This window comes from Natator depressus, chromosome 1 (assembly GCF_965152275.1).
Source record: "Natator depressus isolate rNatDep1 chromosome 1, rNatDep2.hap1, whole genome shotgun sequence".
Taxonomy (NCBI): domain Eukaryota; kingdom Metazoa; phylum Chordata; order Testudines; family Cheloniidae; genus Natator; species Natator depressus.
In genome coordinates, this window is record NC_134234.1 from 290,396,882 (window position 1) to 290,541,060 (window position 144,179).

At 41.6% G+C, this 144,179-nt stretch overlaps 3 protein-coding genes across 4 annotated transcripts; 2 read left to right on the forward strand and 1 right to left on the reverse strand.

Annotated features, from left to right (window-relative positions):
* Positions 1-12,065: 12,065 nt before the first annotated feature.
* Positions 12,066-24,937, reverse strand: ATP23 (ATP23 metallopeptidase and ATP synthase assembly factor homolog). Its single transcript, XM_074942155.1, has 6 exons — positions 24,689-24,937; positions 22,071-22,116; positions 21,424-21,505; positions 17,423-17,560; positions 15,293-15,376; positions 12,066-12,546 (listed from the first exon to the last, which is right to left on the reverse strand). Exons 1-6 carry the CDS (start codon positions 24,861-24,863, stop codon positions 12,343-12,345), a joined length of 729 nt encoding a protein of 242 aa, XP_074798256.1. The 5' UTR covers positions 24,864-24,937; the 3' UTR covers positions 12,066-12,342.
* Position 24,938: 1 nt separating this feature from the next.
* Positions 24,939-74,003, forward strand: RPAP3 (RNA polymerase II associated protein 3). 2 transcript variants are annotated; one of them, XM_074942153.1, is made up of 17 exons: positions 24,939-25,042; positions 37,270-37,428; positions 41,937-42,077; positions 44,372-44,494; positions 48,416-48,543; positions 50,644-50,765; positions 51,207-51,277; positions 52,653-52,787; positions 57,716-57,843; positions 59,093-59,214; positions 62,236-62,306; positions 62,435-62,551; positions 64,437-64,648; positions 67,700-67,895; positions 68,722-68,819; positions 70,468-70,568; positions 73,128-74,003. In XM_074942153.1, exons 2-17 carry the CDS (start codon positions 37,276-37,278, stop codon positions 73,217-73,219), a joined length of 2,010 nt encoding a protein of 669 aa, XP_074798254.1. In that variant the 5' UTR covers positions 24,939-25,042; positions 37,270-37,275; the 3' UTR covers positions 73,220-74,003. The 2 variants fall into 2 exon arrangements, with proteins under 2 accessions (XP_074798254.1, XP_074798255.1); XM_074942154.1 differs by lacking the exon at positions 24,939-25,042 and adding an exon at positions 25,051-25,220.
* Positions 27,551-31,190, forward strand: LOC141986825 (zinc finger MYM-type protein 1-like). The gene is made up of 2 exons (XM_074951799.1): positions 27,551-27,670; positions 28,742-31,190. The coding sequence occupies exon 2, from the start codon at positions 29,632-29,634 to the stop codon at positions 31,021-31,023; it is 1,392 nt and encodes a 463-aa protein (XP_074807900.1). The 5' UTR covers positions 27,551-27,670; positions 28,742-29,631; the 3' UTR covers positions 31,024-31,190.
* Positions 74,004-144,179: the final 70,176 nt, after the last annotated feature.

Genomic DNA, 144,179 nt, shown 5'->3' on the forward strand with positions numbered 1-144,179 from the left:
GAATTGATAAACAGAGTGTGCAAAGTTTCGTATAATTACTGTCCCTTGTCTTTTCAGGGACTAGCAAAAAGCCCTAGTCTTCTGATTGCTTTTCAATGACTTTGCAGTGCATATTTTGTCATTATATTTTGAGTCTGATTTGGTGTAACAGGAATTTATCAGTAGCTTAGGCTGGCACCACATTACGTTGTTATGCAAATTCTCACTGATTATTTTTAATAATTGTTCCTTCCTGTACTTTGTACTATTTTATTCCCAAGTGTCACTTTCGGCTGTATCTCTGGAATACTTTACCTCTTAATGCTTTACAGTGTTCAGCCACGAAAAATGCTAAATAAAATCCAATGAGCAGTTTGCATACCTGTCTGTCATTGTTTCTGCATTTCTAAATAGGTTCTACAGCTTCCCTTTTACCAGCCCCCCGTCAGAATACAGCAGTAGACACTCAAAACAATGTATTTTGCTGTCAAAGTGCAATATTAAAATATACTTATCACAACAGAACTATGTTAAATAAGGTGTAAAATGAAGGGAAGGAATTACTGGAATAAATACATGTTATATGCATTATGAAAAATGCAGCATCACACTGAGTAAAATGGGGATTTGAAAAAGAAGCAAAGGTTAAGGGAGTATTAGCACACAAGATTATGCTGTTCCAAGGCATCTGTGATCCACAGGGGATTTTAGAAAATGCAGAAGGTCTAGTTAGATTACATCAAAGAAGGAAAGCTTAGAATTCAATGTGTAATTTTCTCCATAGGAGTATAGGCATTATGTCCTTTCTTTAACCATTTTATTCTGCTGGATATTCAGCCACTATGCAACCTGTGGCTATGCAACAAGCAAGTCACTGATAGAATTACTCAAAGAAAATAAGATTAGTAGCTCTCCATATGAAATTCTGAAAAATTATTGAAAACACAGGTTTTGGGGAGCCTTGGACTAGATGATACCGTCTCTAAGAGAGCTAGGATGTGATCGCAAAAGGACTGCATTAATGGGCAACCCCAGCAGCAATGTTATCAACGAACCAAGTATGCTGCCTTTGAGAATGTAGGGCAGCTTCTCATCACACTTGTACAGGACAAAAACTTAAATAAAACCTCTTTGACATTCCAATGCCATTTTAACCTGCTCCATTGTTCCTCTGGGACAGCACTGACCACGTCTGTGGCCCACAGTCTCTGAATCCTGCCCTCCAAACGCTTTGTTGCTCAGGTTAAAAAAAAAAAAAAAAGGCCTAGATGGTACAGAATCTGCTCCTGCTAACTGGTAAAGTTGCTATCTTCTCTAAATGCTTATTACTGCAACCTGTTCTCACACTGAGTAATACTTACTTGTGGGAGTAGTCCCACTGAAGTTGATGGGACTACTCACACAAGTGAATGCTACTCAATGTAAAAGTTGTAGAATTAGTCCATAAGTGATTAACTGGATGATTAATGGTGAACTTTCTAAGTTGAAGTGAATTGGGATCCGTAGCACAGATTTGATTCTTAGCAGTTAATCTGAAGAGTTTTCTGTGGAGAACACATTTGACCAACTGGTCAATAGCCTTGCATCCTGCATCAGTCGGGAGACTGATTCTCCACTGCCTTGCCCCTGTGTAGTAATTTACACTTATGAAGTGCATGCAAAACAGGCATCAAACTCTACTAAGACCTCTACTTTGCATAAGTGTAAATGACTAAACTGATTGGAAGGCAGTTGGGAATCAGGCTCAAGCAGTGGTGAGCTGGAGCCGGTTCGCACCGATTCATGCGAACCGGTTGTTAAATTTTGAAGCCAGTTTAGAACCGGTTGTTAAAGGGGTGGGGAACTCAGGCGGGACAGACAGGATGTGGCCCGTGGGAGCATCCTGTCCGAGCTCTCGGCTGGGGAGGCTCCCATGTGAATTTTTACTGACCCGGCGGCACTCCGAGCCTTCGGCGGCACTTCGGCGGCGGGTCCTTCACTCGCTCCGGGTCTTCGGCAGCATGGCCTTCACTCGCTCCGGGTCTTCGGGGACATTTCGGCGGCGGGGCCTTCAGTGCCGCCGAAGACCCGGAGCGAGTGAAGGAACCGGTTCTTGATCTTCTGACAGCTCATCACTGGGCTCAAGGTATGATGGTCCACATAGCCTACAGTGATGGCATCTCTCTTCTGGTTGAAAAAAAAATGCTATCTTTAAATTTAAGAGGTTATTACTTTGTGCGTGTGTGTCATATTTACTGCAAGAAAACTAGTTTGCAGAGATGTTTTCAATTTAGTTTTAAATACTGTGAAGCCTGTGGTTTTTTTCACATCTTGTGACAGAAAGTTCCATGGCTAGGTCCAGATCCTGCGAAAATTCTGTAGCTGCTGCTCACAGGTCTCCTACTATCAAGCAATAGTGCCACTAGCTGTGGGAGTACAGAGACGTGATCTTTCAGGCCCTGATTCAGGACAGCACTTAAACATATGCTTGACTCCCATTGATGCTTTCCTGAATTGAGGTCTTACGTAGTCTGAGCTTATCCCACACAGGACTTGAAAGCCAGGAAGAAGACCTAACAGATCACGATTGGCCAGTGGCCCAAAGGGAGTAAATACAACACCTCCTTCTAATGGTTAAGGCCCCAAAATTGAGAGTTATTACTACTTAAGAACTGCGCTGGAATCAAGGCTTTTTAGAAAAGACAGGCCAGAGAGCTCAGAGAATAAAAAAAAGCAACTCTTAATGGCAAGGTTTCTTCACTTTCCAAATAGCATAAGGAAACTCATAGTTTCAGCAGTCTTTCACAAGTGTACTGTTGACACAGCTAACGAGACTTCCTTTCTCCCCCCTCCCGCCCCCCATGTGTGAAATAATGAATTAGAATATAGCTATTGTGACAAAGTTCCTCCTCTACCTTGGTGGGTCTTGTGTTTATTGGCAGATTTGCTCGCCTTGGAGCTTCACGGCAGCCCTCAGCTTGGCCGTTTTTCTGAAACCACAGTCCAGGTCGACTCCTCCTGTGTCTGACCAGGAGTTGGGAGGATTTGGGGGGAACCCGGGCCCGCCCTCTACTCCGGGTTCCAGCCCAGGGCCCTGTGGAATGCAGCTGTCTAGAGTGCCTCCTGGAACAGTTGTGCGACAGCTACAATTCCATGGGCTACTTCCCCATGGCCTCCTCCCAACACCTTCTTTATCCTCACCGTAGGACCTTCCTCCTGGTGTCTGATAATGCTTGTACTCCTCAGTCCTCCAACAGTCCGCGTTCTCACTCTCAGCTCCTAGTGCCTCTTGCTCCCAGCTCCTCACATGCACACCACAAACTAAAGTGAACTCCTTTTTAAACCCAGGTGCCCTGATTAGCCTGCCTTATTTGATTCTAGCAGCTTCTTGATTGGCTGTAGGTGTTCTAATCAGCCTGTCTTAGAATCATAGAATCATAGAATATCAGGGTTGGAAGGGACCTCAGGAGGTCATCTAGTCCAACCCTCTTCTCAAAGCAGGACCGATCCCCAAGTAAATCATCCCAGCCAGGGCTTTGTCAAGCCTGACCTGAAAAACTTCTAAGGAAGGAGATTCCACCACCTCCCTAGGTAACGCATTCCAGTGTTTCACCACCCTCCTAGTGAAAATGTTTTTCCTAATATCCAACCTAAATCTCCCCCACTGCAACTTGAGACCATTACTCCTTGTTCTGTCATCTGCTACCACTGAGAACAGTCTAGAGCCATCCTCTTTGGAACCCCCTTTCAGGTAGTTGAAAGCAGCTATCAAATCCCCCCTCATTCTTCTCTTCCGCAGACTAAACAATCCCAGTTCCCTCAGCCTCTCCTCATAAGTCATGTGTTCCAGACCCCTAATCATTTTTGTTGCCCTCTGCTGGACTCTTTCCAATTTTTCCACATCCTTCTTGTAGTGTGGGGCCCAAAACTGGACACAGTACTCCAGATGAGGCCTCACCAGTGTCAAATAGAGGGGAACGATCACGTCCCTCGATCTGCTAGCAATGCCCCTACTTATACAGCCCAAAATGCCATTGGCCTTCTTGGCAACAAGGGCACACTGTTGACTCATATCCAGCTTCTCGTCCACTGTAACCCCTAGGTCCTTTTCTGCAGAACTGCTGCCGAGCCATTCGGTCCCTAGTCTGTAGCAGTGCATTGGATTCTTCCGTCCTAAGTGCAGGACTCTGCACTTGTCCTTGTTGAACCTCATCAGATTTCTTTTGGCCCAATCCTCCAATTTGTCTAGGGCCCTCTGTATCCTATACCTACCCTCCAGCGTATCTACCTCTCCTCCCAGTTTAGTGTCATCTGCAAATTTGCTGAGGGTGCAATGCATACCATCTTCCAGATCATTTATGAAGATATTGAACAAAACCGGCCCCAGGATCGACCCTTGGGGCACTCCACTTGATACCGGCTGCCAACTAGACATGGAGCCATTGATCACTACCCGTTGAGCCCGACAATCTAGCCAGCTTTCTATCTACCTTATAGTCCATTCATCCAGCCCATACTTCTTTAACTTGCTGGCAAGAAAACTGTGGGAGACCGTGTCAAAAGCTTTGCTAAAGTCAAGGAACAACACGTCCACTGCTTTCCCTTCATCCACAGAACCAGTTATCTTGTCATAGAAGGCAATTAGATTAGTCAGGCATGACTTGCCCTTGGTGAATCCATGCTGACTGTTCCTGATCACTTTCCTCTCCTCTAAGTGCTTCAGAATTGATTCCTTGAGGACCTGCTCCATGATTTTTCCAGGGACTGAGGTGAGGCTGAATGGCCTGTAGTTCCCAGGATCCCCCTCCTTCCCTTTTTAAAAGATGGGCACTACATTATCCTTTTTCCAGTCGTCCGGGACTTCCCCCGATCGCCATGAGTTTTCAAAGATAATGGCCAATGGCTCTGCAGTCACATCCGCCAACTCCTTTAGCACTCTCGGATGCAACGCATCCGGCCCCATCCGACCTTCTTGTCTCCAGAAGGTTCCTGATTGTTCTGGAACCTTCCCTGTTACCTTACCCAGGGAAAAGCGACCTACTTAACCTGGAGCTAATATATCTGCCTTCTATTACTCTCCTGTAGCTCCGTGTGCAGGTGGCGGAGTCCCACTCGGTGCGGCAGAGCTTGATCCTGGCAGAAGTCATGAGAGTCGGAGACCTCCTGGACTACGAGCAGGGAGACTGGCTGGATCCCCTGACGCTCACTCGGCGCATGGGGCTCTCCAGACCTCGCACCCCCCGGCGCGTACTTCAGGAGGTGAAGGCCGCTTTGCCGCCCGCTGCTTGAGCTTACCTCGACCGGGTCCTGCTCGAGGGCATGCCCCGCCCACCCTCTATGCCAGGCCCGCTGGACCTTTTAATTGGACCCCCTCACCCCTTTACTGCGAGCCGGCTGCATGAACTGCAGCCGGTATGCTTCCAAACCGTGCCAAGGAAACATCTATACACGCTCGTGCTCCATACCCTTCACGCCCTCACCCTAGTGTCCTGCCCCGACACAAAGTGGCAAGACCTTCTGCCACCTTTGGAGGGTGAGCAGCCCCGGTGGGCCAGCCTATATTCCACCTTGGTTCCGAGGCCCGTCGGGGACATCAGTTGGTGGCTCCTTCACGGAGCTGTGAGCACGGGCACGTACTGGGTGCGGTTCAACCCCATCCCAGATACTTGTCCCTTTTGCGGTGTGAGGGAAACCCTGGTGCACGTATATTTGGAGTGTGCCAGGCTGCAGCCCCTGTTCCGGCTCCTCACAAATCTTCTATTATGTTTCTGGTTGCATTTTTCCCCTCACCTTTTTATTCATGCACTCCCCATCCATGGCCTCACAAAGTCGCGGGATCTCCTAGTTAACCTCCTCCTGGCCCTGGCTAAAACGGCCATCTATAAAACCAGAGAGAGGAGGTTGGCCAATGGAGTTTCCTGTGACTGTGGGGCCGTTTTCCGATCCTCAGTCCGTTCACGTATCCGGGCGGAGTTCCTCTGGGCGGCATCCACCGACTTCCTTGATGCTTTTGAGGAGCGGTGGGCGCTGTCCGAGGTTCTCTGCTCGGTGTCCCTGTCCGGGTCCCTTTGTTTGACCCTTTGATTGGGGGAGAGAGCAAGGGACCCCAGCCCCAGCCATTGCTGCTGCGGACACCACCTTAGAGGGGTCCTTTCACACGTGGGCGCACGTGCCCCCTCCCGGATTATCCACCCCACAGCCTGCCCCTCTTGTTGGGTGCTTTCAAAGGAGGGAATTGTTGGTGACACTGGGCGTGGTGCCAGGTAACTCGAGGGAGTGGCAGACCTTGAGAGTCGATGAAGCCCCCTCGCTCTGGGCCACCAGGTAACTTGGAAGGGTGGAAGACCACGAGAGTCGAGGAAGCCCCCCGCTCTGGGCCCAGGCAAGCTTGAACACTTCCCTCGCCTGAAGCTAATGAGAAAACAATTGTGATTGGTTGTTGTGTTACACGTTGCATATGCTGTTGTTTTTGCTTTGTAAGTGTGTTATGCAAATAAAAACACCTTTTTTGCTTCAAAAAAAAAAATTTACTCTCCTGTAGCTCCGTGTGCAGGTGATGGAGTCCCACTCGGTGCGCCAAAGCTTAATCCTGGCAGAAGTCACAAGAGTCGGAGACCTCCTGGACTACAAGCGGGGAGACTGGCTGGATCCCCTGACACTTGCTCGGCGCATGGGGCTCTCCAGACCTCACACCCCCGGCGCGTACTTCAGGAGGTGAAGGCCGCTTTGCCACCCGCTGCTCAAGCTTACCTCGACCGGGTCCTGCTCGAGGGCACGCCCCGCCCACCCTCTACCCCAGGCCCACCGGACCTTTTAATTGGGCCCCTACCCCGTGGACCCAACCAACCCTCTCACCCCTTTACTGTGAGCTGGCTGCACGAGATGCAGCCGGTCTGCTTCCAAACCGCGCCAAGGAAACATCTATACACGCTCGTGCTCCACACCCTTCACGCCCTCACCCTCGTGTCCCGCCCCGATACAAAATGGCGGGACCTCCTGCCACCTTCTACCTTGGTCCCGAGGCCCGCCGGGGATATCAGTTGGTGGCTCCTTCACAGAGCCGTGAGCACGGGCGTGTTCTTGGCGCGGTTCACCTCCATCCCAGACACCTGCCCCTTTTGCGGTGTGAGGGAAACCCTGGCACACATATATCGGGAGTGTGCCAGGCTGCAGCCCCTAGTCCGGCTCCTCACAAATATTTTATTACGTTTTTGGTTGCACTTTTCCCCTCACCTTCTTATTTATGCACTCCCTATCTGTGGCCCCACAAAGTCACAGGATCTCCTGGTCAGCCTCCTCCTGGCCCTACCTAAAATGGCCATCTATAAAACCAGAGTGAGGAGGTTGGCCGATGGAGTCTCCTGTGACTGTGGGGCTTATTTCTGATCCTCGGTTCGTTCACGTATCTGGGCAGAGTTCATCTGGGCAGCATCCACTAACTCCCTTGACGCCTTTGAGGAGCAGGGGGCGCTGTCTGGGGTCTCTGCTCGGTGTCCCCATCCGGTTCCCTTCGTTTGACCCTTTGACCACACTCCTGTCCCTGTTATTTCATTAGTTGTCCCCTGGATTTATTTGGTATCCAGGTCCTGTGGATCCCCCTCTTAGGCTGGGGGGGATCCTTTAGCAGTGGACAGGCTTCGCCCACCCACTTCCCGGATCCCAATAGGATTACTCTCCTGTAGCCATCCAGCCCGACCCTGTCACACTATCAAATATTAAGATACTATATTATATTGCCAGATAAAATAGTGGGGACAGGTGAATAGGGAACCAGATTGAATCAACTATTGTGATTAAATAAAAGTTATGTTTTAAAATGGAAGTTGGCTACAAGTGATAGAATGTAGGGCAGCTTCTCATCACACTTGTACAGAACAAAAAACAGGTTGGGGCAAAATATTGCAAACTTTAATGACAGGGTTTACCTCTTGGGCAATCCTGTTAAGGAAAGTAGCAGGTTGCATTCATATTGAGTTATTTTAGTGTAGTGATAAAGTGAAGAAGCAAGGCTAATATTTGCAATCAAGCATGTTTATGCTATAAATTGGTGAAATACACATGTGCTGAAAAAAGCAATAAATAAAAAGGACTGAAACCAAATAGCATCTTATAAGGACACAATGAGAGTGGAATAATCAAAAATATTTGATCAATAATGTAGAGATCCAGCTCAGCTATGCATAAAAAGGTTCCTAGAATTATTAAAACAAGGAGCACAGAAATGGAAGATTTATACATCTGTTCCAGCCTGCTGGAGAACAGCAGTTCTTGAAGTGACTTTGCATTGTATAATGGACTGTTTAAAACAAGTTTAAAAAGCATCAAAGAATGCACTGGAACTTTATAAATTATATGAACTTTAAACTTCACATTTCACCAGCTAGTAGAGTGCTGATGGAGAAATTGCACCTTGAACAAGCATAGCCTACGAAGTTGGCCAAGGGATGCACCACAGCAAAGCGAATTGCAGAAATAAATTACTGACTAGAGCAACCCAGCCCATGCTCAATGTTTATCCCAAGATGGTTGTACCAACAGCTATGGCCTAATTTGTCTTATACAAGCTGGTATGACAAGATGTTTTGTATGAAGAGAATGGAAAATTTTCAGCCCCAGTTGCAAAAGCTCAAAGGTGATGCCTCATTCCCTGATTAGACAGTGAGAGGACAACTCTCATTTTGACTGAATATTTCAAATCTTTGGCAGAAGTATGCGTTATCATCTAATTGGTCCACAGCAGCACTCCAACCAGAGGAGCCAAGCTGGACCACTCAACTGGAATGGGATAAAATAGCTCCTTCAACGCATCACTTCCTGAAAGCTGAAGACACCTGGAAGGGAGAAGACTGAGCTGGCCACCTAAGTACTCGATGTCCTTGGCTATCTTGGATAGACACATTTAACTGTCTTATTTTCCAGGAATTCAGATTGCCTGCTAGCACATCAGGACAAGACTATAGTCAGGTCCATCCTTTGCTCCGCCTGTATTTGCAGCACCAACTCCTGCTGTGAACAGTGACTGAGCTGAAAACTGACAGCTGAGCAAAGGTCTGTTGATAAGTAACACACACTTTCTCTTGGTGACAACCCAAATTACTCAATTGACTACTTCCTGAAACTGGGTACTTAATTAAGGGCAGATCCATGCTTGTGAACGTGCTTTAAAGACTGTCACAGAGTTAGGCTTTGTCTACTCTGGCAATTGAACAACAAAACTTTTGTCTTTCAGAGGTGTTACCCTGAACGACAGAAGTTTTGCCGCAACAAGTGCCAGTGTAAACAGCACATTGGCGGCAGGGAAAACACAAACACTGCTCGTTGGGGGTGGAAGTTTTTTGTTGGCAGGAGAGCAAACAGCAGCTACACTGCACAACTTTTAGCGGCACGGCAGTGGCGACACAGCCATGTCGCTAAAAGCTGTGTAATGTAGACAAAGCCTTAGTATGCGTCCTTGTTTTGTAGCAGGTTCCAACCAAAATTGTTGTAAAATTGAACAAGTTTGAAATTGAACAAGTTACTGTTGCTACCTAAGATTGTGAAGCAGTCTGCATGTGTCTATTATAGTTAGGTTTGAAAAGGATTAGATTTGTATTGGTAAATGTCAATAAGTGTTGATTTCACCATACTTGCACAAACTGACAATATTTCCATTGATGACTGAATTTACAGAAAGGTCAAGAAAGAAAATTCTGCTTGAAATTATTAGAGTTTGATTTAAGACTATCTACTTTGTATGTTTTGACATATGATGTTGACATTTGTTTTAATCGTTACAAAGCTTTAATTTTTTAAATCTCAGTGTCACCAAATAAGTGTGACCCACCCACAATTTTCTGCAATTGTGAAAATTTAAATAAAAAACAGAAAAAAAAATTAACCCAATTTCCCACAGCTGTGAAAATTTAAATTGATAAAAATAAAAAAAATGCTTAACAAGCATGTTATCCATCAAAATTATAAAAATAAAATAAAAATTGAATTTAGCCACGCCTAACTTCAGTTAATGATTTCACACTGGCTTTCAAGTTCTAAGTGTATACAAATGTAAAAGGAGATCACATATGAAAGTAGGAGTTTTAGTCAGGAGTGTTAATAAGATCCTGGGGGTAATATAATTTATGTGGAAGCAGGTTAAGAGCTGACTACTATAGATCTGTTGGGAAGGAAACCTGGGGAGAGGAGGGGAGTGGGGTGCAAGTAATTGACCAAATTGTCTTGTTTTAACTTGGGTGGTGGTTCCTCTGTGGTAACACCTCCCAGTTGATAACCAATTGGCAAAAGTGAGTTTGTATTCTGAGGGACTGAATCAAACTCTAAACAAAGTCACCTTCCCAAGACAGCGATTGAGTATCATTGTTGTTTTTCATTGTGGTTGTGTTGATTCTGAAAACCTGGATGAATCAATTTTCTAGCCAGTGTTAGCAAAATCATAGTCCATTACTACTTTTACCTCATATCCTGTGCTATTAGTTGATGTTGTTAAGGATAGTTAATAAAACTCTATAAAAAAAACCTGAGTTGGTTTTTCTTTAGTTAAGCAATTGAAATTCAAATAATGCTAAGAAAAGCAGTACAGGTGACCAGGTTACTTACTATTTGTTTTAGACCTTATCTTTCTGACCCCCTCTACATAAGGCTGTGTGTGACTTAAGGCTTAGCTATGTCGACAAGGCAGAGCCTGTGGCAGCGCAGCTGTGCCACCAGAACCCCCTGGCGCAGAAGCAGCACAGTGACAGGAGGAGTTTTTCTGCTGGTGCAGGAACATCTTGTCCCCCAGTGATGTTAGCTCTACCAACAGAAACAAGCTTCTGTTGGCACTGCAGTGTCTACATTGGTGGTTTTGCTATGTCTCTAGGGGGCATGGGGGTTTTCACACCCCTGACTGACACACTTATGCCATGAGAAGTTTTAAAAGGGTACGACCAACCTTTAGGTTACGATTCAGTAATTTAACATGGGCAGATGTAGGAGTCTATCTGAGAAGAGCCCCACAAGTCATGGCATGGAGCACCCTGCATGGGAGAAGGGCCAAAACTGTGTATTTGTAAGTAGTCACCTTAGATGAAAGGGTATCTCATTGTCCCTCTTTAAACCTTTAAAAGAAAAAGTCACTATTTTTAAACAACCACTAACAGCATAAAACAGACTGGCTAAGATTTTTTAGAAGTGGGTGCCTAAGCTTAAGTTAAATACGTGGTTAAATGTGCAAAAACTGAATGCCTAGAAGTTCCCACTGAAGTCAAGGGGAGCTTCTGTGCTCATTTGAAAATCTAGTAATTTATTTAGGGCTTGGATCTTCAAAGGAGTTTAAGGGTTTGTCTACATGGCACATTATTGCCCACCAGCTAGGGTGTAAATTCTAGCATGCACAAGTGAGTTGTGCACTAACTGATGCACGTGGACCCTGCTGCGTGTTGATGTAGTCATGTTTCAAGTAGGACTCTGTCAATGTGCTCTAGGTAACTTTTAGTGCACGCAGCAGGGTCCAGACTGTTTGTGTGCAAAATGCTGGTGCACACTAGAATTTACACGCTTACTGGTTCTACACTAACGTACCATGTAGACAAGCCCGAAAGGGAAGATTCACAAAGGAGACTTAGGCTCAGCGTTGCAGCACCTGACTTGGTGGAATCACACCACCACTACTGTTTTGTATGGAGCCCAATCTGGTAGGCATCCCCTAAGGTGGCCTCTGAGCACTACCACTGCATCAGCGAGTTAGGCAGGGGAATGCCTAATTTGTGAATCCTGCCAGGGCTTAGGTGTTGAGTGTCAAAATTTTGGGATAGACACTGCTGCCTACCAGCAAAAATTTAGGTGCCTAGGAAATGTAGTCACCTACAGGGTTTGGCAGCAACTAAACAGAGGTTTTGAGGATCTAAATATTGGACTTAGGCACCTGAAGCAGCAGTTAAGCACCTAAATCCCTTTGTGGACCTAGCCTTAAGTGCCCATATGTGGATTTAAGATCCTGACTTTAGGTACCCACTTTGAAAAAGGAATGCTCAATTTTCAATATCATATACAGACATATCTACACAACACATAATTTGTAAAAATCTGAACATCTTAAATCACTTTATTCAGTAAAGATAAAAGACATTTTGAAAATAATTCTTAATTGGACTGCGCAGATTTACACATTAATTGAAATGTGTGGATTAAACATCTGATATGTCAAAAGAAAAACTGAAAAACAGGTGAGGAAATACATGGTTTACAGCTCGTTCATTTACTCAGATTATTTCTAACTCATCAGTGGAACTTGGCTTTTGTGTAAGCTTTCCATATAAAATTGTAGTTTACTTGTCAGAATTTCCTCTCTCCACTAGCACCTTCCTAAGTTTTCAGTGTGACAGCACTGCTGATGATTAACAGTCACCTTTACAAATTTGCATAATATCGATCCCGGTTCTGAAAATTTCTGTAAGCATACTTGGCATCTGATCTACTGTGTGGGACTCTTCCGAATGGTTCATGATCATTAAAACAGGAGTCAAAAACTCCATCCACAGCTTTTTCTGCTGTTTCTTTGCTTACTTTTCTAACAGCCAAAATGGAGCGAATGGCTCGGTCTCGTACACAGATCTGAAAGAAATGGGGGGAAAAAATTGTAGCTACGATTTGAGGTCACAAGTTACAAACCAGTTTGTACAGATCTATCTAAATGTTAGTTCCTATTGCATGTGCGTCAACATTAAGATTACAGTTAATTATGTATCACAGAAAACTGACACCATTCCAAATAGACAGATCTCAAAAACAAACTTGTGATCATTTAAATGTATTTTTCTTTAATCTAAAATTAACTATTTAATTTTCATTATGCACCTAAATCTTCATGTAATAAGAAGAAATGCTATTTTTCTTTGAGTAGCAATAATTCAAATGCAGTTTAAAACTCTGGCTTTATGTAAAAAAAAAGTGTACAACTTAGACATTCACACAAGAGAAAATCTGCTCCAAGTTGAACAGCCATGTGTCAGTTAGCCTTTTTCAACTATCATCAAATAGAAGATCTAGAGGGCTTGACTCCTCTGCCATCACTCCCCCCTCCTGTGGTTACTTTCCCTGATCCCACCTTTCTGTAGCAACTGCTACCTATTGGGCTTTTCCTCTAAAAAGAAGAAAAGGATACACAAGATCCCCAAGCCACTGTCAGTAATTGCTGCTCTAGATCAGCCAGGAATAGATTTATTCAAGTTCAGTCCTGTAATCTGTACTTAAGTAAAAGTCCCACTGAAGTCTCGGGGAGCCTTTCCTGACTAAGGGGCTGCATGTCTGACTCTATACTAAATTTATATTCTGAACTGGCTTTTGAGTCTTTCCATACATAGGAAACAAAAATTAAAGCTTCAGAAAAAATCCAATTCAGAAGACACTTCTGGTCAACCCTAGTCACTTTTATTCTGTTCTTACTGACTACCCATTGTAATTAATTTATTAAGCAGTAGTTCGAGCTGGAAAAACCACAAGCTCCTAATTTAGCTTTTTTTAAAAATGCATTGGTTCTACCAATGCAAAAATCTTATTTTTTGCGGGAATTTTTCTTCTAAAAAAATGTAACCCTTTAGAAAGTGTCTTAAAAGATATGTTAAAGCTTGATCTTGAAGGTTCTTCTCCTTTCAGTTTGATCCTTCATTTAGAGCCCTTCCATCTTCAATGGCACAGCTCTGGAATCTGTTTTCAGGGCCAGATGCTCCCTACCCAAATTAGAATGATAGAGGAAAACAAATGCTGGTAGAAAATGGACAGAGAAGATGCAAAGGTAGCTGAGGGAAGGGAGCAAATCCCTGGTATGTTCCCAACCTCTGAGCAAGAGAAGCCTCTTGCACAATCACTGGGTGGTCAGGACTCCATGGCTCAGGGCATTCCAGGGACTGGAGTAGAGACCCAGTAGCATTCCACACCAATGGCCAGTGAATGTAAAATGATACCAAATGAGAATGCTATAACTTTGCACAGGTGTACATGACTAGGCAAAGAGTGGGACAACAGAATCCAGGCTTAATTATAGGGACAACCTGTCTCTGGCAGCTTTCAAGGTAGGATGGAGGGAATCAACAACTTATTTGTCTCCTGAACATTTGGCTGGCTAGAAAGGGAAGGAGCAAGGATAGCAAAAGGGACAGAGAGCAGACAGGCTGCTGCTTCGTGCAGCAGCATTCAGCCAGCTCTCCTCTTCCCGCCAGCTGCCATTTAGCTCCTGCACAGAGTAGGAGTCTCACTGGAGCCTACTGCCAGAAGAAGCCGTTTTATCCTTCTGACAAGGCAGGAGAGGCTGCAGCCAGCTCAGCTCCATCCCGGCCCACCTATGCCCCTCCCCTGAAAGGGCCTGGGAGCAATAGAAGCAGGGGGACAAAGAGGAGTCACTACCAAATCAGGTTTCCATCCAGCAGCAGTTTCTTCTCTCCCTCCTCCTTAGGAGACAGATATAAGGGAGGAGAGGAGTCAGGTACAAGGAGAAACTGTGAAGAGGGCAATGGAGTGAGGAGACACTGGGGGCATGTCTGTATTAAAAACTTAAGTCAACCTATGTTAGGTTGACTTACAGCCACAGCAGTAACTACTGTGGTGGTTAATGTCCACACGATCTTCCTTCTGTCAGCGGTGTGCATCCTCACAAGGAGCGCTTCCATTTACTTAAGAAGGGCAGTGTGTGTGGGGGGGGGTGGGGGGGGCACAAGAGCCCAGACTCTCAGCTCCGCACGCAGCTCCCCACCAAGAGCCCGGCTGCCCCCCCATCAGCTACCGGCTCCCCACCTGGGCTATCAGCTCCCTGCACTCTTGGCTCCCCACCAGGAGCCCGGTGCGCCCCCCTCCCCACAGCTCTCAGCTCCCCACTCGTGGGTGCAGGAGCCCCAACTCACCCTGGCTTTCTTGTCAATTTCAGTTCCAGATGGAACCATGAAATTGACAAGAATGACAGCCAACACCTCAGATACAGGGGTGAGCGGAGGGAGGTGGGTGGGAGAGCTGGGGAGTGTGGGGCAGTGGTATGGAGGCAATTTAGAAAAACAGAGAGGTAGGGATGACTTGAGGAAGGGGAAGCTAGGAGAGGCAGAAAGGAAAAGGACTGAAGGTGAGAGAGCTAGAGGGGAAAATTTAGGTTTTGGGAAGTGGGAGGCGAAAGTCAGATATGGATGGGTAGGCGGGTAATATAAAATTATACAAAAGTTACAATGATTTCCCATCATCTACTGTTTTTCCTGTGGTAAGATTGTGGCTAGGAGTTGGTGTATTGCTTGATGGACTACGATAATAAAGTCCAAAGCCATACTGTACTGTTCCTTAACATAAATCAGCATTATTTACAAGGCACAGTCTTCTTTACCTGATGGTGCTGTTTTAATCCAAATTTAAATCTGGTCATTTCATTTATGAGTGAGCAGTCTCCACTGAGATTAGCAGCTCGAATCTATCATGAAAACAAAAGACCACAGAAAATAAATGGAAAAAAGTCAGAGCATTACAGTAAGTCTTAATATAATGAAGTAGTTTCCAGTATTTTTCTGGTGGATTCTCCCTCTTTGTGCTTAACTGGGGAACACTGAACCCTTCTTTGCCTTCTTGGTGTCAGCTATGCCAGGACATGGTTCATTGACCACCATCTTTTCCCCTGATTTTGCTCTTTCCTGTACTTTTTCTTTTCATAGTACCTCCCTGCTCCTATATAAAGGCTACATATTGTTCTGGAGAGAATATCCATTGGTGACTCCAGGGGGCCAAGTCATACATGCTCTTGCAGAGGAAATGAGTGATCAGGGAGTAGAGAAGAAAAAATTAGATCTCTGAGCCACTGCTTGAACTTGAAAACCCTGTGAGATGCTCCTGTTGCCATCTGCATTAGGGACTACTGTAAGAGCAAGGAAGGCAGGCAAGTGGCTTTCAAAGAACCACGTGCTGCATTTTCCACAGTAGCAGGAATACAGCTGCATTAAGAGAAATACAGACAGAGTCATGCACATTTCTCTTCCTTTTCCTTGCACTTTCTCTCCCTCCTCCAGACTAGTCTGGGGCTTCCCTGGTATAGCCTACCTTCTGGGATGGGAAACACTGCTCCAGTAGTTTATTTTAAAAAAAAAATTAAAATCATGTGTAGAAAAAAAATAAATCATTGTTTCATAAGAGGAAAGCTAGTATTTGTACTGGTGAATTTAAAAGATTGAAAGGGCAAAAGTTGTTTAGACACAAAAAACGGGCCAAAAAGTACAAGCAAGCAATTCCCATAAAAGTTTGAGTCCAATCTTGTGTTAAATCTTAAGTTCTAATTTTTAACGTTCAGCACAATGGCACCCTATTACTCCTTTAGAGACAAAAAGCAGGTAGGTAGATAATGAAATTTCTGAATTCCAGAGGGGCTTTAATGATATTGTATATGTGGCTACTAGATACTAAACCAAATTCATTTCTAAGAAGATTATTACAAAGATATCACAGCTGACTTCCACTTAAAGTGCATCTTCTCCAGGTAAAACAAATGCAAACATGATATACAATTTCATGTCCCTGTATAAAATCTGACTTTTTGGTAGCAAATTCATTATATTATCTCTCTCATTAGGACAGAATACTGAAACTGCAGTTTTACAATGAAACCTGTAAGTTTCTGCTATCAACTCCAGATATCATTCTTTACAGTTCTTGAAAACTACTCCTAAATGTTTTAAACTAAAATGACAGACACCATTTAACTCTATATATTTACATTATCTTTATTGGCATAGAATAATTTTTTTTGTTACAGTGAGGAAATTTTCTACTTTATCAAAATGAGAAAGATGACATTTACATGGAAATATATTCATATAATTCTGGTTCATATTCCAAAATGAACTATTAGTAACCTGTGTAAGTAGCTTAGTTTCGTTTCATAATCCATCAAGTTCTCCATGCTACACAAGCAGCTATGTGCCACTCAATCTGGTAATAACCACTCTCCAGGAAAGGATTAGAGTGTCATGAACAGAGGTTTATGATTATTAAGGCTACAGTCAATGAAATAATAAGTAAATATTTTTACAGGAAGAGTCACTTCTGTTATTAACCTTACTTTTGAACTCAAATATACTACTATGAAGATTATGCAAAATATCAGTATTTGTAGAAAAAGCAACTTTATAAATACTGTACTATCATCTACATGTTTTTATTCCGTAGCTATTGAAACATGATAATGTTCACTTCATTACATATCAGAAGCAGATAAATATGTATGATGTATTACATATGTTTGTTAAACTCCAAAACATAGTATTTCAACTTGTACTTTGAACAAATCTGGTCTCTAGATTGAACCAACAAAAGGTGGGTGGGGGAGGAGGATGAAGAAGGAGTTATATTGAATTATGTTTGGATAGAACAGAATGTTTGGCTCAGCACCAAAACCTCTAATAGCCACCAGTGAGTAACACTCAGACTCAAGTAAGAAGCCTACTTGTGTGTGACAAGCACATTGACTTACCTCTGAACAGGCTAAATGTTTGACATTGCTGAACCAGTCAACATGTGCACGACAGTGATCAAAAGCATGAATCAGTTCATGTGTAACTACTCGGTTCATATGGGATTGTTGATGAATATTGTTCTGGCATAGAACAATCTGTAGAACAAAAATATAGGAAGTCTTTAGCAGAAAGTTAAAGGAATTTTCCTTGCAAGAGTATACTAGCTTTGAACAGTATTACTGGCTTTACTCCCGATCCTGTTGGAATTATTTACGCAATCACTACAATACTAATTTAACCATAATTCCTATATTAAATTCAAAGGCCAAATAGTATTTATAAAATTGCTCTAAACATACCTAAAAGCCTAACTAATAAGCCCTTTACTACATCCCCATAGTAAAAAAAAAAAAAAAAAAAAAAAAAAAAACCAACATTTTACAAGCATTTGATCAAGATACTTACAAATAGGCTAAACCCAGGGGTTCTTAGACCCATAATCTTTAAATCATACATGTGTATGACTGGAAGAGACCTCAGTAGATTTAGTCCAGTCCCCTATACTTAAAGCAGGACTAAGTAATAACTAGATCATTCCTGACAGATATTCATCTAACCTGTTCTTAAAAACCTACAATGATGGATATTGCATAACCTTCCTAGGCAATTTGTTCCAGTGCTTAACTATCCTGACAGTTAGGAACAACCTTTTATGTACTTGAAAACTGTTATCATAACCACCGCCCCCAGACTGCTCTTCTCCAGACTAAACAAACACAATTTTTTCATTCTTCATTCATAGGTCATATTTTCTAGACCTTTAATCATTTTTGTTGTGCTCCTCTGGATATTCTCCAATTTGTCCACATCTTTCCTGAAACGTGACATCATAACTGGACACAACACTCCAGTTGAGGCCTTATCAGCACAGAATAGAGTGGAAGAATTACTTCTCATGTCTTGCTTACAACACTCTTGCTGACAAATCCCAGAATGATGTTTTCTTCTTCTGCAACAGTATTACACTGTTGACTCATATTTAATCCACCTTTCTGCAGTACTCCTTCCTAGACAGTCATTTCCCATTTTGTATGTGTTGAACTGACTGTTCCTTCTTAAGTGGAATACCCTAAACTTTATAAGTGTACTCTCTACGTCATTATCTAAATCATTTATGAAGATATTGAACAGAGGCAGACCCAGAAACAATCCCCGGGGGACTGCACTCGATATGTCCCTCCAGCTTGACTGCGAACCATTGCTAACTACTCTCTTGGAACGGTTTTCCAACCAGTTATGCACCCACCTGATAATAGCTCCACCTAGGTCGGGGTGGGCAAACTATGGCCCGCGGGCCACATCCAACCTGCCAGCCACTTTCATCTTGCCCTCAAGCTCCTGCTGGCGAGCGGGGTTTGGGGCTTGCCCCACACTCGCACTCCAGACGGAGATGGGGTCCGTTCTGCGCATGTGTGTCGCAGCGTTCTGCGCATGTGTGTCCCTCCTCCAGCTCCTACATTTAGGGGCAGCCAGGGGGCTCCGCACGCTTCCCCTGCACCAAGAACCGCCCCTGTAGTTCCCATTGGCCGGGAACTGCAGCCAGCGGGAGCTGCAGGGACGGCATCTGAGGACAGGGCAGTGTGCAGAGCCACCCTGCCGTTCCTCCGCGTAGGAGCTGGAGAGGGGACATGCCGCTGCTTCCAGGAGATGCTTGAGATAAGTATGGCCCAGAGCCTGCACCCTTGAGCCCCTCCCGCACCCCAAGCCCATGCTCTGATCCCCCTCCTGCCCTCAGAACCCCTCGATCCCAGCCCAGAGCCCCCTCCTGCACCCCAAACCCCTCATCCTCTGCCCCACCCCAGAGCCTACACCACCAGCCGGAGCCCTCACCCCCTCTGCCCCAGCCTGGAGCCCCCTCCCGCACCCTGAACTCCTTATTTATGGCCCCATCCCAGAGCCCTAACCCCTCTCCCCCATGTCCCAACCCCAGTCCTGATCCCCCTCCCGCCCTCCAAACCCCTCGGTCCCAGCCTGGAGCACCCTCTTGCACCTCAAATCCCTCAACGCCACCCCAGAGCCCGCACCTCCAGCCAGAGCCACCACCCCCGTTTCCCCCCACCCAACCCCCTAGCCAGGAGCTGCCCCGTCCTGTACCCTGAACTCCTCATTTCTGGCCCCAGCTCAGAGTCCACATCCCCAGCCAGAGTCCTCACCCCTTTCTGCACCCCAACTCCAATCTTGTGAGCATTCATGGCCCGCCATACAATTTCCATACCCAAATGTGGCCCTTGGGCCACAAAGTTTGCCCGCCCGATCTAGGTTGTATTTCCCTAGTTTGTTTATGAGGTCACGCGGGACAGTATCAAAAGCATTATAAAGTCAAGGTATACCGCATCTACCGCTTCCCCACTACTCACCCTGTCAAAGAAAGCTATTAGGTTGGTTTGACACAATTTGTTCTTGACAAACCCATGCTGATTGTTACTCATCATCTTATTATCGTTTAGGTATTTGCAAATTGATTACTTGATTATTTGCTCCATTATCTTTCCGAGTACCGAACTTAAGCTGACTGGTCTGTAATTCCCCATGTTGTCCTTATTTTCCTTTGTATAGATTGGCACTACAGTAGAATCTCAGAGTTACAAACTGACCAGTCACCCACACACCTCACTGGGAACTGGAAGTACACAATCAGGCAGCAGCAAAGACCAAAAAACCAAAAAACAAACATAGAAAGCAAATACAGTACAGTACTGTAAACGTAAACTACTAAAAAAAAAGGAAAGTTTAAAAAAAAGATTTAGCAAGGTAAAGAAACTTTGTGCTTGTTTCATTTAAATTAAGATGGTTAAAAGCGGCATTTTTCTTCTGCATAGTAAAGTTTCTAAGTTGTATTAAGTCAATGTTCAGTTGTAAACTTTTGAAAGAACAACCATAACATCTTGTTCAGAGTTACAAACATTTCAGAGTTACGAACAAACTCTATTCCCAAGGTGTTCGTAACTCTGAGGTTCTACTGTGTATTTGCCCCCTTCCAGTCCTCTAGAATCTCTTCCATCTTTTTTCTAATGGCTCAGATATCGCCTCAGTCAGCTCCTTGAATATTGGATGTATTCCATCATATTGGTTGGCTCCAACATGGTCAGGCAAGTATTAGCAATGAACCCTTTAAGAGTTTACATTTTATACCCTTTAATAATCAAGAGATGTCATTGCCAATTACTGACATCAGCTAAAAAACAACTTGAGATCGTGCACCCTTATTTCCAGTCTTAATCCAGATAAGATTTACAATCTCTTCCCCTCCTTCTTGCTGACCAAATGGGTTTTCCTTTGCATCTGGGTTTACATAGGCCCTAATTTTTAGGTAACACTGGTACGTGGGGTTGTTAGGGCCATGCTGGCTCATTTTAAGACAGATTCTCTTTCTTATTTAAAACTAATCTGCAGTCACCCCGTCGATTAGAGGCCTTCTTTTCAGAAGCTCTCTTTTATTTTATTATTCTTTGAATCAGACATCCTCCCTTAGTTCATTTCTTCTGGTCTGTAACTCATTATTTTCAAGGCCTTCCTTCTACTTGCTAGTATGGGCCTTTCTTTACAACACATATATTTCCTTAAACAAATTTAAGATAACCCTAATTCTTTCATTTTATAGTTATCCTACAATCCCTCAAAGATCCCAGGCAGGTCATCTGCATCACTGAGAACTTTGAGGATCCCACTATTTTTCTCCATTAACCATTACTTCAACCTGCTGTGTACTAATATTAGTGGTGTTATCTCCAAATAATAACTCGTACATAGTGCTTTTCATTAACACAGCTCAAAGCACTTTACAAAGAAGCGTCAGTAGCTAAGGACAAGTATGGATCTACCAAATTTTAAGTTAACTTTCTTTTATGTATTTAAATCAAACTTCCAACATTTAAAAATCTGATTTTGATTATAAATACATGTTCTTGCAATCTTTTTCACTTGGTAGGGTATTAAAATAGTCAACATCAACGCCCACCTGTGATGTTGCAGCATCAAAACCTCCACTGACACACCCATCACAGTCTTCACAGGCAAAGTGCCGATCTTTATGAACAGTGCTGAAAGGTCAAGAAGTATGATGTTAGAGACAAATTTTAAATAAGATTGCTAAGGAAAATCCATTCACTATAGATTCATAGACTTTAAGGTCAGAAGGGACCATTATGATCATCTAGTCTGACCTCCTGCACAACGCAGGTCACAGAATCTCACCCACCCACTCCTGTAACAAACCCCTAACCTATGTCTGAGCTATCGAAGTCCTCAAATCATGGTTTAAAGACTTCAAGGAGCAGAGAATCCTCCAGCAAGTGACCCGTGTCCCACGCTGCAGAGTAAGGCGAAAACCCCCCAGGGCTTCTACCAATCTGCCCTGGAGGAAATTTCCTTCCCAACCCCAAATATGGCAATCAGCTAAACCCTGAGCATGTGGGCAAGACTCACCAGCCAGACATCCAGGAAAGAATTCTCTGTAGTAACTCAGATCCCACTCCATCTAACATCCCATCACAGGCCATTGGGAATATTTACTGCTAATAGTCAAAGACTAATTAATTGCCAAAATTAGGCTATCCCATCATACCAGAAGTCAATATAGAACACACAAGTCAGAGGTTGACCTACCAGCCAGACTGCTTCATAGCATCAAGAAGAAGTTGAGCATACGGACCTAGAAAAACAGTGCTGCAATCAATTTCTCTACACAAAATTTTGTACAGCAAGTAAAGTTCAGTTATTTATTACATAAAAGATAATTACGAAGTGAGATTTATGCAATTATCATTATATGGTGATGAATTGACACTGCATCTTAAACTAAGAGCAGTGTGACTTTCTTTGGAAAAGCACTGGATGAGAAGTCAATTTACAATTGTCCCAGTTCAGATTAATTAAAAATGACATTCAAAGCCACACAATGCTCAATTCACTGCAGGGCACACAGACATAGTTGAAACAGCAAATGCTTTTGTAGAGGCCACTACTTCTGAATTCTGTACAGAACTTAGCGTAATGTAGTGTCAGGCCAGACCTCCACCTAAAACTTTGGTCGACCTAGCTGTGGCCTCTCAGAGAGGTGGATTTACTATGACAATGAGAAAAGTCCCTTTCTGATACTGTAGTATGGTGTAGCATATGTAGTGTACGCCCAGCCTCAGTGTATAATAATGGAGACTAAGTGTAGAATTAGTATATGCCCTCAATCTACCGAAAAGGGCCTTCTGGGTAAAAAGAACATATAGCAGCCACTTCTGGAAGGTTGTTTTCTTAATTAATTAACCAGAATTAGTGCAGATATGGAAAATGAACAAGGAAAGTTACATAGCAAGACAAAAGCCCAAGAACAATGAAGGGGCTTTTTAGAGGTGGTCACTTTAACAAAAGCATCCATTACTCACAATTAAACCAATTCCTACAGTATCTTCACAGATGCCAAAAGCTCCAAATATCCCCCCCCCGCCATCTCTGCCCACTGCACTGCCAAAATCAATACAGTAAAAGCTCTTTTATCTAGCACTTCACCAACCAGCAAGCTCTGTAAACCGGCATCTCTGATCTGCACGGAAAGTCCAATTTATAGTGCAGTTGGTGTGGGGCCAGCAGGGGGCTGGGGCGTGGGAGGGACTGCGGGGTGCACTCTGGGAGGGAGTTTGGGGCAAAGGGTTCCAGATGGGGGGGCTCCCCTCCGGCAGCTCCCTGTCCCTGCTATTGCTGGCGGAGGCACGGCCAGGCAGTTCTCCAGGCATGCTGCCTCCGTCCCCCAACCCCGAGTACTGACTCTGTGGCTCCCGGCCCATGGCCAGGAACTGCAGCCAATGGGAGCTGCAGGAGGTGGTGCCTTCAGACAGAGACAGCCTGGCACATGCCTGCTTGCAGAGCTGCCGGGCCGTGCCTCCGCCAGGAGCAGCAGGGATGGGGAGCCACCGGAGGTAAGCGCCATACCCCACCCCCTGATGTGGTACCCCGAGGCCTGGCCACACCTCTGGTAAGAGCTGGAGGGGGGATATGCCACTGCTTCCGGGAGCTAGTTGAGATAAGCATTGCCTGGAGCCTGTACCTTTGAGCCCCTCCCGTGTCCCGAGCTCTTGCCCTGATCCCCCTCCCGCCCTCCAACTCCTCGATCCCAGCCCGGAGCCCCCTCTGCATCCCAAACCCCTCATCCCCAGCCCCACCCCAGAGCCTGCATCCCCAGCCGGAGCCCTTAACTCCACTGCCCCAGCCCGGAGTCCCCTCCCGCACCCTGAACTCCTCATTTATGGCCCCACCCCACAGCACCCCCAGCCAGAGCCCTAACCCCGCCCCCTCCCCATGTCCCAGTCCCCACCCTGATCCCCCTCCTGCCCTCCAAACCTCTCGGTGTCAGCCTGGAGCCAATCCTCCTACACCTCAAATCCCTCATCCCCAGCCCAACCCCAGAGCCCACATCTCCAGCCGGAGCCCTCACCCTGTTTCCCCGCCCCCCCGCATCCCAACCTCCCAAACTGGAGACTCCCGTCCTGTACCCTAAACTCCTCATTTCTGGCCCCTCCCCAGAGTCCACACCCCCAGCCAGAGTCCTCACCCCCTCCTGTACCCAAACCCAATTTTGTGAGCATTCATGGCTCGCCATACAATTTCCATACCCAGATGTGGCCCTCAGGCCAAAAAGTTTGCCCATCCCTGTCTTAGCACTTCATCATTTACCTTTGTAAGTGTGCAGATGCTTGTCACTGTGATATTTAATGTATATTTTAAGAACAAATACTCATTGAAAATATGTATAAGTACATGCTAATAGCTTTAGCAAGGACATCTGTGTTTCAGGTAGCGCACTTGCTATGTTGTGTTAGCACAGTAAATGAAGCCGCAAAACACATGATGTTTAAATGACCTCACTCTATTAAGAAGTGATTGACACTTATGGACACCAGGCAGGGTCCTCTGGAAGCTGAAGACTTTGCTTCCATCCCACACCACGGTCAAGTTTTAGCAAATTCGGACAAGTCAGCAAATAAGAACAGCCTTACGGATCCGTAACTGCCACTGGCCCCAGCTCGCTCCCCCCGGCCCCCTGGCAGATTAGGTCAGCGAGCAGCTCTAACATCAGTAACTGCTCCTGGCAGCACCGGGCAGCCGCTTCTCACACGACACCCGGCCCCCGGGGGAGAAGCTCTGCGCCCCCGGCCTGGCCGGCCCCTCAAACCCCGCGCTCAGAGCCGACCCCGCCGCGCCCCCAGGGCTCGGGAGCCCCCCTCGGTGCCTACTTGTGTCCAGGGCGATCTTCAGCATCACCCGGCACTTGTGGTTGAAGGTGAAGAGGCTGGTGGCCAGGAAGCTGCGCGGCGGCTTGGCCTCGCTCCGCCGCTCCGGGAAGAGCCGGTAACCGAAATCCTCCCCCTCGGCCACCTCCGGCGGCGGCGGCGGCTCGCTCCGATCCATGGGCACGGCTCCCCGGGCGCTCACAGGCGGGTTGGAGACACGCCCCCGGCAGCGGCGGTTCCCGGGCAAAGGTCAACTCCGGCCCCTCCCCGCCAATCACCGGGGCGGCTGCGCACCACGTGCTGCGAGCCGAGGGGCGGCGCTGGCAGCCATGACACCAGCGGCAACAGTCGCTCGGGGTGAGTGGTCGCGGAGCGGCGCTGCGCGGGGCGGGGTGCGGGCGGCAGCTGGGCCAAGGCCCCGTCACGCGGAGCGCGGGTGACTCTGTTTCCAGCCCCAGCCGCGGTGCACTCTGGGAAGCGCCGGCCGCGGTTGGCGGCGCTAGCGGCGGCAGGAGGAGGCGGCACCCGGCGCAAGGTGGGGTCTGGAGAGCGCGGGGCGGCGGTTTCAACCTGTCCGGGGGCGGGGAGGCTGGGTCCCTGGTCTCCTGGCCGGGGGGGAGGGGGCACCTGTCGGGGGATGAGCCCGAGCAGTCACGTTTGCTTCCGCACCGCCAGAGAGCGGCTGCAACGGCTGGGGGCATGTGAGGCGCCAGGGACCCTAGCCTGTCCCGCCTCTGCCGTCCCTTTCCTCGCCCTCATCAGGGCAGCGCCTGAGCCCCTGGGGGCACCAGTGGACTGTGAACAGCGCTGCTGGCCCAGTCCGTAGATGGGGAACTGAGGCAGGGAGAGAGTAAGGTCTGGGGTCAACGAAGGCACTTAGGCGCAGGGCTGGTGCAACCACTAGGCAAACTAGGCAGCTGCCTAGGGGGCCAAGATTTGGGGGTGCCAAAAAGTGGTCCCCAAAAGTAGGCCCACATATCAATCAAGAGGCTGGCAGCAGATTGCAGATGGTAGGGAGGACGTAAAAGAACCACACTCCCAATGAATTGCTCTCTTGCCTTTTAGAAAGCCAGTGGTTAGTGAAGTCCTTTGATTAGATTGCAGACTGTAGGCAGGTGATAAAAACCATGCTCCCAATGAATTGATCTCCGACTGCTGCCATTTAGAAATCCAGTGAAGTCCTTTGATTGTGAATCGATAATTCTACAGATTGCTGTGTTGGTAGATACATTATCCTGCCTGCCCCACGCCCCTGCTGCCGGAGCAAGAGCCCAGCATTCAAATCCCCAGCCCAGGAGCAGGACGGACTTGTGAAGGCAAAGCAGGCGACACGCTCCTATTGCCCTGTTGCAAGTGCACTTGGCCTGCTGCTGCATGTCAGGGACTGGAGAGGAGAGCGCCAATTTCACCTTATGGCTCTTTGAATCCTACACCGCCCCCTGGCCAAACCCAAATTGCACCCTATCCCCCCTCCCCAGCCAAACCCAATTTTCCAGGTGACCAAACCAGGTCTACTCCGCTTGCACTCCCCAGCCAAACCCGAACCCCCACTGACCAAACCCAGTCTGCTTCCCTTCCCCGCCTAACCTGATACCCCACTGACTCAACCTGGTCTGCTTCCCTTCCGCTCCCCAGCCAAACCCAATCCCCCACTGACCCAAACCCACTCTGCTTCCCTTCTCCTCCCGGCCAAACTCGAACCATCACTGACTGAACCCAGTGTGCGTCTCTTCCCCACTTAACCCCTTGATGAAATTCAAAGAGTGACTCATAGTTGGTAAGTGACATGTTCTCTATCCTTTACTTTTAATAGTGAACAAGAAAAAGAACTGATAGGAATATCCTATCCTGATAGGAATATCCTGATAGCAGCAGGATACGGACCCTGGACTTCAGGAAAGCAGACTTCGACTCCCTCAGGGAGCGGATGGGTAGGATCCCCTGGGGGACTAACATGAAGGGGAAAGGAGTCCAGGAGAGCTGGCTGTATTTCAAGGAATCCCTGTTGAGGTTACAGGGACAATCCATCCCGATGAGTCGAAAGAATAGTAAATATGGCAGGCGACCAGCTTGGCTTAATGGTGAAATCCTAGCGGATCTTAAACATAAAAAAGAAGCTTACAAGAAGTGGAAGGTTGGACATATGACCAGAGAAGAGTATAAAAATATTGCTCGGGCATGTAGGAATGAAATCAGGAGGGCCAAATCGCACCTGGAGCTGCAGCTAGCAAGAAATGTCAAGAGTAACAAGAAGGGTTTCTTCAGGTATGTTAGCAACAAGAAGAAAGCCAAGGAAAGTGTGGGCCCCTTACTGAATGAGGGAGGCAACCTAGTGACAGAGGATGTGGAAAAAGCTAATGTGCTCAATGCTTTTTTTGCCTTTGTCTTCATTAACAAGGACAGCTCCCAGACTGCTGCGCTGGGCATCGCAACATGGGGAGTAGATGGCCAGCCCTCTGCGGAGAAAGAGGTGGTTAGGGACTATTTAGAAAAGCTGGACGTGCACAAGTCCATGGGGCCGGACGAGTTGCATCCGAGAGTGCTAAAGGAATTGGCGGATGTGATTGCAGAGCCATTGGCCATTATCTTTGAAAACTCGTGGCGAACGGGGGAAGTCCCGGATGACTGGAAAAAGGCTAATGTAGTGCCAATCTTTAAAAAAGGGAAGAAGGAGGATCCTGGGAACTACAGGCCAGTCAGCCTCACCTCAGTCCCTGGAAAAATCATGGAGCAGGTCCTCAAGGAATCAATCCTGAAGCACTTACACGAGAGTAAAGTGATCAGGAACAGTCAGCATGGATTCACCAAGGGAAGGTCATGCCTGACTAATCTAATCGCCTTCTATGATGAGATTACTGATTCTGTGGATGAAGGGAAAGCAGTGGATGTATTGTTTCTTGACTTTAGCAAAGCTTTTGACACGGTCTCCCACAGTATTCTTGTCAGCAAGTTAAAGAAGTATGGGCTGGATGAATGTACTAAAAGGTGGGTAGAAAGTTGGCTAGATTGTCGGGCTCAACAGGTAGTGATCAATGGCTCCATGTCTAGTTGGCAGCTGGTGTCAAGTGGAGTGCCCCAGGGGTCGGTCCTGGGGCCGGTTTTGTTCAATATCTTCATAAATGATCTGGAGGATGGTGTGGATTGCACTCTCAGCAAATTTGCGGATGATACTAAACTGGGAGGAGTGGTAGATAGGATACAGAGGGACCTAGACAAATTGGAGGATTGGGCCAAAAGAAACCTGATGAGGTTCAATAAGGATAAGTGCAGGGTCCTGCACTTAGGACGGAAGAACCCAATGCACAGCTACAGACTAGGGACCGAATGGCTAGGCAGCAGTTCTGCGGAAAAGGACCTAGGGGTGACAGTGGACGAGAAGCTGGATATGAGTCAGCAGTGTGCCCTTGTTGCCAAGAAGGCCAATGGCATTTTGGGATGTATAAGTAGGGGCATAGCGAGCAGATCGAGGGACGTGATCGTTCCCCTCTGTTCGACATTGGTGAGGCCTCATCTGGAGTACTGTGTCCAGTTTTGGGCCCCACACTACAAGAAGGATGTGGATAAATTGGAGAGAGTCCAGCGAAGGGCAACAAAAATGATGAGGGGTCTGGAACACATGACTTATGAGGAGAGGCTGAGGGAACTGGGATTTTTAGTCTGCGGAAGAGAAGAATGAGGGGGGATTTGATAGCTGCTTTCAACTACCTGAGAGGTGGTTCCAGAGAGGATGGTTCTAGACTATTCTCAGTGGTAGAAGAGGACAGGACAAGGAGTAATGGTCTCAAGTTGCAGTGGGGGAGGTTTAGGTTGGATATTAGGAAAAACTTTTTCACTAGGAGGGTGGTGAAACACTGGAATGCGTTACCTAAGGAGGTGGTAGAATCTCCTTCCTTGGAAGTTTTTAAGGTCAGGCTTGACAAAGCCTTGGCTGGGATGATTTGATTGGGGATTGGTCCTGCTTTGAGCAGGGGGTTGGACTAGATGACCTCCTGAGGTCCCTTCCAACCCTGATATTCTATGATTCTATGAATAAAATTTCATTTTTTTCGGTTTCAGTTGATACAGCCTCATGGCAGATAGAGAAAAATTGTCTGGGGCACAGTTTTGTAAGCAGAAGGCTGATAAGCAAAAAGAAGAAAGCAAGAAGGTTCGTTTCTGAGGTATCTACGTCCACTGGCCAGAGATGAAGATAGTCCAATGCCAAAGGATCAAGCAGAGATGGAGGTCGGGATGACAGTTTCACAAGTTAAAGAAGAGTTTGAAGAACATAATCTGAATATTGAAGACGAATCATATGAAACACATGAGGATCAAAACTTGGAAGAACGTGAAAGCGAAAATGTCACTTGTTTGAATTTGAGCTTTAGTGATCCTGCTACTTGGGCCAAATGCGATGATCAAGTCAGACAAATTTTGGTGGAACATGAGCTGGAACAAGTTCAGCAGTTCGATTTTCCCAAAGATAGTAAGCAAAGAAAATTCTCGACAATTCATTTCAAACGTAGGCTTGTTAATGGAGAAGAAATGCACCATCAGTGGCTGCAGTATTCCACATCAAATGATTCTGCTTTTGCTTCTGCTGCAAGTTGTTTGCCAGTTGTACTATTGGCACATCATCTCTTTCTGGAAAAGGCTCAAGGGATTGGAAAAATATGTCTGCAATTCTTTCAGAGCACAAGAAAAGTAGTCAATATTTGACAAATGTTCAAACATGGAAGGAACTTGAACTGTGATTGAAATACGAGAGAACAATTGATGAAGAACATTTGTGCTTCTTTAAGCAAGAAGAAAAGTATTGGCAGCAAATATTAAAACGTCTGATTGCTTTGGTTAGAGTTCTTGGTATACAACACCTGGCCTTTCAGGGAACACAAAAAAACCTGCACACTTCTGGTAATGGGAACGTCCTCAAATTTGTCGAATATCTAGCTTTGTTTGACCCGCTTATGGATGAGCATCTTCGCAGGATTAAGGACGAGGAGATGCATGTACATTACCTAGGGAAAGGCATACAGAATGAGCTTATTCAGCTTCTATCCAATGCCATCAAACAAAAAATCCTAACATCTGCTCGTGCTGCAAAATACTTTTCAATCATTCTAGATTGTACACCAGATGCAGGCCATGTTGAACAAATGACCATGATCATTTGGTTTGTGGATAGGCCGACTTCAGAGACAGAGAATGAGACTGAATCAGTATGCATAAAGGAACACTTCTTGGGATTTGTGTCGCTTATGGAGACAACTGGAGCTGGTATGACAGAAACTATTCTTCATCAGTTAGAAGAGATGTCACTGCCTATAGAAAACTTGCGTGGTCAAGGCTACGACAATGGGAGCAATATGAAAGGGAAAGAAAATGGTGTCCAGCAAATAATTTTGGATATTAATCCACGAGCCTTTTTCATTCCTTGCAGTGCACATTCATTGAATGTGGTTGTTAGTGATGCTGCAAAGTGTTGTTTGGAGGCAACTGCCTTCTTTGATTTAGTACAACGTGTTTATGTATATTCCTCCGCTTCTACACGTCGCTGGGAAGTTCTAACACACCACGTATCTAATCTCACAGTTAAACCATTGAGTGAAACAAGATGGGAAAGTCGAATTGATGCCTTGAAACCTCTTTGCTATCAGCTTGGTGACATCTATGATGCTCTGCTAGAGATCTATGATGACACTACTCTAACTGGATCATCTGGCAATATGTCACAAGTTGATGCAAAGGATCTTGCAAAAGCCATTTCTAGTTTCAAGTTTCTTGTTTCTCTTGTTGTGTGGTATGACATATTGTTTGAGATCAACATGATTAGCAAACAACTTCAGGCGAAAGAATGTGACATAAGTGACGCCATTAATCAACTTGGAGAAATCAAGAAGTTTCTTGTAGGCCACAGAATTGACACAGACTTTGAGAAAACATTGGTAGATGCAGGTGAACTTGCGGAGGAGTTGGATGTACTGGCACTTTTTGAACCAGATACAATCTGTATTAGAAAAAAGAGGAAGCAGTTCACATATGAAGCAGATGACAAACCTATTTATAATCCAAAAGAAAAATTCAAAGTGAACTTTTACTTTGCAGTCATCAACACAACAGTACATTCAGTTGAAGAAAGATTAACATTGATGCAGCAAATTAGTTCAGTATTTGGCTTCCTATATGATGTTTACAGTTTGCAAAATACAAGACCAAAGCAAATTATGGAACATTGCTTGAATCTGGAGCAAGCTTTGCAACATGGTGAATCCAAAGATATTGATGCCTTTGACTTGTGCAATGAATTGCAAGCTATTACAAGACGAGTCCAAAAGACTGCATCACCACAAGATGTATAGAAGTTCCTTTGGAAAAATAAGCTGACAGATAGTGTCCCCAGCACAGTTACTGCTCTTCGCATCCTCTTGACTCTCCCAGTTTCTGTGGCCAGTGGTGAGCGAAGCTTCTCGAAGCTCAAGTTGATAAAAACATATATGAGAACATCAGTGTTGCAACAAAGACTTGTTGGGCTATCTACCTTGTCAATAGAACATGACATTGCTCGCAGCATTGACTTGGAGGAACTTGTTTCTAAATTTGCTAAACTGAAAGTGTGGAAAAATAAATTCTAAATTATAACGTGTTACTCTGTGACAGTATATTGTGTTTAATGTATGTGATTTATTTTAAGATCCATGCTATTTTGTGCAAAGTGAAAACAATAATAATGTCAACACTGTCAGGTTATTAATTTATTTTGATTAAATATGTAGACTAAATAATGAAATCAATAAATTTTCAAGCCGAACGTGTATTAATTCTAATGAACAATGCCACATTATGCAGTATTCATTTTTGAAAGATTTTAATAAGCGATGCTCCGGGGAAAGGGGGGGCGCAGGGCGCAAGGTGGACGTTTCGCCTAGAGCGCAAAATATCCTTGCACCGGCCCTGCAACACCGAGCATCCTAGGAACAGCCCTGGGATCCACTGAGCCTGAGTCAGGTGCTGAGACGCCGCTACCATGCATTGAAGAGTTAGGCACCTTAAACTGTGATCTACACCAGTGCTTGTCAACCGGGGTACATGTACCTCCCAGGGTATGCAGAGGTCTTCCATGGGGTTACATCAACTCCTCTAGAGATTTGACTATTTTTTCAAGAGGCTACATAAAAAGCACTAGTGATGTAACTACAAAGTAAATGACTTGTTTATACTGCTCTGTATACTATGTACTGAAATATAAGTATTATATTTATATTCCAGTTGATTTATTTTATAATTATATGATAAAAATGAGAAAGTATGCAATTTTTCAGTAGTAGCGTGCTGTGACAGTTTTGTATTTTTCTGTCTGATTTTGTAAGCAAGTAGTTTTTAAGTGAGTTGAAACTTGGGTTACGCAAGACAAATCAGACTCCTGAAGGGGGTACGGTTGTTTAGAAAAAGTTGAGAGCCACTGAGCTACAAAGCCAGCATGCTAGGAAGGTGAAGCTTGCATAACATAGCCAGGGGTGTGTGTGTCCTAAGCTTAGTTGTTCTCAAAGGGGTAGGTGGCTCAGTTAGAGACAGGTGCCTCCTCACTGCCCAGTTAGCGATCTATAGTCAGGAACCCATCTCTTGGAGTAATCAGAGGAGTGCTCTTAGTCTTCTCTGTTGATGCTGCTCCACTTCGAATCAATGCTTAAATAGCCATTGGGCCACAGAGAAAATGGACTGACTCTGTAAACTGGTGGTTAGGGCACCCCAGGAGACCTCAGGTCCAGCCTCCCTGCTCCAAATGATTATTTAAGTATTTATCCAAAGCTGAGCAACTACCACAGGGCAGATTGAGGGTGCTTTATGTGACCCGGGGTGCCTATGGTAGTCCTCACTGAAAATGCCAAAGTCGGGGAAGGCTGCGAAAAGGAGAGCAGATGCTCTCAGAACTGGTGGTTAACACTGACATTAGACTCCCCAATCAAACTGTTCTGATTTCAGCTTCTTGATAACCAGTGTGGGGAAAAAAGAAATCACACAGCTCCCTTTATTGCATTCCAATAAGGTGAGGAGTTATTTTAAAAAACTGCTCACTATACAAAATGTTCTTCTGAACCGCAAAGGGCCATTACCAGGCCAATTTTAGTTTGGATCTTACCCACAATACCATGTTGCCAAGCAATCTTTTAGTATCTAAAACTAAAGGTTTATTAGAAAAGAAAAGGAAAAGAACAAGAAGAGAGTTGCTAAATGGTTCAAGTAGTCAGATACATGCATAAGAATTCATAGTCCATAATCAGGTTCTTAGCAATATTGGTAAGTTTGCTGGCTTGAAAGACCCTGTGGAACTATGGATGTAAAATATTAAACTGTTAAACGGTATACCAATACATATTAGTCTTACCGTTCATCCACCTCCTTCCGATCAGCTGGTAGAAGTCCTTACTGGGGGCAGGGCCTGCGTGCAGATCTCCAACAGGTTCTTCTGCAGTAGAGGTGCCATTTTGGGACACTGCAAGAGGTGGATTATGGCACCAGGAAGGAGCAGGCATCACAAGAGATCACTGGGAGCCCAGCCCCTTCTTAAAGGGGCCGAGTCGATATTAACGATATTAAAAAAAAAAAAGTCCCTCCAGCCCCACAGACCTGAGGAGAAATACTTGCACAGACCCAGGGGTGACGACCCTGGCGGAAGGATACTACTCGCTAGACCAGGAAATGCCTGGCAGCGCAGGGAAGCAGGATGAGCAAACTACCAGTCCGGGGGCTTCGCAGGGAATGGCCAGCCAGGCAGGGGGAGCACATTTAGGGTGGGGCTGCAGGCCCCGTTGGGGGATAAAGTAGTCCCTGGCCTCCCGCCTGTGCCACTGGAAGGGGTTTGGCTGCGGAGGGGATGGCGCGCTGATTGGTGCTGCAGTTTCAGCTGATTATTGAAGGGAAAGGAAGCTGCTGCTGGGGTGGCATTGAGCATCTGTGGAGGCCACATCAGCACAAACTAAGTACCTGGGGCTCCTCTCCCTTTTCCTGGGTACTGAGGGTGCAAGCGGGTGCAGGGCCCTCTCTACTGCCCTAAGCTCTCCTGGCTATGCCTGTTGTGTCACCCCCAGTATGAGCTCAGCTGTCCTTCCCCATCTGTCCAGGACAAGGGAGAGGGGAGACATGCCATTGTAAGCATTGTGAGGTCCAAATTGGTTAACCGGTTAAATGATACAATTTTTATTGTTTAAATGGGTACTTTTTAAAATGATATTTACATTCCTGCCTGGAACACATCCAAAGCTTGGCTGAGTCATTCAGTCCTTTGTTCAGAACTTCAGTTTGCATAGAACTTACTCCAGAGGCAAGAAGCAGGATTGAAGATAAAATGGAGACGATACAGCTGCCTTTTATATCCTTTAGTATGTGGCTTGCATACAGCATCACACCTCACATCAAAATATCCCATTGCTCAGTGATTAGAGCCCCTTCCTGAGATTTCAGATCCTTCCTGCCAATCAGGCAGAGGGGGGAATTGAACCTGAATCGTCCACATCCCAGGTGACCACTGCGCTAAATATTGGAAGACAACTCCTCCTTTGAGCAGATTTTGAATGGGACCTGATCTGATAGGTACCCACAGTCCATCTACCGGATTGGGTTCTGCACACAAGATAGGCAAATGAATACCTATCTTCTCCCAGTTTGTGCATCACTCTGGCGTTAGGCATCGAGATGCCTGGAGTGAGGCAGCAGTGTAAGTTCCCAGAGGCAGGAATTAAGATGCAGAGGTAACCTGTAAACTTATGCACCAAGTAAGTTTAGGTGCCTGTGGGGTTTGGTGGGAATTTTGTGAATCATGGTGAAGTTTAAAACTGGGTTTTAGGTGCCTAAAGCTGAATTTTAAGTGCCTGAATTTAGGTTTAGGCACTCAAGTGCCTTTGTGGATCGGGGTGTAAGTGACTTGCCCAAGATTGCACAGGAAGTCTGTGGCAGAGCTGTGAATTGAATCTAAGTGTCCTGACTAGATAACGGAGGGAGAGGAGTTATTTTAATTAAGGGCCAATGTGGACACAAGAACAAATAGATATAAACTCGCCATCAACAAGTTTAGGCTTCAAATTAGGCAAAGGTTTCTAACCACCAGAGGAGTGAAGTTCTGGAACAGCCTTCCAAGGGGAACAGTGGGGGGAAAAAACCTAACTGGTTTCAAGACTGAGCTTGATAAGTTTATGGAGGGGCTGGTATGAGAGGACTGCCTACAATGGTGTGTGGCCAATGGGCAACTGCTAATAGCAAAAATCCCCAATGGCTGGAGATGGGACACTAGATGAGGTGGGCTCCGAGTTACTACAGGTAATTCTTTCCAGGTATCTGCCTGATGGGTCTTGCCCATATGCTCAGAGTCTAACTGATTGCCATATTTGAGGTTGGGAATTTTCCCCTGGCTCATCTGCAGCATGGGGTACAGGTCACTTGCAGGTTTGAACTAGTAACTAGTTACTGTAACTCTGTAACTTTAAGTCTTTAAACCATGATTTGAGAATTTCAGTAACTCAGCCAGAGTAACTCAGTAGATGGGTGAGGTTCTGTGTCCTGCAACGTGCAGGAGGTCAGACTGAAGATCAGGATGGTCCCTTCTGACATTAAAGTCTATGACACTCCCAATCCAGTGATTGGTCTACCATAGACCATCCTTTCCTCCCCACTTCCCATATGTATGTAACTGTATATGTTAATTTTAGCAGCATGTCTTTTTATCACATGCTTGAGGAATCCTATGCCAAAATATCATAATTTGTTCAGAAAGGATCCTTACCTTGTTCACCTGGTTAAAGGCTTCCCTAATTAATATCTCTTATTATCCTCCACAGGTTGAGAGGTATGAATAGAGAGACTTTAGTATGCAATGGAATTCCAAGGTCTTTGCTTAGGTCCCTATCCTCCAAACTCTTAAACATGCACTTTACAGGGTTCTAAATTAACAGGATCAGTGCTGGAAAGGGACCTGAGCATTGGTGTGCTCAACTCAATGAAGACCTCTGCTCATTTGCAAAAAAACAAACAAGATGTTCGGAAGCATAAGGAACAGGCTATAGAATAGCAAGAATAAGAGAAACAGAAGAGTGCCAAATTCAATACTAATATTTTTTTCAAATAACACATAATTAGATTATAGAACTCATTGTAACAGGATGTCAGTGAGGCCAAGAAATTAGCAGGATTCAAAGATATTTATATAGATAGTAAGAATAGCCAGAGTTGTTATAGTTAATGGTTACCAAAAAAATAAGTAGGGATATAAAACTTCATTTGTAAAGGTTTGAAACAATTTCTAATTTTTACAAATTAGGATGAGACCTTCATGGAAGACAGATTATCCCACATCTGTCTATTACTGGGTTTCTTGCAGTTCCTCTGAAGCATCTGTTGCCAGCCACTGGAGACAGGATACGAGACCACTGGTCTGATCCAATGCTGCAATTCCTACGTTCTAAATTCATTGCAACGATTTAGTAAAATGACCATGGCATCATTCAGGATAGTTCAAGGAGAGCATCTGTTCAGTGTGCAGCAGTAGTCAAAAACAAGCAAAAAGTTACACTGTATAAAGAATGTGGGTTAGTGATCATGAAAATATTATCTTTATTTTAGGTAAGGCTATCTAATGTTAAATTCTGGTCATCCTGTCTCAAAACAGATATACGAGAAATAGGAGTCTAGGACTCTGAAAACTTTAAGGTGTGGCAAGAGTAAAGAGATTAGTAGTATCTAATTGAGAAAGTATAAAAATAACAGGGGACATAATGGTAATATACAAAATAGTGATTGGAATAGTGGAGAGAGGCCCCATCCGCAGGCACCATCCCTGCATCTCCCACTGGCCTTGGTTCCCAGTCAATGGGAGTTGAGGGGGCCGCGCTTGGGACAGGGGCAGCGTGCGGAGCTCCTGACTGCCACTACACATAGGAGCCGGAGTGGGGACACACACCTGCTTCTCGGGAGCTGCATGGAGCCATGGGACGCGCAGAGCAGGGCAAGCCCCCGACCCTGATCCCTGGCTGGAGCGCTGAAGCCAGACCCCGCTTCCTGGCAGGAGCTCGAAGGCTGGATTAAAACATCTGAAGGGCCGGATGTGGCCCCTGGGCCGTAGTTTGCCCACCTCTGATCTATAGAATGAGTACTTTTTATAGTTGCAGATTTTTTGTTAAATGTTAACTTTAAGAAGCCAATTTCCTTGTTTTTTCACATAAGATTGTGTGATTACAACATTTTGAAAAATTATTGAAGGCATATTTCCTTTAATACAAGATCACATAGTTGTCACCTTCTGGATACTTCCTTGACTTGCTCCTTAAAGAGGTGATACACCTTATCCACAATAACGAAAAACAAGACTTGTTTCTTTTCAGATGTTTCAATATGTCAGAAAAGTTATAACTTTCCTTCATTTTAGTAACTTGTTCTCTTCTCATTTCCTTACTTTTTCCTACAATGTCTTTGCTCATACTGGTGGGAAGATTCAGTCATCCATGCAAAGTAATTCTGTCGAGTTCAGGCATGATTTTTTTTTCATTTTACAGAAACTAGTTTTTTCAATAATTGCTTTTGATTCTCATCAAAAACCTGTTTTTCCCCAAATTCAACAGGTAACAATGACTTCACTGAATAAAGCACTAGAGCTACAGCTGCAAATGAAGCAAAATGCTGAAGAGCTGCATGATTTTGTGAGAGAATTAGAAAGCTGGGAAAAAGATATTAAGCAGATGGATTCTGAATTGATGAAACAGAGTGGTGCCCCAGAAGAGGTAAATTCAAGAGTCCAATCTCAATATTAACACAGCTATTAATAAAAAATGGTGGTATTTGTTTAATAATTTATTATTTAGTTTTGTTTTTCTTTGCACAGATTAAGATCCAAAGTGATTCTCATTTTAATGTTCTAGGGATACATTACTGCTGCTCCTCAAGGATATTTCATAAAGACTAAGGATCAGTATCTCCTAAACCCCCCCTTTTTTTTCCTCACCAGCAACATGTATGATCAAAGTACATGCAATGCTACCCTGCTGTATGTTTAAAGAATTTATTTATGCTGGGCCAAATTCTACCTTGCACTACAGGCTGTCCGTGGCCCCACTAAGTCACAGGACCTCCTGGTCAGCCTCCTCCTGGCCCTGGCTAAAGTGGCCATCTATAAAACCAGGGTGAGGAGGTTGGCCGATGGAGTCTCCTGTGACTGTGGGGCCTATTTCCAATCCTCCGTCTGTTCACATCTCCGGGCAGAGTTCTTCTGGGCGGCGTCCACTGACTCCCTTGATGCCTTTGAGGAGCAGTGGGCGCTGTCCGGGGTTCTCTGCTCGGTGTCCCCGTCCGGTTCTCTTTGTTTGACCCTTTGACCGCACTCCTGTCCCTGTTGTTCATTAGTTGTCCACCGTAATTATTTGGTTTTCCAGGTCCTGTGGACCAGGATCAGGACCTTAGGCTGGGGGGATCCTTTAGCAGTGGGCGGGCAAAGCCTGCCCACTTCCTGGATCCCAATATGGCTACTCTGCTGTACCCAACTGGCCTAGGTCTATCTCACACACACACACATATATATACACACTATCTTCTTACTATATGTTCCATTCTATGCATCCAATGAAGTGGGCTACAGCCCACGAAAGCTTATGCTCTGATAAATTTGTTAGTCTCTAAGGTGTCACAAAAAACTACAGACGGAGTTGAGAGAGTACCATGTCACGACCTAACTATCATCATGGGAGACCTGAATGCCAAGGTCAGTAAGGACAATACAAACAATGACAGAGCAATGGGAAGACATGGGTATGGCACCATGAATGAAAACAGAGAAAGGCTTGTTGATTTCTGTAATATGAATGAACTATTTGAACCCTATTTGAACATCATGAAATTCACAAGCTGACATGGTGTTCTCCAAATGGCAAAGATAAGAACCAGATTGACCATATCAAGATCAATGGCAAATGGGGACGCTCACTGACAGATGTGAAAGTGAGAAGGAGTGCATATGTTGGCAGCGACCATCACCTTGTGACAGCTCCATCAAGCTAAAACTGAGAAGTATGGGTCCACCGAACAAGGGACATAGACGTTATGATATTGACAAGCTAAAGTCCCTGAAGCACAGAAAGCCTCCATTCTGCAGTTAAAGAACAGGTTTCAAGCACTTGCAGACCTTAATGAAGAGTAGGGGAATGCAGATGAGGAGATCAGCAAGAAGAGGGACAAAGTTATAGCAATTTATAAACAGAGCAGTGATGCCTGTGTAGGCTACAGGCAGAAGAGAAGGAAGGAGTGGATTTTACCCAGCACATGGAATGTCATAGAAACCAGATGAGCCCTGAAGAAAAAAGTTTTAGACACAAAATCCCAGAAGCTAAAGGACAAATACCACAAGCAGTATAGCAAGGTACACTGGGAGGTCAATTTGTAAAAGCAGACAAATAGTATTATATTGATAATCTGGCAACAGAAGCAGAGGATGCAGCTGCTTGTGGTGAAAAGGGAACCATCTGCAAAATGACATGGCTTATCAGTGGTAAATGGCAGACACCAACAAACACTCTTATCAGGAACAAAAAAGGACACCTACTCACAACTGAAAAAGAACAAGAAATACGCTGGACAGAGCATTTCAAAGAATTGATGAACAGGGAGCCACCTAAAGAGGAAGCAAACATCCAGGAGGCAGAAGATCTTGATATCAACACAGACACCCCAACTAAGGAAGAGATCATTCAAGCCATCAAATCCTTAAAAATGGGAAAGCTCCTGGCAAGGATAACTTGAATGCAGAATTGTCTAAGGTAAATCCTAAATAAGCAGCATGTATCCTGGCCCTTCTATTTACATCAGTGTGGGAAAGGGAAAAAGTGCCAAATGAGTGGAGCAATGGGGTTATAGTGAAGATATGAAAGAAAGGAACTCTCAGTGATCGTAATAACTGGCGTGGTATCACACTTTTATCTGTACCAAGCAAAGTATTGTGTAAGATTATAGTCCAGCGAATATCAGAGGCAATTGATAGTGTTTTCAGAAAAGAGCAAGCTGGTTTTCGGAAAGGGCATGGATGCACAGACCACATCTTCACTCTACGAAACATAATAGAACAGTGCTTAGAATGGCAACAGCAACTCTACATAAATTTCATAGACTTTGAGAAGGCTTTTGATAGCATTTACAGGACCAGCCTATGGCGCATTCTGCGGGCATACGGAATCCTTTCCGTACAATCAGCGTCATCAAAAGCTTCTGTTTCAACTTTACGTGCAGTGCTGATCACAGTGAGCTCAGTTTTGAAGTCAAAACAGGAGTACGTCAGGGGTGTGTCATGTCTGCAATCCTCTTCCACATTGCCATCGATTGGGTAATGCAGCGTACAACAGAAGACATTCCAAGAGGCATTAAATGGACACTTCTCATCCCTTGAAGACGTGAACTTCACAGATGATGTCGCTCTCCTGTCACATACTCAACACTATATACAAGAAAAAACCACTCAACTCAATGCATTCAGCCAGCAAATTGGACTGAAAATCTACCACAATAAGACAGATATCATGACCTTTAATATTGCCTCATCATTACCTATATGGATAGAGGATTATGTTCTCACCAATGCAGAAACATTCACATACTTTGGCAGCACCATCAGCCAGGATGGTGGAACAAGCCAGGATATCCGGAACAAAATCAGTAAAGCCACGAACACCTTCAGGAGCTTAAATACTGTCTGCAAATCATCAAAATACAACACCAAAACCAAACTTAAGATTTATCAGAGCTGCGTACTTTCAACACTACTTTATAGTGCAGAATGCTGGAGAATGAGAAAGTATGACATGTCCAAACTGTCTTCATTCCATACAATCTGCCTCAGAAAAGTCCTACATATCTTTTCGTCCAGTACAATCTCAAACCAAGATCTACTGACACAGTGCAGCCAAGAGGATCTGAGCACCATCATTGCCAGGAGGTGCTGGAGATGGATTAGTCATGTGCTTTGGATGGAAACTGATTCCATCACCAGAATAGCAATAAGATGGACGCCTGAAGGCAAGCAAAAACGAGTCCTCCTGAAAACAACATGGAAGCCGACTTGAAAAACATGGAACAACATGGAAGCCGACTTGAAAAACCTGGGGCACAGCTGGGGAACCGTTGAAAGACTTGCCAGAAACAGGCAGGAGGAGCTTCATCACTGCCCTAAACACCAGAGGTGTAATAGGAACATGATGATAATGAAATCCTCTTTGATGTACTCTTCTGAGAAGTCCTGTTGATATCACAGGGCTCCCTGCATTAGTAAGGCAAATAGGATTTGGCCCTCTACAAGTAAACTGATGCTTCAGTATAAAACTGTAAAAGAATTTAACAACCACTACAATATGTGGAGGTGTATGGTTTCTTTCTGTGCAGTGTAACTTTGTGTAGAATCCTGGATCCATTGAAATAAATTGCATAACTCCCATTGATGTCAGTGAGGACAGAGTTTCACCCTCTGCACTCAAATGGATAATTAATATTCGTATGAAATGTGCCACTGGCTTTTAAAATGTTTTATGTTTCAGAGGAAAGAAAACACATGGAGACTTAACAGAATCAGCACATTTCCCAGTCAAACATGCATGTTACAGATTTTTTTGCTCTTCTTTCCTTTTTATCCAAAATATTATACATCTATTTATGTCTGAAATTCAAATCCAAAAAATTAACTGAATCTTGTTTTACATAATCACAAAGAGGTTCAACCATGGTAAACATCTTAATGTTTGTATTTTTTATATTGCATTTAAAACTTCCTGTTAGATTTATATTATCCATAAGGAAAATCTTTGTCAGCTTGTGGAGCAGCATCAACATGAACATTATTTGAGTGGACCTACAAAGCCGGGTGACAAACAGTTTTCTTCAAAATGTTTTGGATTTAGGGAAACCTAATCTAAAACAAAACTTGAGCCTATCTTACCTCAGAATTGTGACACTATAAGGTCTTATGCACTTTCATTTACATTTATTTACAAAGATTTTCGTTTTCCAAAATACTTGTGAGCATTAAAGTTTACAGACTCTCAGAAGAGAACGCCAGTCATGTGTTGATAGTAACAAAAGCTGTACTGCCTTAAATCTGCCTTCATCTTTAAGACATGCAGTTTTCAATCATCCTTTGTTTTAAAAAATAAAAAAAGTATTTTACTGTAAATGTTATCCTATCTCATCTGAAAAAAAATCTCATAACTATTTCTCTGTTAAGTTAAAACTACACTGAAATAACTGTTGTTCTACCTAGAATTTACCACCAATTCGAAATGAGGCATATAGGAAAAAGAAGAAGAGCAAAGCTAAAGTACCTTCTAAGAAAACAACTGAGGAAAACAAAAAAAACAAGATAAAATCTTATGACTATGAAGCATGGGGAAAGCTTGATGTGGTACGTTATTCCAGTTATATGGTATACTTATCTCATGTGTCATGCCTAATTGATACTATTGCTTAATGTTATATTTCATTAGTGCCTAAAGGCCTGCTAGGTTGGTTCCCAATTGCACTAGGTATTGAAAAACAGAAAATAACACCCCCGCCCCAAACAGCTTACATTTTGGTCCTTGAAAAGATGTGAAATAGGATACTATAATTTATTTTAAATACATTAGGTGTGAATTATTCCACAGTAATTACGCCCTGCTCTGGCTCATATCATAAATTTTTGGCATTAAGAAAAAATGGTTTTAAAAATAGTGTTTTATTTTAAATGTAAAATAATTCTGCAAGTAGTAGTTCAGAGTAGAAGGAGAAGAGCATGTGAGGTGAGTATTTAACATTTTTATTGTAAGTTTTTATGGAGGTATTGGTTAAAGAAGGTGGTATACATATTTTTAAAACATTTTTGGCATCCCAGTTTATTACTATTATGTGTGAATAAGCTTTGTGATGAACATGTTTTTAAAACAAAATATTCGGAAAATAGTTTCTTAAAGTACCTGCCAAACCCTGAGTTCATGAGCTCATGCTGCTTCTGCTGCTATTGACATTGTAAGCATCCAGACCAATGCAAGAATTGTATTGAATTAAGCTGTTGTGTAAAGGCTGCATACATTCTGTTAATTATTTGGAATTAAACACATTTAACCTGTGAAAGTTTTTGGAGCTGAAGTCTTACTAGTGTAGTGTCTCTTAACTAGGTTCCTGAAGTGAAAGCAGCATCGTGTTTAAAAGGAATGGAAACCTTCAGGATACCAATAGGATGCCTCTTATGAATTTTAGTCTCAGGTTTCTCATTGGATATGTCTGACTAATGCTACACAGTTAGGTTTACCCAAGGAGGTAACAGCTTACAGAAGCTGGAGATTTGAGGATGGCTATTTTTAAAAATTAACGTTTGATTACAATTTTTTAATGTTTCTGTAGCTTTGAGGTAGATATATGCTTAAAATATATTTAAAAATAACTGATTAACTTTCGTCTGATGGGAGTCCAGTATTTAAGGTCTTTTAAAACTTTAATCTGATCTGAAAACTAAAATACTCAGTAGAATGAGTATTAAAATACTAAGCTCATCCCACTTCTATTGACATTTCAGAAAAGGGTAGAATCTATGTGAGGTTTAGCATGTTATCAACGATTAAAATGTTTGAATAAGCGTTGGGTGTGGAGTGGGTTTTTGGGATGACAAATATTTCCCTGTAAGAGTGAACTTTTTCTTTGCTGTGTGGTGCGTTTAGCATGGCTGTACAGATACTAAATGAAACATGGTAAGTGCAGAGAGACATCTTGTTTGTATATGAATAAATTTTTCCAAGTACAAAATTGTAAACTGAGATAAACTAAAACTAAGTGCAGTGAATACACTGTAATACTGTGAAACAAATCACGATTTTGTAATCAAAACTGCGTGTGAAAGCTTTTCATTTAATCATGACTTATTGTGCCACATACACATTTTTAAAAATGATAATGAAAAAACGATACCACTGTCAATTTCAAATGTTACGGTTTGGATTACGGATTACAAATTGAGTGGTCTCCAAACATACATTGCAATCCCTGTTGCAAAAAGCTGTACAATTCATTAAGGCCTGAATTCAGGAAAGCACTAAAGCATGTGCTTAAATTCTTTCTTGATTTAGAGAAACCTGAATAGGAATCTAAAATGCCTGATGTAGAGTGGACATTCAGGTAGTTCAGGGTTTTTTGTGAACTTCATGGAGTATGGCTGTGTTCTAGTCACAGAAAATAGTTCTGTATTTCAAACATTTTATGGTGTATATTTTCAAATTTATGCAATTTTATACTGCACGTACAGCTGTTACTAAGCACCAACCATAGCACCATTATCAGTGTTTAAATATCTGTAATAACAATGAGCATTTTATAAGAACCCAAATAGAATAACTTAGTTTTACTATTTTTAGTGTGTTGTTGTCAGGAAGTTGTTTTATTACCTTTGTGAATATTTCAAAATCAGTTTACAAAATTATAAGTCTATACATTCTTAGGCCTCAATGCTGTATAGAGATCTGCACAAGTGAACCCCTGTGGCTGAGCAAGATCGCAACCTTAGTTAAAGACAAAACAAAGTACTGCCAGTAGTATTTGTAATAATTGAAAGATGTATTTTTAAAAATCCTGTGTCTAGTTTGTCCTTTATCGATATCTAGTTATAATTTGTATGGAGTCGTGGATTATAATGAACATTATACACGTGAATTTATTTTGTGTTTTTAGGACAAAATACTTGAAGAACTTGACAAAGAAGATAGTACCCATGATTCCTTATCTCCAGAATCGGACTCTGAAGAAGATGGAATTCATATAGATGCAGAAAAAGCTCTTGCTGAGAAAGAAAAGGTTATTGCAGCATTAAATGACCCTTAAAAAAAAAAAATGACGCAGACATTTGAACATTGGCTGTTGCTTCAAGTCATTGTCCACATGGATTCCACTTCTGGTGAGCATGTGCCCATAACAGATTCTTTTAGACAGCAGTGTCCGTTGGGACCATGCTCATGCCCTACATACACTTGAACTGCACCACCCTCTCCACACTCATACTCTCTTGCCCCTGGAAAGGACATAAAGGGAGCAATGGGCCCAGTTATCCCTCACTTCTTTCTTACTGCTCCTGACAGCAAGAGAGAACTGTTGCAGTGTCCACATACTCCGTGCACTGACCTGTTAGTTGTCAGGATAATTAGCATTGTTTATTAGTATAGTTAGTTAATAGTTACTTTGTTACACCATTTGGCTCAAAAAAAAATTAGATTAGATTTGGAGTTTACCTGGTACTTAGTTGATATGGCTAAAACTAAATCCATGGGATTTAAAACTTGTCCTTCTTGAAAGGCAGCTATGTTGTTTAATGATGGACAGTCTTGGTGTTTCTTCTGCTGTTTCTTCTTGGTGTGGGACAGAATCCTGATAAGTGTTCAGTCTGTTCCTATTCCAAGAGGATGCACAAAGCCACTGACGCTCATCTTAAGCTCTACTTTTAGAGCACTAATGAGGGCCTCTTCAGAGCCCCAGGCTAAAAAGTCCTGCTTCCTCAGTCTATTTGAATGAGCACCCTGCTGAGCTGTGGCTCTACACCAAGCTTCTAGGCACTTTCTTAATCTAAAATTACTGAGTCTGACAGGACAGACAAGAACTCCTCTACCCAGTCATTGTCTGAAAGCGGTTGGAAGCAGCGCCGCTCCAGGATCAAGCACACACATGGTCACCCATCCTGGTGCCCAGTAAAGACAGACAAAAGACTTACCATGACTCAAGATATGATGCCCCTCAGGCAAAAGGCAGTTGATAACCCAGACTGGGTTCCTCTGTTGCCTTGGCACAGTTAGTCACCAGGAACTCATGGCACCATCTGAAACCATGGTCTTCATTTCCCTCAGTACTGCCATTGAAACATCTACACTTGAGCCTCGGTGCCCATGACTAAGACTTCATCTCCGCAGTGCAGATGTTCCCAGCAGTGACGTTTTAGGTACTCATTTGTATAATGGTCACCAGGCTACTGGAGTCACCCCTGCTATCTGCATCATTTAGCAGAGGTGCTTCTGCCTCAGTGCCGACTTCTGATGTGGCTATGGTAGTGATGAACTCACCTGTTAAATTCTGTCACTTGGTTGTGGGAGGACCCTAGAACACCTGACAAGATAGCTTTCCCCATTAAAGGAAGCATATTCATTTTCTTCTTGCCCTTCAGAGCATAGCAGGAAGATATCTCCACATACACCTCACTCTTCCTCGTATAAACCTTACTGGTCAGATTCTAGAAAGTGCCATTATAGGCATAGACATCAGGAAACTTGAGGAGAACATTCTTTGTGGCTTCACCCCCATGGCCTCCACTCCTGTGTAATTCCAGGACACCTTGTGCTGCCCTTATCCTCACTCTTCTCCTGCTCTGTAGTTATATCTCTCTCTCCTACAAGACCCCATAGATTTACTCAGCAGGGTCAGTTAGTACAGTCTCACAGTCTGCAACAACAAGACCATGACAATGAAGAATAGCAGCTGGAGATGGAAGAACACTTATTCTAAACAGCAATTCCTTCTCTTCACTTCTACTCCTAGTTAGATAGATGATTTCAGGATCTTCTGAGAGCTTTTAAGGCACACAGCAGATATTTTAGAAATTCCGGTAGAGGTAGTATAGGAAAATCCACACAAACTACTAGGTATCGTGCACTCTTTCATGTCTTCAAGTAGCCTTACCATGCCCATTAATGAAGGCTTGTTAGAACAGCTAAAATCTTGTAGCAGACCCAAGCACCAATGGCACCTAATTCCAAAAAAGCCGACAAGCAATATCAGGTTTCCTTTGAGGGATCATTGAGCCCATTCTGCCTTTTGATGTCCTTGGGTGGGTGGGAACATCACAAAGGTATCTAAGGCACAGATATGGTCCCAATGGATGCAGCTGAAAGGATCTGATGTCACATGCATGGGACACATGCACACCAGAAGCAGAATCTGGGTGGACAACACAATCTCAAAGAACCACAGTTGCTGTAGGTTAAGTAACCATTCTTTTCTCTCTCCCCTCCAATTTCAGCTAGGATGTATGTCGTCTTCATTTTGCCAAGGCCCACGATTCCTTATATTCTTCTGAGTGAGAAGATTCCCTTCTGATCTTCGCACAGCATTTAAGTCAACTTTCTGCTTGTTAAAGGGGCTAGGTTGTTGAGACTGAACCTCCCTATCTTAGATATAGCACAGCTATAGAAATACTGTTCTGTCTCTCCTTCCTCCACCACCTTGCCAGCATTTCTCATCCTGGACCTAAAGTAGCTAAATCTAGGAGTGAGAGAGTAGTTCAATCTTTGTCCATAGGTCTTATCTTCTGTTGACTTCGAAGAAGGGTGCCAGTTCTGATGGGAATCTTTTTTTTCTCCATTTGTTTATCTGCTCCTCGGGATTTGAGGTGGGAACACCAACTCACTATATATGACTGCACAGAATTCAGATGGTACTGACTCTTTGTCACTATCAACCTTGGCTGGACTTGAAAGTCTTCATATCCTGTTGTCGATCTCCTGACCTTTCCGTTTCTTTTATGAAGCATAAGTTTTTGATTCACTGTCTCTCAGTTCTGAGCTTCCAGCTTACCTGTATGAGTCTGCTGCCTCGTACAGCAACTGATCCCTGGGCTCTGTATCTTGCAGATTTGGTAATCTTGTGAGGCGGCAGCAGGCTGTTAAGAGTAAAAAAGTGTGATGGGTCTGTTGTCTTCCTTCCTAGAGATTGTGTTCCCACAACTGTCCTAGATCCAACCATCTGAAAAAATAAGAACCATTACTTCTGAATTTCTCTTATACACTGTCCTGTATTATCTTAGTCTCTCTCATTTATGAGTTAACCTTATGATCACTGTTTTTATTTGTGGGACACTTTGTTCTCCCATTATAGATTGGGACAGTTCATCTTGACTGATGGACTGGACAAATATTCGTCACAAGATTTTACATTGGCTTATTTCCTGTACCACTATTATTTTTGTAGCAAATTTTTGTTTTAACATGCTATGTAAATTATTATTGGAGTATTTTTGGCAGAAAACACATTAATGTAGAAAATATACACAACTCTCAGGGTGCGTCTGCATTCAGAGTGGTGTCAATTGTGTCTTAAATGTTGCTTTAAAATCTAACCCAGACTGACTTTTCTGAATGCAAATAGAAAGCTGCTTCCATAACCGTGGAAACAATTGCAAAACAATAAGTTCTTTATCCCCATCTCTTTTCCAAATTATACTTGGGCAAGCCAATATTCTGACCTCAGAATAACTTGTAACATAAAAGGAAAATACAAAAGATACTATGGCATGATATCATAAACCTTCTTGGAAAGCTAAAATACTGTGATATTTGATTGGATTTTCACTGGTAACCTATGAAGATATTTTAATAATTACGGGAATTCAAGCAGCAGTGGTCTGTATTAAATTTAGTCTTAACAAGCTGGATGACCTTGAAATAATAGTTTAGGACAAAGTAAACCATTTTTATTACAAGGATAATAAAAATTATTGACTGTAGGAAGGTGAGAAACATTTTAGACTTTTTTTTTTTAAGTAACAGACTAATGATAGCAGTGCTTGGAGACTTTAAACTGGAATGTTTAACCCAAAGTATAAAATGCTTGTTCTCTTTGCACCACAAAATTAAGAGACTGAACTGAAGTGAGTACAAAATGTTTCTTCAGCAAAACACTGTACTGTGACAAATTGACAACAAGCTGCTGGTTTTTTTGTTTTTTGTTTTTAAACAGGGCAATATGTACTTTCAGCAAGGAAAGTATGATGAAGCAATAAAATGCTACACAAAGGGGATGAATGCTGATCCGTACAATCCTGTCCTCCCCACAAATAGAGCATCTGCTTTCTTTAGAATTAAAAAGTAAGACTTGTTATCCAATTTTTTCTTTGGAATACTATTTTGCTTTGAATTGTAATCATAAATATATTGTTTGTCATACTAAGATCCACAGGTCTGTTTATGTGCATTTTCAGCCAGCTTGCAGCTTTGGAGGTAGAATTTGATTTGCCAGGATGGAAAGTGTCTTTTTCTGAAGTTATCAGTTTCAATCTGCCTCCACAGCTTCAGACTGGAAGTCCCAACCTCCCTGTTGTAGAGTATTTGAGTGAAGACCCTTTTTTGCCCTCTAATATAGCCCCAAATTTTCACAGTGCTTCCAAGGCTTCCCATTTTTGGCAGAGGGAGATTGCTTTTCGCCCTACTGCTGAGGCACTGTGGTGTCTATAGACCCTGCACACCTATTATATTGGAGTGCATCGTAAAAAAGAAAAGGAAAAAATATTTGTTTCTTGGGGATCATCTATACAAACACTTAGATTGCAGCAAGCTGGGGTGTAACTAGCCTGCCGCACACCAAGTGTCCATGTGGACCCTGCTGCTGCACATTAGCTGTTTCCTAGTATGCTTTAATCTGCCCTGTTTGGGAATAGATTAAAGCGCACATGGGAATTTCTAGTATGTGGCAGCATACACGCTAAATTCCCTAGCGCAGTGCTTCTCAAACTATCTGATGTGGCGGACCAGCAATTCTTCTTCCAATGTGCCAGGGACCAATACCATATTTGCCAGGGACTGGGTACCATATTTGTGCCATATTATTATCATATTCGCATAAGCATGTAGCACATCAGATCAGAAAAACTAACATTCTTCACTGTATTAATTGGAATGGCAGTGTGGCGTACTCGCGGAGATGTTCCTATTTAAATACATTGAAGACCGACTGAAAGACTGTGCGTCTGTGCGACTATTATTCATTTACGATCCAAGAAAATATTATTTGAACATTTGCAGTAATATTAATTTATATCAGATACAATATAATGAATATAATAAAAGTTGGCAGACATTTTTTAGGGGGCTTATCCGCTCCCACCTGACAACCTGCTGCAGTGTCTTTTTCCTCCACGAGCTCCGCTGATCAGTGCAGATGCTGTCAGATTTCATGGAGCAACACCACCAACAATAATAATTAATCCTCCTCTCCCCAAACCAGGGGATGGCAGCCAAGCCCCAGAAATTGCCAGAGATGAATGAGTCTTCTCCTCATTAGTGTGTCCGTGGGCTTTGTCTGCTCGGGGCTGGTTGGGGGGGCAGCGTGAATGGATTGCATAATGTGCAGGAAACACACACCTACATTACACACACTGCAGCTCATGCAGCGCCTCTCCCTCTCCGCGGCATGGGGGTGGGCAATGGCAACAGCCGCAGCAGAATCGCTGGCAGCTGCTGCTGCAACAGTTAGGGTTGAGCCAGCATGAGTCGGGGCAGTGCGCGGGGAGCGGAGCGGAGCCAGCGCGAGCAGAATGCGCTGCCTCGGGTCCCAGGCACCACGGACCGTCAGCCAATGGGTCGCGGTCCGGCACCAGTCCGTGGACCACCACTTTGAGTAGCGCTGCCCTAGCGTACTTCAGTCTGCTCCCATTTCAAAGCAGGCTAGGTTAAAGCTCACTAGGCAACATTTAGTGCACAGCAGTAGTGTCTGCATGGACACTTAGTGCACAACAGTTTAGTCTGGGGTTGATTTACACCCCAGCTTGTTGTGAATTAAGTGTTCATGTAGACAAGCCCTTACTGCTCCTTTTATCAAGTACCTCAACTGAGATCTAAACCTCATTTCTGGGCATGATCCAGGCAGTTTATTGGGAATTCAGTTTGGGCAGCAGGTATTGCTCTAGCCTCCTCCAGATGTCAGGAAAAGTCCCAGCTGTTTGTTTTTTGCCCTTTTACTCCCAAAGGGGATTACCATCAGAATAGTGCTGAAAATACTTTGAGGAAGAGTCAGAGTTCCTGTCAACAGCTAATGCCGAATACCGCCCCTCTACGCATCATCTTTATTTAGAGGGTTAATGTCACTGAATCCCCCCAAAATGGACTCTCTGATGTTCTGTCATACTTTGGGTAAATGTTTCTCTTTAATCTAAATTGTATTCAAAATAATAATTTCCAGTATTGTTATAGGTTTTCTGTTGCCGAATCTGACTGCAATTTAGCACTTGCACTAAATAAGAATTATACAAAGGCTTATTCCAGGAGAGGAGCGGCTCGCTTTGCTTTGCAAAATCTTGAGGGGGCCAAAGAAGGTTAGTCGTTTTGGTTTTTTAAACAATTCTTATTGTACATGCAAACTATTTTATACACTGACTACACTAAAGCTTCTTTTTGTAGATATTTGTTTTGTTTTTATCCCTGTTGATAAAGGACTCTTGATTTCCATTTTCAAGAAGAAATCAAATGGGATGCCAGATCGAGTTTATCTGGCAAGTTGAAAAGGGATAGTAAGTCTAAATAAGAAGAGTAGCTACAAGTAGTATATGAAATAATAGGATTTTTAATGGCTTAGAATAGTAAACTGTGTGACATCTTAAGCCAGCTAGCTAGGTTTTTTTGTAGTACCACAAAATGACTTGATAGAAGCTGTTAGTTCACATTTTGGTAATACTTAAATATGCTAGTTTCTAATTTCTCACCTGTAATGTTGTTATATAAAAATATGTAATTTTGATGTCCTGTCTACTGTTTAGATTATGAAAAGGTTTTAGAACTGGATCCAGATAACTTCGAAGCAAAAAATGAACTCCAGAAAATCGATCAGGTAAGAGAGAAGAATCGTTGCTAAAAGTCTAATAAACACCTTTTTTATATTTAACTTGATTCACGATGTCAAAAAAACCCTTTGTTAATTTTATATTTATGGTTTTAGTATATGGCATATTTCCCCCCAGGATTTTAAGGAAGTTTTTAGTCTACTTCTTGCAAATTTATAAGCATTGATCAATGAAATGGTAGCTCATTGACCTACAGTGGACTAACCCATATAAATCTTGGTGGAAAAAATAGTGGATACCAATATTCTGACTATGTCATGTTTCTAACCTGTTTTTGATATCTTAAACAATTTTCATCCTCCTATCTTTTCGTGTTTTTTGTTGGTTTGGTTATTTTTTTAAATATTTCTGATCAGTCCAGCACAAGTCACATAGTAGCACTGTATATAAGTGGACGAACTTTACATGTTCTGTTAGCTACAGAGTAATTCTGGCTGAACGTATGCTTGAGTGCACTCTACTTATGCCTCAGACTAATTTTTGTAGTTGGGAAGCGTGGTGAGTGGGTGTAATCATGGCAGGAGATCAAAAATCTGTGGATTAAAATCTATGGTAGGTCCACCACGCAAGCAGTGTACTGAGAGAATGTACATTATAATGAGTTGTGATAAATACAAGTTTCTCGGAGTCCAAAAATATACCCCTGTTATTTTGGAAGCATTTGGAAAAGTTACTTTTAAAACCAATCTTCACCCTTTAAACATTGTAATGAACTTGAAAATGATTTGCCAGCTGGAGCTGATGTTGTACAGACAGTGCTGGGAATAAGCTACAACTGTGCTTCAGAAACTGGAACATCAGAATAGGAATTTTACTGCCCTCTGCTAAATATTTTAACAAAAATCAAAGTTGTGCTTCACAGAGACGCTGTGATGGAAGCATGTGGTAGGTAGACACTTCAGCACAATGAAGAGCTCTAGTCCCTTTTAAAGAGCTAGTCCCTTTAAATGTTTTTATTTCTTACAGTGAGAAATTGTATGCAACCAAGTTATAACAAAGTAGCTTCCTTAAAATGCTTTCCAAGATAGTTTTGATTAGACTACAAATTGTGATATATTCCAGTTGAAGAAGAGTGTGTGTGTGTGTGTGTGTGTAGACTTGTCTACATGGTGCCTTAGTCCACACCAGAAGGGACGTAAATTCTAATGCGTGCCAGCATGTTGCACACTAAATGGCCTGTGTGCATCCTGCTGGCATACACTAAAAGATACCTAGTCAACTTAGTGAGTGACATGTTAGTGCACATTAGAATTTACACTCTTGACTGGTGTGGACAAAGCCACCGTGTAGACAAGGTGTGTGTGTGAGAGAGAGAGAGCGAGAAAATGAATTGAATAATATTGCTGATGCTATCTATCTCAGGCTCTAACATCAAAAGAAAATTCACAACAAAACGAAGCTGAAGAAGTCGGAAAGAAGCTTGAATTAACAGAAGAAGAAAAAAAGCAAATAGAAGAGCAGCAGCTCAAGCAGAAGGCTATTGCGGAGAAAGATTTGGTAAATCACATAACCTTTACACATGAGGGGAAAATGAACAAAACATTTACTCAAGATATGTAACATTATACTATAATTTTACTGTGCAAGTATGAACAACAAAAGTACATAGTATCTTTTTTTATCTTTGTTCTTCATTCCTTTGTTCATCTGTACGAAGTGTGTATTTTTTAAGGGTGTGAGGTGGGATTTTATCTGGCTAGTGCCCATTGTTTATTATGGTTGAGTGGCTTTTGTATTAAAGTAGTACCAGGAGACCCCAAATGGGATAGATGCCATTAAGCTTTATGTGAGGCAATATACTAGTACATAGTAAAAGTGTATTCCCGCTCCAAAAACCTTACAATCTAAGAACCTGATTTTGCGATGTATTACGCATAGGTTGACCCCAGTGTGCCCAAGTGGAGTCCCCATTGCAAATTTGGGGCCTAAGATGAAATGAGGCAAAGTGGTTACAACAAACAGGGAATGCGGGAGGTTGTGGGTAACCCTGACAGGAACATGTGGTGCCCAGTTAGTTGATTGTGATAAAGAAATAAAATAGATTCAAATAAACTGTAGGGGCCACCTACCTACCTATTTATTATAAGTTTGCATTTTCTTATTGACAAGACACACTAACTGGGTCTTGATGTCGGATTTGGAGGACAGAGTAGTAGTTTTCTGGACTAGTTTGGGGAAAATCCTCCACGCTTGAAGGGGTGATTTGGAAGAAGGTGTTGGGGGAGTTAATAATTAGGTTATTAAGGATGGGATTATTGAAGGGGCAGTGGGTTATGCAATAATGTACAAGAGCAGATAAATAAAAAGGGATGGAAATCTGAGGGGCATTAAATGTGAGGACAAGAAACTTTAATCTGATGATGCTTGAAGAAGGAGTTAGTGGAGACAGGGCTGGATTAGGGCATATTCACTCTGGACATGACCCTAGGGACGTGGCTCCTGGAGTCCCACAATAAAGTCTGAATTGTAGCCTTGACTTAAAAAAAAAAAAATACAAACCCTGCTTCTAGCCCTCAAGGTTATTAAGAAAGCCTTGTGAATGTAAACATTGTGGTGTTGATGGAGTGATGTCTGCCTGAGTTTGCCTGCAGTCTGAAATGATAGTTCCAAGAGCTGTGAGTTTATCCATTCATCTTACAGGGTGGTTAATACTGAAACCTGCTGCTTTGAGGGGCCTCACCTTCACCACCTCATCAGGGGACTCTGTGAATTGCTGAGGGATTTGTAGGCATGGTTCCATCATGTGCTAGACTGGTGTTGGAAGGGGGCTGACTCCTCATTCATTCAGGGCAGAGCCATTCTGCCTGAACACAGGGACGAGGGTCATCAAAGGTAGTAGTGGCAGGGGCTTCTTGTGTGGAAGGCCCCTCCCACCACAAGCAGGAGTTTTGGGTGGCATGAGGGCATAACTACAGCATGAGGGTGGGGATGAGCAGGGGGTTCTCCATGTGGATGGGCCCTGGATTGCCTGAGAGGAGAGAGTCAAAGAGGGAAGGGAGACATAATTGGAATGGACCAGGAAGAAGATTTTAGAGCATCATTTCAAATGGAGTGGCCGCATTGGATGCTGGGAAGCTCAGCAAGGAGAAGATGGCAGTAGGGAAGATAGGTGCCAAGGTTCCAAGAAGAGGGTTCTAGTAGTGTGGAGAACAAGAAAAAGCCAGATCTTGGAAATAGTATGGGAGGAAGAAAATTTGGACGTGACCAGGCTTTGTGAGGGCTAGAGAGAGGGCAGAGTTGAAGATGGCGCCAAGGTTCTGGGCCTACATAACTCTCCGGATCGTGGTGATGTCAACAGTGACAGAGTGAAGAGGGTTTAGAGGGAAGATAAGTTTCATTTTGCTCAAGTTGAGTTTAAGTTGATAGTAGACCTCCATGAAGAGATGTGAAAGAAAGGGACTGAGTGGCAAGGGTGGATGGAGACAGGAGTGTAGATGTACACTTGTTACTAATTGACATAAATAGCATAGGTGAAATCATATGAGCGCTTAAAGTATCCAGACAGAGAATGCAGAGGAAGAAGAGAAATGGTCAAAGAGTGGATCTTTGTAGCAGGAGGAATGAGGTGTTTCCACCAAAGGAGATGCTAAAGGAAGGCAAGGAATAACACTTTCATGAAGCAGGATATGATCAGCTGTTAAAAAAGCAGCCAACTGATCAAGGAGGATGAAGATGGAGTAGAGGTCCTTCAACTACTGTTATGAGTTCTTTAGAAACTTTGATAATTGTATGGAGGTAGATTGGAGAGAAAACTAGGGTGGAGTTGAAAGAGAGGAACTTAAAGCAATGAGTTTAGAAGCTGAGGGCTAATGGTAAATGGAAAGATAGGTTAGGGTCAAGAGTGAGTGTTTTAGGATGAGGGAGACCATAGCAGGCTTATGCTTGTGAGGGGAAGGAACCTGAGGAAAGAGAGAGATTGAGGAGAATGGTAAAGGAGGAAGTAAGAGTGGGGATCAGGCGATAAAAGATGGGGTCACTGGTGCAGATGGAAGAGTTGGAGAAAAACAGCGTGTGTGAACCTTTGAAGTTTTGATCTTGAAATTGAGGAACTGAGGTAAGATGTAAGAGAGCTGGGTTCAGTCCCTGGCTCTGCCACAGAATGCCTTTGGACAAGTCACTTAATTTTACTGTGACTCCGTTCCCTATCTGTAAAATGGAGTTAATACTTCCGTAACTTATAGGGGAGTTGTGAGGATGAATCAATAAATACAAGGGAAACACATGGATATTCAGGCAATTTGGGGAGTGATTAAGGGTGAGGTGAAACATTAAAGTACATAGACTAGGAGGCAGCTGCAGATTTGGCCCTGGAATAGAACTTGGCTTTTTTTTGTTTGCTGGGTTGTAAAATACTAAAGATGTGCCTCCTTGCTGCCATTTTCAGGGTCTCCAAGAAGGACAATGGAGAGTGTCTTCTTTGGAGCCATCTAGAAAAAATCTCCACAATGACTCCCTTATCCACTGTACTATCCTCTCCTTCCAGCAAGAAGGCAGAGTTGGATAAAAACAAAGGCAGTAATTGCCTGTCTGCTATCTCTTGCAGCAAATGCTGCCTTTCTTGTGTTGCTGGAGTCATAAGCAGAAATGAGGCTCTTAACTTTCTTTTCTTCTAGGTTTTTCTTCTAGGTTTATTGTGGGGTGAGAGGGTGGAAGGAGGATTGTCTCCGAATAAAATAATTAGGAGCCTTTTTTAAAATGGTCTCTTTTTCATCATTTTTCAAGGCAACAGTGATGCCAGGTATATTTTTTTCAGAATAGCCATAATAACTAGAGATACAGACTTCTATAGTCAGGGGGAGGAATTGTGCATTGACAAAGCATTTTGTGATCTGAAGATGATGAGTTAAAGGGCCTACATAGAGAAAGAGGATCTCTTGGCTTTTCTTACAGCTAAGTCATAGACCAGGGTGGCCAACCTGAGCCTGAGAAGGAGCCAGAATTTACCAGTGTGCATTGCCAAAGGGCCACAGTAACATATCCGCAGCCCCCCGTCAGCTCCCCTTACTACCCCCAGTGTCTCCCACCCGCCAGCAGCACTGCCGATCAGCACCTAACCCTCCATCCCTGCGCCTCCCACCTGCCGCGATCAGCTATTTTGTGGTGTGCAGGAGGCTCAGGGGGGCGGTGGGGGAAGAGGAGCAAGGGTGCAGCAGACTCAGGGGAAGGGGCGGGGGCCTTGGGGGAAGGAGTGGAGTGTGGCTGGGGGCTGGGGCAGAGCTAGGGTTTGAGCAGTGAGCACCCTGTAGCACATTGGAAAGTTAGCACCTGTAGCCCCAGCCCCAGAGTTGGCACCCATGCAAGGAGCCTCATATTAACCTCTGAAGAGCCGCATATGGCTCCGGAGCCACAGATTGGCCACCCCGTCATAGACTATTTTTAAGGATTCCTTACTCTGAAATCTGTGTGCTTTTGTTTTTCCTCTGTGCTTATAAGTTTTCTTCCTTCTCACTTATTCTGCAACAGGTGGTACTATAGGTTATAGTTGGGTCATATGGAGCCATATAATCTTGAAGTAACTCTGTAAGCTTTTCTATAGCTGATGTCCTATAACTATCTGGAAAAAAAAAAAAGCATCATAGATGTAGATTTCTACCGTAATGCATTAGAATGTTTTGCCACATGCATTATTTGTGATTCTAGATTTTATTTTATTCCTAAAGTATTATCTTCTAGTCTTCTTCCAAAGAGCAGGGATCTGATGAATAAACTGCACACCGCTACCCTTATCTGAGCAATGATTGAGTCCTTTTTTTAATAGGGCTGAATCAGTGGAATCTCCCATCAGACATTTAAAAAAGAAAAAGTTTATACTCTTTTTAAATAACTTTCTATATGAAACATAATGAAAAACATTTTTTTTTAAATTCTGCAAGTTATAATACTTATTTTTCATCAGTATTTTTGTCGTCACATTTTCTAAATGAAGCTGCATCAATTTATTTTTCATATAGAGTTAGGGATAAATTTTATCAACAATTGACATTTGGTCTTTTTATCGCATTCTCATATATATACACACACGTATAAACAATAGAAAAATAAATATATTTTTCTATTGTGTATATATGTGTGTGTGTGTATGTATGTATGTATTCTATTAAATATAATCATCTCACACAATGGCGCTGGTCTGTTGTGAGAAATTAATTTTGTGAAGAATATTTGAGTAGTGGTAAGGTTAAAAAGTTAATCCATGTTTGACAGTTTTTCCAGTGTGTTATTTCTAAATATGAAAACTAAGTAGACATCTGGCTACAAAATGTCTCCCATTTAATGTAGTAAAGTACTTCTCAAACCTAGCAAATTTTAAAGTGCATCACTTATTAGTGTGACTCACCTTGTTAGTATTTTTAAATGCTCACCAGTGTATAGTGTTTGTCAGAACTTCCTTAATATTATACAATTTTTCCATTCAAATATATCAGGGAAATGGATATTTCAAAGAGGGAAAATATGAAGCAGCAATTGAATGTTATACACGTGGTATAGCAGCAGATGGCACCAATGCACTTCTGCCAGCTAACAGAGCTATGGCCTATCTAAAGATTCAAAAGTAAGTGGAGTTAAGTGTATACTTCTCTATTCTTTGTAAATTGGGAACAAAAAATGATACATCCGTTTCATTTAAATTCAAACCGTTACTGCCATTCATTCTACCTTCTTCTTAGAATTCAGTGTAAAATATATTCAAACAAATGTTCAGTTGTTCTTTTCAATGTCTCCGTTAATATATGCATATGTCATCTTGTGATTAATTTTTAATGAAAACGTTTTGAAAGAGAGAAAAATGGGGTTTGGTTGAAACCACAATGAAACTTGAATCATTGTCTCGCAATTTGGCCAGTCCTATTTTTCTTACTTTTAAAGTTCTGTGCAACTGTACTCACCTCTTCAAAGGACCTGGATCAATACTGTTTATATATGACAAAAAGATAGAAAGTTGCTAGATGTCTCATATAGGATGTAAGAGAGCTAATTTTGCTAAAGAAATTGATTCAAATTTCAAACTTCTGAAGGAATGGTTATAAGCAGTCTATAAAACAAATATTTTTTAATTATACAAACTCTTTTCAGTTATGGACGTAGGAAGGTAGTTGGGTTTTTGTTGTTGCTGTTTGAGTAGACCAAAAAGTCCCAGTAACAATAGACGCACATGCTTGTCTCTGGAATTTAATTTTACAATCAAATGAGACAAATGTTTCTACCATTTGTAAAGGCTTTTTCCATGTAGTATGTGTTCTTCTGTGTGGCTGTCACAAAATTCAGGTATAGAACCAATATATTAAAGTATATAATATAGAAAATTTTAATAAATCTGCTAGATTACACTTATTTGGAAAAATATTGCTTTCTAAAAACTCTGTAGTTTGTTGTGTGTTTATTAAAAAAAAAAAAAAAGTCTAGAAATAAATACTGTAGACAGAAGCTGGGAATTTAGATCTGTGATATCACTGGATGTAAGAAAAACTAAGGCTAAAATTTTCAAACCTAGGTGCCTAAAGTTTAAACCCTTAGATTGAAAGTCAGGCCTCTTTTATTAAGTGATTAAGTATCAAAGGTGTACTGAGCTCCTGAGCCTCCCATTGACTTAATGGGAGCTGGGGATGCTCAACACTTCTGAAAACTAGGCCACTTCTATTTGTGACTAAATATGGATTTAAGGATTTAATTTTAGGCATCCGGATATTAAGCCTTTGGTCCAAATGTTTATACCTTGGAGAAACTATTTTTTTTTAATATTGAAACTGTGTTTTCATTACATGATTAGTATAATAATCTTTTAAAATTTATTTTCTGCTGAGATATGAAGAGGCAGAAGCAGACTGCACACAAGCTGTGCTACTAGATGTTTCCTATTCTAAAGCTTTTGCCAGAAGAGGGACTGCCAGATCAGCGCTAGGAAAGCTAAAAGAAGCTATGCAAGGTGAGACTTTGAATGCAAGAAAATGTTTGTGATGGGTTAGGTACCATATGTAGATTTATTTAGTCCTGATTCTTTAAACACCAATAAACAATTAAACCAATTTATTGGCATTTCCAGTATATTGGGGCACGACTTCTAGGAAGACCAATTTTTTGGTACCATGAATGTCAAATCTCTAATTTTTTGTGTTGGTAGGCCAAATTGAAGATTTATTTCACCTACCACCCCTTATTCATTTGAACAGATAATTTTATCTTGCTAAAGATTGCAATGGAATGTATTATTTAAAGAGTGTTGTAGAAGGGTTCTAGGTTTGGATTTATATGAAACATAATGAAAAACATTTTTTTTTATATTCTGCAAGTTATAATACTTATTTTTCATCAGTATTTTTGTCGTCACATTTTCTAAATGAAGCTGCATCAATTTATGTTTCATATAGAGTTAGTGATAAATTTTATCAACAATTGACATTTGGTCTTTTTATCACATTCTCATATACACACACATATATACACGCACGTATAAACAATATGTGCAAGGAACTAGGAATCAACAGCATGGGACATGAATATTGGAAGAGTGGGAGAGATGAAAACTGATACAGTAATGGTCATTAAACCAACCTAATTTTTAAGCTTCAGCATGTATTTTTAGTATTATCTGTAACCAGAAACTACATTAAGATGGAGTCTAGTTTGAGAATAGTAATTTAGGGGAAAATACATCACAGGAAAAGTGTAACTGTTACAGAAAGAAACATGATAAAACTAGGAAATTCAGAGTTAAGATTAAATTTAAAAGAAATCCAGACATGTTAAAGGTATGGAAATGCAGAGTTAAGGCACCTAAACAACCTTAACCCTCTGTACTGACACCGTGCAATAACCACATAATTATAATTAAAGCATTTTAGTGTTTATAGTTCCATTTTAGGTAAAAATTAATTTTTTTAAAGACACTTTTTTTTTTTTTCTCAGTCCTGCTGCCTTGTGGTATCACTACAGGAGAGAGTTATGGCTGTTTGGGTGCCCTAATTATGTATTTGTAGTTCCTATTTAAATGTAACTTGCCAATCAATCTTAAATATGGAACTGTGACTGGTGCTTTCATAATAAGTCTTATTTTAACATAAAATGTGTTTTTCCCACCTAGTTATAAAACATTTCTTATATTATATATTATTAGCTACTAGGAAATAGTCTAGCTTTATATTTTTCCAAGTTAAATGGAGTCAGTTTTTATATTTTTAATTTATTTTAGGGCTGTTGATCGATCACAGTTAACTCACGTGATAAACTCAAAAAAGTTAATCACGATTAATTACACTGTTAAACAATAGGATGCCAACTGAAATGTATTAAATATTTTTGGATGTTTTTCTACATTTTCAAATTTATTCATTTCTATTACAACATAAAATATGAAATGTGCAGTGCTTACTTTATATTATTTTTTATCACAAATATTTGCTCTGTAAAAATGATAAACAAAAGAAAGTGTGTTTCAGTTCACCTCATACAAATACTGTAGTGCAATCTCTTTATCGTGAAAGTGTAACTTACAAATATAGATTTATTTATTTTTTTTGTTACATAATTGCACTCAAAACCAAAACAGTATAAAACTTTAGAGCCTACAAGTCCACTCAGTCCTCCTCCTTGTTCAGCCAGTCGCTAAGAGAAGCAAGTTTGTTTACATTTACGGGAGATAATGCTGCCTGCTTCTTATTTACGATATTACCTGAAAGTGATAACAGGCATTCACATGGCACTTTTGTAGCTGGCATTGCAAGGTATTTATGTGCCAGATATTCTAAACATTTGTATGCCCCTCCACGCTTCAGCTACCATTCCAGAAGACATGCTTCCATGCTGATGAGGCTCGTTAAAAAAATCTGTTAATTAAATTTGTGACACAATTCTCCCCCAAGGAGTTCTATGTCTCCTGTTCTGTTTTACCTGCATTCTGCCATATATTTCATGTAATAGCAGTCTCGGATGGTGACTCACCACATGTTGTTTTAAGAACATTTTAACAGTAGATTTGACAAAACACAAAGAAAGTACAAATGTGAGATTTCTAAAAATAGCTACAGCACTCCACCCAAGGTTTAAGATTCTGAAGTGCCGTCTGCAATCTGAGACGGATGAAGTGTGGAGCATGGCTTCAGAAGTCTTAAAAGAGCGACGCTCAGATGCGGAAACTACAGAACCTGAACCACCAAAAAAGAAAATCAATCTTCTGCTGGTGGCATCTGACTCAGATGATGAAAATGAGCATGCGTTCTGCTCTGCTTTGGTTCGTTATCAAGCTGAACCCATCATCAGCATGGACACATGCCCTCTGGAATGGTGGTTGAAGGATGAAGGGACATATGAATCTTTAACACATCTGGCACGTAAATATCTTGCAATGCTGGCTACAACAGTGCCAGGCGAATGCCTATTCTCACTTTCAGGTGACATTGTAAGCAAGAAGCGAGCCGCATCGTCTCCAGCCAATCGCTCAGACAAACAAGTTTGCAGAAGTAGGACTCAGTGGACTTGTATGCTCTAAAGTTTTACATTGTTTTATTTTTGAATGCAGTTATTTTTTTATACATAATTCTACCTTTGTAAGTTTAACTTGCGTGATAAAGAGATTGCACTACAGTACTTGTATTAGGTGAATTGAAAAATACTATTTTGGTTTTTACATTGCACATGTTTATAATGAAAATAAAGTGAGCAATGTACACTTTGTATCGTGTTCTAATTGAAATCAATGTATTTGAAAATATAGAAAACATCCAAAAATATTTAAATAAATAGTAGTCTATTATTGTTTAACAGTGCGATTAATCAAGATTAATTTTTTTTTAATCGCCTGACTGCCCTAATTTACTTGTAAACTAATTATTTTGGAGGCAGTTACCTTTGGAAAAAACAGATAGTTTAATAAAAAAAGAAAAGAAAAAGACCAGAAATGCTTCAACTTGAAACTTATACATTTTTTTTCTCATATTTTTTATTCACTTAGATTTTGAAACAGTTTTGAAGTTGGAACCTGGCAATAAACAAGCAATAAATGAACTAACCAAAATACAGAATGTATGTATGTTTGTGACTATATGTTGCAGTTTATTAACAGAATATTTCTGTGCTTAGATTAGATGTATAAATGTAATGAATTTCAGAACTAACCTTTAATTTTAATTATCTGAACAATTATCTTTAAGGAATTAGTTGAGAAAGGGCTGTGGACTTACCAGGAATATCCTGAACCATCCGCAGAAGAAACAGAAATACGAAACCTGGTGCAGCCCATTGATAAACCCTTACATCTTAGATCAACTGTAAGTGGGGGAGAAGGGGGGAAACATTTTGAAAATATAGAGGGGCGTGGAGTTAAACATTTTAATTCCTTTCTTACCTGTTGTGTTGTAAATGTAAACTGATATTTGGCATGCACGCTTTTAGTGTAAAAATGCCTTATTTAAATATATATTAAGATAATAAATGCAGTTTGCAGATACAGATTTCTGCATGCATTAGACTTACACTATTCATAATTTTAATTTTTTTCTGTTCCTTATAAATATAAGGTAAATTCCCTGGGACACAGAGTATTTACTGTGTTTTGTACAGTGCAAAGCACACTAATGTTTGACAAATACATTTTTTCTTAATTTAATTAACTTCCAAACAGTTTTGTTTCTTGATTCCTTTCATTGTAGTATTAAACCAAAATTGGTAACAGACTAAAGTTAGGTAGAAAATAATGTCCTTTACTTTAAATTTTAAAAATAAGTATTGGATTAATTACATCCAATTAATAGATATTGTATAATACAAATGTAATAGAATATATCCTCTATAATGTTAAATTACACTTGGTTATATCAGCTGTAGCATTATTGACATGCTAATTTTCAGCTTAAAAGCTGCACTAACTGGAGATACTAAATATAGATTCATTTGTCCTTCATGGTTCTATTAAGGTTAGGCATTTACTGACACTTACAAATTTACTGTCCTACTCTGCTCCCTTTTCATTGATCTTGCAGTACAAAGAGAACAGAAACCACTTGTATCTCCCCAGTGGAGACCCTATGCCTCTCCTGACACAAGACAGGATGGGTTGTGTCCATAATTGATTGCACTCTGCCTACCCCAAGATAGAGGACTCTTCTTTGGAGATTGTTGCTAGTTAGCATAGCTGTTAGAGCAACTCACACTGTTCTAACCTAAAGTGGGGCTGGGCCAGATCTGGGGACTGGTAAGTCATAACTAGTTCCCTGAAGGCCTCTTCACTGTGTTAAGCAGATCTCAGTCATGACAGAGAATCTGCCCCAGAATCTTTTGCGTTCTTCTGTTCTTCCCTTTAACAGATTAATTAGCTGTTTGAACTTCAGAGTCCCATTACTAATAATTGTATATAGCCTTGCAAATATGCATAACACACTCTTCTCCCAAAAGATTACATTCAGTGGATGGAATTCACCCTTCATTTGGGTGGCTGGTAAAAGACCCTGAGATCCTGTGGAGGGCCTGTAATATGATGTCTGCAATTGTTGGAGATCAGGCAGGGATCAAAGTAATTATTAGCAAAACTGGAACAAATAAAACAAATTATTTCAGTAACAATGGGTAGGCACACTATGGAATTCACTGCTTCAGGATGTCATTTAGTCAATAGTATGGCTGGATTTTAAATTTTGTGACCACAGACCCATTTGTAGTTATTTATGCAAAATAAAGCTAGTCAAATCTCATTGCATGTCTTTCTTTGGATACAAAATTTGGTTGACTAGTGGACTGGCCAAATATCATAGATCCTAAATTGAAAAATTAAAGAGCTTCTCAGAAGAAGTATGCTTTTTGTGTGGGGGAGGGGAGGGTTATTTGTTTTGTTTGTTTGTTAGTTGTCTGGGAAAACAGAATATAGAAATGGAATGACTTTGAGGTGAGAATGCCCCATAATACATACGAATAAAGTAAAATGGTAGCAGGGAAAAGAGCCAAATGAAAGAGAATATTTTTAATTTTATGATGAGTTTTGAAGTCACAAATTTATAATAAATATGTAAACCATCTGTATATTTTTATTGTAAAGTATCTGCACTGGACACCAGCACACACTAACATAGTGGCTCTGGGGTTCTAGTCCATTGTAAACAATAGTCTTTACAAAGAATAAAGTAGAGTATCCCACTAACCTTAGGTGTTTGTTCTATTTAGAAACCTTTGAGAAGAATATTCATTGAAGAAGTTGGTGATGAGATGCAGAATGTTGATGTGCCTAATACTACTACTCTAGTCAATAATTGGATTAATTCTACAAGTGTAGAAACAACAAAGAATCTAAATCAAGATGACCTCTTAACCACATCTGATACTCCTAGAGCAAAACAGTTGAAAATAGAAGAAATCAGTGATATACCAGCCTTCCAGTGAGTATAATACACTCTTTGGTGTTCTCAGATTTGATAGGCAAACGTGACTGGGTATATAATCCTTCTCAGATTATTACGTGCTTTGAATATTGCACCAAAAAACCCTGCTTAAATGTAGTTGTAATTGAAATTTGAAAACTTAACTACTGTATTGTTTTTATTAAATAGTCTTGTAGCTATATACACCTTGTTTGAAGATTTACTTTGGAAACACAGGTTCACAGAATGTATGTGTGTGTGAGAAGGAGAGAAACTTCTGAAACAAATATGAGCCTTTTAGAAACAGGTGGACAAGTTGTTAACTTAGATTGTTTTGCTCAGGTATTCCAAATATCTGAGGGAAGTTATGTAATTTTGATGTATAAAATATGCTACATTTCCTATGCACTACATCTTACCTCAATTATAGAAGGTCAGTTGGGAATTTTAGTGCAAGATTCTCAGGAGTGCTAAAGGTCTGCTCTGGACACCTGGGGATGGGAGGCAACAAAGATGGTATTAAAGGATTTTGCCACCGCTTCTCCAGTTGTGGAGGCAGCCAGGAGCCTCATGTCTGCTCCAAGTTCTGTTGACTGGTAAGAGCTCCCAAGGAGCCTGTGGCAGGGTCAGAATCCACCGCACCCCCCTTTTGGCCCACCATGGCACTATTCACCATGTCTCAGTTTTCTCCCAAGGAGTAGTCTCCATCAGCCCCACCCAGCAAGGTACTGGTAACGAATTTAAACAGTAATCCCAAGTGCAACATAAACAGAAAGGTATTGGGGGAGCCGTTTGGATCCACAAAAACAACAAGGAGTCCGGTGGCACCTTAAAGACTAACATAAAAACCCCACTTCTTCAGATGCATGGAGTGAAAATTACAGATGCAGACATAAATATACTGACACATGAAGAGAAGGAAGTTACCTCACAAGTGGAGAACCAGTGCTGACAGGGCCAATTTGATCAGGGTGGATGCAGTCCACTCCCAATAATAGATGAGGAGGTGTCAGTTCCAGGAGTGGCAAAGCTGCTTTTGTAATGAGCCAGCCCCTCCCAGTCCTTATTCAAGCCCAAATTAATGGTGTTAAATTTGCAAATGAATTTTAGTTCTGCTGTTTCTCATTGAGGGGCATTGCTGGCATATGATGGCATATATAACATTAGTAGACGTACAGGTGAATGAGCCTCTGATGGTGTGGCTGATGTGGTTCGGTCCTCTGATGGTGTAGCTAGAGTAGATACGGGGACAGAGTAGGCAACGAGGTTTGCTACAGGGATTGGTTCCTGGATTAGTACATTGGCCAAACTGGACAGTCCTTATGTAAAAGAATAAATGGACACAAATCGGACATCAGGAATGGCAACATACAAAAGCCAGTAGGAGAACACTTCAATCTTCCTGGACAGTCTATAGCAGATTTGAAAGTAGCTATACTTGAACAAAAAAAACTTCAGAAACAGACTTCAAAGAGAAACAGTAGAACTAAAATTCATTTGCAAATTTAACATCATTAATTTGGGCTTGAATAGGGACTCGGGGTGGCTGGCTCTGGTTCTTTGCCTCTCCTGGAATTGACACCTCCTCATCTATTATTGGGAGTGGACTACATCCACCCTGATCAAATTGGCCCTGCCAACACTGGTTCTCCACTTGTGAGGTAACTCCCTTCCTTTCATGCGTCAGTATATTTATGTCTGCATCTTGTAATTTTCACTCCATGCATCTGAAGAAGTGGGGCTTTTACCCACAAAAGCTTATGCCCAAATAAATCTGTTAGTCTTTCATGTGCCACCAGACTCCTTGTTGTTTTTATAAACAGAAAGGTTTTTCACCCTTTTTGGCCTAAGCTCTCAGGCCTTTCCCACTCTCCACAGAGCACTTCCCCTCTGGGAGCCGCCTTCCTCCCAGGGTCAGTCATAGGAGCCAGTCTCCTTCCCGAAACCCTCAGTCCACCAGGCTGTTTGTCTGGGAGCTACCCTTCTCCAGAGCCTACTAGCGGAATCAACCTGCCTCCCCCAACCAAGCTCTTGCAACCCTTTGAGGTCATCCCGTAACCCTTCCCAGCTGGGACTAATAATTAAACAGGGCCATCTGCTCCCTAGCTGATCAGGATCAGCTGGAGGAAGAGGGTAGCTGACCTTTCCCGACTAGGCTGAGCCCAACTCCCCTTAAAAGGCCAGCGAGCCTGTGACAGGGTTATTACATTGGCTGGAATCATCCCTGGGATGACTCCTAAACTGGGTGAGTGCTGGGCTGGGTGATCTGGAACCAATGGAGATAGCTCCCTATACCCAGGTGTTGGGAATCCTTGATTGGCCGTTTAAGCCAATTTCCCAGGCTCTTTGAACTGTCAGAGAATATTAATATGGTATTCCTTGCCTTTTTTAACATATTTTTACTAACTGGAAAACGGTCTGGAAAAATTTAGTTCTTTTTTTCCTCCCCTGAACAGCTGAATGGATTCAGTTTATAGTGTTTTTAGGGCAAAAGTACATTTTTACAGCCATGTTCTAACCTCTAAAAATATACTGATTGAAATGACAAATAAATTATAGGAGAACAAATGGCTGCACTGTAATCAGTGTTGAAAATGTTTTCACATTTGACATGCTTATTGTTTTGCATTATGAAATTCCAAAGAAAACTTATTTTCTTATTCTTGCAGCTGTGGAGGAAAGAATTTATGTAATGCTGATATATATTGAATGGTAGAAGTGTTTCGTGCTCTAAAAACAGTTATTTATGGAAATATAATAAATATGTAGCACATACTTCTTTACAGGACTGGAAAATCATTTACATTGACCAGTCAAATCATATTTTAACAAACATTTAATTAGCTCAATTTAAATATGTTCGTTTGCTTTTATTTCAAAGCTTAGGAATATTTTTGTCTGAAGAAAATAATTGCTTTTTATACAAACTATTACTAAAATCTTGAAAGTGAGGCTATTTATTAAGGCTCAGATTTGCAAAAGAGATGGTACCCAATAGCTCCAACTAAGACTCCTTTATGAAATGGACAATTTTTATTTTAAAATGTACAAACAAACAAATATTTGTAGATCCCCTACCAATATGAAAGAGATGCCATCAGCTACACTTCAATCGTCCAGTCTGAAAAATCATCTAGAACAAGAAAAAACATTACTTCCTGCGTCTACATCTGATGTTCCTGCAATCCCTGCAAATTCATTCCAGCTTGAATCTGATTTCAGAAAATTGAAGGGCTGCCCAGATAAGATGTACATGTACCTAAAGGTAAGAGAAGTAGTATTCTGTGACTACAACTGTGCTTAAAGAAATAGTGTCCTTTTATGGTGGTGGATTGGGAAATTTAGTGTCTAGAATGATTTAACAGTTCACAAATGGCAGTATCTTTATTTTCATTTAAACCCCTTTCCCATGATACCAAGGAGCTTTGACTCCATGTGAAAATAATTTTCATTCTGTGCTTGATTTTGTTTTATTTGACATTTACAGTATAAGTCTATGAATGGTGTCCTCATATTTTTTTTTTAATCCCTTCCTTCTAACTTAGGCCCAAATTATGTAAACACACATTTTGGTATCCACATTGAACTCCAGTTACTCACATGTGTTTTTTACCGGATTGGAGCTGTAGCATTCTTATCCCTTTATAGGCTGTATAGGTATTTTAAAGTGCCTCAACCTACTTTAATGTATATTTTAATTCAATAGTTTTGAAGGAAAAAAGGTAATTTTAGTTCCTCCCTTGTTACCAAGGGTTAATGTACATTTTTTTTAAAAACCTTTAACAATCACTTGCAAAAATGTACAAGTAAATAAAATAAAATGAGGCGCTCTAAGAAGAAAAATATATTTCCTTGTAACTACAGCTATCTTTTCAAGAGAATGTAGAAGGCTATATGCATAATAGGCCAAAACCTATTCTTGTAGCTTTTTTTAACTTATTTCCAGGAGTGCCCATGATGTTGGTAGGCACTATAAAAATATGTAGAAGGGAATGGATCCTGCTAGGAGAACTTAAAATGATTAGTTTCAGTTTTCACAATTGAATAATATTTTTTGTCTGTAAATAACAGTGTTTTTTATTCTTCCAAAGCAAATAGAGCCTTCACTTTATCCAAAGCTGTTTCAAAAATCCTTAGATCCAGATGTATTTAACCAGATTTTGAAAATTCTGCAAGACTTTTACATTGAGTAAGTTCATTTCCTCACTAATTATCCTAGGGTTTTATATTGTTTGCATCCAACAGAGGCTTTTTCTGTTTAGTATACTGAACATGTAGTCTATAGTATATAACACTGGCTTATCAGGATGTAGTTATTTAAATGTATTCCTCAAGAAATTAATTTTCAGAAGGACCAGCTAGGAGAAAATTGGTAATGAAATAAAAAGCCTTTTGCGTTAAGGCATTGGTTTAAATTCAGATTGTGTCATTACTGGCCACTGATTGACTACTTGATGGCCTATGTGAAGTGATTTGTTTCTGTTGGAAAGATAGCACATTCCTTGAGCTCAGAATTCATTTTTAAAACAATAAAATGTAGCTCAAAGACAAGCAAAGAACTACGAAATTCCATTATTTTATGCTATCTTCATTGTGATGCCTTCACTGTCTTGGTTTTTATTTTTCCCCCTTTAATTATATGCTTGTATTCTGTAACAGAACACTTAAAAGTAGCGAGCATGTGTATGGGAATAGAAGTCTTAATATTAAGAAAATAAAAAGCACTTGGCAGTTATTTTTGAGATATTTCAGTGCTGCATTACTTGAGGCTAAAAAGTTCATTCTGCTCATTATGAACAATGTACCACTCCTCTAAATTAATCTGAGCTCTAAAAATAGGTTATATTTTTTTTTATGATGCAGAGTAGCAAGTGTAAATTAAAGGGGCCGGGTATAGGCCAGAAGCAAGTATTGTCCCAACAGCAACAAATCATGAGGGTGAATCACCACACCTGAAGAGGCATGTCCTTCATTCCGTGTTACTACTTGCATGGCTGCTAGAGAGTGAATTTGTTGAGAGTAGAAAGTTAAAACCAGTTTTTAAAAGGAGGGGAATGTGAAGTATAAATCAAAAAGATAATTTGTAGTCATTGGTAGTGAAAGAGGAAGGAAGGTGGTCAAATATGCTCTCATTGTCAAAAAAAAAAAAAAATGAGATTTTTCCATACTGCTGAAAATGACAGCAGCCATACAATCTGATGTCTGTACATCCTCACAATCAAATTACTACCCATTAAAATCTCTCCTTATTTTCCTCCTGAAACTCTCTGGATTTGCATACACTAATCAATAGATCATGATCTGTAGATGTCTAAAGTGGCACATCAAATGGATTTCTTAGTAGTAAGGCAGTTTAGTTGACATAGTTTGTATGAGCATGTGTTTCCTTAGGAAAGCCAGAGATGGTGTTTTTAAGTGATATTATCTGTTGCTTCCATTTTTGGTTGAAAACGAGGAATTTGATTTCTCTCTCCATTATCATGAGCTAAGAATAACAACTCAGAAAGGTGCTGTGGTTATGGAAAGGTTCAAAAAGAAACATGCACCATAAGCACCAACCTTTTGGGCACTGAAAAGTATGATTTGATATTTAGAATAGCAATAACTAGTGCATGATCTAATGTTTACGCCTTGTCAACTTTCCTCCTTCTTTCTGTATTTTTTTTTACCTTTGTTCGCTAGTACTAAAAATATTTGCATACAGACTGTTTGTTTGTTTGAGTTCATCTGTTCCTGTAGCTTGAATTTCCTGAATGCCGTAATCCTGCTTGTATCTATTGGATCTTTCTAATCAGAGGTAGTTATTTTCATATATATTTAATAATTTGCTATTTTAGGAAAGAGAAACCATCGCTCATCCTTGAAATTCTCCAGAGGCTATCTGAATTAAAAAGATTTGACATGGCAGTCATGTTTATGTCAGACTTGGAGAAAAAAAGTAAGTACAAAGTAATGCCAAATCTTTTTTTTTTTTTTTTTTTTTTTTTCCCCAAACTTGGATCTTGGTATAGGTCTCATTTCAGTCAGATACTTCAGTATCCGTTCAGTTTACAGCCAATAATGCAAATAGACATATGAAATCTTATTTATTTACACTTCGGAGGCTGTTTTAATTACATGTTTCTAAAAAGGTTTCCAGTTTGATTCTTTTTTGAGAGGTTGATGGGGAGTGGAGGGGAAGATATGTGGATCAGTCTAAAAGCAGTGAACTCAACCACTCTGAGAAGGGAAATTTTCCACCACTTTGTAGTGACCATTCTTGCCTGAGCAGTTGTGGATCTGACAGGTTTCAGGCAAATCATATCCTTCTTGGCTGGGAGATCAGTTTATATAGGGCTTTTGTAAGTGGGGAAAATAAAGGAAGAAATGGGGACAAATCCTTGGGGTACTGTGCGGGGTGTGAAGGACCCTCCCTGAAACAAATTATTCTTCATAGATTTTAAGCCCAGAAGGAACCACTGTGATCATGTAGTCTGACCTTCAGTATAACACAGGCCATGAAACTTCCCCAAAATAATTCCTAAAGCATATATTTTAGAACAACATTTTGATTGTCTTTGAAATGTAAATGATTTTTTATAGATTACTTGAAATTCCATCTAGATGATTTTAAATGACATATGAATGCTTGATCAAATCAGCTGTTTTAAATGTGCTTCTCAGAAACTTTCAGTTTTTAGGATCGTCTTAAAACTCAAACTAACAGCCAGAAAAGACATGCTGGTTATAACTACCTTTTTCAATAGCAATGTTGTGTACAAACGCTAGTAGCTGCAATTGTAGTTGAGCACAATGTAGAACCAAAATGCATGATGTCATTCGTATCTGATTCTCACTAAATCAAAGGTGGGAAGAAAATGTTCAAAATGTTGTAGAGTCAGACTCAGGCTCTAATTGCAGTACTGAGTGCTGCCACCTTTGCATTTTACCCATCACTGTAATATCAAGGCACTAAAGGCTTGATTCTGTCTTGGCACAGGAGAAGGTTGGTGGGCTGAAACAGCTCCCTGATTTGCGTGGCTGGCCCCAGCTCTGATACAACTTAGAGCTGCTTCGTGGCAGTTTTAACTTGTGCCACTGGAAAAGAGTCACTAATATAATATACCCTGCCAATGGATAATTGCCATGATAGAGCTCCTCCGTGCCCCTGAAGCATCTCTGCTCCCCACCATTTTAGTCCCTCTAGGTTCCGCGGTGGGATGTGTGGCGCAGGGCCCGTGAAAGCACACATACTTCAACAGAGTTCCTGTACTTCTGGAACATCTCTGCTGGGCATTTGCAGCTACATTATGATTCCTCTGCACCACTTGAGTTGTGTAAAAGGCTTTAACCCACCTTGAGAATTTTGCCCTAATACTCTTGTTAGTAATTTTTTTTTTAATATTGGTTTTCACACTTGTTACATGAATCAGATTCTGTTGGATCCCTCTTAGCATCTTTTGATCATTAGTCTACATTGTAATTGTTTTCTGACTTCTATTTTTTTTAGTTGATTTTATTTTTAATTAGTGTTCATGTATGTGCTAGTCAGTCTCTAGGACTGAGAAATCATCTTCTGTTTAGCCACAGAACACATTTAAGCAGAGACAGTGCAAGCTTCTCAAAATTGTTCTGCCTGTATGCGTCAGCACTGTTCTTGAAGGACCACCACAGTTAGTTCACAGGAGTTTTACTCTTTGTGCCTTGACCCTCCTTTCATTCAGCCCATTGAGGTGTGTGTTTGTCATTTGAATATCTGTCTACTTCAGACCTAGACTGAGACCACCAGTTTTGTGCACACAAGCCATTTGGTGCCCTATGACATCTATTGCTGATAAATGGACATTTTAAAAAATCAATTTGGAAATTACTGAACATAGCTGAGCTTCACTACAGCTACCACTCTTTCATTATAATAGAAAACAAATCTGAGCCTCTTGGACAAATAGTTTCCTTGTAAAAGACATTTTCATGTTTTGAAACTATTAGCTTTTTCAACTTTTTTACTTCAGTATATTTTTCTTCATTACAGCTTATAAATTTTAATAAACAACTTTATTTTTATGCCAATTTTGTCTGACATCTGGCACAAACTTTTTACCTTCTGTTTTTAATAGCATAAGACAAGATAGCTTATGTCTTGTTTGTTTTTCTGTTTTTGTCATCAGGAATATGCACCTGTTTGAGGAGTTACGGGTTTTTTTGCCTAACCACTTGCTGTAAAAGGACCTTTATTCGTTGTATAAAGCACCAAAACAAAAATGCTGGCTGTTGCCATTTGTGGATTTTTGTTTTGTTTTCAGTTTCTTATAGACAGAATATTGAGTTTTAACTAATTACTATTGAGATTTCTTCTTCTATCGAATCCAAATGACATATTAAATGTATTGACAGTTTTCAGACAGGACATATTTATGTTCTATAACAGTTTGTCACCTTAAAATCACACATTTAAAAAAATAGTGTGTCTGAAAGTCTAAAAATGGAAGGTCATGTTAATTTCTATCCTCTCTTACAGCTGCACATGTATTGTTCAGTCACATGAACCAGTCCGGATTGGAGGATAATTCTGTTGAAGAGCTGAAGAAGAGATATGGTGTTCAGTATTAATGGATTACTAATGTTACATATTTGTATGTGTAAACTAGTCTGATTCCGCACCTCTTCTCTGAGCTACTTGTACTGAAGTCAGTGGAAGAGTTAAATCCATACAGTTGCATTTATGTAGGTAATGAAATCCTTATACCAGATAAAACCAAATGGCAAGTGCCTAGAAAGGATAATGGCCTATGCCCCAATTCTGCAATTGTGCCCATTATTTAAGAGCCCTGTGGTTCCAGGAGGACTCTCTCCAGGTTTGAGTCCGCTTGAGTAGATTAAGTTGCAGGATTAAGGCTGACAGTTATTCAGAAATAAAGTTAATTATTTATAAACATGTGGGTTTTGGTAAGAATGATTTGGTAACTTGATGATTATTAAAAGATCAGCGTGAATTTTATTTTGGGAAATAAACTTAACAGTGTTTAATTCAGAATTGGCTGGTATATTTTATTTTAACGTAAAATGTACTACTTAATGAACTTACATTTCTCAGATAAGCTAAATTGTTGTTTATCTTTAAATAGATGCCACGCAGGACAATATGAAAACTTCATCTGATGCTCTGCAAACTTGGGGTCTGAAGGCCAGTAAATTCCAAATTTCTTTAGCTGAGATTGCCCTAAAGCTGAGTTCTAGGCACTGACATCTGAGATGCCCATTGCAGTAGTACAAAAGGAATCTCTCTTAAATAACTAGGTTCCAGACAATGTAAGATTTTTTAAATAGTCACTAAGACCCTGAATTTCACCTATGGCTGAATTGAAAATATAAAAAAAAATATGAATGAATATTGCACCACACAGAGAGCACAATTCTTAAGTCCTATCAATCTATCCCCTTTACAAGCTGGTAGCTATGCAGTATTTCTTTTGATCCTTGTTCGATGGATGGCCCCAGGTCTTATTTGCCACGCACTTTCAATGGGACTTGTGCTCTTAAGTCACTTAGATGTTTTTGAAAATCCCATCCTTTATCCTAATGCCTACACGCAAGAGGGCCACATTCAGGTTGTACAGGCGAACTTAATTCTGGCAATTTCTAACTTTTGAGCGCTTGATTTTTCAACCTCAGTTTGTTTTAAGTTACTTTTTGTATAAATCCAGAACAGCTAACAAACCAATAAAACCTAAGTAGAACAAGATGTATATAGCTGAGATGTGGAGTTTTGCTTGTGGGTTGTTGTTTTGTTTTTTTCCATTTTTGCTGCATTCTTTCTATCTACTAGGTATTCAGGTTCTAGCAATAGATCAAAATCATTAACTGGAATCTGTCACGCCAATATCTTTATGGTGTACTGTAGCTATACAACCCTTTAACTTTACAAGGAGACCTGTTGCCACGGTTGGTCAAGCTTTGGCAAATGTGTTTTTTGTTTTGTGAAAGAAATACACCATGCTACATTATGGGCTTGTCTATTGTGAAATAAGCTAGAGTATGAATTTAAAACACAGTGGCTATTCCTCAACTCCCCGTGTGGACACTCTCTTATGTGTCACTAAAATGGATTCAGTTAAATTGCACAAAGGCTTTCTGAGAGCAGAATAAGAGGGTCCATATGAGGAGCTATTGTGGAATATCTACTCAAGGCAATTTTCCCCCTATAGACAAGCCCTGTGGGAAATAATAATGCTGTATTCTGTGTAAGAAATGCTGGACAGTGTATCAGTATGTAGTATAATGCACTAGAGATAGACTAGCAGGTAACAGCTGGGGTATGATGGTGTGGTGAAATATTTACACATGTATTTTTCACTCATCACCATAGATCTTTATTTCCTCTGGGAACTTTAATAGGGTGAAAATATCTAAAATGTTCTAACCTCACAGATTTGGGCCAGTGGGGTTGTAGAACACCTCTTTACGGTGAACACCAAGTGTGGGTATTGTGTCTTTATAGCAGGCTGACCTCTTCTAGACACAAGATGACCCACTTCACACTGAGGAGGAAAAAACCCTAGCTCTGTGTCAGAAGATTGCCTTGCTGGGTCTTAACTGGAGGTATAGGTGCTCTCTCTTCTTTCTGGCTTAGTTCAATTTCTGAGCTATATGACATCATTAAAATTTCATGCCTGACTGAATGACATCATTCAGCCTGGAAAGACTTCAGTCCCATGTTGAGACCACTATGTGGCTACTCCTAAAGGCAAAGTTCCCTGCTGAAATTGCAAGAAGCCTCTGTAGCTGTATAGGCTACAACAGTCATGCACCTTCCTTAAATCAGCAACCATGAAGACAATTTGGGGCTGGATAAAGGCTATTTAATTAGCCCTAGGATAGTCATGCTGTTACCTGGGGTCTTCAGAACCCCCAAGAGGGGCAATTTAATTATTTCATTCTAGGCGGTGTTAGTAATAAATCAACAGGAACACAGCAATTCTGTCTGATAAGATCATGCATGTAAGTATGCTCTATCTAAAACTGCAGTTTTAGATTTAAGCACACAAAAGCAATAGGTTTAGAACATCCCAGATAGTTACCTAACATCTGGAAAGGTAAGGAGTAACAGCAGGTTCTCTGTGGCCAGTTGCTCACCCAATGGGGAGAAAGGGTGTTAGGAAAAAGTCTCAAGTTGGCTTCTGAGGACTGTTCCAAAGTACTCTCTGAGCTAATCTTTTATAACTAACTTCTACAAAACACATAGGTCATAATACTCCCTACTATATCATCACTTTTCTAACTTTCAGTAAACTTTTAATATCAAAGGCCTCTAGACTCAAGGTTTTCCAGCCACCAAGGTTTTCAGTCTCAGTTGTTTTTCTTGTCTGTCACTTCCTCCCATTCTGATTAGCAGAAAACTGCCAGCTAGATGCAATCTTGCTTCTGAAAGCCTGTCTCCAAGTTAACCTTTAACTATGTGGTATTCTATTTCATTATTTTAGGGTGGCTGAATGCATGTAATAAGTTTACAATTAGCTTGATCACATTCTGGGGTATACACACCCCTCAAATACAGTGCAACATTCCCCTCCTTAAAGGCCACATTTTTAATAAAGGCCTTTAGATACATATATAAAAAAAAGAGTTCAGTGGGTTACTTTTGAAGGTCCAGCATTAGTCTCAAGGCTCTTGACCGAGACAAAATCTTCTCGCTGGCACTCTCCGGTTTCACTCCTGACTTGCCTCGTTAAGGACCAGACTTCATGTACATCTCTCCAGGGAGTACCCATGGTCTATAGAACCGCTGGTTTTGCAACCCATCAATCTTCCTCCAAATCCAGCATATCCGTACTAGAAGCACAACAACCAACGCCACCTGAAACATTAGAACCTCACCACAATTAAATGCAAGGCCAAATTAAATCCCCAGTTCTGTGGGGGACCATCTCAATAACAGGTTTCAGAGTAACAGCCGTGTTAGTCTGTATTCGTAAAAAGAAAAAAGAAAAGGAGTACTTGTGGCACCTTAGAGACTAACCAGTTTATTTGAGCATGAGCTTTCGTGAGCTACAGCTCACTTCATCGGATGCATAGCATCCGATGAAGTGAGCTGTAGCTCACGAAAGCTCATGCTCAAATAAACTGGTTAGTCTCTAAGGTGCCACAAGTACTCCTTTTCTTTTTTCATCTCAATAACGTCTCCCACTAATTTTGTTCCAAATCGCTGCTAACCCTCTCAGTCTCTTAATCTAATTAGAAGCGTGGTGGATGGTAACCATGACTGTGCGTGCCTCCTGCCTAGCAACTTACCAATAATTCCTTAAATAGGAATGCTTAGTTAACATTTTACAACAATCAAATTCATTTCAATAAATACAGGCATATTCTCTCTATTCTAAACATAGATCTTGTACCTGCAAGGTATTTGTGGTACATTCATATTCAATCCCAAATTCTTTAAGCAGGTTCCTAATTTCCAATGTTGAGTATCCCACTCATACCATCTCAAATCATGTTCTTTACATGTCAGTAACCTACATCTGCATTTGCATGCATGTCAGAGCCAAGGAAACATTACTGTGGAGGGCACCAACAGCTTGCAAGAGGTGGAGGTGGTCCTTTTCTTGGGATTGCGCCCATTTCTCTAAAACCTGTGTCACCCCATCCTGTATGCAGCTCAGCTGATCTAAAAATACCCTGAGGGGCATTGCTAAATCTTTTAGGTGTTGATCCATTGCATTCATATTATTCACAACCACCTCCTCATTCATACTGTTTCATTGTCTACTGTACATCCACACACCATAATTCACCTTGCTGTTTACCTTCATCTCTATATGCGTCTTTCCATTGATTTCAACCAGACATGCTCCAATCAAATCAATTACAGGTGGTTACAGAATTCACACTTCTATACCTTTTAATCATTTTACCAAAACACCATTTAACCATCCTATTATCCAGACATCCTTTATCCCTTTTATAAATTTCCTGAGGACCTAGGGCCTCCCAAGTGCAAGGCAAAAGAGCTTCCCATTCCCCTCCTGGTATCCTTATCTGTAATCTTGCCTCCCCCCAAGTTTTTCTACCCAATGTTTGGCTATAAAAGGGAGTGTTTCAGCCTAAAATGAATTGTCTCTTCCCCTGATGCTGTCCAGTTGGGGATATCAATTCATAAATGAACACAACGGGGTTTACAGGTGGAAAAAAACTAAAATTTAAACTAACATTTGTCACCAATTTACAGTCCCAAAGCAGTATTGCTTTTTTTTTTTCTGTCCACCAAAGCAGATAGCCCTTCATTATGGCATCTGGAGATGAGTCACGGGTGGGATCACTTCTGTCCCACTGACATCTGACCACTTCCAGGAGGCATTGACAGCACTGCTTGAGACTTTTCTGGTCACCGGGGCGACATCAATTTCCACTGCATCATTCACTTTGCACAGCACTGTCATCCACAGGAAGTTTTCCCACGCTGGGGGCACACCAAGTTCTGGATTCATACCATCCAAGGAGTAGCCCCGCGATCCAAATGCCAGCCAAAACAGCACACAGGAATGCATCATCTCCAAGGTCTTCCAGCATCCACATAATTAATATTCTAAAACAAAGCAAAACAAAACGTCTGCCCTCCCTATATAGAGAGAGGTATACATTTAAACAGAACATTTAACTAACTTATTAACCTGGACTTAGGCCATTTGGGCCTAAGTCCCTCTTTCGCCTCGCTCTTTTCCCCTGGGAGGGCTCTAACTCTTAACTGTACTTTGAGCACCCACTTGGGGCTCAGCAAATTCATCAGCTCTAATTTGCTTAAGGCTTGCTGGGGCTGAAGATATGACCATTACTAATCTTGCCAGTACTCACATATTTCACTGGGGAGTGGGCAGTTTTCAATAACAAAGGGCACAATCCCACCAGATATTCCCAGTGCTGCAAAACCCAAACTAGTGCCAAAACTTCCTTTTTCACAGGGAGTAAACCCCCTCTCTATTTCATTTATAATTTTGGAGGCTTAAACCACAGGACCAAGGCCTGTTCCATGGTTCTGATTTAGCACCGCTCCCAATCTCCTTTCTGTAGTTGCCCGCAGTAGCACAAATGGTGGTCACACCTGGGTACTAAAGCTGGAGCCTAAACTAAGGTCTGCTTTAACTTGATCATGGCTTCCTGCTGCAGAGGGCCCTAGTTCAATTCCACCCCCTCTTTAACAATTCATGCAGTGGGGCTGCCATCTGTAAAAATCCTTGGGAGAAATTAACCATTCCCAGAAAGCTGTAACATCTGTGGGAGCTGGTAATTTAAGAACCAGCACCACTCTGTTGATCAGGAGAATGCCCTTTCCGGACCAAAATCACTCCAAAATAATTTACCTGCTGGGAACACAACTGGGCTTTCTTTCGGCTTACTTTAAACCTAGTTTTCTGAATCTTTTGTAACACCCTATCCAAAACTTCCAAACTCTCATCTCTGGTCTAAATACAAATTAGGATGTTATCCATATAAAAAAATCACAGTCACTTTCATACCTCCCATCCCACATCTTGATTACAGGTGGACCCTGGCAAAACACAACTGCTTCATTTGAAAGGTAAAGCAAATTTGTAATAGCTGTCCTGATGTAACGGGATAGCAAAGAAAGCATTGGCCAAATCAAAAACTGAAAACCACTGTGCCCCCTGCCTGCCCTCCTCCCCCCAATGGAGGCCATCACCACCTAATACTTAGCCACTCTGTGGGCCATCAGTGGTATCACCTGATCAAGGGGGTGAAAATTAACTATCAGCCTCCAGGTTTTGCCATCACTTTTTAGGACTGGCCAGAGAGCAGCATTATTGGGTCTTGACTAAAACCCCTTGGTTTAAAAGCCTATCAGTTGTTTCTTTCAGACTGGCTTCTGCCTCCTTCGGATACTCATACTGCTTCTGGGGTGGGGGATCAGGGCCAGTAATAAATGAAGGGGGGGTAGCTCCCTTTTATGAACACCCAGTTGTTCTCTATTTGCTTTACCTGTAAAGGGTTAAAAAGTGTCCCTGCATAGGTAAAAGGAAGGGAGTGGGCACCTAACCAAAAAAGCCAATGGGAAGGCTAAAACTTCCCCTTTGTCTTTCAGTGTTGTTCTCAGGGAGAGAGGGAACAGGACAGAACTATACTGTAGAAAGCTTGGGCCAGGTATGAAAAATTATCAAATCATACCTAAAAAGGACTCATTTAAAACCCCAAATAAGTAAGTAAATCAGGAAATGTCTAGGAAAACACTATTAGGTTTATTTCTTTATGGCTTGTAAATTCCTCTGTGATAACCCCAAATGTTTTTGCTTGTAACCTTTAAACTGAACCTCAAAAAAGTTATTTTAATGCTTAATCCTTGTAAGTGGTTCTTTTTAAAATATAGTAATGGTCTAAGTTTTCTAATGTATTTTCTTTCATTTTGTTTTAATAAAATTTACCTTTTTTAAAGAACAAAATTAAATTTTTTGTGTCCTAAAAGATTTATGCACATGTTGTTTAATTAGCTGGTGGCAACATCTGATTTCCTTTGTTCTTCTTTCTCAGCTCTTCCCTGGAGGGGGGTGAAAGGGCTTGAGGGTACCCCACAGGAAGAAATTCCCAAGTGCGCCTTCCTGGGTTCTCAAAGGGGTTTTTGCACTTGGGTGGTGGCAGCATCTACCCATCCAAGGTTTTAAAAAAAAACAAAAAAAAACAAAAAACTGTAGCCTTGGAAGTTGAATACAAGCCTGGAGTGTCCAGTATTCATTTTTAAAATCCTTGTGGGGCCCCACCTTCTGCACTCAAAGTGCCAGAGTGGGGACTCGGCCTTAACCAGGCCCGTAACTAGGATTTCTGCCTCAATTTTATCACATTCTATTTTATTCTTGGCCCACACCTCCCGGTGTTTCTCTGAAATTGCAAAAGTTTCTGGAGTACACATGGGCCACTCCAATTCTTCAGATGCCTTAAGGGCTGCTATCTGGTAGCTTGCTAAAATCTCCACTGGTTCCTAGGATATGCCAGGAGGCATTTCCCGTAGAACCCTGTTAGCAAAATCCGCTAACACTCTTAATTCTCTTAAAACATCATTTCCCAAAATTCCCTCTCCTCCCAAATTTATTAAGCCAAATTGCAAAAGGGAACACTTTGTTTTATTTGTTTTGGCCAGAGGGCCAAACAGGTTCTTACTCTGGATACTCATCAAGGAGTAAGTGGCACCTGTATCTAAAACAAATTCTGTCTGAATGTCCTTCCTTCAAACAAACCCCGAATCTCCCCCACTCAGTGTCCAAATGTGCCACTGCTGGGGGAGTTGGGGGCAATAGGTAAATATCTGGGATATAAAATTCTAAACCTAACATCTGGAACGGTATTGAGTAATTAACAGCAGGTTCGCAGTGCCCAGTTGCTCACCCACTGGGGAGAAAGGGTGTCAGGAAAAACCTCTCTCAAGTTGGCTTTCAAGGACTGCTCCCAAGCATACTGAAAAGGAGTACTTGTGGCACCTTAGAGACTATCCAATTTATTTGAGCATAAGCTTTCGTGAGCTACAGCTAACTTCATTGGATCACTTGCATCTGATGAAGTGAGCTGTAGCTCACGAAAGCTTATGCTCAAATAAATTGGTTAGTCTCTAAGGTGCCACAAGTACTCCTTTTCTTTTTGCAAATACAGACTAACACGGCTGTTACTCTGAAACCAAAGCATACTGTAGCTAATCTTTTATAACTAACTTTTACAAAACAGGTCATAATACTCCCTACTATATCATCACTTTTCTAACTTTCAGTAAACCTTTAATGTCAAAGGCCTCTAGACTGAAGGTTTTCCAACCACCAAGATTTTCAGTCTGAGTTGTTTACTTGCCTGTCCCCTCCTCCCGTTCTGATTAGCAGAAACTGCAAGCTAGATATGACCTTGCTTCTGAAAGCCTATCTCCAAATTAACCCTTAACTACCTGGTGTTCTATTTCATTACTTCAGGATGGCTGAATGCACATAATGTGCTTGCAATTAGTTCGATCGCATTCTGGGGTATGCACACCCTTCAAATCCAGGGCAACAATGCACTTTGTCATTTCATATGCTGTTATTAACTGTATCAACCTCAAGCAAGCCAGGCTGCAGGAGACACTTTTCTTTTCTTAGACAGCTACTGTTCTGGAAGCTGACTTTGAGGAACAGCTCTACAGCAGAGATAGTGTTAATGTGGTGGTGTGGCTTCTAAACACCCTCTCCCTCATTCCAGTCTTGCTGTTCACTGATGCCCCGCAAGTCTTGAAGGATAGCGGTTAGGGCACCAGTAGTAGAAATCACAAGCTCCACTCGATCATTTGCAGTAGCATTTTTAAGCCTTTCACCATAACTGTGGTAGATGCAAATAAAGGTTGATTCTCCACCACAGCTTCTGTGTTGTTTCAGTGCCCTTATAGTTGGTAGACAACCAAGTGAATCTAGTGTTTAGCAGTGGTGAAGGGGGTTTACTTTCTGTGGTACAGATGGAATTAGATACGATTTGGACAAGACTGTATGTTAGCAGATGCATAGCCAAATGAAACAAACATGCCTACCTGTCTGGTTAAATTTCAGCCAGTTTGTGACTGGTTATGGAGGAAAAGTGCATTACCAAACGACCTTACTGTTTCTTTTCATTTCAGCACCATTATATCTTTATTGCTTTCTAAAAGCAAGAAAGAGTACGGCTTATTCTTCTAATACAAATTATTGGGAGATAAATTATAGGCCAGTGGTTCTCAACCAGGGGTACACATGCCCCTGGCTGTGCGCAGAGGTCTTCCAGGGGGTAAATCAATTCATCTAGATATTTGCCTAATTTTACAACAGGCTACATAAAAAGCACTAGTGAAGTCAGTATAAACTAAAATTTCATACAGACAATGATTTGTTTATACTGCTGTATATACTATACACTAAAATGCAAGTACAATATTTATTTTCTAATTGATTTAATTTATAATTATATGGTAAAAATAAGAAAGTGCAATTTTTCAGTAATAGCGTGCTGTGACACTTGTGTATTTTTATGTCTGATTTTGTAAGCAAGTAGTTTTTAAGTGAGGTGAAACTTGGGGGTACACAAGACAAATCAGACTCCTGAGAGGGATACAGTAGTCTGGAAAGGTTGAGCCGCTACTAAAGGCAGAGTAATAATTCAAAGAGCTGCAGGTTTAGTTTCTTCCAGGAGATGGCAGTATTTTTCCTTCTTCTGAATTACAGCTTCTCTCTCTCTCTCTTCCTCCTCCCCCCAATTAAGACCTTGATGTATGTGGGGAAACTTGTTATGCCTCCTGGTACTGCAGTAAAATTCACCATACAAGAATGCATTCATTTGCATTAAGTACAAATTTTAAATTTGAAACAATGGACCAGATCCTTCACCATGACAAAATAGTGAACTGGGATAATTGGTGGGGTGAGAGGTAGCACAACGCAGAGAGGTGAATAACGGGGTTTCCCAAGGATCTGTACCATTCAACATAGTCATAAATGATCTGGACAAGGGGCTGAATAGTGAGGAAGCAAAATTTACAGACAATACAAAGTTACTCCAAATAGTCAAGTCCAAAGCTGATTATGAAGAATTACAGCGGGCTCTCACTAAAGTGGATGAATAGGCAACAAAATGGCAGATTAAAGTCAATGCTGAGAAGTGAAAAGTATAGCACATTGGGAAAATATAATTCCAATTATTCATACAAAATGATGGAGTCTAAATTAGCTGTTACCAGATGAAAAGAGAAATAGAAAGATCTTGGTGTCATTGTGGATTGTTCACTGTAAACATGCTCTCAGTGTTCCATGGCCCACACTTGGAATAGTGCATGCAGTTCTGGTCATCCCACCTCAAAAAAATATATTAGAATTGGAAAAAGGGCAACAAAAATTATTAATGGAACAGCTTCCATAGGAGGAATGATTAAAAAGACTGGGACTGTTCAATTGAGGAAAAAAAGGATTAGGGGGGATATGAGAGACTATAAAATAATGAATGGTGTGGAGAAAGTGAATAGGGAAGTGGTATTTGGCCCTTCACATAACACAGGAACTAGCAGTCACCTGATCACATTAATAAGCAGCAGGTTTAAAACGAACAAAAGGAAGTACTTCACACAACACACAGACACCGTGTTACCAGTGGATGTTACGAAGGCCAAAAGTATAACTGGGTTCAAAAAGAATTAGATAAGTTCATGGTGGATAGGTGCACCAATGGCTATTAGCCAAGCTGGTCAAGGATGCTACTGGGTGTCCCTAACCCTCTGATTGCCAGAAGCTGGATGACAGAGGGATGGATCATTCATAATTTCCCTGTTCTGTTCACTTCCTCTGAAGCATCTGGCACCAGCCATTGTCAAAACAGGATACAAGGCTAGATGGACCATTGATCTGACCTAGTATGGCCTTTCTTATGTTCTTATAAAGATAATTTTTGCATGACCATCATCCTGGGGCTGCTCTATGCAGAATGGTCCCCAGGTATAAGATAGAGTAACTTGAATGCAGCTCTAATTTGCACCACCAGTAATATCCCTAAGAGGCTAAAATAGCAGAATTTGGTGTATTGTAGGGATATTCCACCTATACCCATTTCTTCCATCCACACATGCTGGCAACAGCGAAGGGGTGCTGCATAGGAGCTTCTGTGCCACTTCTGCTCCACCAGAATCTCCTCCTTATGTTGGGTTGATCAGCTAGTTTCATAGCCAGAATGCCCCAGCATTCTGTGGCACAGAACACCTTCAACCACACCAGGGGAGCTAGCCTACAAAATTCATTTTTTCCATTTAGTAAATATCATTAAAGTGCCTTTCTGTCCTAGGAAGGGCCTCTATTAGAAGGGCATTGTGGGGCTCCATATTCGTTGTGTGATTCCCATGCTAACCTTGCTCCATTTGTAAGTAGTATGTGTTATATGTCCTGCTTCTTCCTCCACTGCCCTCCCCTCCTTCCCTGAGATCTGACAGTCGAACTGAGTTAGACAGAATCCAGCTTATCACCAAGTTTAGAAATTCTGCAGGCCAAATTATGCCCCCATCTACACCTATGCAACTCCACTGTCTTTAGATTATGCCTTCAGTAATGCCTTCCTAACCTCAATATCTTTCTTTTCCAAGGTTTACACAAATGCCTCTGAGAGCAAAATTTGACCTGCAGAATCATTTTTTGCTGTTGATGATCCAGGAGACGGAGAACCCACTCTGACTCCTCTTCTCCAAGAGTTGATGTTTGGTACTGCAGGACAAATTTAACCTCAATGTAAGCAGGTGTCATTCTGCTGAAGACAATGGAGTTGCACCAGGGATGAATTTGGCCTTATGTCTAGTACTTAGTTGCTGCTTAGGCCTATGGAAATGAAGGTCTTAGAATTCAGGGATAAATTTAATTATACTTTTCATTTTCTTCTCGCCCCTAATCATTCGTTTCAACTTGATTGCAGTAGTGAAGTGCTCTCTTTTTTCTCCTTTTCTTTATTATTCTCCCTTGCTTCCTCACAATATTTCTCATGCAATCATTTGCACCAGATCCTCCTGTCATTTCTGTCACCTTGAGTTGGACCCCTCCTTTGATTTTCTCTCTCTCATTGTGCCCTTTCTGCCTTCCGTCAAGTTCAAAACACTTTTTCTTTTCCAGTGTATTCCCTCTACTCTAACCAATACTGTGGAGCTGAGCCTCTAAAAGAGTAATTTGAAAGCTCTTCTTTGTTTTTCTAAAGGTATTTTCTCAAGGCTTTTTTATGTTTTCTAAAAGCAGCTTTCAAGGACTGTCTTTTAGGCTCCAGTTTACAGCTATCTTTATTTTCCTCAAGCAGCTTGATTTAGAAACAGAAGCAAACAAACATATCTGCTGGGGGATTCTTTTTCTTGCCTGCTGTTAAGATGGTTGCCAAATTCCCTAGTGGATGGATACCCTCATGGGAATCTATTCCTTTCCAAACAGTAGCATCAAGCAATGATTCCTTTCCAGCCATCTTCAGTTTTCAGGCCTTCTCTTGCTACTTACACCAGTAGTTTAGTTAATGGTGTTTGTCTGGATTAGATTAAAAAGTGAGTCTGATTCCCTACTGCTTATACCCATGAAACACCACTGAAGTTGCCATCACAGAGCGAGGAATCTGGCCCAAATACTGGTAAATTGACAAACACCCAACTACGGCAAAGCCTCACCGATTTGTACTCATGTCTGGAAGTCTCATTACACGTCATTGTGGTTTGTAAATGGTCAAATAAGGGCCCATCTTGCAAACGGAGCCACATGGGGTCTGCTCACATGGCTCTGATCAGGACTGAAGTGAACAAACACACACAAATACATCAGACTGCATGTCAGAAATGCTCTTTCTTATTTGTATTACATTAGGGCCCATTTGTCCTAGGCATTGTTCAGACACATAGTAAAAGACAGTCCCTGCCCTAAAGAGTTTAAAGTCTAAATAGGTAAGACTGACAAAGAGCAGGAGAGTAAACAGAGACACACTGACTTACCCAGGTCATGCAGCAGCTCAGTGGCAGAGAGGGCAATAGACATCTTCTGAGTCTCAGGCTGGGTCCTATCCACTGGATCACCCTGACTATTTATTTTTACAAGTGAAATTTAATTTATTAACTAATAAATGTATGGCCACCTATTTTGGATCCATGGTAGAAAGGGAGGATACAATGGAAGCTAGGATCAACATTTAAAACTGGAACTGTCACATAAAAGTATTTAGCTTCCTTAGATCAAAGATAGGATGAAAACCCACCATCTTTTGTACAAAGAAATACCTTGAATAAACCGCTGACCCCACAAATCTCTGAGAACCTACTCTCTAGATATGGCAGGAGTAAAGACTGAACCTCTGATATTAAAACTCTCTTCTGGGGGGGCCACTGATTAGGGAAGGTGGGGAGGTATTTGAAGAGGGTAAGGTCTCAGATTGGATTGAATACCCCTTGTCTATAATTTCAAGAATCTGTTTATCTGATACTATCAACTTCCAGTTGCTGGCAAATTGAACCAGCCTATCTCCAAAACAGGTAGGAAAGATTGTGCCAATTCCATGAGGGTGAGTAACCTGAGTCTATCTCAAAGAGCTCAAGTTACAAGTAACCTCCATTTATTTATTCATTAGTAAATGTTTTGCCGTCTATGTTGTACTGATACTTAACCATCTAACTGCACAACATTATTCTATAAAATCTTTGCTGAGAAGTGAGGTAAGGCCACTATTTTTACTAAAATCATTGGGTATGCTCATTAGCAAAGTAAGAATCAGTTAAATTCCACTTTAAATTTTTTGATTGCCTCATATTTAAAACAAACTCATATGGGCTTCTGTTGCTCCACTCCTATTTTTCTTCACATTTGGTGTGTGAATTTCAGTGCATGTGAAAATTACATTGGTTATCTCTGGTTTATCGCTTTGAAACGACTAAAAAATTCACTATATAGTATTGGATTAATTTAACTGCAATAGGAAAATGGTCTCACTTGCTAGGGGAAAGCTTTGTTACAGACTTTGCATTTCTTCTACACTTTATAGTCATTCTAATCTCAATGGAAGGTCTATAATGAATTCCTTTAAAACCTAATGTGAAGTTTATGCGAGATTTTCTCCAATTCCATGTCTTCTTCTGGATGGAAAAGTTGCTTAATAGGTTGGGAAAATTGGGTGGAGGGAGTATTGATAATTTGCAGCTCAATAGCACCTTTTAACCAAAAATCTCAGTGATTTATAAATACTAATTCAGCTTCATGAGGGTTTTATGAAGAATCTAAATTGGTAAAACAAAGAAGTGTAAGCTGATGTTTGCAATGCAGTGCAGGGACTTTGGCCACAGCCAACTTCCATTAAAATGACACCCCAGGTCTTTAAAATTAATGCAAGCTATGTGTGTGAGGAGTGGGGGAAGAGGAGGTGACTAAAGCTCCTGCACTGCTTTGAAACTGTCAGTCTTAGGCAAATTCCTACAGACACTCATGGCCCTGCTCCCACAGACTGCCACTTGGAGCATAGGTGCCAAACAAGCAGAAGGTCTGCCAACATGGAATAGCTTACAGGATGGGGCCCCAGTGACTTGCTCAAGGTCATACAATAAGACAATGAAAAAGCCACATCTTAGCTTTAACAATTAGACTACCCTTCTTTTCAAATTCTAAAAAAATATTCCACACAACAGAGTATAAAGTGAAAATGTTTGAAGGCTCAAATTGCAAACATTTGAATCCAGAGTTCTAATACACTAAAGCTAAGGGGAAGAGATCCTTGGGTTTGGCTCAGACTCATCTCAAATGTCAAGTATAAAAGCATAGTTTGTATACTCTCTTTAATGACCTGACTTAAGCCACACAAAACCTGAAGCACAAGCCCTCACGAAAGGAGCTACAGAAGACTGGTACAGAGGATCTGCACATTTGTCCATTTATGTAGCCTGGCTTGAAAATTGCAGCTATTCTTCCCTAACCCATTATTTGTATTCCTAGTGAGGTGGAGAGTGCTAAGGGATCAGAATACGCATGCACCACCTTAGCTCTGCTTTGGAAGCATATGTGGGCACCGATTTTGGGGGTCAGTTATGGATGTAAGCAGAGTCAGGATGAGCTCCACCCTGACATCTGGTGGTGAGTTGTGGCAAGTTGTGGAAAAGAACTTCAGGGGCTGATCTAATTTGCATAGGCACACCCACTCCGCCTAGCATGAGCCCATAGCTGCCCAAATGGTCACTTTGGCTGCTGGGGACCCCCAGTTTCTCTGTTATTGGGGCAGGAAGAATAAATTGTTATTATCCTGATTATGTGAATCAAGGACAGTGGAACTGTACTTGGCCTTTTGTTATGATGGAGGGACTTGCCATCAGCTAAGTAGTACTCGCTAGGCAAGGGACATGGGTTCCAAAACTCAGTGAATGCAGGGATTGGGAGGTGTGGGCCTTACATGCTAATTGCACTTTCTTTTCTCACTACTGTGGAATATCAGAGCTCATTTTGATTCTATTAGCAGTCTAGTTACAGGTTGCTGAGCTGCATTCAATTTGGGCTAATGGTGTACCAGCACTGAGGCTCCCCTACTACAAGCTGAAATCACAAAAGAGCTAAACTTACCAAGAGTTGAAATCACTGAGCGTTGTGTTAAGTAGTGGGGGAGCCTGAAGATATATTGTGGAGCAGTTTGAGGGTTGGCTGGAGTGGCTCATGGGATGGCGAGCAGAGCAGAGTGGCTCTTGGAGCAGAGCAGTTTGTGGGACGGCTGGAGCAGCTCATGGGGGCGGCTGGCAGAGCGGAGTGATTTGTGGAATGGCTGGCAGAGCGGAGCCCCACGGAGAGGTGGGGCAATTGGCTTTGGACCATGTAAGGTGCCCTTTAACCCCCCACCCTCACATCTCCACCCAGGTTGGGAGGTAAAACTCTGCAGATAAACTTTTGAACTCTGGTGCTGCACTGACCAGGGACAGAGACTTTTGGGTTGTTGGACTTTTGGGACTTTGGGTGACTTTGTGGGACTCAAGAACCAAATTTGCTTGGGGTGGGTTTTTTGCTCATGGGTTGTGTTATGAATCCTGTTGGTGGTGTTTCCCCAACATAATGCCACATTGTTTCTCTCTGTTATTAAAAGGTTTTGCTACACTCAGACTCTGTGCTTGTGAGAGGGGAAGTATTGCCTCTTGGAGGTGCCCAGCGGGGGTGGTATATATTTGTCCCAGGTCACTGGGTGGGGGCTTGAGGCGGTTTTGCATTGTGTTATTGGAATGGAACCCCTAGATACTGAACCTGGCCCTTGTTGCTGCCAAGTCTGATGGGCAGAAGGGTTACATGAAGGAAAGCAGAACTTGATCATAGTATCTACTGCTAATTGAATAAAGCAGGAGAGAGTGAGTCACAATACTATCACACAACTGAGAACAGTAGAGGATGTTTAAGGAGGGTGTCAGGAGAAGAACAAAACAATGAAGCTATTACTTTGTGAGTTTGCTGAATGTAAGGCTCTGACTGAGCAGGTATGTGACTGTACTGTGTGACCCCACTTCTTTCAGTGCTGCCTTCATGTCCTTCAAAATCTAAAATTTAATTTAAAAAAGTCTCGTTGTTATAGTTACTGAGATATAGTTGTGACAGGTTTTAAAGGCTAACTGATGCAGAGATGTCTGCCTGCGTTTGCAGAACCTGAAAGAGTATCCCTAAGAAGGGAGATCACCATTTCATTTCAATGGATGCTAACGCAGATGCCAATGATAACACTCTAAAAGTCAATGTTGTTAACACATGCTTCGAGCAGTGAAAGTAAGGAGCAGGAGGATCGTGGTATGAAGATATGCAAGCAACTGCTAGTGATGGCTCATTTTGGCACCAAAAGTGAGTGTAACAGGGCTATGGAGCCATTTTTTCTACCCTCAGTCAAGAAGGCGTAAAGCCCAACAAGCCTGGCTGGGAATCTGAACACCTTCCAATGGGAGCCAAGTTCATGGTACACAGGCCTCACTGATGAGGAAACCGGGCACAAGTTGCCCAGAGACCATGCATGATCATATTTTGAACACCTGCACATTCTACAGCGAATGGTGTCTCATGTATGTGAGCCTTACTTGGTGGACAGAGCTTCCTTCCCCCTTCCATTCTCCCCAAATATGACCCCTGGACTGAATGAAAAAACGCTTTAATCCCTGGAGTGACTACTTGCTTACTGCTTTCATAATGCAACCATATAGTGCATCTTGAAATCACTACAACATGAATGCCAAGCCATCATAACCCCTCACACTACTATTATTTCTAATTTGCTTTCCAGTAACACCAAGTGACCTTAGCTGAGACTGAAAACCCAGAGTACTAGAATCAGTTCAGACATAAAGTAAGTATCTTCCTCAAGGAGCTTGTAATCTTAATAGACAGCACAGATAAATGAAGTATTATTATCTCCATTTTTAGGGGTGAGGAACTGAGGCAACTCATATCCAAAGTATGACACATGAAGTAAAGTGGTTGAAAAATAGGGAAATAATTTTGTAAAATCTTTTGAAATGTCAAAGTTGTTTCCATTCCATGGGGTTAGAAATCTTTTTTTGTTTTTGTTTTTTTAGGTTATTTTGGTTTTGCAATATTTGTAATCACTGCTTTTATTAAATTTTTACTCAGCTATGTTAAAAAAAATCATTAGATGTTTTCTGTTAATTGAAATAACTTTTGAAAACAACACTGATAAAAATGTAAATAGTGATAAAAGTCACTGAAAACTTGGCAAAAAGAAAATTTTTAAAAGTTTGACAAGTTTGAAGTTTTATTATTAAAAATGCCATTTTTGACCAAATGTGTGAAAATTTTCAACTGGTTCTAATGGAAAAGCTGTGGTAGAGCCAGAGATTCAACCCAAATCCCTCTGAGTTCCAGTTCAATGCCTTTAACCATAAGACTATCCTTTTCCTCCCTGGGTAGGGCAAACATAGGCGCCAACTCCATGGGTGCTCTGGGGCTGGAGCACCCACAGGGAAAAAATGGTGGGTGCTGAGCACCCATCGGCAGCCTCCCTATCAGCTCCTCCTCCAGTTCCTCCCACCTGCCAGAAGGCCCCGCAGATCAGCGCCTCCCACACTGCCTGCCCACAGCAATCAGATGTTTTGCAGCATGCAAGAGGCTGAAAGGGAGGCGGGAGGAGCAAGTTTGTGGTGTGCTTGGGAGAGGGGGCAGAACTGGGTGGGAAGAGGCAGGGCGTGGATAGAGCAGGGGGTGGGAAGAGGTGGGGCAGGGGTGGGGCCTTGGGGTAAAGAGTGGAGTTGGGGCCTGGGGCAGAGCTTGGGGTCGAGCCCCCCCAGCACTCTGGAAAGTTGGCGCCTGTGACGGCAAACAACCACCACCCACAGAAGCCACAAGAAGGGGTTGAAGAACCCTTGTGGTCACAATCAGCCCCAATCCACTGCACCTGTGTAGCTTGTCACATCTGGGGCAGGCCCTTAAAAGGGAGGTGCTCAGGCCAATTGGCTGAGCTGGTACTCTGAAACAAGCAGAGCCAGAATGTCCAGAAGAATGGCTTGAGAGAACCACCTGAGGAAAAAATGGGCTGGGTTGTTTATTTTTTTGAAACTCCCAGGAGTAAGTCTTGGCTTGGTGGGAGCTGAGAGTTCCTGGGGAATCTGAAAGACAGATTCCTCTCCTTTGCATGGGGTGGGCGGGGGGGTGGTTCAGCCTGGCCCCTTTCAGGCTATGAAACTATCTTTCTTTTTTTTTTTTGCTTGGACTGTTTTTCACACACACTGTTCACACTGGGGTGGATTTGTTAAGAGGTGCAGCTGATTGTATAACACAGGGCTGATGTGGCCCAGAGAATCGCGTATGAGGTAAGTAAGGCACCTCCCTTTACCCACCCTTGAGATATGCCTTTATGTTTCAGGTGCATGCCCATGACAAGTTGGCAGTGCATCGAGATGGAGGTGTTAGGGATTCCTGTGCGCACTGCTTCTGTTGTTGTTGTTAGGGGGCTTATTCCTTCACCCACTTACTTCCCTGGTCCTTCTCGCATGAACAGAGAGCAACAATACCCAAAGTCCAAAGGTGCAAACAATTTGATGTTTATTGGGGTGAACTTCCAGCAAGCATGATTCTAGTTTCCTTCCTTAGCGTCCCCCTTCCCAGCTCTGACACCACAGAGCCTTACACCTGTGTCCCTGTTCCCATTCCTGCCCTTAGCCAAACATGATTCCAATTTCCTTACCCCCATTCCCTGTTCCCATTTTCCCCCTTTAGCCAAACATAATTCTAATTTCCCCACCCCTGTTCCCATTCCCCCACCCACACACCCACCCACTTCCTGCTTGACTGTAGACTATATAGTAAAATGTGAGTTCTGCTTTGCTATACCTTAACCAATCATTTTCCTGAAATTTAACTAACCAATCCTAACATATTGTAACACGATTATGTAACCAATTATATCCCACCACCTTAATTAGTTTACACCCAGCAAAATTAATTATACAGCAGACAGAAACAATCACAGAACCAGACAGAGATTATACAGACAAACAATAGCAAAGTGGGAACTATAATGACAAAACAATACAGAAGTGAGGATTTCACATCCCAGCTATTGATAAGTGAGTTCTTGCCAGACAGGATGCTATCAAACTGAGTTTCCTTTTACATCTTCTAGTCACTTCCCTTTCTCTGGAGGTGATAGGCATTATCAGGACAGGATTGTATTCCTAACAGCCCAATAGCACCTTATTTCAAAGTGACTAGTTTGGAATGTGAGGATTTGACCGTTCCTTTCCCAGCTTATGGCTGCCTCTGCTGCTTAACCAAAGGCCTTAGCCTAAGAACAGGGCCTCAAACTGTCACAGTAAGAGAAGGCTCTTACACCGCCAGACGGTGATTTTGATTCTTTCTTTTATACCTCTAGAACTAGCCAAGTGATAAGAATACACCTAAATTCTTAGCATCTAGGTCTTTACAGACAGGCCTGAATATCTATATCCTTGTTCTTTGAGTGCTTGTGTAACCAACACACCTCGTGGGTGTGATGTTCTGTCCCATCTAGTGGCACCAAGACCACTTAGAGAGAGAGTTTAATGAGTTTGCTCTACAGCCTTAGCTAACAGCCAGTTGGCTTTTAGCTCATGCTGTAGAGGCTCATGTACTAAGCTCCAGAGGCCCCCTGTTCGATCTTGCCCACTGACAACCAGGGTCTGTTGACGTTACACTTGCACATGTCCATTCCCTTAGTGGTATCTGTTGGGATGGCTCCAACGCCCTCTGGTGCCACATACTGACCGACGACTGTCCGGCTACTTCGCTGACTAACTCTAGGTCAGTGTTTTGCAGCTGGACACCCCTGCTGACCCAGTGGTGGATCACTCCACCACTGTTAGGGCCCTGGGCTGGGATGCGGTGGAGTCGGGTGGGCTCACATTCCCCTACCCCTGGGGTGGCAGACTCCCCATCCTAGGCCAGGAGGCCTGTGGGAGTCTACCGTCCATCAAGCTAGACTCTGTTGGTGCTCACCCCTGCTGAAGCCCCTAGATTGTGGTGGTGCTCCCCCCTGCCTGAACCCCTAGACTGTGTGTTTGCTGACTGCCTTAGCCTACAAGCTGAGGCTAAAGCTTGCTCCCTGCTCTGCCCTGGCCCAGGGGCTAGGGCTCTAGACTACATGTGTTTGATGGCTGCCTTAGCCAGGAGGCTTAGGCTACAGCCTGCTCTGCCTCACCCAAAGGGTTAGAGCCCCAGACTGTGTGTGTTTGCCAGTCCTTCCTTTTTAGTGGGAGCTGTAGAAGAGCTTCTGCATCACTTAAGAGGAAAGGGGTTCTAGTCCTGTTTCTTCCTAAAAGCCAAGGGTGGTCTCATAACTATCCTAGACCTGCATCATCTCAACCCCTATCTGAAGAACTTAATGTTCCCCATGGACTCCTTGGCTTCCATCATTCCCTCCTTGGATCCTGGGGATTGGTATGCCTCCCTCAATTTTAAAGGACACATCCTTCTACATATTGATTTCTCCCCCCCCCCCCCTCACCTCCCAAGGCGACAGAAAGTTCCTAAGATTTTTCCTGAACCAAGTAATTACCAGTTCACAGTGCTTCTGTTTGGCCTATCAGCCACCCCACCACGTTTTACCAACGGTATGGCTGTGGTGGAGGCTTTCCTCAGAAAAAGGGGAGTTCATCTTCCCATACCTTGACAACTGGCTAGTCAGAGGTCGGTCCAGAGCTCAGCTGGAATCCAACATCCACATCATCCAATCGACCTTCTGGGCACCAGTCCTACTGATAAACACCCAGAAATCCATCCTTATCCCAGTACAAAGGATAGAGTTTATCAGGGCAGTTCTTGACTCCATACAGGCAAGGGCCTTGCTTCTGGAAGATCAGTTTTGGGCAATCATGGTCCTGATAAGGTCCCTCTAGACCCATCCGGACGCAACAGCTCAGAAATGTCTGAGTCTTCTGGGCCACGTGGCATCATGCACTTATGTAGTGCAACACGTAAGGCTACGTCTCAGACCTCTCCAAGCCTGGCTGGCCATGGTATACTCTCCTTTGCAGCATCATCTGGACTTGGTGTTCATGATTCCCGCTCAAGTCCTGGGTTCACTGATGTGGTGGCTGAACCACCAGGTGGTCTGAGCAGGAGTACCCCTTTCACAGCCCTTTTTTTACATCAACAGGCAGAGCAGAGCTCACCCCCACCACCCATGTCAGGAAGCAATCCAACTGTGGGAGTTCTGCATAACACATTCAAACCATCTAGAAGCATCATACCTCCAGGGAGTACATAACCAGCTGGCGGATCGCCTCAGCAGGTCTTTTTCCTCTCACCACAAGTGATGCCTTCAACCAGACATCACAAGAGTCATTTTCCAACAGTGGGGGACTCCCCTTATAGATCTGTTTTCTCCCGCAACAACAGAAAATGTCACCATTTCTGCTTCCTGCAAGGGGCCACAGCCCAGGGTCTCTTATAGACTTCTTCCCGCTATCATGGACAAATCACCTGTATTACGCCTTTCCACCTATCCCAATGATACACAAGGTCCTGATGAAGATCAAGAAGGACCGGGCAGGGGTCATTCTTGTAGTCCCAGCATGGCCCAGGCAACATCGGTTCGTCACCTTCTTCCACCTCTCAATGGATACCCTGCTCCTGCTTCTGCTACACCCAGATCTGATCGCCTGAGACCATGGGTGGCTGCTCCACCTAAACCTCAGCTCTCTTCATCTGATGGCCTGGAAGCTCCATGGCTGAATCCTGAGAGGCATGCTGCTTGGAGCAAGTCCATAAAATCCTGCTAGGCAGTAGAAAACCCTCCACCAGGATCACTTACCTTGCAAAATGGAAGCAATTTTCCATCTGGTCCTCCCAATGTGGAATTCTACCTATGTAGTCCTCATTGCAACTCATATTGGAGTATCATCTGCTTTTTGAAACAACAGCCCTTTCTTCAGTCAAGGTCCATCTAGCGACAATTTCAGCCTTCCATCCCAAGGTCAACAACCAGTCTGTCTTTTCACATGAGATGGTTATCCGTTTTCTTAAAGGCCTGGAAAGGTTATACCCCCAAGTAAGAGACCCAATTCCTCCCTGGGATCTAAACCTGATCCTGTCAAAGTTTACAGGTCCCCCGTTTGAGCCACTAGCAATGTGCTCATTGGTTCACCTCTCCTGGAAAGTGGCTTGCTTAGTGACCATCACCTTAGCCAGAAGGGTTTTGGAGATCCATTCCCTCACATAGGAGCCCCCATATATGATTTTCTTCAAGGATAAGCTGCGTCCATACCCGGCGTTCCTCCCAAAAGTGGTTTAGCAATTCCACTGCAGCCAGGAATCTTTCTGCCAGTATTCTCCCCAAAACAGCATGTGAACCAAGAGGGGCAGTGTCTACGTTCCTTCAGTGTTAGACACACCCTAACTTTCTATATACAAAGAACCAAACCATATTGCAGATCAACCCAGCTGTTCATAGCGATAGCAGAGAGGATGAAAGGCCTTCCCATCTCTGCCCAGAGGATTTTGTCCTGGATTACAGCATGCATCCAGACATGTTATGAATTTGCTGGTATCCCACCTCCAGCTAACCTGACTGCTCATTCCACAAGATTGCAGTCCTCTTCAGACACTTACCTAGCACAAATCCCTATTCGGGACATCTGTGGTGCAGCAACCTGGTTGTCGGTGCACTCATTTGCAGCACACTATGCCATCACCCAGTGGGCCAGAGACGATGCCAATTTTAGCCATGCAGTCTTGTACTCTGATCCCACTTCCTGTTCAACTGCTTGGGAGTCACCTATATTGGAATAGACAAGTGCAAGCACTTGAAGGAAAAAACAAAAGAGTTACTAGCCTTTCTGTAACTGTTGTTGTTCGAGATGTGTTGCACATGTCCATACCAAAATCCACCCTCTGTCCCCTCTGTCAGAGGGTAAGAAGAAACTAAAGGAGCATGGGGTTGGCAGGACCCTTTATACTGGCATTATAAGCTGACCTCACAAATACCACTAAGGGGAAAAATTCCAGCAACTGTGGTCAGGGCGCGCACACACCTACATGGGAATGGACATGTGCAACACAGCTTGAAGAACAACAGTTACAGAAAGGCTAGTAACTGTTTCTTCCTGTGTAGTGTGTTCAGTAGTTGCGTAGAAATCCAGCTGGCTGGAGATACCCATACTCAGGAAGTCTTCAGCCACTGTTCCTACACGTTTTGAATTAAAGCCTAACAGAAACAGATGACCACACAGTCAGAAGTGAGTTCACAGCCATTAAGTACTGGTCCCATCCCGTCCCACCCCCCCGCACCCAATATAATTCAAGTAGCACCTGTGCTAGATAATGTTGTGCAGATACCTTGGAAAAACTGCAGAAATCAGAAAATGACCAGTGGCCTAGTTCTTTCCCATCGGTCTGCCGATAATAATCCAAGGCTCTGCCTCCAAACCTCTTAAGCTTTAGAGCAGTGAAGACAAGTATACCTGTGCTCAGTTCTGTTTGAGCAACTGGAGATGATAGAGTGATTGATTTCAAGCATCTTCTCCTTTCAACCAAATGAAACTTCATAATCTCTCCATCTCTCCTGTAGCCTCCCCTGCTGAGCTCCGAAACCTGCCTTGCCTCCCTCCAGGCTGATACCCTCACAGTGCCTGCCTGCCTCCACTCTCCTCCCCTGCTGCCTCTTACCCATCTCTGGCCTCCACAGAACCCTACATCCTTATTAGTTTTAGACACAAGACGGTTAGAAACTGATGGAAAAGGAGGTGGTTTAAATCACAATAGTAGGATTTTGCTAATAGATTAGAGTTGATTTAAACAGTTGGGACTCTTTGAAGATCTATCCCCACATGTCCCACTTCCCAGCATCGAGAAACCTTCAGTCCTCCCTGCCACAGCACCACCTACTGATTCATATAAAGCCGCTATGACATTGAGTATCCTCAAGCTGATAGACATCTGGGGAGAGATTGTGAAAGACACTAAGGGCAGCTCCCACTGACTTTCAAGAGGAAATGGGCACCTAACTGCCTTTAGTGTGTGTGAAAATCTGCCCCATGTGGAGTAGTCATTGTCCTGAAAAATAATGGTTTCCTTTTCTTTGTTTGTTACGTTATCTGCAAGGTGCTGCTATGCTGAGTTTCTTTTCAATGGCTACAGTCTCTTGTTTCAGTACTTATAATTAGCTTATTTATAAAAGAGCAAACTAGGTTTTACAATATTACTGTTTTAAAAGATCACTCAAAAGCCGTTGACGTTTTAAAGAAAAACACAAAAGGTCTAGCCTTTAATGGGAGTTGCCCTTTGCCTTTCTAACAGTATATTTAAATTTATCCACAAAGCATAAAATTTCTTTCAACTTTACAAATGGGAAGTTGTAGTAGCGAAGTTGTTTAAAAATAAAAGCTATGCTATCTCATGCAGTGCAAGAATTCAATGTAGGAAATTCCATGCATCAGCTCTGACTGTGCAAAGACTGAGTGTTTCTCCACAAAACATCAGGAACTATCAAGGAACTCTGCTTGAAGATCAATTGATCTGAGAAGGATTTTTTTCTTCTTCTATATTCTCATAAATACTATCTTAAGAGAACTGTCCTGGGAAAGTAAGTGAGATATGTATCTTTGCCATGGATTCCCGCTCCTCCTCCCCTCAGTTAAAGAGCATGTGAGGCTGTGATATGGGTGCTACATACAAGTGGTGGCAGAAGACAACTAAAATTTTTTTCCTGACCCACATCACTTGACTTGGTCAGATTACAAAGGTTAATACCCTATTACATGACAGAGATCAGACCCCAGTGGTTATTGTTATTTAGCACATTATTCAAATTTAAAAATATTTTCTTTTTATTGGTCTTCTGGGGTTTTCTCTCTTTTTTTTTTTTTTTTTTTTTTTTTTTTTAGCCTTTAGCATTCAGGTTGTTTTGGAACTTTTCTCTGCAACCAAATGAGTTACAAATGTACTTTTTAAAAAATGAAAGGTGAGATTCTCATGTAATCACTTGTCTCCAGGAGCTGGGGCTTTAAGAAAAATATCATGAGACTCATGATAAAATCTTGAGCTGGCAACACTGCATTACCATAAGCTGAGTGGAACACATTGTTCATTGCCCATCTCCAAATGGTGGAATCAGGTGGGAGTGAGAAGAGTGATGAAGGGTGGAAAGAAACAAAAAAGCATAGAGAAATTAGACTATGGGGACCAACAAGGTATAAGAATAGTATAGATGATGTGACAGGAAGCAGATTGGGGGGGGGGGGGGCAGAGAGTGATACCTGTCAGTCAACTAAAGCCCTGACTCTGCTCCATATATGAGACCCTACTGATTTCAATATGAGTTCTAAGTTGAGTGGCTAGAAAACTTAACCCTAATGAAAACAATGGGAAATAAACAAAACCACATATTTTAAAAAAATTGGAAGAAAGGAGGAAAGAAAGTAAAGATTATTAAATTTTCTTTTCTCAGTTAGCTGCTTTCCCAGCTGAACTTCTATATATCCATCTTTATAAATCTACAGAACATTGTGAAGCAAAGGTTTGACATTCCAAACTTCAGGCACATTCAGCTCCTTGCTTTGGCATCTTTGTCCTGCTCCCTTCAGAGAATTGTATTCCATATTCGTTTTTGTACCACCATCCTCACAGTATTGCATTAAATCATATGATTAATATCAGTCACATGTGGTGTGTTCTTTCTGATATCTTCTCCACAGGGGGAGAATTGTGTGTGCAATGTAGGGCTTTGTTTGGTGGGATTTATCTTTTGACTTTAAAAAAAAATGTACATGCTGCTGCTGTATGTTTGTTAGAGAAGGCAAGGTCAAAGAAGTGCACCTTGAACTTTGCGAGTGGAAGGTGGTGTGGTTTGTGATGGTCCTGCAGGAGTTTGTTCCACGCTCTGGGACTGGCCCCAAGAAAGCTCTGTCTCCTGCACAGACAGGCTTTACCCTTATGGTAGTGACATAGAACATAAGAACAGCCATACTGGGTCAGACCAAAGGTCCATCTAGCCCAGTATCCTGTCTTCTGACAGTGGCCAATGCCAGGTGCCCCAGAGGGAATGAACAGAACAGGTAATCCATTCCCTGTCACTCATTCCCAGCTTCTGGACACCATCCCTGCCCATCCTGGCTAATAGCCATTGATGGACCTATCCTCCATGAATTTATCTAGTTCTATTTTGAACTCTGTTATAGTCTTGGCCTTCACTACATCCTCTGGCAAGGAGTTCCACAGGTTGACTGTGTGTTGTGTGAAGAAATACTTCCAGACCAATGATACAACACTGTAGTCAAGATCTAACTCAGGAATTCTGAGTTTTCTCCTCCCAGATTTTCCTGGGCCATCTGTACCTCTCATACAAGCTTTACCAGAGGAAAGTGTGATGTGACCCATTATTCCTATGGCTTTATGGACTCTGTGGTTTTACAGATGCATAATTTGCCAGAGAATCAACTTGTTGCCACAACAGACTCAAAGCCTTTATTTTCAAAAGTTCCATTGCTAGCCCTCCTGGTTTTCCCAAACATCCAAACTGATGCAGTGCTGTCTGCCATCAGCCTGAAACAATAGCCTTGAGAAATCCCTGCCCTGACTTCCTTTGTGATGAATGGTGGAAGCTGTCAACCATAGTCTTCATCCCAGAGCTTTAGGTGATCTTTTAGGTATGCTGGGCCAAGGCCATTGAGCACCTTGAAGGGCAGAGACCTTGAACTTGATTCAGTATCCTATGTGAGCACAGGTTTGATGTGCCCATGGTAGTCTTTGTTGCTGAGGAGACGTGCCGCAATGTTCTATATTAAAGCATTTAGACAATGAGCTAGGTCCCCTTCATAGGCCTATAGGGCTAGAATCACAAACCAATTAAGACACCTGTTATTTTAGGTACCTAAATCCAAAATTTAGATTCTCAAAACACCTGCTCAGCTGCCACCTAACCCTGTAGGTGCCTAAACTCCCTAAGTTCCTACATTTCTGCCAGTTAAGTCCCTTCAGCCCTTAAAAATCTACCACTGTACATGAGCACAGATGGTTCAATCATGGTGCCTGGGCACCTGACTCAAACCTAAGCCCCAACAGGATCCTTAAATTGAGCATGCCCTCACCTGTGGAACTCAATCCAGCAGGTGTGCTCAGAGACAATCTAACAGATTTGGAGCCCTGTACAAAATACCATCATTGGGCTAGTGAGAGTTAGAATGATTCTATAGACTAGTGTTTAGGGCACTCACAAGGGATATGGGAGACTCAAGTTCAGGTCCAGTCTTCTACTGGAGAGATTGAGAGATCCCCACAATACACTATCCTATAGTCCAGAGGTTAGGGCATTCTCCAGATATGTGGAGCAAAAATTTGAACCCACATCAGGCAGGAGAGGTCTCCCACATCCCACATAAGTGCTTTAACCAGTGGGTTAAAAGTTATAAGGGACATTTTATGAGAAAGGCTTAAGTGCCTAACTCCAGGAGACGGTTGAAGGCTGTGACTGAAAAGCAGAGAGGTGTGCCTCCCTCTGTCCTGTCTATAGGTGCATAAGCCCCTTTAAAGGGTTGGCCTTAGGCCCCACCCATCTTCTTGGCATTGCCTGTTGGTTAGCCATGGTGGCTTACCCCCCAGTGTGCTGGATTTTGTGGATCCCATTCTTAGGTGCCTTACTCTTCCCATGCATTGTGCAGGAACCCTGGGCACCTAACCCGGGGCCATGGCTTCCATTGGGCAGCAGGATGCCTAACATTAGGCATTGAAATTCTGATTCTAAACCCCCTTTGTGGATCTAGCTTGTACCTTCTAACATTTGGGAAAAAAACCACCCTCAAACCCTTTTCCAAATCAGCTTTTCAATATTGAATTGATGGGATATTTCTGTCATGTATCTCTAACGACACTGTTCTCTCGCCACTGTTGCCTGAAATATAAATTTACAGGAGCTAAGCGAAATTGAAATGCAGTGGTAGGAATGGAGTCATTATTGCACGCACACAAAAGTTATCACCTAAATCAATCAGGGTTAATTCAGAAGTATTTCCCCTTGTCAGAGTCCGATGGCACAGACGGACTCTCTTCAGTGGCTGGCAGGAAAAGGTTAACACTTTCCCTCTGAGCAAAATAGCCCTTAGGGAAAATGGCCATGAGGGGAATTTGAGTGGGCTTATCTGGAGGGCATTACATTAGTGTGGGAAGTACAAGAGAACTGAGCTTGGGAAGAGAGAAAAGAATCATTCTTGGAGTCTGACTAATGCCAATGGAGTGATCTCATTGTATAATTTCCTCAGTGGTCATGCTGTTACTTGCTGTTTATAGTTGTCTCCCGGTTATAGAGCTGATATAATGTGAATATTCACAAACATATACTATGCATTTTGTGAGGAGAGGGATATAAAATATATTTGCCTATTTTTTTTTTAAAAAAAACAACTTATTTTCATAAGCTTCAAAGCGGTGGCAATTTAGGGGCACAGAAAAATGTGGGCAGAGAGAGAGAAAGCAAGCAATTTGTTTTCACTAATTTATTCTGGTGGGAAAGAAACCCCTTCATCTTCCATTTATTTCAATCCAAGCCCTATGTTTCCTTCCTATGTTTTTTTTTTTCTTCCCTTCAGTTTAATTCTAAAAAAGTAGAAGCTTGATTTCTCTGCTTACTCTGACAGCCCTAGCAGCAAGCCACATTTTGTTAGGAAGTTTTGGACTTGAGTGGATAGGAAGGTTTTTCCTAACTAAAACTGAGTAGGTTGCTCAGAAAATGTATGTATCACAACAGCAGAATAGATGGAATTTGCTCTGTGCCTTTCTGAGCTTAATCTTAATATACAATTGAACACAAAAAATGTAAACAGAACAGTAAGGTTGCAAACTCAAGCATTCAAAAGTTAGGAAATGCCAACGGCTGCCTGGGCAACCCTAGTTTGGCCATAATACATTGTGCATATGTATTATGATAGTCTTTAAGTACATGATCACATACTGTTTTTACATTCTTGCAGCAAGGCCTTATGTGTCTTCATCGTCATTCACTAAATGGATTCTTGAATGACTATATTTCTCGCAGAGAAGAATTAAAGCACTTACACCTAGTAGTGTACATGGATACCTGTAGTCTTAGGCAAAAATTGTACTGTATCAAATTCTTGTCGTACTGTCCTGATGAAGCAGGGCAGCAAATCTAAGTGACTCCCAGGTGGGAGCTAGGGAAATGGTGGGTTTTTTTTAAAAAAAAAATTCCTGAGAGCACCCATGAAAGCCCCTCATGCCCTGCTGTCTGTGGGTGATTTGAAATAATCTGTCTTCTATTGGCTACTTCGCAAACACAAACTGAAACACCTGTGTGCTTAACATGCACATTTGTATGTGTGCTGTGGCTCTGCGGATGCAGCTGCAGCACACGCCAGATGGCATTTGCTTTTCATTGGGCAGGTTGGGAGAGAATATCATTAAGAAGTCTCCAGCATAATTAAACACTTCTTTCTCACTGCTTTGCTCTTGTGGCCTTTCCTTCTCCAGTTAATTTGTTGTTACTGCAGCTCTAATTTCTCTCCCTACTTTTAATTTATTCATCAGCATTAGTTAATTGTGCTTGTGAGCTGTAATAGCTTTTATTAGTGAGCTCACTCACCATGTGGGTTTTCCAAATCTACCTCTACAGATATGTTCATAGATTCATAGTTATTAAGGTCAGAAGGGACCATTATGATCATCTAGTCTGACCTGCTGCACAATGCAGGCCACAGAATCTCACCCACCCACTCCTGCAATAAACCTCTCACCTATGTCTGAGCTTATTGAAGTCCTCAAATCATGGTTTAAAGACTTCAAGGAGCAGAGAATCCTCCAGCAAGAGCCCCATGCTACAGAGGAAGGCGAAAAACCTCCAGGGCCTCTTCCAATCTGCCCTGGAGGAAAATGTTTTTGCATTTAGAACTGATTTATTAAACAAAGCAAGTATTATCTGTAGTTAGTGAATTGAACTGATTGTTTCCAGTCACCATGTCGTTCAAGATAGTCATGGAACTGAACTAGCTGAATAAACTAAAATGAAGAAAGATTGTATGCAGTGGTGTTGTAGCTGTGCTGGTCCCAGGATATTAAAGACACAAGGCAGGTGAGGTGATATCTTTTATTACCTAAGCTCGAAAGCTTGTCTCTCCCACTAACAGAAGTTGGTCCAATAAATGATATTACCTCACCCACCTTGTCTCAGTAAAGATATGCAAAGAGCTGCTGCTGCCTGACGCAAAGCCAGCACATCTTACTAGCTTAGTCAGGGAGAGGCTCGGGTGGTGGAATTGTTGCTGCCTCTGGACTTAATAAGAGACCTAGAATCTCAACTGACTTAAATTTCAACATTAGCTGCAAAGCTCTCCTAGTAACTGTGAGTGTTCTCTACAAAATGCTGCTTTTCTAGCTAACAAAATTGGTGAGACCCCTAAATAATGAGAGGGACTTATGACCTCACACTGTGACATTCTCCTGGTGTTAGCTGGACCGGTGATCTGCTAGGCCACTCCAATCCTCAACTCTGGGAGCCAGCCTGACCCTGCTCTGCTGTGAGAACCCCCACTCCTGGGCTCACACACAGCCTCTGGCATGTAAGCTGCTCCTTGGCTTGTGCAACCGAATGACTCTGTCTTGCAGTACCCAGTTATGCCTGCTGGACGCTGCAAGCTTATATGAGTTCGTCAATTTAACAAAGAAATTGATATGTCCCAGGCTTGTTACCCCAAGAGGAGTCTCTGACACGCTTCAAACCAAACACACTGCTTCAGGTAGAATAAACAAACAAATTTATTAACTACAAAGTTAGATTTTAAGTGATAGGCAAAAGTCAGAGTAGTTACCAAAATTAAATAAAATATAAGCATGCAGTCTAAACTCTTAACCCTATTAGACTGGGCAACATCTAGATTAAGCAGTTTTTCTCACCCCACTGGATATTACAGTCCTTAATATACAGGTTTGTTCCTTAAACATGGGCCAATCTCCTCTGTTAGAGTCTTGTCTTTTTCTCAGTGTCTTAGTTGCTTGCAGTGAAGGTGAGGGGCAGGAGAAGGGCCCAGTGTGTGTCCACTCTGACTGTTTTATACCCTCAGTCCATGTGCTTGGGGAGCACAAGTTCAGGCATGTCTGAGGGGCATTGCTGAGTCTCTCCAAGAGAGGCTGAGCAATTCCCCTGGTGTGGCCTCATGCAGGTGAGTCATTGCATTGTAGCTCCCTTGCTGGACAATGGCTGTTGATGGGTTGTTTGATACCCCACCTGGGCGTTGGTTACTTTCCTTGCTGTTGCCTCTGGGGAGCTAATATCTGGCTGATTCCCCAACTTACTCATGTTTTAGTGACCACCATACAACACAATTCTCATAACTTCATATGCATTAATGACACACATATATGGATAGAGAAATGACTTTCAGCAGATCATAACCTTTCACCTGACACCTTACAAGGCATGCTTTGTATGTAAGATCTTGACTATATGAAAATGAGGAATATGGGGGTTACAGTATGCTCCCCCAATGTATAGAATGTCACACACACACTGTGTGGTTTTGGATTTCTCATTATGTTTGGATAGTATGTGAAAAGTTACTCTGAACTCTGAGTTTCAGAGAGAGAAAATGAGCTTGTTTCCTTAGTTTCCTTATTTCCTGTTTAGACCCCCTCCTCATATTATTTGTTCATTACATGAAACAAAAGTGAGTCAAAGCAATGTTGTGTACTCTTTTTACAAATCTCTGAACACAGAGGAAAAAAAGCAGCAATAAAAATGTCTGACTGGATAGCCTCCAACAAAGGTTTCTCTCCTCTCCCCCTCCCAAAGAAAGAGTTAAAAAAGCATTGCTCTATACCAAAATGTGTGCTACTTTATTACACACAATAGTTGATTGGTAGGTCATGCTTTAATAAGTCCGCATGAGATTGTTTAGACTCAGAATCTGATCATAAATAAATATACACTGAAGAGCATCTAGCCCGAGGAACATGACTGCTGGTTTCATCATTACATTTATGACCTGTAAGGAATTTTTCTAAGTGCTGTACACCTCCATTCCCAAAGAATCCTGAAGGATAAAAAACACATGAATATGTAAAACTGAGGGAAAGTGAACATAGATTATTAGTCATAACAGAAAGCAAATCAAAGCTTAAAAACAAAGTGTGGATTTTTAGCCTTCACCCTGTAGAATGCTTGGCTGCTTTTTACTTGTATACCTTGTACTTGAAGACATTGAGTTCTCACAGCTCGCTCTTTTTTTTTTCCATCTTTGTTTAACAAGACTCTATATCCAAAGGCATTAAAATTCCAATATTCATGCTGCAGTCTCAATGTTATTTTAATACTTCTCTGGTTTAATTACTGAAATAATTAAAATGTACACTCAGTAGGTGCTGTAGTGTGATATTGATTTAGAGTGTGTGTGTGTGTGTTTTCTCAGTACTGGAGGAATCATAAACAGTCATCAGTCATGTTACATCTGCTGCCCTATCACAGAAAATAACACTTAGGAGAGAGATTTTCAGAGGAAGTGTCTTTCTCTTCTCTTTACTCATCTTCTTCAGCCACTAATGAAGACAGGCAGTAGCAAGCCAAATGCTAGAGTATTGATACATTTAAACATGATATGTTCCATTTTTTGGAACATATGGGATGAAACCTTGCATCTTTGGGGTTTTGCCACTGAATTCAGTGAGGTCAGGTTTTCACTCACTCACTCACTGTAGAAGTGATAACACAGAAGCGAAAACTCTGTAGAACGATCGAAGTGTTATTTAATTTAAAATGTTGTAAATTCAGCTTTGTATTAACTTCATAATAGTGCTTCTAGAGCTGTCTTCATTTTCAAGTGTATAAATATTACCTAATTAACCCACAAGGGGCTGTAGGGAAGGGAAACTTTCCCATCTCATAGAAGAATACAGAGGATGGGACCTACGGGGGGAATAGGTATGTGTCCCCAAATTGGCTGTAGTGTAATAAGTTGTGGGCACTATGAATCCCAGTTGCAGGTGGCTCTGTATCCATTTTCAAAACCGTAAGATTTATCTGCCAAGCTGGCCAGAGGTGTGAACTTTGCAAAACTGTATATGATCTAAGCCTGTCAAGACTAAGTGTTAGAATCAGATTCAAAACATGCCATACTGTGCACACTCACAAAGAGCTGTGCAAGTCTGGAACATTCCTCTGTGGTATTGCTAAAATGCTTGCAGAATTTCAGCAAATAATGCATCAGTTGCTCCAGGAGATAAAAGATGGAATGCCTGTTTTTAAAATGTTGGCTATGTTTTGATTAAAGTGTATTCTTTTGAGAGAGCCCAATCACATAGCAAATGAGAGACTTTGTCCTTATTTATCTAGACATATGTTGCTGTAAGTAGAGAATTATTGCTTACCATGAGGTAAAGAGGTCATACGCAAACATTTTACAGACAAGAGTGTTGGTTGGAATACATGAATGGTATCAAAGCACAATGAAAAGTGTGGCAGGAAGTTATTTTTGGTGGCCATATGTAAATCCGGACAAAGAAATGGAACATCCATCACTCTCAGTTACTTGGTAACCACAAAACCTTACCACAAGCCGCTCTTTGTCATCCATGAAAATGGGCCATTAGTCTGATGGTTGTCAGGGTACCCAGGACTGTGAGTCACCTTGTTACCCGCTGCCTGTAACAAGAGGGAGTCTTTCTTGTAGTAGCTGGCTGTCAGCTCCCTGACACCGCCACCCCTTCAAGCATTCTCTTCTGGGCTCTGCCAGCCCTAACTTTGCCTCTCAGGTTAGCAGTAGGGGCACTCCATTCCCCACGTCCCTTTGAATCATATTCCTGTGATATCCAGCCCCTGACACTAGCTACTCACAGAATTTCCAGATCCTCTGTGCCCAAAGGTGCAAGATACCCCAATTTGCCAATTTTACCATATACAACAGCTCTTGTCAGCCACACAGCACTTGTGAGCACTTACTTTAATAAACCTTATTTTGTTTTATTGTAAGAACAAAGATATTTCTAGAAATGAGAGAGTGGTGGAAACAAGTGGTTACAACACAAAAGAAAATCATTAGGGCAGTCAAGCGATTAAAAAATTAATCATGGATTAAAAAAGTTAATTGTGATTAATCGTGCGGTTAATCGCACTGTTAAACAATAATGCTATTTATTTAAATATTTTGAATGTTTTCCACATTTTCAAATATATTGATTTCAATTATAAAATACAAAGTGTACAGTGCTCACTTCATATTATTTTGATTACAAATATTTGCACTGTAAAAAAAGAAACAAAAGAAATAGTATTTTTCAATTCATCACATACAAGTACTGTAGTGCAATCTCTTTATCATGAAAGTTGAACTCAGAAATGTAGAATTATGTACAAAAAATAACTGCATTCAAAAATAAAACAATGTAAAACTTTAGAGCCTACAAGTCCACTCAGTCCTATTTCTTGTTCAACTAATCGCTCAGATAAACAAGTTTGTTTACATTTACAGGAGATAATGCTGGCCTCTTCTTGTTCACAATGTCACCTGAAATTGAGAACAGGTATTCGCATGGCACTGTTGTAGCCAGTGTTGCAAGATATTTACATGCCAGATGTGCTAAAGAGTCATATGTCCCTTCATGCTTCAATCACCATTCCAAAAGACATGCGTCCATGCTGATGATGGGTTCTGCTCGATAACAATCCAAAGCAGTTGGACCAACGCATGTTCATTTTCATCATCTGAGTCAAATGCAACCAGCAGAAGGTTTTGGTGGTTCAGGTTCTGTAGTTTCTGCATCGGAGTGTTGCTCTTTTAAGACTTCTGAAAGCATGCTCCACACTTCATCCCTCTCAGATTTTGGAAGGCATTTCAGATTCTTAAACCTTGGATTGGGTGCTGTAGCTATCTTTAGAAATCTCACATTGGTACCTTCTTTTTGCATTTTGTCAAATCTGCAGCGAAAGCATTCTTAAAATGAACAACATGTACTGAGTCATCATTCAAGACTTCTATAACATGAAACATATGTCAGAATGCAGGTAAATTGGAACTGGAGACATACAATTCTCCCCCAAAGAATTCAGTCACAAATTTAATTAACACATTATTTTTTAATGAGCATCATCAGCATGGAAGCATGTCCTCTGGAATGGTGACTGAAGCTTGAAGGGGCATAGGAATGTTTAGCCTATCTGGCACGTAGATACCTTGCAATGCCATCTACAAAAATCCCATGTGAATGCCTGTGCTCGCTTTCTGGTCACATTGTAAATAAGAAGTGGGCAGCATTATCTCCTGTAAATGTAAATTCACTTGTTTGTCTTAGAGATTGGCTGAACAAGAAGTAGGACTGAGTGGACTTGTAGGCTCTTAAGTTTTGCCTGCTTGGATGGGTCATCCCTGAGGCCCTTTACCTCTTGGTGATTAATTTCTACTCCAAGTCCATAAAGCAGTTTTTCAATAAAAATACATTATTCCTTAAATATTACCCTTATGTACATCTCACAATGATTGAGTCTTGACAAGATTTGATCTTTCTTCAGACACCTCACATGATATCCCTTATGGATAAATACCCTGCAAGATGTGTTTGGTGTAATGAGTTTGTCATGTTTGAAGTGAAAGCTGTTTACAAAGAACAGGGGGCCCTTTGCCAAGGAGTCTCTCTTTGTCATAACTATACCACTGATTCTGCAGAAATTTTTTTAGAAAATGTACATAGTTGTGATTGATACTTCTGGACAGTTTGGAATAGGTAAGAAACATAAGCAGTACTTCTGCTGCTGAGAGTATTGAGCACTGCCTACAGATTAACTGAAGAGATCATATCAGATAGAAGTTATCATTCTAATGTAAGAGAATCCAGTGGGGATGTTTTTAGTGGAGTCCTGTAGGGATCTATTCTTAGCCCAATGCTATTCAATATCTTCATCAATGATCTGGAAGAAAACATACATTTATTGCTGGTAACTATTTGCCGTTAATGCAAAAATTGAGGAATGGTAAATAGTGATTGGGACAGCTCAGTTATATAAACTATTCTGGATCACTTGGTAAGGTGGGCTTGTGTAAGCAATACGTGTGACACTGAAAAGGGTTTAGGAGCTTGTCATAGATAACCAGTTGCATATGAGTTCCTTGTGTGATATTGTAGCTACAAGGGCTAACATAATCTGGGATGTATAAGCAGGGGGAATAACAAGTAGGGGTAGGGACATGACATTACCTCTGTATATGGCTGTGGCAGGGTGGACTAGGTCCAGAGGCCCCCTGCTGGACGTCTCATGGCCCTGTGTCACCCTGCCCCATAATAGAACATCGAGAAGTCCTCCAGACAGCCTAGGTTGGCTACAGAGGGAGAAGCCAATCAGAGGGGCTGCTGGAGCAACCAATAGGGGCTAGAAGAGCCAGATAAAAGGCAAGCAGCAAAACAGAGTCTTCAGTTGCTGTGTGGAGCTCAATGAAGGACACCTGGGTCTCTGGCTGGTAAGATGAGCAGCAGGTCTGCAGACAGCTCACTGCAGAGCTCTCACCAGGAAAAGCTACCAAAGATTGGCTGGCTGGACAAGCAGCAGGAGCAACAAAAGGGCAGTGAGGGCAGGCTGAGCCCAGGGGACTGAGCACAGAACCTGGCCAGACCGGGTGAGGGTACTGAGATGGGCCCTGCTGGTCTGGTTGCAAACTGAGCTCAGGGAGGCTTGCTGAAACACCACCAGCTGCAGGTACCAAGATGGGCCCCAGCTGGGTGGTGGAAGAAGCCTAAGAACTACAGCCCCATACCAGGGCTGTGATAAGAACTTGGGACTGTATACCCTGGAAGGGGGGACAGTGTATGCAGCTAGAGGGCTGAGTTGCTGAAGACCAGCTGAGAGAAACAGCCTGCAAGAGGCAGCTGTCACTCCATTGAAAGAACAAAAACTAAAAGCAGTCTCACACCCAACCAACCAAGGAGGGGCTGCCCATGAAAGGTGGATGCCACCTCGTGAAAGGACTATAATTGCAGGCATATTGGTCAGAGAAAGGGGGCACTCATGAGAGGTGGGAGCTGACCCTGTTACAATGGCATTAGTGAGACCATAACTGGAATACTGTGTGTAGTTCTGTTGCCACTAATTCCTAAAGCATGTTGAAATACTGGAAAGGGTTCAGAAAAGAGCTACAAGAATGAGAAGGTCTGGAAAACATGCATTACAGTGAGAAACTAAAGGTGCTTCATCCATTTAGTTTACCAAGAGATTAGGAGGAGGCTTGATCACAACTTACAACTACCGGCCTGGGGAAGAGGGTCTGATATAATAGTCAACTCTTTTTAATCTAGTAGAAAAGGACATAATGATCTAATGGTTGGAAGCTGAAGCTAGACAATTTCAGACTAAAAATAAGGTGCAAGTTTTTATCAGGTGAGGTAATTAACCATTAGAACAACTTCCCTAGGAATAGGTTGAGTTCTCCATCACTTGAAGCTTTTAAATCAAGACTGGATGCTAAATCAACACTAGCTCAAACAGAAGTTATGGACTTGATTGAGAAATTACTGGCCTTAATCTTTTGGCCTTAAACTATGGCCCAGATCTACAAATTTTACTTAAGTGTTGTACACTGAGCATCGCAAAACCTAACTTTGAAGTGCCTAGAAAATCACAGAAACACTCTGATTCATAAAGTCTGAACTAGGCACCTAGACTTCCTCTACAATGAATGGGGAGAGACAGGTACCTTAGAATGTGATCCACAAAGCCAGAATGCTAGGCAGGGAGCTACCTACACTAGCCAATGTCTGCTTAAACTACAACATTGATACTCAATTTTTGGAGACTTCATTCACCGTTTATTTATACTGGTATTACCAATGTAAATCCATTTAATGCAATAGAATTACTCCTGTTTTACACTACTCTGAGAGGACATGCAGGCCTTTGATTTTCTATGTCAAATCCCTTAAATAAAAATTTCAAACAGATGCTAGTGGATATTCTAGTAGTCTCCATTATAATCTTGGGGTGAAATCCTGGCCCCACTGGTGTCAATGGGAGTTTGTCACTGATCTCAGTGGAGTCAGGACTTCTCCTTTAGTCTCTTTGTTTGATGACTCTTGTGGGACCAGGAGTCCCAGAAACCAGGAGACTAAACAACTTTTGTTTCTTTCTTAAAACCTAATTGACCATCTGAAATCAGGTAAAAATTCTCAACCAGAATGTCTACCATGGGAGCAAACAGAGAGAGAATTTCCATTAAAATAAATGGAGGGGGAGCTGAAAGTACAGCATATCAGGAAACTCAGATAACGGACAGATGTTTCCTTCTAAGTATATTCTAAGTCTTCAGTGCCGTGTTCTAATCTCTTTTTATTCTGGTTTTACACTTATTATTTTAATGTGTTTATTTATTCTGTTTACACTTAACTATAATGTATTATTTATATGACAATAACACCTAACAGCCTACATCAAGCCTGGGCCTCGTTGGACGAGGCACTATAAAGACAGACTAAAAGGCAGTCTTTGCTTTAAGAGGTTAATCAAAACAAACTTTACTGCTGTTTCTTCAGATTTGCATTGGTGTAAGTGAGGTCAGAATCAGACTCTTAATCTTTATCGTTTTCAAGTAAACCCATATCTTAAATGTCCACTCTGGCTAGAGAACTTTAAACTGCCTGGTTTCCATCCACAATAAAAACTTCAATTTGTGCCAATATTTTAGTACAGGCAAAACAGGTAGAAATTGTGCCTCAAAAGGAAGGACACAATAAACTAATTTTAGTAAATTAAAAAAAAGACAAAGGGATAATTTCATTAATCAACACAACTAATATCTCTTGAAGAATTATTCATACAAGAAAGCAGCAAAACAAGGTCACTAAAGGATAGTTTTTCTTTCAAACCGATTTTAAGTTACAAAAATTTACTCTCTCAAATATTTAACAAACAATGCAAATAAACTGAACCAGGGAAAAGACTCCAGGAAAGAAGTCCTTGAAAAAGCTCTGAAGAGCCTGGGAGAGGGTGGAGAACCTGGTGGGGACTGAGCTAAGAAAGGGGGGAAGAGTTTGTTCTTTTAATTTTAGTGTGCAGTTTGAGTAACCCAGAAGGGATGTGTGTCCCAGGAGGAGAGCAAGGCAAAGAGGCTATAATGCTGTGTCTTCCCACGTGGGGTGTTTCAAGATAAGATTATCACAATAATTTAAAATATTAGATATAACATATATTAAAAGTAGACATTACAAAATGAGATTGAACGATTGATTTACTTTTCCCCCCAATGACTGTTGGAAATCTATTTCAGTTTTGTATCCTACCATACATACCGACTCTGAAAGATTTGCCTTCACTCACAATTCTGACACTTTCCGACCACAGGAATGCTCATCTCCTTGTTTTGTTTTGCTGTGATTTATTTTGACTTCCTTGTGTCAGTGTTAAATGAAACTCTTAACACTTTTGGATAAGTGGAGATGTAATGAAGAGAATGCCAGCTTTTCCCTAATAAGCTGTCATTAACTAAATAACTGCACATGTTTTGTGCATATTACTTTCAGGCAGCTTAAGATGTCTCCACTGTGGACATTATTCCTCTTTGTGGTTAGTAAGTTCTCCAACTAGCTTTAATAATGGCATGCCCCAGATTACAGTTTATGAACTCTATTCAGTATGAATTATATACCCAACTCATTATACTTTTTTAAACTTTTAATTTAGACTGTACAAACGTGCCTGAAGTTTTGCTAATTTACAAGTTACTGGTCTGCACACTGAGGCCAGTGGATTCACTTAATTTTCATATGTAAATCTTGAGACTGTATGAAAATCAATCCATTTACACCTTCCTCTTCAACTTTGTCTCATGCAATATTTATTAGCTTTTCTAAGTGGAATCATCCTCCCAACAACGCCTCCTTACAGCACCAAAAATGTGTGTGTTGGTTTTTTTGTTCTATTTTAAAGTGTATTTATAGCGGGAATCTCTCACACAAATACCGGGCTAGATTTTCAGCTGGTGAAAATCTGTTTAACTCTACATAAGTCACTGGGGTGACACAAATGTACATAGGCTGATGATCTGGCCTCTTGGATAGGAAATGCACCTTAGAAGTGCATATTATAAAATAATAATACAGAACAATTACTACTAAACATACTAAAACTCCTTCCAAGCATAGACAAAGTTGCAGATACTACTTACACTGCCATAAAAATGGTGTAAGCAATAACTAAGCTGGGCCAGATCCTCAGCTGCTATAAAACAAACTCCACTGATGTTATGCCGGCCCATGGCTCAACAGAGATACACAGGCATTGAACTGGAATAACACATACTTTCAGTAGTGAACCAAGCCGAAAAACAGGATCATGAACATCTGTTTTTCCTCGCTATCTGAAGACCACATAACTAGCTCTATGACATGTATGGCATCATTCCAGTATTTCAGCAAAAACTGATAAATTGTGTTAACTTTTTTTATCCCTTGAGTCTTTGCACATATCATAGGCCTGTATTCCAGTCAGCAACAAAACTATCTGAAGTGATAACAAAGGGCCATATTTTTAAATGGAACTCAGGCCAGTCTCCCTTTTGAGTTTGCAGTTTTGTACCTGTGACTAATTATTGATGCAGACATCAGCATCTAGGTGGCTAAGTACAGTACTTGACTTGCAGGAGCAATGAGGTAGCTAGCTACCTGTATGCTGGCATTTGAACCCAAAGTTATTTGTGGGGACAAAAATAAGATTGTTTTTCCCCCTCTAAAATCAAGCACAGAGTCCCTGGATTACACAGGTGCAGTCTGAACTGAAATGCAATGGGCCCCTGTAATCCTAACGGCATCCCAATGCAAGAAGGCAAGGGGCTCACTGATATCTGGCTGTGAGTTTCAGCCAGCCTGATGAGTTCAGTGTACCCCAACTCACTAACATCACAGGATGTAGGTTGTCATGTAGGTTGTCTTGATCAATAGAAAGCTAATAACATACTGATCGGTTATATCATTGTTGGTGTATGTATGGAGGACAAATTCAAAATTACAAATGTATAGGGTGGCACGGGGCTTAGGCACTCAGCCCCAGTCCCAGCTGTGAGCAACATGGGGCTCAGGTGCTCAGCCCCAGCCCCAGCCCCAGCTGCGGGGGGCACAGAGCTCAGGTCAGCCCCAGCTCCAGGCAGCACAGATCTCAGTGGGGGTCAGCCCCAGCCCCGGACAGCACGGGGCTCAGGTGCTCAGCCCCAGACATGAGCAGTGTGGAGCTTGGGGCGGGGCATCATTCCCAGTTGTGGGCAGCACAGGGTTTTGGGGGTCAGCCCCAGCCATGGGCAGTGCCGGCCGGGGGGAGGGGAGGAGGGAGAGGGTGATCATCTCTGATGAGCCCTGCAGGCAGGGAGGGTGGCTTAGGATAGCCCCGAGCCTTCCCATTTTTACTTTAGGAAATATGGTCACCCTGTTTGCTGTGCTTGCATGTTTGTGGACTATCTGCATAGTCTATTTAGGTTTTATATAAGCAGCTGAATGTTTTGTAAACATGAGTAAGTTTCAGAAGTCTAGCCAACTAAAATAGTGGGGTGACTTGTTTTTCCTCCTGCTGTACAATCCTGCCTGTAGAGTTCAGTATTCACTATCATTTCGTTTCAGCTCAACGATATGAAAACCCGAGTAGATGGAAATTTTCACTTGTTGAAATGAATCTCTGCATTAGAAAGCTATCTATAATTCCTTCCACGTTCTTCTCAAAGCATTTGAAGTGATAACATGAAATCTGAACTATGGAAAGAGGGTTTCCAGTCTTGCAGAATTAGAATTGTCAGTACAAAAGTATAAATGACTAAATACTGAACTATTTCTTTAAAATGCCAGTAATTTTGAGAAACATTAACTAATCTACTACTTCTTCCCCATGTTATCAAAATACGCAGTTAAAGGCTAAATGGTCCGAAAGGAACACTTTTTAGATAAAACATTATATAAATGGAATAAAGTGTTACTGAAAGAAGTATGCTAAAAATGTAAGTCTTAGTTTTGGGTTTTCTTTCGACATTTAAAACACCAGTTGGAATGGTTTCTGAGCACTCAATCGAAAGCCAACTGAAGTTAATGGAAATGCTTCCTCTGATTTCAGTGGGCATTGGATGAGCTATATCTTTCTCTGCTAATACTCTTTGTGCCATCCTATCCTCTTAAGTTGGAGAGAGCAGAGCATTTGGTCTTGGGGTGCGTGTACAGGAGTAGGAATGTTATAGTTTATAATATCTTTGCCTTTGTAGCCTGGGTTTTTGAAATTCCCTTCTTAGGTACACGCTTAAATTGTAGATCTTACCTAATTTAAAAGGGGCCACAATGACTTTTTCATTTGGTAATGTTTTATTCTTTACAAATAGGGAATATAGTGCTCATGCAACATGCCAAATTGGAAGCCCTGGAGTCCTCTCTTTATTCACAGAGTGGGCAAGACCAGAGCAGATTCTTTACCAGCACTACTCTTTCTTAGCCTAAAAGGACCAAATCTATAGGGATGTTTGGACCATTCCATTTTGATGTTCCATGAATCCTTGGCCTCCCCGCTGAGTTGAACTGGTAAGAAAATTTTCATGAAAATTTGCAAAAATATTTGTCACTTTATATTCTCCATTTTCTAACCAGGTCTATTGCTGAGACTGCTGACAAGGGCATGCCATTTAGTGCTAATGTGGTAGTCACCTACATGTTATGGTCTACTAGGAACTGGAGAGAAGACAAATTCATTTCACACTGTCCACCAAAGGGCCATCAGATGGTAACAATCCTTGAGTAGTAGGCAGTAGGTGGGATGAGGTGGGGGACAGGTTGAGGAGCAGGTGAGATGGAATGGGGTTGGAGGTACACCATCTCTCCTCCAGTTCATGGAGATAGAGCAAGAGGCTACATTAAATTTGCTGCGAAGCTCCTCCCCCAACCACAGGCCCATGTGGCAGCAGCAACCAAGATACAGTCACTGGTAAAACCCCCTCCTTTGGAGCCACACTGCCAGGGACCTGGTGGGAGGAGAGTCACCAGGGGTTAAAACTTGTGCAAAAGTACCTAAGCCTTGATGCAGTTGGTTTAGGCGTATTATTGATCCCTGGAGATCTTCCAGGGATGGGGGGCAGACACCAAGGCTCTCCCCATGATATTGCAAACTTTGCCTCCTCAATGGAATAACGGGAGGGGGACACAACAATGGGGATATTTGTGGAGATTTCTTTCTCTCCTACCCTCTTCTGTGTGGGTTTTACCATGGAGTAAGAGGGGCAGGTGTGGTACAATACAGTAAGGGCATAGATTTGGCATCTTTTGGCTCCCCTATGTAGCCATCCATTCACAAAACCTCAAGTATCAATGCTGTGGTGGAGCAGAGCTACAAAAAGAGAACCTTAAGTAGTGGTGAGTCAGAACTGGGGATTAGGAGAGAGAGAAGACACAACAGGAGGAAGAGAAAAGGGTGAGGGACAGAGTCGGGAAACAGATTTTCTAGGTCAGAAAGCAGTGCAGTAAGGGGAACAGATGGGAAGTAATTCATGTGAGGAGAGATTAGCGGAATGCCCTTGCTAGGAAATTCCTTTCCTGACCACAGTCGAGCATTTACTCTTGAGTGTTGTAACCCCCCTTTCCTTCCCTGGTTAGTCAGGAGCAGGCAACACTCACCTGTGTGCTGGGTATCTGAAGTTGTTGACAGTAAAGGAGATCCTGAGTATCCCAGTAGTGATGTTGGATAGGTGGGAAAGCTCTATTGACCCCTCTGCTGCAGTCCTTTTACTTATAAGGACATTAATCTTAGCAGTGCCTCTACCTGGTTGAGCCTTGTGCACATACACAGTGGTGTGCCATGGGAGCCTCCAGGAATCAACCCAAGCTGATGGATGCAATGTGTCTAACCCAGAAGTACCACTTATAAATGCTGTACAGACAATACACTCGGGGCAGGCGACCTAGGTGACCACTTGGGGTGCCAGGCTTGGGGATCCCAGGGCTCACAGATTTACAGATCCTAGCATGCAAATTTATCGTATTATATGACAGGGTTAAATCATGCATGCAAATTGTGCATCAAAGTCGTGAAATGGGCTACAAATGCAATAAAAATAAGGTATTCAAAAGTTTAACAAATGGAAGGTGAGGCGCCATTGACACTTCTTGTGTGGGGTGCCATTTGGTCTAGGGCTGGTCTTGAATACACTGTTAGACTAAAATTAACACACCTTTACTTAACAAATTAGAAAGAAATGAGAATAATTAAAATCTCACAACCACTGTAAGTCAGCAGGGGGCACTTAATAAATGCAATTTATAGTGGTAAATAAGACTTTTATACTGCCACCAGTTATTCCATCCCTGAGCATGTGCTCCTCTTATAACTTGAAGATCTTGAAGCCAGGGACAGCACTCAATTGGTCCAGTAATACAGACCAGCCAAGGCAGCAAGGGGCGGAGCGATTCTAACTTGGGATCATTGCAAGCTGCACAACCCTGCTGAAGACGGGAGTTATAATCAGAGGTAAGTAACTCTGTCTCTGAATCCTGGTTGGATAATAAGACCACTTATCTTCTTAGACTCAAGGAGAATCCTTAAAGTCTCTTCACTATCCCCTGCAGGGACTCTCCCTAACAAAGTTGTGCTTACTCACACAGACTTCACTGCATGCCAGCCAAGGAGGCCAGAAACTTTGTACAAGTGTGTGGGGGTGGGACACCAGTGCTGGAACCGGGGAGGCCAGGGGACCATGCCCCTGACTTTTTGACTTGGGCATAGTTTGGGATGTAGGGGGCAGCGTTAGCCCCCCCAAACTGCAAGCCTTGGGCAGGCGCAGAGCGGCGCTGGCAGGGGCTGCGCTTTGCGACTGGGGAGCTGACGCTGGTGCCGCACCTGCCTGAGGCTTGCAGTTTGGGGGGCAATGCTGGCCTCTTCCCCCCACCCCAACTATGCCCAGATTAAAAAGTTGGGGTGGAGGGCATGGCTTCCTGGTCCCCCTGGTTCCTGCACCATTGGTCAAAGCAACAGTCTCTGCCCTGGCTCCAGTGAAGCCCAGCAATAGCCTCTGTGATGCCCCGCTTGGTCAAATAACAAGTTTCTCTGCAGCTTCTGGTTTTCTAGTAGCAGCTCCTGGCTTGGACAGGACTCCAAAAGGCAATCTTCCCTCCCCTGACTAGGAGACCGGTAACAGTCTCAGCCGAATGCATGCTGCCTCTGCATCCAAACCCAGAATCCCCTCACTCCTGGGAGCAGAAGTCTTTCTTCCCCAAGGCTGTAGCAGTCTTCAAGGCTGGATTGCAGCACTGAAGAGCTTCCCGACCAAAACACCCCCAATTAAATTCAGAGGCCCCTCTAATAGAGAGTGCCTACACAATGTTTCAGTGCTCCTGGTACCATTGTGCCAAACTAACAGATCTGTCTATAAAAAAAAAGTTAACCTAAAGAGTTCCTGATACTTACACGATTTTTTAAAGAATCCATAACCTTTAATCTGCAGGCTACCTTTTTGCAGAAGGACTGTGGAGGAGGTGTGATAAAGTGTGTGTGTGTGTGTGTATGTGAAATATAATGAGGAAACTTCAGAAGGTTCCTTCCACCATGAATCACAACTGCTATGTACTCTTCCAGATCTGCTTTTGCTAATTTTAATAATTGGCATTGTGACTCAAGCAATGTATATAGCTTTGGATATGTCTACACATAAAACGCTACAGCAGTGCAGTTGCACCGGAGCAGCTGCCTCGCTGTCGCACTTCAGTGTAGACACTACCTATGCTAATGAGAGAGAGTCTCTTGTTGTCATAGGTAATCCACCTCCCCAAGAAGTGGTAGGGTAGGTCAACAGAAGAATTTTTCTATCTACCTAGTGCTGTCTATTCTGGGGATTAGGTCGATACAGCTACGTCTCTTAGAGGTGTGGATTTTTCATACCCCTCAGAGTGTAGATGACAGAACGAGGAGTAATGGTCTCAAGTTGCAGTGGGGGAGGTTTAGGTTGGATATTAGGAAAAACTTTTTCACTAGGAGGGTGGTGAAGCGCTGGAATGGGTTACCTAGCGAGGTGGTGGAATATCCTTCCTTAGAAGTTTTTAAGGTCAGGCTTGACAAAGCCCTGGCTGGGATGATTTAATTGGGGATTGGACCTGCTTTAAGCAGGGGGTTGGACTAGATGACCTCCTGAGGTCCCTTCCAACCCTGATATTCTATGAATTCCTAGTGCAGACCAGACCTTTGTGTTGTAGATTATGGTACTATGTGGATACCGAGCAATATGCTTTAAATGTAGCTATCTGCAAATAGGACGGCTTGGTCCTAGTGATGCACAAACCCCAAAAATTCAGATTTGGTTTGGATGCTTATCTGTACCTGTGAGTCTGTGAAACTGGGATGGCTCTCATGAGGTCATGCTTTCCTGAGGTTTTCCCAGTTCATTCTTCTTCTGGTTGCACCAGAATTAATGCAATAACAACCTCTTTTGCAGTATTTCAGCACTTTCAGTCGTGGGCAAAACCATGGAATACAGAGGAATATAAAAACGAATGAAATAACTTATGTAGCCATTGGTTTAACCTCAAAAGTAGTCTGTGTGAGTTATGTTATCTGGATCAATTTGCCCATCCTAATTAATAAGATCAAAAAACTTTAAGTAAACAAAAAGTGCTGCTTCTGGGAACTTCATTGTTATTGTCACAACATTTAAAGCACTAGCTGTTCATTTATTAGGGTAGTATTTATTTGTTTATTTTTGCAGTATATATAAAATAACTGCTTTGTTCCCCCTATTGTATTTCCTATTTTAGACCATAGTTTCAACTGTTGGCAACCAGTGAACAGTAACCACTTATTACACGCTATCCATTGCTTTTGCAAGGAAAATTGTTTTCAGTTGAGTTCCTTGAATTTAAAAAACAAACAAACACTTGCCTATCAAGAAATCCACTTACCTATTGGTCATGACACATGGTCACTACCGGGCTGATATGAAAAGGTCAGTCATGTTTGACATTTACGTATCATAAGCTGTTGATTTGTGTATGGTGCAGATTGGGCAAGAACAAAAACAATTTCTGGATAGATCACACAAAGTGGAATATTTTAAAAAGGTCATTCTTGATAACATGATATAATCAAGGACTGGGATATTCTGCTAATTGCTGCTGATAAAGTGCTGCATAACTCTGTCACTCTTATTCACTAAAATCAATGGGGATGTTCTGCTTAATATGAATGGAGGTTACAGAATCTGGCCCAAAATCAAAACATGAGGTGCTTTATTCATGCAAGTCTGGCTTCAGTGTTGCTTTTATTTGTGGTTAAGAGAATTTAAAATCACACCCCCATAATGAATTCCTGATAATTATTTTAAGATAAATGTAAATGTGCTTTTAATTTAGTTTTTATAACAGACTAGTTATCAAGGTCACTTAACAATGAAACAATTAACGTATTTATTTTCCTTGAATGAAGACTGCAAAATGAACCAAGAATGCACCAGGAAATAAATCACTATCTGGATAAACATGTGACTACATTTGTCTCACTATGAGCAGCAGATGTGAAAAAGACAAAAGACTAATTGTCAGCAGTAGTGTTGCTCAATAAATGTTTGACTTATTGATTATAATGAAATGCTACTGCTAGTGGGAGTTTTGTGCAAATGGCTCGTCTTGAAGTATTGCTCCTCACTGAAAAGCTTTTCCAGTGGAAAATTTGATATGCAATTATGCTCTTTTGCTATTAATATGCAGCTCATTTTCCCACAAGAAAATGTCTCTCAATGCAAGGATGCTGTGGAGAAAGAAGTGGTTCAGGACTATTTAGAAAAGCTGGACAAGCACAAGTCCATGGGGCCGGATGCGCTGCATCTGAGAGTGTTAAGGGAGTTGGCAGATGTGATTGCAGAGCTATTGGCCATTATCTTTGAAAACTCACGGCGATCAGGGGAAGTCCCAGTCGACTGGAAAAAGGCTAATGTAGTGCACATCTTTAAAAAAGGGAAGAAGGAGGATCCTGGGAACTACAGGCCAGTCAGCCTCACCTCAGTCCCTGGAAAAATCATGGAGCAGGTTCTCAAGGAATCAATTCTGAAGCACTTAGAGGAGAGAAAAGTGATCAGGAACAGTCAGCATGGATTCACCAAGGGCAAGTCATGCCTGACTAATCTAATTGCCTTCTACGACGAGATAATTGGCTCTGGATGATGGGTGAAAAGCGGTGGATGTGTTGTTCCTTGACTTTAGCAAAGCTTTTGACACGGTCTCCCACAGAATTCTTGCCAGCAAGTTAAAGAAGTATGGGCTGGATGAATGGACTATAAGGTGGATAGAAAGTTGGCTAGACTGTCGGGCTCAACGGGTAGGATCAATGGCTCCATGTCTAGTTGGCAGCCGGTATCAAGTGGAGTGCCCCAAGGGTCGGTCCTGGGGCCGGTTTTGTTCAATACCTTGATAAATGATCTGGAGGATGGTGTGCATTGCACCCTCAGCAAATTTGCAGATGACACTAAACTGGGAGGAGAGGTAGATACGCTGGAGGGTAGGGATAAGATACAGAGGGCCCTAGACAAATTGGAGGATTGGGCCAAAAGAAATCTGATGAGGTTCAACAAGGACAAGTGCAGAGTCCTGCACTTAGGATGGAAGAATCCCATGCACCGCTACAGACTAGGGACCAAATGGCTCGGCAGCAGTTCTGCAGAAAAGGACCTAGGGGTTACAGTGGACGAGAAGCTGGATATGAGTCAACAGTGTGCCCTTGTAGCCAAGAAGGCCAATGGCATTTTGGGATGTATATGTAGGGGCATTGCCAGCAGATCGAGAGACGTGATCGTTCCCCTTTATTCGACATTGGTGAGGCCTCATCTGGAGTACTGTGTCCAGTTTTGGGCCCCACACTACAAGAAGGATGTGGAAAAATTGGAAAGAGTCCAGCGGAGGGCAACAAAAATCACTAGGGGACTGGAACACATGACTTATGAGGAGAGGCTGAGGGAAATGGGATTGTTTAGTCTGCAGAAGAGAAGAATGAGGGGGGATTTGATAGCTGCTTTCAACTACCTGAAAGGGGGTTCCAAAGAGGATGGCTCTAGACTGTTCTCAGTGGTAGCTGATGACAGAACAAGGAGTAATGGTCTCAAGTTGCAGTGGGGGAGGTTTAGGTTGGATATTAGGAAAAACTTTTTCACCAAGAGGGTGGTGAAACACTGGAATGCGTTACCTAGGGAAGTGGTGGAATCTCCTTCCTTAGATATTTTTAAGGTCAGGCTTGACAAAGCCCTGGCTGGGATGATTTAGTTGGGGATTGTTCCTGCTTTGAGCAAGGGGTTGGACTAGATGACCTCCTGAGGTCCCTTCCAACCCTGATATTCTATGATTCTATGATTCTTCCCCCCAATTTGCAATATATATGTCACTCCCCTGTAAGCAAAATATATTAGTCTAATATTAGCGGTTTTTAATTTTTAAGCTGTCCACAAGGTTGTACTTTTCTCCATTAGTCATCGTTCTTTGATAGACATACATTCTTACACTGAGCATTAAGCTGCTTCTGGATGTCATTTGTGATCTCACAGGGCTCAATAAAGTACAACTAGGGCTTCTGATTTTAGGTTTTAACCAATAAAACACGCCTGACTAAAAAAAAAATGTATTGAATAAACACCAGAAATGGTTACTCAATTCATATTGATTTCTTACCTTTCCCAGTGTAGTTTGTTTGTTTAGGCAATGTATCTTGTCTCTGGTTTGTATCTAAGGCTTGTCTACATGTTGTAGTAATATGGACTATGGGGGTGTGATTTCTAAAGCATATATTGGGGCTTGTCTAGATGTACAGAGCTGCAGCTGCACCACTGTGCCTATGGCAGAGCTTCTCCTGTGAGTGTCATTAATCCATCTCCCTGAGAGGCGGTAGCTACGTCAATGAGAAAGCTCTCCCGTTGACATAGCACTGTCTATACAGGGTGTGAGGTCCATATAACTAGTTGCTCAGGGCTGTGGATTTTTCATACCCTGAGCAACACAGTTATACCTACATGGGTCTGTAGTACAGATCTAGACCTAATGGGTCTGGGTAAACCCTGCTGGTCTATATTAAAGGCTCCCTATAGTATTCTAACATAGTGCTGTTTGAAACAGTACAAATGTATCTACAAAAAGAGATCTGAAAACCATTGAGTTTTTTTGACATCTAAGTAGAACTCACGAATTGCTAAACATTAACCCTGAAAAATGAAATTAATCAACCCTGAAAAACAGAAGTCTGAAGTGTAATATAGACAACATACATGCAAGCCATGAAAGCTTCAGAAGGTGCGAGAGGTTTGCTCAATGGGCTACTAGCATGTTCAAACACCTGGCCTGCCCTAGAAACCTTTAACACGACAAAACTGAAACATCTGAGGATCTGTGGCTAGGAAGTGGAAACTCTGTTATTCTCCGACAGCCAGCAATTTCTGGTTTTAAAGACCTTTTCAAACCTCTATTTGAGGTCCTGCTAATATGTTAATTTAGGTAGATTTAAGCAGAGGCATTCTCCTTTCCTGACTTTCAAGCTAGTGCCCTATCTGTTGGACTATGCTTCCTCTCTTATTCATGTATCTTTTGTGCCATGATCTCTTCCATTGCCAAGATGCCCATAATAAATGAAGTCAGACTTTCTAGTGTGGTATCTCCTAGTCCATCTGAATTGCCAATATGCATATCTTTTCTAATTTAAGTAGGAACAATAGGGCCTGGTCTTTATTTCTTGATATATTTTCTTATATATTTGTAATACCTAAAATACAGAGATGCAAAGATATTATAATTTCCAATAAGTTTATTTTACTCCATTTCTGACTTGAAATTTTCCCCTTAAGCCCCCTGTTGGGCAAATAAACCTCTGTTAAGTGTTTATTCTTTACAAGGCTCAGCTAAGTGAAAAATCCTTTCCTCATAAAACAGTTATGCTGTATGAGTTTGATAGGGTCTTAACGATCTAAATTGAGTGTTGGTGCTTCTTGCGGTGCTCTGCAAGCCCATTTTACTTAAATTTGCAAGAGCTAATTAAACTAATTGAAGACAGGAAAGACAATTCCGAAAAGAAAAGAAAGGTACAACTATTCACAGAAGAGAAAATATATATATATAATTTTCTCGGCCAAACTGCAGTGATATTCAGATTGGGGTTTTGATTCAAGGCCTCTTGAGAAAGAATTGATCTTGACCAGAATGCCTCATTGCCTGAATACTGATGGAGTTAGCTGAAATAGGTATAATGTGTTGCATTTCAACTCTTATGCTGAGCAATATACAAACCAAATATACTACAGTATTGCATTGATAGCAGAGTGATCTCTTTATTATGTACGACTCCCTAGAACCAACCATGCTGCTGATAGTGGTCACTTCACTCTAACTATGCTTCCATTTTCTGATCCCACCCTTCTTTTCTGATGTACCAACAATTAATTTCCATCAAGAACAGTCTTCACCCTTAAAAGTGTTTCAGTTGCCATTGGTAACCAAATGCCATTACCTCAGGATTTGCACTATTGTCTATAGTACAGCCCTTGTAAGTCAATAGGAGCTGTTGACATCCTTGGGCTTATAATCAGGTCCCTTAGTGGATGATTAATACTGTGAGTATAGAATCTTCGCTCTCCTATAATTTTACAGCTTCCCATATTTTCACTCAACAATGAATGACATGTCCTAAACAATACGCTTGAGGGACTTACCCTAGAACACTTCATTCAATCACACTAAAAGCAAGGAACATGCAAGTGGCCATATTCACAAACTCTCAGGAACCTCTTTGTTTGATGTATACAGGATATGTGTAGGAAGTGAGTGATTCCGCTGTTCTTTCAAACTGTTAAAGATGCCAGAGTCCTTACAACGCCAACTTAATTCCCATTTATTTTGTACTCTTGTGTACAGCAAACAGTAAACTTACATGATGAGTGGGTGGACAGAGGGCGTTTGGAATCCACTCCAGACAGCTTTATATGACTGACATAAATTGCTGTGATTAGCCCCTGAACACCAGAAACATACACATTACCCAAGCACTTGTGTGGTTATGAAACACACAGAACCAAGTTCACTGGGGTCATTTTTCTAGAGAATTTAAAAAAATTTTTTTTTACATGAAAGGCACTGTTCAGTAATCTCATGAGATCCATAAGAATAGCTTTGATCAGACTAGCATCTTGAAATAAATCAGATATGGATAATAAGCCAGTAAAGAGTGCGGCTTGATAGGTAGATTGTGCCCTCTACTTAGGAGTTAGGCTCCTACAGCTTCTAGATCAGGGGTGGCCAACCTGTGGCTCTTCAGAAGTTAAGATGCAGCTCCTTGTATAGGCACCGACTCTGGGGCTGGAGCTACAGGTGCCAACTTTCCAGTGTGCCAGGGGGTGCAGAGCCTCCTGCACCCATGAAACAGCTGATCGGGAGCTGCGGGGAGGGAGAAGGAGGCGCTGATCGGCGGGGCTGCCAGTGGGCAGAAGGTACTAGGAGCGGGATGGGGGAAGCTGAGGGAGGGCTGCTGACGTATTACTGTGGCTCTTTGGCAATGTACATTGGTAAATTTCTGGCTCCTTCTCAGGCTCAGGTTGGCCACCCCTGTCCTAGATGGTGGTGTGTCAGGTAGCCAGGTCTCAAAGCATTCGCATGTTCTAGATAATAGTTATCTCTAAGTGCACCCATCAACTAGGAATTATCCCAGATTACAGATGTAATCTGCTTCTTGCAGGCTGTGTTACTAAACAAGTGAGACATTAAATAAGGATTTGAAGGAACTTGGGTTTCCTACTGCTTAAGTGAGCATCATAACCACCACACCGTAGAGCCATTTTTCGCTCCCTTACCCTAGCCCAAAGACTAATCCTTGTCATTATGAATGACTATGATTTACCACTAGGAATGACTACTTCATTATTGTAACAAAGTGGAAAGGCTTCAACAGGGCTGAGAGAGCCCCTTCCCCACCCCAAATATCCCCTAGCCCAGGAGCTAAGATATTTTCTTCCAGTGTGGGAGATCCAAGTTCACTTCCTGTCTCTACATCAGCCAGAGGAGGAAACTGAATGTGAATCTCTCACTGCCTCTAGCCTAAAAGTTAAAAGAAGGGCTGCTCCTCCTGCATCCATTTTGTGAATCTAGCCCTTTACAACTGCTCCAAAAAAAAAATCAATTTCAAGTTCATGGATTTCCCCCTCCCATTATAGCTTTTTGCAATTTTATTTGTGAGAAAAAATGTGGCCACCATTCTTGCAAATAAAAGGCTGAAATGTTCTTATAAATGACAGTCTGGTTCATATTTTTTCCTGTTCCCATTAGAAATAAAATGTCATTAAAATTTGAAAAGGTTAAAGGCTTTCTTCCCTGATGTAGTTTATCTGGTAAAACTACGGTAATGAAGCAAGAAGTGTTTTTTAACAATCAAAACACTTTTCTGAAGCGGTCTATTCTATCTGTGAATCTCTTATCCATCGTACATTATGTGAGTGGAGTCATATTTGGTTAGATATGATTCAAGCTATCATTGGTTATTTTGGTCCCAAACAGAGAGAGAAGAATGACTCTCATTTTGAAAAAAATAGACTGTATGGGCTAAATCATGCTTGAGTTCCTCATACAATTAATCCCACTGAATGCTTCACCCCATTGAAGTCAGCAGGACTATTTTTCTGAATATAATAAGCCGGAATTTGCCTTGTGCCTCAGTGCAGTTTGAGATTTAGCCATTTCAGTTGGTGAGCTTTTGCTACCTTTGAATTTTGCTTTGAGTTTCATGTTGAACTGAATCACACAGCTCAAAACAAAACTCATCTGAAAACAGCTGTGGTTCAGTTGGTTTTAGTCTGATCTCTGATTTTCATTTGTTTCCCCCTCAAAATATAAATCAGAGAAATATCACTGGAATCTCAATACAGGTTCACTGAATGATGTGTTGTTCTTAGCAACTTTGCTAGCAGCCCTGCCCTGAATTTCAATTTCTATCTATCTGAGGTATTCCTGTGCACACCCCCCATTACCAAAGTATCTGGGCACATCTCAGTTTTAATGCATTTATCTTTAATTTAATGTATTTTAAGTCCCTTTTGATCTGAGCAGCTACCCAAAATTCAGGGTCTAGTGAATTGTTTCAGTTAGAAGGTGAAATTGATAATGGAGCAAGGTATCTTTGTACATTCTTCCTAAATAAACAAGATTGCAGCAATGTCCTGACTCCTGAACGCAGCAGGAGAGAGTTTCTTTGTTCATAGCTCCAAGCCACTTTGTAGCTAATACCCTGCCCAAAAGCTCTCTTAGCTTTTTCTCAAGGATAAGCTACCAGTGATTCTGTGGGTGTGTCAAGTGTTTCCTTGCATCCTTCTCTCTGCATCTCTGGTCTTTCTGCCTCACTGTCACAGACACACAAACCATCACCAAAAAACATCTAGAGAAACTTCTCCACACATTTCAGAGTAGCAGCCATGTTAGTCTGTATTCGCAAAAAGAAAAGGAGTACTTGTGGCACACTAAGGTGCCTTTTCTTTCTCCACACAGGTGCCTGTGCTTTGGGTGGAAGCTACTGTTGCTTCAGCTATCTGTCTCTATAAAAGCACTTAGCTGTTTCTTACATTTAACCCAAATGAAGGGTGGTGGTTAAGCCCACCAGTTTCAATGAGGTTGAATCCTACCCAAAGCGGTATTTATTTTTAATTTACTAAAGAAACCTAAAATCAGGTCACAGTTTTGTAATGGAGGCTTAACAAGCACTTATCAGGCTATGGAAATGAAAAAAGGAAGTTATTTGAATTACTCACAAGGCAGTATCTAGTTTAAATAAAGGTTATGTCACAACAATTTAGATATCTGTCATGGAAGAAAAGAATAGAGTAAAACTCATCATTACCTCAGCCTTTTCTAAAACATGCCTTGAGTGCAGGGGACAGGACTAGATGACCTCTCAAGGTCCCTTCTAGACCTACACTTCTATTATTTTATTCTATGATGTCCCATATTTTATATCTAATATGTTCTTAAGCCTGCAATCTTTAATTTGTGTATTATGCTAAGAATAAAATAATGCTTTGTACTTTACTAATATTTCAGTTATTTGTTAGTAATAGAAAATACAAATGTGGTAAAATATCCAGGAGGACTTGAACAGCTATGAAAGTAATAAAGTTAAAATAGTATCCCTTATGATTTGTGAGCCCACAGACTATTCATTTTGAGTTACTCTTTTCAGTCTGACACATCAGAATTTTGAAAATCATATCAGTTCAAAGTTCTCGTATTCATTCATGTTTCTCAGCATCTCATATTTTGTACATGATGTTATTTTACATAATCAAGCACACCGTGTCACAAATGGAAGCTCCAGTAATTTTTGTCTAAAAGGTGATTACAAGTAATTTTGAAAATAAAATTTCCTGTTTTATGAGAGAGAGAGAGAATCTAGGCAGTAGGGTTCAAAAAATGTTTTAATTTTTAATCGTATGGTACTAAGAACAAAATGTGCTGCTAGTCAGGAAGATTTAGCAGGAACATCATGCTAGCTGGCCTGAGAAAAGTACAAACTCCTCCCCGCCACCACATTTTTCTAAACTTGACACCCTTGGGTGCGATGGAATGTGCCTGAAGCACTTACTCTTAAAGCAGTGGGTCTACAGGACCTTGCATCGTCTGCTGCTTAGGGACATTAGCGCCTAGTCCAATTGCTTATATAACGCCTCTTGTTCTGCATACATTAAGCATGCCATTAATCACACATCCACCTAGCTCTCTGTTAATTCTTCCAGTCACTAACTCTCCCAGTCACCATGCTGTGGAATTTATTGCAATATAATAAATATTTATTGTTGAGTTAAGCTTCGTGATTACTATTTAAAGACTAAGGGGTGATCCTGAGCTGGTGTCAACCAATGCAGCCACTTTCAAGTCAATGGGGCTATACAGATCATCACCAGCTGAGGCTCTGGCCAACAGTATATATTTGTAAAGAAACTAAATTGGTGAGGATGTTATTTTATCACTGTCATAAATATAAAGGGAAGGGTAACCACCTTTCTGTATACAGAACTATAAAATCCCTCCTGGCCAGAGGCAAAACTCTTTCACCTGTAAAGGGTTAAGAAGCTAGGATAACCTTGCTGGCACCTGACCAAAATGACCAATGAGGAAACAAGATACTTTCAAAGTTGGAGGGTGGGAGGAAACAAAGGGTCTGTCTGTCTGTGTGATGCTTTTGCCGGGAACAGAAAAGGAAGGGAGTGTTAGAACTTAGTAAGTACTCTAGCTAGATATGCGTTAGATTTCTGTTTTGTTTAAATGGCTGGTAAAATAGCTGTGCTGAATGGAATGTATATTCCTGTTTTTGTGTCTGTTTGTAACTTAAGATTTTGCCTAGAGGGATTCTCTATGTTCTGAATCTGATTACCCTGTAAGGTATTTACCATCCTGATTTTACAGAGGTGATTCTTTTACTTTTTCTTTAATTAAAATTCTTCTTTTAAGAACTTGATTGTTTTTTTATTGTTCTTAAGATCCAAGGGTTTGGGTCTGTGTTCACCTATGCAAATTGGTGAGGATTTTTATCAAGCCTTCCCCAGGAAAGGGGGTATAGGGTTTGGGAGGATTTTGTGGGGGGAAAGACGTTTCCAAGCGGGCTCTTCCCCTGTTCTTTGTTTAACACGCTTGGTGGTGGCAGCATAGGGTTCAAGAACAAGGCAAAGTTTGTACCTTGAGGAAGTTTTTAACCTAAGTTGGTAAGAATAATCTTAGGGGGTCTTTCATGCAGGTCCCCACATCTGTACCCTAATGTTCAGAGTGGGGAAGGAACCTTGACAATCGCATAATCCAGATTAAACTTCATTCTTAAAGTCTCCCATTCATCAGCTTCTGAGTTTTCAACAACCTTTTTGTAAAAAAAACAATCCCATAATGAAAGGCCTACTTTGCATGTGATTTTTTTTCTTTAAATCTTATTTTCAGATCTGTTAAATACAGTAGGTGTGATCCTGTTTCACCGAAGCCATTTTAAGTTTTGACATTTTTCCATGGGAGCAGCATCCAGCACAGCAGGTGTAAGCTACTGAGTTTTGAAAGGGGTTTTATCCTTTATCATCTTTTTCACTGCCAGGATCCTGCAGAGTACCACAGGACAATTACAGCATCAAAGATGAAAGATGAGTACACTGCAATCATAGCCAAATCGTTGGTATTAGTCTAGAGCTGTGTTTGAAATAAAAACTTCTGTTTCACAAAAACACTCAGAGAATAGATATTCCTTGCTAATTTTATTGGATAATTTATTTGTGCAATGGCTGGTTTGTATATAAGGATAGAAGAAAAATAAATCCTCCATTTCTGGGCTCCATTCAGTTCAAATCCATACTATTCTATCTTCTGAAGCTACCATGTAAGTTCCATAACCCCCCTGACGACCTCGACCAGCCTAGAAAGCATTTTTGTAGAACAGCTGTATATCGTCCACCTCAAGCCCTGGGAATAAATAGTTGTTTTGACAGCAATGCTGAGAGGCTAAGAACTACTTTCCACATCATTAAGCACAACCTCTCCCCTTACAACAGTAGTTGATAAAAAGGTGCAGGCTACTTTTTACTATGACAGTTTCTCAATAGCTCATTTTGTAGGGTATTCATTATGAATGGCTTTTCACCTTTTGATAAAATCATGTTTGCCTGCATAATGGGCTAGGTTTTATGTCTGCCAACCTGGCAGATTTTTAATCTGAGAGCTCCAGCACTTAGCTGAATTATTGCATGTGAGTGCAGCTGAGAATAAGTGGACTGACTTTCATAAACCTCCAACTGGTTCAAAACACAGCAGCTCTCCTCCTAAGCAACATCAATAGCTGAGATAAGTGTACGCCACTGCTCCACTCTCTACCTTGGCTTCCCATAGTATACTGGATTAATTTCAAGATATTTGTCCTCATTGTTAAGATCAGCTACGGCACGGGAACAAGCTATCCAAGAGAGTCAGGGGCCACAACCTCCCTTGCCAATTACATTCCACAGGAATGATGAAATTGTCAAGCAAATTCATGAGAGCAGGGGATGGAGCTTTCTCAGCAATCGGCTCAAGACTAGGGAACTGGACTAGGTGATCTATTGAGGTCCCTTCCAGTCCTGGACTTCTATGAGTCTTGACTCTCTGAAGGATGTAAGAGTGACCACAGACCTCCACATCTTCAGGATCAAGAGCAAAATTCCCTTCTGGATTCCCAGACTGGATGGTACAATTCAAGTATATGCTACTGTGAAGTATTGTGCTTGGTTAGGCTCACAGTTGGAACTGGTCAAGAATTTTTCATCCAAATATTTTTCTATTGGAAAGTGCCAATTTGCCAAAACAGAAATGTTTAGCAGGAAAGGATTTCTTTTGCTACATTTTTCAAGTCAAAAAACTTTTGAAAAGAGATTCAGAATTATTGAAGCATTTTGTTCTGACATTTTCTAAATCACAAAATAAATTTTTCAGCTTGAAACTTTTCTTCTTGAAATTTAACTTAATTATAGTAAAAAAAAAGTTGAAATCAAAATGAAACATTTTGGCTGATCCACACTGAAAATTTTGGGGAGATTTTTTTGGTTTGTGAAAATATTTGAGATTTTGACATTTTGTCCTTATTCAGGATAGAAAAATTTCAAAATATTGACAGTTTTCTTGGAGGAGAATACTGGTTCCTGCCCCCTCCACTCACAATAGCATTTCCTAAAACCCACAACAGCCCAATCCCATTTTTATGAATGAGAAACATCCTACAGCGTAAAGGGACTCTTTTCTTCATGATTACAACCCCAAATACCTCCCATGATGACTCCTAGCTTTCTGTTTCCCTCTTCTATTTCCTTCATGCACTACAAAGAAGGAAATTCCCTCCCTTTCTAATTTTAAAGGCAAAATACCTACTATTTTTAATCTATGACAGATCTACACAAAACAGAAAAGTGACTAATAACAATGGGATTATTTCCAAATATCAGTGTTTGGATGCCTACTGCTGGACGTATTTTGTCCAGCAATTTATTGTACCTTTTGAATTTTGAGGCACTAAGTGCTACCATATTCTGATATCTTTACTATGGCACGTTCCAAGAAAGCATTACTTCACTATTTAACGGTATTATAGTATTAGACAATGCTTGGATGACATGCAATGACTACATGGACATTATGGGACGTTATCAGACTGTAGGAGCTCTATAATCTATGTGTGCATGGGTACACTGGCATCAGTGCTGTGAACACCATCGCATAGGTGAGCATTGTTGAGGCTAGCAACTTACAACTTTGGGGGACCTAAAAAGAAAAAAAAAGTAAACTTTTAAGGTCTGATTTAAACTTCACTATTCTAGTTTTATGCTGGTGTAAATCAACTGTGTGCAATGGAGTTATACCAATCCAACATTACGTTACAGGTTCTCAATCTAGGGGTTACAATCCCCAGGAGGTTGTGAACAGGTTTCAGAAGGTCAGACCCACTCCCTCTTTCATATGGCTAGATTATTTCTGTTGTAATATGGGGATAGAGTGTAGAAAAGTTTGAGACCCACTAACCCACCGAAATGCAGTGGCAAATCAGGCCTCAGAATGTTCCAATTAATTTAGTGAATGGAGCCCCCCACTACCTATTGCTGAAGTAAGTAACCTACGTCAACTGTCAAAGTGTGAATATCTGATCAATACAACTTTGGTCTGGTCTGAAGCCACACTGTTCCTCACCTACTACTTCCTCTAAACTTGCCTTATTGTGTTGACAATTACTTTCATCATGATTTTTCCTAGTATTGACAATAAGCTTATACCCCTTTAATTATTCGGATCAGCAGAATCTTTCAAGATTGGTACAACTGTTGCCTTTAGCCAGCCATCTGGTACCTCCTCTTACTCCCATACCTTAGAATTTTGATAGCACCTGTCCTGCCAGCTTTTAGCAGCTCACCCGTTACATTGCTATTTCTGCAATTCTCTCATTTTTGGCTGCTTCGCTGTTCTTTTTATTTCTTCTTCTGATGGTGGTTCAGTGTTGATATCCATTCTGCCTTGCAAGCTGCTTTGTTCATCTAGTATGTGTAGAGTGCTTGCATCTGGATGAACTGCAAGGTTTCTGCACTCTATCAAAATGGTCTTTTCATACTTCAAGCACTTCATTGATATTTGTTGTCATTTCACTGGTAGCCTTTTTTACTGCTTGCATCATTGGCCGGATTGGGTTTCCATGCAACTTAACCTTTTTGTGAATAATTGTTCTCTTGTCCACAGCTATAGCAATCCCATCTCTATGCTTCATTTGTCCATTTCACGGTCTGGAGTAAAGGGACATTTCCTGCTCATGAGAATGCCATGTCATAGCCTGTTGGCCTGCTAGGAACAGGTATCAGCGGTTCCATTCTATTCTGTTTGCCTTCCAAAGCTAATGAGCTTAAACTGCTTGGATTTGAAATCCGAGTTTTCCTTTTCATACTGTTGGTTCCAGGCACCTTATTCTGCAATATTCAGTACAACTGTCATAAATATAAAGGGAAGGGTAACCACCTTTCTGTGTACAGTGCTTCAAAATCCCTCCTGGTCAGAGGCAAAATCCTTTCACCTATAAAGGGTTAAGAAGCTAAGGTAACCTCGCTGGCACCTGACCCAAAATGACCAAGGAGGGGACAAGACACTTTCAAATCTGGAGAGGGGGAAAGGGTTTTGTCTGTCTGTGTGATACCTTTGCCGGGAACAGATCAAGGATGCAGGCCTTCCAACTCCTGTAAAGTTAGTAAGTAATCTAGCTAGAAAATGCATTAGATCTTTTTTTGTTTTTTTTGGCTTGTGAAATTCACTGTGCTGGAGGGAATGTGTATTCCTTTTTTTGTGTCTTTTTGTAACTTAAGGTTTTGCCTAGAGGGATTCTCTGTGTTTTGAATCTGATTACCCTGTAAGGTATTTACCATCCTGATTTTACAGAGGTGATTCTTTTACCTCTTCTTTAAATAAAATTCTTCTTTTAAGAACTTGATTGATTTTTCATTGTTCTTAAGATCCAAGGGTTTGGGTCTGTGTTCACCTGTACCAATTGGTGAGGATATTATCATCAAGCCTTCCCCAGGAAAGGGGGTGTTGGGCTTGGGGGGATATTTTGGGGGAAGAAGTCTCCAAGTGGGCTCTTTCCCTGTTCTTTGTTTAAATAGCTTGGTGGTGGCAGCGTATCAGGTTTTTAACCTAAGCTGGTTCCCAAGGCAAGAAGGATTTGTGCCTTGGGGAAGTTTTAACCTAAGCTGGTAAGAATAAGCTTAGGGGGTCTTTCAGGTCCCCACATCTGTACCCTAATGTGGGGAAGGAACCTTCACAGCAACCTTTCTGGGTTTCCCCAAGATGGACTTCCCCGTCCACCACCTGGAGATGTGCCTCTCTGCCTCTGTATGCCAGCATGGTGAGCATAGCTGGTACTCTGTGGAAAAGGAAAGCAGCAGGTGTTTTGCAGGGTTGGTAGGGAGACAATGAGGGTAAGCGATTTCAGTTACTGTAACTTCAATCCTAAGGGACTTAGAGGAATTCAGAATGAAAGTGGAGGATGCTGCTTTCACTTATGCCCACCTCATACCCTCTTGTTAATTGCTTTCCTTCTACATTGCTCTCCTTTAGCCCCCAGCATGTCATTTACAAGCACTTAGAGTCTCTGTTAGACTTGTTGCACCAGTGAGTGACTCTCCTGTGGGCAACATTCGCCAGCAACATAAATCAAATGCTTTATATGCATGAAAGCGTAACAAATTGCTTTCAGGTTTTCCCCAGGTTCCCATTAAAAGCACAAGCTACATGCTCACAACCAGAAGTGTCTGTGAAATCTGTCTCCTTTTTTCCCAGTGTTTAAATTTTATGTTTGTGGCAAATGAGAATCATTCATCAACTATATCCTCTATATTTAGTTCATAAAAAGAGGATGCTGATATTACAGCCTGTTTGGCTGGGGGTTACTGAATTTTAATAGGTCACAGCAGGTAAATAAAAACATCTCCAAGGTTCTGATGCACTAGATTTATTGCTATCCAAATTCTTTTTTTTTTTTAAAGTTTGTCTCAAATTCAAACACAGCAGTTATGAGCAAGGAATAAATAAGGTATAGTGCCAGTTCCTTGTATCTGGCTGACCTAGATGCAAGTAAGGAAGGAGAAAGATGACTGCTATGAATTGGAGCAGCCTCAAGGCTGCTCCAAACCTATGCCAGTTGCAACAACCCCCAAGTGGCCAATTTTCTGTCTGAGGACTGCTGAAATGCAAGGCATTCCAGCTTCATTCCCAACATGATCAAGATACATTCCTTCCCATTCCTAACATAAGAACGGCCATACTGGGTCAGACGAAAGGTCCATCTAGCCAAGTATCCTGTCTTCCCACAGTGGCCAATGCCAGGTGCTTCAGAGGGACTAAACAGAACAAGTAATCATCAAGTGATCTATCTGCTGTCACCATCCTTTCCCATTCTGGTTAATAGCCATTGATGGACCTATCCTCCATGAATTTATCTAGCTCTTTTTTGAACCCTGTTATAGTCTTGGCCTTAACAACATCCTCTGGGAAAGAGTTTCGCAGGTTGACTGTGCATTGTGTGAAGAAATACTTCCCTTTGTTTGTTTTAAACCAGCTGCCTATTAATTTCATTTGGTGACCCTCCATTGTAGGGAGTGGCTTACAGCTGGCTATGATAGCTCTATAGAAGGCAAAGATTCCCCTTTACTACAGGTATCCCTGACTGCCATATGAGGTGAGGTTTGTGACCCTTTTACATCACAAGGGTGGCAAAATGTGTCAGACAGGGAACTGGAGACCTTGTCCAAAGTCATCCCTTGGTGTTTTCTCTTAGCTATAGCATAAAATTAAGACTCTGCAGAGAGAATTGACAAAGGTTATAATTCATTATGTTAATATAATTGCTGTAATATATGTATATACTTACACTATTCTATAGATCAGGGGAAGTGACACAGGTAAAATAAATATCTTAACAATATTTGTCAGTGTTATTTTCCTCTACAACATCTGAACACTACATAATCAAGCTTATCAAACATAGCTAATAGATATAGATAGCAAACAAGCTACCACTAATGAGGAAATGTTTATTTGAAGGTCAAAGATCAAATTACTATGTATTTATTAGACTGCTTATTTGACAGTTAATTAGGGCTTGACCTAACCTAAGTGCAAATGTCTGTATTTTAACAGGAGGAACCTATCCAAGCTGTCTCTCCTAAAAGGTTAGATAAAGACTGTTAACCTCGCAATTCACATGCTATGGATTATGATAAAGGGAATTCAGGTGACTCGCACACTCTGTTGAATTTTCTGTCGTTGTTATTCAGTTCTGCATAACAAACAGACTTATGAAAAGTGCGGTATGGTTGAATATATATCTTCTTGTACACGGATGGAATTCCTAGTGTGTCTTTTGTGTCACTCACATGTATTGGCCCTAAGCCCTGTATTTTTCTCAGGAAGAAGATGACAAATTATTATCCTAGGCTGCTGTGTGTTTTGCATTATATAGTATCCTCTTGTCAGAGGACTCCTCTATTTTTCAGCAGCTTGTTCAGAATGCAGCCATATGACCTTTTCAGTGGTCTAAGAAACTGAGTATGCTACGCCCACTTTGTGCTCTTTCCATTGGTTGCCTATAAAGTGACACACTATCACTGAGCTTTACTCTCAGTGTCAGTTTACTGTCTATGCTTTGATTATATGTGAAAGCTCCTTGAGTCATATCCTGATGGGTATTTGCATTCATACGGCAACTGTTTTTGGAGGATCCCATCACCCTACCTGATGGGAATGTGGAAATTTTATGCCCCCATATTTGGCCTTTCCTCAGTTTCACCTAAATGAAGTTCAACACTTTTCTCTGCCCTGCACTTGCCATCTTATGGGGAATAAATCATCAGGCAAACTGAGGTGTTTTTCCCATCTCCTGTGCCAGATTGACACCTCCAGTTCTGAAATGGCTGAAACCAAGGGATTGGCTAGATTCTGATCTCCCACTGGTGTAATTCCACTGACTTCAGTAGAATTACACCTGATTTCTACTGGTAAATGTGGAAGGAGACTCAGGCCCCCACACTCTGTCCATGGAGAGGGGAAGGGCATGGATCCATATACAAGACTTTATGAAGCTTCCATGGCTGTGGAGCCAAAAGGGATTGCAAATGGCTTCATAGCCACTGAGGCAGTTTTGGGCTGGATTATGCATAAATATATGTGATTTCTTGCCCCCACTGAGTCATCCCATTGTTGGAAATATTGTACTTTCTAAGATATATTCATATTCACTGATTATTTCAAGGCCCAGTTCTGCCACCATTATTCATGTAGAGTAATATAAAACTTCTGATTTTTTTGTTTTGATCAATAAATACCAATAAAACATCCACAAATTTTAAGAAATAGTTTTTTATCCAATCAACACCAGAAATAACTACTTGTATCTAGCTACGTGGAGCAGTAATGCAGACTGTGGTGGTGTGATTTCTAAAGTGCACTGATGTGTCCATTAATTAGCCTGTATAAATCCCGCTTGTGTGCACTAAAGGTTCCCTAGTGTGCTTTAACAAAATGTTGTTTGAAACAGGATTACGTTAAAACACATTGGGGAACATTACCAAGAGATCACTCTCTACAGTATATACTACTGTAATAAGTAATGTACATAATATATTAATCTACAAAGCAGATACAAAGAGCCCTGAAATCCCCAATTTTTGGACAGCTACATAAAACCCACAAATAGCTAAAAATAGCCCCTCAAAATGCAATTAATAAATCCCCTAAACCAGAAGTGCAAAGTATTACCTTACAACGGGAGCAGTCCTGTCAGTGTCGTATCACCCATTTCAATGTGGATGACTTTATCTGTTTTCTGTGCTTGAAGTTTGTAGTCTATTGTAAACTGAAAAAGTCAAGAACTTTATTTTACTTGCAAAATCTGGATAGCTAAAATCTGGGGCCTGATTCTCTGAACCATAATCATATATCTTCACTGGTACACTCCTATATTAAGGGAATACTCAATATAGGTAAGGGTGGCAGAATTGGCCTTCCATTTTTTAGTCACATCAGAGTTTAGACATAAAATTATAGACATAAAGGACCAGATCCTCAGCTGGTGTAAATCAGTGTAGTTCCTGATAAATATGTGGCCCAAGGTCTCAAGAATAGAACACTGGCAATGTCACGCATGTAAAAACTGGTGATATTTAATCATAGGAGATTATTTGCTAATAAGGGACCAGATTCTGCCATGTTTACTCATGTTGGGTAGTATTTCCCTCCCCACTGAAATTAATAGATTCTTGGACTTATGCATGGAGTAAGGTGCTACCCAGCATGAGTAAGGATGACAGAATCTGCCATAAAGGAAGTTAGGACATACGATAAATCAAAATAATCTCACTTAACAAAAATCATTGGCAGTATGGCCACTTCTATACATTTTAATTGAAACTTAGGTTCAAGTTGCAATGAAATGCTAAGATTGATAGTAATAAGTAGTAGTAGGTACTCGGTAGGTATACTCTTTGTAGAAAATAAACTCTGATACGTTTATTTCTAATGGAAATGTTTAAAAATATGGGATACACGTTAAACACTGCAGTAACAAGGAATCTTTGTGTTAACCTAAGTAGTAGTTGTGGCATTACACCCCATATTCTTCATAGTAATATTATTATGATATCTTTGTGGCATAATTATGATGTATTTTATGCAAGATAGATCATGTGAGATATCATTGGAAAGGTTATGATTCACTGAAAACGATTATGATATTTGTATGCACGTATCATTTTGGTATCTGAAGTTGGGAATATTGTCTATGCATCTATTACAAATGTGTTTACACCTGGGGAACACCCACTAGGCAGAATGCAATCAGCCTAGATGGCTGGTTGGGAAGCGCCATTAGGGAAAACAATAGGTCTTAGAAGATGATGATCTCCCGCTGTGGAGCCTTCCTGAGGATGCTACAAACAGCCTCTGAGTTATGGCTGCTGTAGCCCTATAGGGACATGTGGCCAAGTCACCTGGTACTCGACTCCATCTTGGAATACCAGTGTTTTTCCACTGACGGACATGGGAACTAAGAAGAGAGACACAGGGTTCCTGCCATATGCAAAAGCTATTTAAGGCAGGGGAATGACATCATCGTGGTTCTTCACCGACTCCCCATCCAAGAAGATTTCTCGAAACACCTGAGGAACAAAGACTGGACTAGGGGAGAAGGGCTGAATCCAGGCTAGAGGGATTTCTAGCCTGTGAAAGGAATACCTGGGGTTTTAAACTGCAAGCAAGTACAGCTTTCTCTCAAGAATCTCTGCAAACTGCCTAAAACAACAATTATGGTGAGAATTTGCTACTCATATCCAATCTCCTTAATATATTGTGCTTAGATTGTGTTTTTGTTTATTTGCAAGGTAATCTGCTTTGATCTCTTTGCTATCACTTAACATCTATCTTTTGTAATTAATAAACTTATTTTTGTTTTGTCTAAAACCAGTGTGTGGAAATCATAACTGGGGGCAAAAACTGCTGTATATCTTCCTCCACATTGAGGGAGGGGGCGAATTTCATGAGCTTACGCTGCACAGTTCCCTGTGCAACGCAAGACTGTATAATTATTTGGTTTACAATCCAAAAGGGGATGTGCGCCTTAGGACCTGGGAGGTGCCTTAGCTGAGCCTTCCCATGCACAGCTGATCTCAGCATCTGTGTGTAGCTGCAGCTGGGTGTGTCCCTACCTGTATGTGTGCTGGAGTGGGGTTGTGGGCCTGCCACAGCAGTACAGTGTAAAGGGAGCCCAGGCTGGTGAGTCAGGTGGGCTCAGTGTTACCCACTTCCAGGTGGCACCCCAGGCGGAACCCATCACAGTAGTCTACACTTAAAATGCTACAGCAGCACAGTTGTGCCACTGTAGCACTTCAGCGTAGACACTACTAATCCACCTCCCTGAGAAGCAGTTGCTAGGGTGATGAAAGAATTCTTCCATCAATTTAGTACTGTCTACAAAGGGACTTAGGTTGGCTTAACAACGCCGCTCGGCGGGGGGAGAGGGAGTGGATTTTTCCTACTCCTGAGCAACATAGCTAAACTGATTAACTAAGATTTGCTCCCATTTTGTGATTTCTACAGAATAACATCACTTTAAGATGTTATTTTTGTTTCCAGCAAATAAGTGTCAAGCTGCAAATCTGAAGGAATAATGAACAAATTCTTTTGTACAATTTAAAAGGGTAGTCAGCAGATGTGAGTTTATGAGAAGATAAGAACATGTGCATTGGTATCAATTAAAATACAGATGAATGAATGAATGGAACTGCTGACTTTTTGTTTATCCATTTTATTTGTTTGCCGATAGCACATACTGTTGGCTGCCAACATGTTACTGCCTCATCCCAGGATGATAACACTTTTTAACTAGACAAGATGCCAATAAGGTGTTCTTTTAGCTGCCAGATGACGCGTTTGGCTACAAAAGTTCCCAGAGAAATCAAAGCATTTAACATTTAGTTACATCCAGACTATCATTCTGCAATCTTCACAAAGAATGCCAAGATTACAGGGACTGCAACAAATGAGGAAAATGTTTTTTCTTTAAAGATAGAACAGAAATCTCCTAAAATGTTATGGATTTGGGGGGAGGTACAGAAATATTATTATTCAATTTAATTACATAATAATCCAAGTGTGATACTGCACCCCATACTCATCATAGTAATATGATTATGACATAATTATGCTGCATCTTGTACAATATATGTTTTGTGAGGTGTATATGGAAAAGTTATGATTTGCTGAATATGATTATCCTATTTGTATGTATGTATCATTTTTGTATCTGAAGTTATGAAAATTGACTATGCAGCTGTATTTCAAATGTGCTTACTCTGGGTAACACCCACAACTAGCCTTTCAGGTACAACAATGAAGAAGGTAGACAATGCTAATGGCTTGTCAACAAAGACAATGGACCATGGAAGAGCTTAGCCTTCTTGTGAACATTTCAGCCAGCCTATGAGTAATGGCTGCTATGACTCAGCAAGGCAAGCAAAGGCATGTGACCAGACCACATGACACTGAACTCCATTTTGATACCTGTATTTTTCCACAAACTGGGCTGGAAACTTAACTTGAAACAAAGGGTTCCCACCATAAGGAAAGACTATATAAGGTGGTGAGTGACATCATGACTTGTCTTCACTCCCCCAAAACTCAACACTTTTATTGTTCAAAACACTTTTATTGTTCAAATTTCCTTAGGTAGCTCTGATTGAAGATTGAAACAGAGCCTTTGGCATATAAAGGAGAAAAAAGGCTATACTCTGCAAACATCAAACAGCATAATTTGAGAAAGGCAGAAGTTCCCTGGAACAAGCACATATTAAAAATGAATGGATTGTAAAGCATTCAAGAAACAGAGATATTATTATTAGTTCCTGAACAAGAATAGGTTGGTAGTGATTTCATCTTCAAAGCTGGCCAAAGTTCTTTTAGAGAGCTCTGACTTGTGTGTTGAAAATTACCGCATCCACTGACAATAAATCGTGTCCATTTGTTTCCAAGCAACTCTAGTATGCAGGAGCACTTGGGTGCAGATTTATTATGTCTTTGTACATGGGAAGCCTGCTTTTGAATGTGCTTATATTGGCTTTTTGTAGAAAAGAACAATAATGTTACTAGTGTACGCATGAGGAGCATGTTGTTCCAAGAGCCATTTCATTACTGAACACCTCATTTCATCTCACTCAGACACCGACATGGGCTTTTAATAACTGGAACCAAAACTATGAATATGATTTAGGTCCATCTGCAGAGCTGGAGTGACGTGTGTGTGTGTGTGTGTGTATGTTTTTAAAGCTATCCTATATCACACTGTGTGTGTGTGTGTGTGTGTGTGTGCATGCATGAGACACACACACACTCACACACATACACATCTGAAAGTTGTGGTATAGGATAACTAGTCTCTTTACTAATCCAAATTAACTGAAGAGGGATAACTGAGACTCAAATGTGTGCTAAGCAATGTTATGCAAAGTATATATTTACTTTCCATAGGATGTTCAGCACACACTGAGTCTCATAATCTCTCTTTGTTTAGTTTGGTACAGTAAAAAGAAATAAAGCTATTCTATATAAAAATGGAGATGCTCTAGAATTTAAATGTGTGTTACCTGCTCTTACCACTAGTTACCAAATGAAAATATCAGAGTTTCACTAATAAGTTAATTCATGTAATTGAAGGAATTCTTTTGAAGGAATAGAAGTCAATGGAAGTCAATTGAATGCAATAGGAGTTGAGGGCAATTGGGACCTCATAGGAAGGGCTCAGCCCCATCCAGAACTGTGCCCTTCATTGTAGGCAGCAATGCTATTTTGGAACATGCTGCCCTCTGAAGAAGGTTTGAAAGAGTGCACATCTATGTGCAAGGGTTAGGACAGTAATTAGATGCAGAATTTTTTTCCATTCCATCATTTGCATAAAATCGCTATGAAGACAAATGAGTATAAGGTAAAGAATTCTGTGGGAGTAATTAATAGCCAGGAAGATCTGCTGTACTGGGCTGTCAGAAAACAATAACAAGAGCAAGGAAAAACTGCAACTGCTTCAGGAGACTATTTTAAAAATCTTTCACAAGGGCCTGATCCAGAGCCCACTAAAATCAGTAGGAGTCTTTCCATTGACTTCAGCGCTCTTTGGATCAGGCCCTATGACTCCTGCCCATGAATTAGGATGGGGTGGGACCAAGGATGGCTGAATTCTCTGTGAAAGGTGTTAGCTAATGAGTTCTGAGTATGTCTTTCACGATGTACTTTATCCTTGGCCACTAGAAGGTGGAGTGTGGAGTATAATTTAAGAGTACTATACATTAAAACTAGGCTGCCTTGTTTAGGATTCCTTAAACTAAATGAGCTCTAACACTGTGTTTATTAGATGAAGAGCAGCTCCTTTCTTTTCACTATGTGTTTTCATGTTTTTGTTTAAGGATTAGGGTGCATGGAATATTCAGAATAGAATGCAAAACCAGTTGAAATTCATAGTGTCATTTCCTGTGCCAAATTTGAGAACATTCCCTTTTTCCCAGAAAATTTTCAAAAGTCAGCAAAATTTTTTAACAATAATGGACCCATTTTTAAGTAAATGTCCCCAGTTACTGAGCAAAGCTAGTTTTCACATCAAAAGCATGGCAACATTTGCACTTTCCCAAGTTCTCATATGTAAAATCAGCCATTTAATCAAAATAGTGAATAATGCAAATTCAGATATATTAGGGGTGCAAAATCATGAGAAACAAAACTGCGTTTTTTTTGGTGAAACTTGGTGAAATAAATATCAGATTTCTTTATTGGAGTGGCTAGAGTGATATAAAGCTTTGTTATGTACTCTTAAAGAATGACCCTTACTAGGGTGACCAGATGTCCTGATTTTATAGGGACAGTCCCAATATTTGGGGCTTTGGCTTATGTAGGTGCCTATTACCCCTTACCCTCTGTCCCAATTTTTCACACTTGCTTTCTGGTCACCCTAATCCTTACCCTCACTTGTAGTATTCTAGGCAGCCACTTTTACAAAATCCTACATGTACAGTACTACCTAAAGGTGTGTGTATATGTATAAGTGTGCACTCAGGCATTAAATACAGCTA

Excerpts from the sequence above, each read along its gene's own strand:
- RPAP3 (XM_074942153.1), top strand. The coding sequence starts at position 37,276 with ATGACTTCACTGAATAAAGCACTAGAGCTACAGCTGCAAATGAAGCAA. Across the intron at positions 62,552-64,436 it reads CCTTACATCTTAGATCAACT|AAACCTTTGAGAAGAATATT; the intron begins GTAAGTGGGGGA and ends TGTTCTATTTAG. Across the intron at positions 64,649-67,699 it reads AGTGATATACCAGCCTTCCA|ATCCCCTACCAATATGAAAG; the intron begins GTGAGTATAATA and ends AAATATTTGTAG.
- LOC141986825 (XM_074951799.1), top strand. The coding sequence starts at position 29,632 with ATGGATGAGCATCTTCGCAGGATTAAGGACGAGGAGATGCATGTACAT.
- ATP23 (XM_074942155.1), bottom strand. The coding sequence starts at position 24,863 with ATGGATCGGAGCGAGCCGCCGCCGCCGCCGGAGGTGGCCGAGGGGGAG. Across the intron at positions 21,506-22,070 it reads GCTATGAAGCAGTCTGGCTG|CACTGTTCATAAAGATCGGC; the intron begins GTAGGTCAACCT and ends TTGACCTTTCAG. Across the intron at positions 12,547-15,292 it reads GATTAAAACAGCACCATCAG|ATCTGTGTACGAGACCGAGC; the intron begins GTAAAGAAGACT and ends CATTTCTTTCAG.